Here is a 144,179-nt window from a genome sequence, read left to right as displayed (position 1 = left end):
GTTGAGTCGAGTGTGTCGTAAAGCTGTCATCCCTAACAGCGGGAAAAAAACTTTATTCAAAATAAAAATATGGCTTTTAATCAGATACAGCCATACATCTATGATCCGGAATCAGACCCAGAGGCTGCCGTTGAACAGGAGCAGCAGCAAAAACGACTAGAGCAGGACGTCTCTATGTGGTACAAGTTATACACTAACTATATAATATGCTTAGCGGCTTGTGTTATTTACATATTTATACTTGAATTATATCGTCGTATTTTTGTCTTTGAAGGTGTACATGTGGGAAGTGCAGTTGTGCACGTGTGTTTGTGTGTTTAGGCGTGGTTTGTGTAGACAGTAAGCGGACTAAAAAAAACACAGACATTTGAAGCAGTATCACTCACCCTTCTAACGTTGGGACCTTTATCGTTGGGACTGCTCCATCCTTCAGCATTAGGCGATTGGGAAAATCCGGCGTCGAGCTGGGCCTTTTTTATGAAACAGTCGGCACCGAAATGCAGCGAACAGATATAAACATTCGCGCAACTCAGTTGCTGATCCGGAAAAGCAAATTACATCCACTGTTGCCTTAACGCGGGGTTTTGGGGGAATCTGTGCAGGACTGTCTTGGTCTGGCAACCAAAAACGCACTTTTTTGGTGACATTGTTATGTGCACATCACCTGTCCAGCAGCCTACAAGCCAGCGCTTTGATGGGCATAGCCTGTTACTTTCGCTCTCTCCCTCTCTCTCTCTCACGCTCTTCCGGTAGAATTGTCCGTAAGGCCCATACAAGGAAATTCCGCCCCCATTAACGTCAAAGGGGACGCATGATCTCAAAAAACTTGCCGAAACTTATGACTAACCGGAAGTAGTATTTTTGACAAAGAAATACTCCCATCAAACGTCCACCTTAACTTTTGAAACTTTGTCTATGTTTAGGATGGGATTCCAAGTCTTTAACAGTGTAAAAAGATCAGTATGCATGAAACAGCATTTCACCCCCCCTTTAAACCATTTTTAAATAGTGTAGTATAATTTGTGTAATAAAACATTTCTACTATGTTAGCATTAAACATGAGTGTTTCACTCAAGTATGTGAAATGTTTCTATTAAAATTACATTCACAATGAATCAAACTAAAAAAAAGTATTTTGATTAAATTGAGTTAAACAAGTACTCAAACTTAAACTAAATCCACTAGACGCTTACCCTTGAGCTTGCGTAATTATGGAGTGTGATGTGTAATGATTTAAGGGAGTTTTGTGGCATCAGGGAAGACTTCTAGAAAAGGATCTTATTTATTATTTAAGCTTGCTGTCATGCCAATAATAAAAAAAGAAATCATGCAAACCGACTTGATTATGAATATAATCTGAGTACACATAATCTGTGTAAATAACCACGACAAATAAAAATTAATTTGGAATGTGTTGTGAAAACATGTGAAAGTCGTAGTATGAACTGAAAGATTTCAAATGGCTCGAGATGGCAGCAAATCTATTTTATTCTGTTTTTTAAATGAAAAAGGCAGGGTGAGCAGAGTTCCCTCTCCACCTACTACAATATGCAGGACATCAATAGGGTACACGATCTTTTGCTTGCTGTTAAAGCCAACAGAAAAATGATGAGAATAATGTGAACATAAGTGCTGATTTTATTTTATTTTTTTGTGGAGAATGAAATCATACTGCATCGTCAGCTGCTGCCATCATCAAAAAGTCACGAGAGCTCATAAACCACTGTGACTGTGAATCAACCTCGTGTGGCCTTTCAATATCAGGGGTGGGTGATTCTGGCAATAAACAATGGCCTCTTATGAAAGAATGAAACTTCTTATGAAAGAATGCCATTTTTGGCCATAAAGAGAATGTTGTGGATCATTCTCAGTGTGACGTTCCGTTCCGTCTGCGCTGACAGGAAGACACTTGGAGATGAGGAGGCATTTGTCATTGTTAAAGTGCAAAAGTGCCTGGGCAAATAAATCAGAGGATTTTGTGCACAATTTAAAGCTGCTTCATCCCAGAATAACATTTCTTAACTGTTACATGAGAACATGTCTTCTGAACTTCCTAAACATGTGCTAAAGTAAACGTTTAAAACTTCCCAGGTTATTTTCGGCTTTAAAAAAAAAAGGGGGAAAAAAGACTAATTTCGAAGCATGCACACTTCCAGTAACATGCAGTGACACAGATGGTGCGATCACAAGTAAGGAATAATTGACTCTGGGCCATTTAATTATTCAAAAAATAATGGCTGAGGTGGTAATGCGGCCACAACGCGAAGCAGCCGCTCATATTACGGTAAACCACACATCAAAACACTGTTCAGTGATGTATTTCATGCCATTTGTTAAGATTTTGTCCTTAAATCGCTTTTGTGTTTAGGATTAATTTCTTACGCATTTCATCCCAAGCCCCCGTTGTTAATTCCAAAACATCGTTTAAAGCTAGTAATGTAGGCTTGAGCCACTGATAGCAGACTAATGCAGTTATTAGAGAGAGACAGATTAAGTGTATGTGAATTAGGCCTACTTTAGACTACCTGCATCTCTAAACAGAGTTCGGCAGCAGCGTCACTCTCTCTACTAATAGCAAAACTGTTTATCTGCTCCAAGAGCAGCACTGTTATTTACCGTGCAAGTGATACATTTTACATAGCTTTTAAGTTGTTAAAATGTTTTACTTATAAAATCGTCACAGCAATGCTGTCAACATGTTTATGTGCGAGTGTGTGTCCATACTGCATGTGTGTGGGAGTGGGAGACAGCGGGTAGAAAAACCGTATGTGCTTTCCATTCATAATAAAATGCAATTTTGTGGCAAAAAACATGGAATTAATGTGCCTTTTTTATCCTATTGTTCACTATTCTTTGCTTGGTGAATGTCATTGTGGGTTTTGGTTCTTTGCTGTTGTTGGCTGTAATGACCTTTGAAATAACAGAAATCATTTGGCGAAGTGATATGGAATGATATGGATAATGTGGTCAAAACCTGCCTGGAACTACTTTAGCCGTGTGTTTCCCTGAAAATAAATTGCACACTTTAGAACGTTTGTCAGCTAATCAGACCGAGGTGGACAGACTTGATAATAGTGTATAATTTTCTCACTCAAACCACTGCCACCAGCTGCTTTTGCTACTGATTGCTTTTAGAGGGAAAGCTGCCCATAACTGCTAGTCTAGGATCTGTTTTCTTAGTGTTAACAGCTCATTATTATCGAAAGAGAAGTGTCAAAAGATCAAGTGTGTTTCTGTATTTGCGTTCATCAAATGATTAGAACATGTTTTCGCTTCAGTTAGAAATGTAGCCAATCAGAGACATGTTTGTTGATTTCTACAATGCAATGGCCAATCACAGGTGTTGAAGTTAGAATCCACTCACCGCTCGACTGTTTGTGCAGTCCTGAGTTCTGCATGAGAGCTAATCCTCCCCAAGTGTGCATATTATGTAAATAAGAGCACTTGTCAGCTTCACTGATTACTGCAACGAACTGTGTGAGATCGCGTTCATTGAATGAGTGACGGCTTTTAGTGATTATAAAGGCAGCACTCTTTGCACACTGTCTAGGTGAAACAAAAATAATAATCGGCCTATATTCAGAATTTGAATACAAATTGTTCTGTCCATTCTTGATAAGTGAAGTAAACAAAAATCGGTAACACTTTACAATAAGGGTGCATTAATTTGCATTAATTAATGCTTAACTAATGCACCGATAATCATGAGTTAATGTATTATTAATGGTGAACTAACCCATTTGTTAATGATTAATACATCAGCAACTAATGAAGTTGATGAAGTGATTCATAGATTAAGTAATCATTAAATTGTTATTAGATACATGTCATAATGTATTAATTCCTTAATAACATATTATATTAACTAATAATGTAAATTAACGTTTTAATTACCACAAGGGGTCAAAGCAATGCATTTAACTTCCAGTTGTTTTAGCCAATGATTTATAAAGGTATCATTATGTTATGACTTTACTTGTTGGGGCACATGACTATTAACTAATTGATTATGTAATATGTAATTGAGGTTATGGGTTTTGAATTAATTTTGAATTAGTTAATAGTCATGTGCCCCAACAAGTAAAGTCATAACATAATGATACATTTATAAATCATTAGCTAATGATTAATTAAAGCAGACAACTGGAAGTTGAAATGCATGGCTTTGACCCCTTGTGGTAATTAACACATTAATTTACATTATTAGTTAATATAATATTTTATTAAGGAATTAATACATTATGACATATTTAACTAATAACAATTTAATGATTACTTAATCTATGAATCATGTAGAATCTTCATTAGTTTCTGATGTATTAATCATTAATAAATGGGTTAGTTCACCATTAGTAATACATTAACTCATGATTATCTGTGCATTAATTAAGCATGAATTAATGCATAATAGTGCACCCTTATTGTAAAGTGTTACCCAAAAATCTGCACACTGCCGTTGCTGCTCCTAAAGATTTATTTAAAAGACTATGTTTCGACCCAAAGGGTCTTCTTCAGACAAACAACAAGCACAAACAGGTATAATTTGTGATTCTTGACAAGTGGCCTCTCACACGCTTCAGTCGTAGGCTGTAAAACAATATGAACGTAGTGTCCGTGACATCAGCATCTATAAGATTCCGATGAGCCGTTCTGAAGCGTAAAGTAGCGACGAGCTGGCCGTTTCCATCTTGGCAGCCCGTCACCCCTGGTTAAAAGAAAATGGGCAAAGAGGTATGACGTGGGCGGAGCTAAGGTGACGCAATGACTAATAGACAGCAGACAAACGACAATAGATCGGTCACTCAAGGTGGCCACGGCCTTAATTATGCAGAACTTTAAGGCTTTATACAGTATAATGTAAACGAAAGAGTTATGAAAAAAATGTATCCCCCTCACAGTTGTCATGAATGGCAAAATTAGCCATATAGACCAAAACCACAATATGTACCAGGCAGGTTTTTTTCTGCAGTAAAGTTGGGAATTTTAACATGGGGTTCAATGAGATTCTGCTCCTTTCTGGAACCTGACCAGTCAATGAAATGCAGTTTAAATTACTTCCGTATTGGCTTTAACAGAAACTGGGGGAGGTTGCCGGTTGCTTGCTGCGCCATTCCACTCCACGGACTGGATACGTGTGCTTATTCACTCAGGTGAGCCTCCCCGAAGGCCCTGAGTTCCTCCAGCACTGTTGATGCCGGCACCAGAGTGCATGCCCAAATGGTCGCAGCCTTCATGTCAGGCTAGGTGCCCGTGTGCACGGTTCCCACGCAGGACAACCTTCACATGTGTATTCTCCACGGTAAGTCTCCTTGAGCTTGTGTCTTCCCATGGCAAGACCTTGCCACCCCTGGGATTAAAAAACTTTTTCCACCTGCGGCTGGACACTCCAGGTTCTTTCGTATGCAGCCCATATGTGGGTCATACGTGTATTTCTACGTCCTCCCTACGGACAGGCACTGTGATTGTATTTCTCCAATTGGGATATGCCAGTATACCTTGGTAGCTGAGCTGGCCCCTCGTCATGTTAAACTCAGAGGCAGGGTGCTCAGGTCAGGTGCTGGCGTGATTAGACTGGGACCGTCAGTACTAACGTAAGTCTCACTAAAGTGTATTGACTGAAAGGGACCGTCTTGGTTACGTATGTAACCTCATTCTCTGAATGAAGGAAACAGAGACGTTACGTCCCCATGTCACATCTGCTGTACTGCTGGTATGGTCGGGGTGGTCGGCCTCGGCACCTCAGCATGTAACATAAATGCATGACTGCTATGCAATGTCGTTTATACCCACACAGTGGGGCGCATGGGGCAAATTCCGCAGACCCATGACAGTTTCATGTCATTGGATCATTTTGATTTAGATTGAAGGCAGCAAAAACCCCATTTAGTCAGTAATGACGTAACGTCTCCATTCCCTTCCTTCAGGGAACGAGGGTTTTTCACAAACTTTTCACAATATAGTGTATATATATTTTTCTTCTTCTCTTTTATTACATTTGAACTGCATGCATGTATTTCCATATAACAGAAAGAACAGGAACAAGTTATTTTAAAATTATTGCAATTTTAGAGTGTGCAGAGTTCACAACCAGGCCTTCTGTCGCCATGCCAAATGAACTCGATTTTATTTTCCCAGACATATCCTTAGAAACAAGCAAAGTCACTTGATCAAAGAGTCACTGACCCTTCCTTATTTAACCCAGCAGGAAGACGTTCAATGCCCCCTAAACCAGACACAGTACACTACACTCCATACTACATGCATTCAATCAGAAAAAAGAACAATGAATGGTAGTGTGCTGGTAAATTTTAATTTTTCTTTGTTACATTGTAATCATATATTTAAGTACTGAGTAATATTGGATAATAGGGTTTGGTTGAGGATTAGTTGCATGCAATTGTGCATAATTTACTGTTATTACTATAGTAAATACATGTAACATATGTAACAAGGACAATGTAAAATAAAGTATTAATTTATAGAGTTAGGATTCGGAATTGGGTTGGTTTAGGATTAGTTGCATGTAATTATCCATAATTTATAGTAATTACTATAGTAACTACATACACAACATGTAAGCTCAGAACTGGTTTCTTTGGATATGCTGCTTGCTTAAAAAAAATAAAAAAAATAATATATATAGATGCAATGAGTGTTTACTAGCCATGTCCCATTTTTCTGCATTTCTCTACAGTCTTCTTTGTGCAAGTATGCCACCAAGTGGCTAAAAGGCTTTATTGCAGAATGGCCAAGTTCTTTCTGTACCAACTGCCATAGTTACCAATACCGTGTTAGATTAAAAATGCGCTCCTACTGTGCTTCTTCTTCTGCTTCTTTTGTTAGTCATGAAAGCCATTAAAAGTGACAGTATATATTTTATATATATATATATATAGGAAAGGTGGAGACAATAATAGGGGCCCAGTAAATCCAGTAGTTCTGTTATATAGTTCCCTACTCTTATGAATCATTATAGTATATACATTTGTATGCTTGAGAGTTAAATGAAAACCACAGAAATATGTATAGTTAAAAAACATTCCAAATCTCATCTTGCCTCCCTAAAAATAGTTTATTCTAATGGTTTTTAGGCCAAATAATTTCAGATCAGTCAGCGGCAAACAGAGAGAGAGTCCCACCCTAGCTAGTGAACAGGACCAATGCTCTGAGAACAGTTGAAGTTAGAAAAACTCTCCCTGAGACTAACTAGAAAAATCTAGGTACAAATAACGCTCTGAAAAAGAAAGGAAGGCTAGGAAAAACGCTTAAACAAAATTTATTTATTTGTCTGTTTTTTTTTATCTTGTAAGAAATTCTTATTAGCTGCTTTGGACCTGATGCGGGCCCATCTTATAGGCCCACTGTGTGTTAGTATTAGTGGCGTTGGGGGCCCGCATCATGTTTTTTTTTCAGGGGGCCCAGGCCCACAATTCTAGCTACAGCCCTATATATATATATATATATATATATATATATATATATATATATATATATATATATATATATATATATATATATATATATATATATATATATATATATATATATATATATATATATATATATCACTCTCTTACTTTCCAATAATTCAGTTAATGCTGTGAACCCCATATAACCATTTGCTCCAGCCCACAAGACCATCACCATCATAACAGAAGACTTCTAGAAAAGAAGATCTAGTCATTGGCCTGCTCTCTCTCTCTCTCTCTCTCTCTGTCTCTGTCTCTCTCTCTCTCTCTCTCTCTCTCTCTCTCTCTCTCTCTCTCTCTCTCTCTCTCTCTCTCTCTCTCTCTCTCTGCCATGAAAAAGGTAATCCTGTAGTTCACAGAGCTCGCCGCACCGAGAAGACCGAGAGTTGAAAGAAAAAGAGACTCTCTCAGAGAAAGAGAGTTGGAAATTTAAAATTCACAGTCGTGTTACTTTGAAGTCGGCACAGCCAAAAGCTAATCAGAGAAAGCTGGCATGCTAGATTTGGCAGGATAAAGATTTGTGATTATGTTTACTGAAACCCAGCGCTGGGTCTCGTACCTCTAGGGCTTTAATTGAGTTCTCACAGCAGGCTGCCAACAGCAGATGATATGAAACATAGAAAAATCAGGCCTACAGTAGAGATCTGTTTTGGTAGAATATGCCTCTCCTGAGGTAAACAGGCATATTAGAGCCTCATGACTCTTGTCTCTTGTTACCACATCCACGCCTTCTTGTTTTTACTGTTCAAAGACTTTGAATATTACTCCCGATGAGCATTACACAAGTCTGTTTGTACAGTTCTGTTATTATTCAAAAATGAACTTTTTTTAAATGGAATTTTGAATATGATTGTAGCCCACTAAACCAGTCTGAATATTGTATTTATTGTACAAAGTGCATTAGTGCCCATCAACTTTTTCAACAGCCTTTGTTCTGGAAGTAGCTTCCATGGAGATTTTTAACATGGTGCAAATGGCACAGAAAAAGGGGAATCATTTCAGGAGTTTTGAGGTTGTTATCTGATTGGTTGAATTCTCCTGGATCTTTGAGAGATGTGTGTGTCGCTTTCTTTAATGGTCCATCTCAAACAAAGCCATTGTTATCTAAAACCCCTTTATGGAAGAAGAAAGCCATCATGTGACAAACAGTTACAATGAGTGCTAAATGGATTTTCAAAAGGATGTAAAGTTCACAGCACCCTTGTAGCAGTAAACTTGCACAAACGTCTTGAATGAAGCAAGAGAGAGACACACGAGAGTTGGAGGGAAAGCAGGGAAAGGAAATGTTCTGCTGTCGGAGGAGCTCCTCAAATTGAAAAAAAAGAAGCTTTTTTTGCTTCGCTTTTTCCTTACTCATCCGGTGTTAAAAGGGCCTAACCACAAGGTCTACTTCAGCGTAATGGTAACTTCGACACAACACAACGCAACTTTTAAACGTCAAATATAACATCAAACTTTAACAGGTCTTTCCCTTTACGAAAAACACCTTAAACAGCACTTAATTGCTACATTTACACCTCTGATCCATCTCTGCAAAGCATGCTGGGAACTAGAAATACACTCCTCAGTTGCAGTCAGTGCAACAGAAATGATTCATGACGTCCAAACAAAAATGGTGTAGGTTAACTATACATTTTTATGAATTTAATTTAATTTAAGATAATAAAATTAAGTGAAAATGGCAATTGAGTAAAACAATGCATCACCCATAAAACACAAAAAAAGGGGTGATGAATTGAGAAATCAACTTTCCCTTGAGCTTTTTTTATACAAAAGGTCATGGCAATATAAGAATATCCTGTACGTTTCAGAGCTGAAAACTTCCTTTTTAATCAAAGAAAAGCTTATAATATTAGGAATGTGTGATACTTCATTATGTTTGAAGAAGTTCCAGCTCATGTGGGGAAGAACGTTTGTGTGTTTGCTTCATTTCACTGCGGAATCGTGTGTAAACAAGTCTAAAGTGCAGGATTTGCACACACAATGTTGCACTTTCTATATTGGATCCGACAGGAATGGTGCAACAAACTTATGTGAATAAGTGGGGCTTTACCAGACCAAAACGTACGCCCGTCAGCAGAAATTATTTTTGTGCGACAATCGTGTGTGTGTGTGTGTGTGTGTGAGAGCTTATAATATCGACTGATTGTGAGGTTGAGGGCCATGTAAGACAATCATTGTGTTTGTTTGATAAGGACAAGTTGCAGTTTTCAAAAATAATCTCTCCCTCGTGTGAACTGAACTGACAGGGGCATAGATATGACAGGAGCTGAAGCTCATTAAATATGCACATTTTATCCAATCCTAGCCATGGTGTATACTTCTAAGTCTCCAGTGCGTCACACACATCAAAACCCAGCGTTCAGGAGAGTATAGAAAATAGGTTATTACTTATTAATTATGTTTTTGAATGTAAAAAAAACACACAAACGTCATTAGTTGACCTCAGACTACAGTATAAAAAAAGAAAAAAAAGCCTGCCTGATGAATTTGGCTTTGCATCAGGCATGTAAAATTATTCTGCAAAAAAAATCATTCCCCTTCCTCTTTTTTTAAATGTAATTTTAATAAGCTGCTTAATTGGTCAATTTAAACAACCAGCTTTAAAGATAAAATAATAGCTTTATACTCAATGATTTTGTTGCAAGAGGGGAAAAAGATAACCAAAATCCACCAACTGAATATTATATATCTCCCTCAAGTATCATATGAAATCAATCAAAGCATATATCAATGAGAGCAGAGCTAATGTTATTTTACCCTGGCGCTGGCTGGAGGAGAGCAGTTCTCTCTCATAAGCTCATTTATTCTGGAGAGAAGACAGCTTGCACTGTAACAGGCTTTCCAGAGTGACTGATGAGTTCAGCTGAAAACAAACCATAAATCTGCTTGTAGAGAAATGTGAAGTTATGGCATCCTGACAGCATTGAAGAAAGTGCCAGATGTGAGTTTGGAAAAATGTGGCATTCTTATGATCCTTATGCATTCAAGCTAAGCTTTCAAGGCACATTTAGTTTGCAAAAACAGTCTAATATCAGCATACCTTATTGATATGCAGGGAGTATTTTTTATTTATTTATCTGATTCTCATTAAAGGTGGGCTAAGTGTTATTTCAAAACTGTTTTAGAAAAAGGACTCGGGCTGAGTGGTATAACAAACTTGTAGCCAATCAGCAGGTAAGGGGCGTGTCTATTGATGGTTAGAAGAGCGCTCGCTCTCTCTCAGTGCACGTCATTATTCAAAACACACGAGTCACACATGACGGACATTAGCCGATAACTTGCTAATTTGCTTGAATGTGCTCTTGTGTCATGTTCGCTTGTTAGTCCATTTGCTCACTTCAGCGATGATGAAGACCCGTTCATTTCCACACCATATGGAGCGTCTAAATCTCCTCACTGAGTGCTTCAAACATCAGCTCACAAAATGTGTCCGACAAGTAAGATACAATACTCCTAATATATGTTTTTTTCCTCTTTTCATGATCTATGTAACCCTTATCCGGTCATAATTGTAATATGTCATTAGCTGGACTGTCTTGTGTCTAGCTAATGGCACTGGCTTGTGTTCTATCGAGTTGTTCATGAGAATGGTTTGTGTTTTGGGATCGCTATAACTCTAATCTGGTCATAATTGTAATATGTTCGTTAGTTGGACTCTCGTGCTCGTGTACTATCGAGTTGTTCATGAGAATGGTTTGTGTTTTGGGATCGCTATAACTCTAATCTGGTCATAATTGTAATATGTTCGTTAGTTGGACTCTCGTGCTCGTGTACTATCGAGTTGTTCATGAGAACGGTTTGTGTTTTTGAAATTGCATAATCTCTTGATTAGGTAGTTCATTTGTATGAGTAATTAATTCAAGGCCAATTAGAAAGTATGTTCTATTTAGTTTGATCTATATAGTATGGCCTAACAGCGTCAGATGTGTGGTGTCACTGCCATTCACAAATCCTTTATCTCATGGGATAGTAATCTCCATTGTATGCACACTTCAGAATCTCGCCAGAAGTAGTAGGTCATCCGGGTATTGCCTGCTCTTTTAGGAGTACTGTGAATTCGGACATCCTTTGTCGAATACTGTTTTTCACCTACTATATAGTAAGAAAGTATGATTTACGATGTAGCCTTTTGGATTCACTAACAAAAAACAGCTCATAAAAGGATTTTGTTGGATTTTGATTTACTAATAAAAAATAAAAGCTCATTTTTTCATGAACTGGATTACATTGGTCGAACTGTATGTGTTTGACTCGAGCTCATCGTCTTTTGATTCACTGGCCTGGAAAGTTGGCAAATCCATTTACTACTTCATATTCAAGTGTTCATTATGTCAAATTAAAAACTCAGAACCATGCTTTTTTGTCTCCAGCCCAGCCAATCAGATCGGAACTGTTGGAATTGACATTTTTATGTGCAATATGTATTAAGAAAACAAGAATAGAGCCATCTGAGACCAGCATATCATTAACCCAGTAATGAGTGCTCTCTTCGTAAGAGTCACCTATAGAGCTTTTGCTTTAAAATTAAAACCAATTACTGTGCGGCAAAACAAAAAACAAAAGCAAAAAAAAACTGAGAATGAGTGAAAAGTAGAGGAGACGTTTAAGCCTCAGAAGGACCTGGAATAGAAATGAGAATAAACTAAGGGTGCTGATGAGCCAAAGTGTCTCTGAAGAATTCTCTTCTCTATTACGGGAATCGCGATGGCAAAGAGGCTTAACAATATTGGTTATGGGATTTGAAATTATCTAGGGACAGGCTGCTTTTATTAAGTATGAGGAGGGAGTTATTAGTCTCTCATATCTCTCTTCACTGTGCTTGAACAAAGGTGCCCTTCAAAATCCTCAGCCCTCAGCTAAGAAATCTATTTCTGTACACATCTAGCTTTACTTGTTCACCTGGAATTTACATCCTGAAACAAATTAAGAAGTGCCTGTGCAATCTTTTAACTATATTTAGCTTAGTCATTTTGGTTTCTCTCAACCGGCCACCCGCATTAAATCCAAGGCCCTGATGCTACAGGACCACCTAAACACTTTCCTTCAGCTCCCAAACTTCACACAAACACATTAATTCGGCCCTGCAATCTCGAACTGAGGCTTAAATTGGATAATTATAGAGGCCTGCAGCAGATGACTGGAATCATGTATCATTATTAAGGATTCAGAGAGTATAATGCACCCAACAAATCATACAGCCAAAACAACATAATTATAACACTGATCTCAGAAAGAACTGAATATGATATAACATTAATAACAATTTCCATGGGTATTTAAATGGCTAGTTCACCCAAAAATGAACATGATCCCATGATTTACTCACCCTCAAGTCATGCTAGGTTTATATGACATTCTTCTTTCAGCCAAACACTATCAGAGTTATATTAAACAATATCCTTGCTCTTCCAAAGCTTTATAATGGGAGTGAATAGTAACTTTTTAAAGATTTTGTAGCCCCCAAAAAGCTCATCAGTTCATCATAAAAGTAATCTATACAGCTCCAGGGTGTTAATAAAGATAAAGGCCTTCTAAAGCGAACCAATGCATTTTTGTGAGAAAAATATCTGGTTTCCGGTAACATTTAACACGATTCCGGTGGAAGAGTGACCTCTGACCTGACGTATGACGTAAGCTGTAGGGGTAGAGTAAGCTCAGTTGAGAGTAGACACCTCTCATGGTTCAAACTAATAGGGCTGGGCAACAAACTCAAGCTCCTCCCACTCTAATTTGTGACCTGTGTTTTGTTTTGCTCTATCCTCTGCATTTCCACATTCGTCAATAGGTCATACATGGGTCAGAGGTTACCCTTCGAACCTGAACTAGACTTGACTGACATATGGCCATTACCAGAAGCCAGCAATGAAGCCATTACCAGAACCAGAACCTAAAATGCATCGCTTCGCTTCAGATTACCTTTAATAACCCTAGAAACTTCTGGATAACTTTTATGATGAATGGATGGATGTCCTTTAAAATCTCCATCAGTATTCACTCCCATTAGCTTGGAAGAGCCAGATTTGTTTTATATATATAACTCGGATTGTGTATTGGTGAAGGAAGAAAGTCATACACACCTAAGATGGCTTGAGGATGAGTAAATTATCATTTTTGGGTGAGACATATGGATTTGGACATTTAAAAACACACAGAGCACTGGCCAAAAATTCTGTCATAATTTACCTAAATATCATTCATATATTGAAATATGCCATGTGAAGATGACAAAATCAAGTCCTGCCCTACATTTGTTCTTGTTCAAGAAGCCACTTCATTCGGAAATGTCAGAAGAAAAGATTATTGCGACATTCATCTAATGCTAACTTTAACTTTAAATGATCAAATTTCGATGATCAAAAGAATAGTTCTCCAAGTCTTTCTTGTTTTACTATTGGCTTCCTGCTTGCTAACCGATATGAGATGCTTTGTGGTACAAAATATAGAAAGGAAATGTCTACAGCAGAGAGAGAGAGAGAGAGAGAGAGAGAGAGAGAGAGAGAGAGAGAGAGAGAGAGAGAGAGAGAGAGAGAGAGAGAGAGAGAGAGAGAGAGAGAGAGAGAGAGAGAGAGAGAGAGAGAATGGGCAGCGAACTAAACTTACAATGGAAGCACTTTGGCCTTAAGTAATTAGATAGGTAAATCAAAAACAGCAGAGCTGGTCTGTGTTTGTTAACCCCATTTTCAAAACTGCTTTACTCCACAAAGTGCTGTGCCTGTAAACGTTGGCATGAAAGGCACTTACGATCAGTCAATTACTATAATGTAAATAACAGTTACATAAAATCACTGTGTAGCATATCAATGTGCAAGGATGTATTAATGTGGACTCTCTTCTAGGGTTGTGCGATAGTAACATCTACAATAATATACTTGATAAGCTTCCACATCTTTAAAACAACCACTTTGTTGTTTTAAAGATGTGGAAGCTTATCAAGTGTGTCACTATGGCCAAAAACTGTTTAAACATACAGTACTGTGCAAAAATCTTAGGCACGTTAGTATTTTCACCCCCCAAAAAATTTTTTAGGCCAGTTATTTTTATATTTTGCAATAGTGTGTCAGTAGGTAATATCAGTTTACTTTTTCAAACATGTATTTAGCCATTAATTGTAATCATCCATTCCAGTGAGATTTTTGTATGCAGAAGGAGTGTGACAAAATCTTTTTGATCCACACGGAGATTTAATCTCGCCATCATCGAGTCCGTCTGTGATTACATGAAGACACTGGAAAAACTGAGACAAAATCCACAAGAACTGCAACAACATCTCCAAGACTCTTGAAGAAACCCTCCTGCAAAGCTCCCTGAAAAACTATGAGCAAGTGTACCGGGACAAAAGCTGTTTAAAACGCAAAGGGTGGTCACACCAAACACTGATTTGATTTAGTTATTAGGAGTTCATTCATAAACAAAGTCTGTTTATGACATTATTTTTGAAAGCATTATCACTTTCCAGCATTTTTAAAAACATTTTGGGGGGGTTGAAAATACTAACATACCTAAGACTTTTGCACAGTACTGTACTTTAAAATATCTTTTTTTCTTTTTTGCGTTCCACGGAAGAAATAACGTTATACAGGTTGGATTGACGGTGAGTCTGTGGATTACACAGTTGCTGTCACAATGGCTTTGTTGACCGGTATACGGATCCTCCAGGTGACCTTTGCTTTTACACTCCATATACAGAAAGGCCAGGTATGAACTTGCCATTACTCCCTGAAAGAGCAGATTGGGTCCTAGTTATTGCTGTTCTGTGGGCAAATATATAAAATGTCATAAAGAGGCCTAAAAGCTGCGCTCTATTAAATTTGAATGGATTATCACATCTAATGTTACACTCTCTACTCTACTGCATAGTGTTTTATTGACAACCATAATTTGCAGGCATGAGCAGAGTAGTCATAAAGCTATTATTATTATTATTATTATTATTATTATTATTATTATTATTATTATTACTTACAATGATGTTATTCAATTGTTATTTTGAATTAATATTAAGTTACTATTCGCAGCAGTGATGTATAACCGTTTTTCTGTGTATCCAGTCGTGTGTCGTGTCTTACCTGTGCGGTTTTCTGCTCTTCCCAGGTGAGCTGCCGTGTTTCTGCACATGTGTGAAGGGTCTCAGAGTGTTCTTCAGCAAACTGTCCTCCTCCAGCCTCAGCTGCGGTATAAGGTGTCCAAACGCCATCTATCCAAAACTACTGTATTTCCGTGCCTGTATCTCCTTTAGTTCTGGGATGAACTGAGCAGAAACCGGGGATAAATTTCTAGTAGTGCAGCTGTCACTCAGAGCTCTCTAGATTAGAGCTCGCGCTGCAAAGAGGAAACTGCATATTTTTTAAGTCCATAGCGGGATAATAAGTGATGAAACGGTGGTGTGGTGCTCTGCTGACTCCTTCATCAGCGGTTCAGAGGAGAACACTCTATCCATCCGCCGCTCTCGGGATTACTGGGACAATTAAAGGAGAGTGTCATGCTGCGCTCACCGACGCGCATGCGTGTCTGCTTCAGGTGCAGCGAACTTCAAGGCTATGAAATTAAAGGCCGTTTTCTTCTAGAAACCATATGGAATTAATTGGAATATATTTTTGAGTGACAAAAAAAAAAAAACACCAAAAAAACACAACATTAATGCTTTTTTGGGGTAAATTCATTGTTCAAAAAATTCTTTTTTTTTTCTTTCTGTGTATAAATAATGTAACAAAGGTCATACAATATCATGCCACTGAAATGAACAGAGCCAGATGATGGAGCATTTATTCCCAAACACCAACAATTAAAGGAAGTGTATGTAAGATTGTCGTCAAAACTGGTACTGCAGTCACTTTCAAATGACTGTAGAGCAGTGTATACCCCTCCCCCTGATTTGAGGTTGCCAGATTGGCTGCAGGATCAGCAGGAACATTTGTAGATCTGCAGCTGTGCTATCTAGAGCAGATCTGGCAACCCGGATGCCCAAACACTACTGACTTTGTGATTGGTAGATAGGTGGAGGGCGGAGCTTCAGACCAAAACACAACATGTCAACATCAGTTGAGGGCTGCAACAACTTTTAAATTACAATATCCTGGCCGGACTACTGTTGTCAGTGATAGTAAGTATTTGACAGTAACATGATTTCTTAATGTCTAGTGACATATCAGGGCCATTTTATGATTAATTGAAATACATATCTGCTCCTTTATATTTATATTATAATATTTTTTGCAAATGTAAATTCATTTTTAAACTTTAGGTCATTTAACATGAAATCCATGCAAAAGTTTTTGCACAAGATAATAATAATAAATAAATATAATAATAAGTAAAAAAAGAAAGAAGAAAAAGTAATTATTTCAGGCTGTCAAATGGTAAAACAAATCCATGAACTTGACACGCATGGACAAACACAACAAATATATTTTTTACTACACAATTTTTTTTTTTTCTTTTTTTTGATATTCGATATTGATATTGAGATATTCTTTTGTAAACTAATTATAAGGTACTCATATCATGCATTCAAGGTGTGCAGGAATTCATTTTACTTACATTAAAATGTACGTTTTACTTGATGCTTGTGCTGCTGGACGTACTGTATCTAGATATAATACAATAATAAAAAAGTTTGTAGCAAATGTTTTTTGCCAAGTTTTCTGTAATGCAGCTTTCCTTCCACACCCTTTCCCATCAGTCACTAACCTCAAAAAGTATAATTAGGGTGAAAATTTCAATGTACTTTCCACAATTGGGCCACAGGTCTCTGGTGACAGCTCATTTAAACTGAGCCATTAATCTTTAGAAACGTAAGATTTGAAAGAAGCCGACCCGCTGAACTCAATGAGCAACTGTATTTCCCACATCTGACAGAGTTGCATTCATTTACTCTCGAGAAGCCACAAAAGCATGCAGCTGAGAAGTGAGCTTTGTTGGCGTGTAGGTTTTTAAAAGGAGGATCATGCAGAAAGGCTGTTAAATATAACATCCCATTAACTTCTCCATTTGACTTTATAGCTGATGCATAATTAGGCAGCTCTACAGACGGTGAAATGTGCTTTAATTTGGGTCACAAAATGTGATCTTCATCATCTGAAGTGTCACATGAGACAAGAGAAATGAGATTGAAAGAAGGAAGTGTGCAAAAATACATGCGGGCTATGTGAATATATGCCAAACAGAAAGAAAATACAGTCAATAGGCCTATAGTTGTTTGAATGTAATGTTTCATATGATTTACAATAGGCAGTTTTCTTAGTCAGTTTGATGTTTTATCATTAAAGGGGGGGTGAAACACTCAGTTTCAGTCAGTGTCATGTCAATCTTGAGTACCTATAGAGTAGCATTGCATCCTGCATATCTCCGAAAAGTCTTTATTTTTTTTATAATTATATAAGAAAGATGCGCTGTTCCGAGTCTTTCCGAAAAAAGCCGAGCGGGTGGGGGCGTATCGTGTGAGCGGAGCTAAAAAATGACGTGTGCGTGCCGCTGTTATTGGGTTGAGTCGAGTGCGTCGTAAAGCTGTGTCATCCCTAACAGCGGGAAAAAACTTTATTCAAAAAAAAAATATGGCTTTTAATCAGATACAGCCATACATCTATGATCCGGAATCAGACCCAGAGGCTGCAGTTGAACAGGAAAAACGACTAGAGCAGGACGTCTCTATGTGGTACAAGTTATACACTAACTATATAATATGCTTAGCGATTTGTGTTATTTACATATTTATACTTGAATTATATCGTCGTATTTTTGTCTTTGAAGGTGTACATGTGGGAAGTGCAGTTGTGCACGTGTGTGTGTGTGTGTTTACGCGTGGTTTGCGTAGACATGGTTTTGCACGGCAGGCTAGTGTTTACATAGAAAGACATGGAATAGTAGCGCATTTGAATGAGGAAGCGCGCTTATTTAGTTCAACATATTTCCCCCCCCTTTGTGTATTGTTGTTTGGAGTGCTTTTACAATACACAAACATAAAGTTACACATATAGTGGCCAGCTAAACAAATGTACACGCACTACACATCGCATGCTCCATTGATCAATTAACTATACGTGATCATGTTTGGGCTACTTGATGAGCATAGGCAAAAACACAGACATTTGAAGCAGTCTTACTCACCGCCTGCGGTTCTAACGTTGGGACCTTTATCGTTGGGACTGCTCCATCATTCAGCATTAGGCGATCGGAAAATCCGGCGTCGAGCTGGGCCTTGTTTATGAAACAGTCGGCACCGAAATGCAGCGAACAGATATAAACATTCGCGCAACTCAGTTGCTGATCCGGAAAAGCAAATTACATCCACTGTTGCCTTAACGCGGGTTTTTTTTGGCAATCTGTACAGGACTGTCTTGGTCTGGCAACCAAAAACGCACTTTTTTTGGTGACATTGTTAATTTCTTGAAGTCACATCACCTGTGCAGCGCAGCCTACGAGCCCCGCTTTGATGGGCGTAGGCTGTTGCTTTCGCACTCTCTCTCTCTCTCTCTCTCACGCTCTTCCGGTAAGGAAATTCCGACCTTTTAACATCAAGTGGACCCATGATCGAAAAAAACTTGCCGAAACTTATGACTAACCGGAAGTTATCCTCCCATCAAACGTCCACCTTAACTTTTGAAACTTTGTCTATGTTTATTATGGGATTCCAAGTCTTTAACAGTGTAAAAAGATCAGTATGCATGAAACAGCATTTCACCCCCCCTTTAAGCATTTAAAATACATGGAAATCTGATAATATTTGGAGAAGTTGTGGCCATTTAAAGGTAAGCATTTAGAAAAGTTTACAAGGGAGAAAACGGCCTCTAAAGGTTGTGCAGTTCTCACCTGTTCTCACCTGCTGGGAGTGACAATAGGGCTCATTTACATCTCATTTAGATAAGCCATACCCCCTGTAAAGCTGCATGGTTGCATAGCAACGACAGACACAACAGGAAAAATCAGACCGCATACTATTAATAATAAAGGATAGCAGATGCTAACATTGCCATCTAAAAGCCCATTAGAGATATTTGGCAAGTGATATGACGCTAACGATTACAATTAAAATGACTAATTTACTCCTCTAAATAGGTAGGTGTGGGAAGGTCTAAACATAATGTGTACGTGTTCTTAGAATGATCACAAAATGATAAACGTTGCTGTTTATGGAAACTCGCCCCATACGAAACAGAGAAGTATTCATGCAGATCTCGTTGCCTCCAATGAAATAAGTCATTCGGGCACTCTCTGTTTGCTGGGGTCTTCGTGCCCTGAAAAAAAGAAAAATACACATTGTCCAATTTACATAATCATATTATTTGCGATCTACACAACACAATTGTGTTTCTTTTCTAAATGGGAATTCTTTGCTTTCGATTAATGTAATTCTTTTAAATGTGCAATCTACTAGATTACATTGTTTGGGGTAAACGTGAACCAAACAGGTACTTGAACATGATTTTTGCTGAAACTGTAGTTCCCAGCATGCTTTGCTTGGGACTTGACGAGAAGAGTACAATTGTTGAACTTAAGTGTTATTTTATGTGTTTTTTGGGCAAAATTAGATAAGGGGGAGACTTCATATTGTTTAATAGTGTTTAATGTTTAATTATGTTGGAATAATTAGAACCATTAAAATTATACTGGGTTACCATAGTGGAGAAGAGCGGAGCGATTGCGGACTGAGACAGCACATGTCATTAAAGAGCATTTCATAGCACTTGGCATGTTCATTATGGGCTATTGCTGACTAACAGAATGAAAGCTACAGTCTTATTACTCCGTCAATTGATCACAAAAACAGAAGCTTGTGATTTGATTAAAGAGGAAGGGTCTCTAGCCCCCCTGTGCATACCACTGTTGTTAGGGAACTATTAGCCTGGATGCCAGCCGAACTTAGCCCCGCCCACAACATTTTTAGGTCGGGCAATTCATATTCTGACTAGAATTGAGTATGACCACGTCAGGCTAGGGAACTATATTAACATCATTTTGCGACTACTCAATTGGGTTACTTAAAAATTACTTCATTCCATGATGTTGAAGATATGTGAACTATTACGTTTGTTTAACTTAATTGATTCACGTGGAATCGATGTACCTGATTAAATCCAACACACCTTTTTTTCAGTGTATGAAGCTGCGTGAAGTATACATATGAAGTACCGAGGGAGCGAGTGTCTGTCCATATAAACTTCACGAAGTGGAACACACTTCAAAATGGTGGCAGGGATTCCCCCGAGCTGAAGTGCTTAGGGAAGTTTGCAAGTGCTCATCTAAAACTGGAGTGGAACGCAGCCTGTGAGATCCTGGGGCATGGCACTCCTCTGATTGCTGAATGTGACTCACCTGCTTCAAATCTTCTCATTGCAGTGTTTAAACCCTGGTTCTTCAGCTACTCATCGCCAGATCATTCAGTCTGCTTATGTGGTACTACGCTAAGGCCTCTCAGTAAAGATTGTGTTTTTCCTATTCCTTCTCTGCTTCAGGTTTCTCTTAACCTGTATTCAGCCTGCCATGCCCGGCCAACAAACTTATCACTCAGCTTTACCAACACATGCACCTCTGGCCTGTTGGTCTCCACCTCAGTGATCTTCACCTGTTATGAGGAGACGGATCTCACGAAAATGCGTATAAATAGTACGAGTTTGCAATCTCGTGGAATGTATACGCCAAAATGAGTTTTGTGGCGTGTTTATGGTACGCGGTTTTTCGCGTGCATATGAGACGCACTTATACATTCCACGAGATTGCAAACTCGTACTATTTATACGCATGACCATGAGATCGTGTTGGTTATGAGACCTGTGCTACCTCATTTCTGGCAATAAATGACTTTTTTTTGCCTCACATTTAGGCCTCGTCCACACGGAGACGTGTTTAGTACGTATACATTTTGTACCGTATCAGTGTTCCGTCCACACGGATCTGGCATTTTGGGAGCATGAAAACAATATTTTTTGAAACCTGGTTCCAGAGAGGATAAATCTGAAAACAACACCCTTGTGTTTTCGTGTGTACAGCCAATCCGTATATTTTGTGAAACGGTGATGTCATCGCACCACGTCCCAAATGCGAAAGACTAGAAAGGATCCAGCTACAGGCAATGGGCCAGCGCACATCAATATTGCATCATTATATTACTGTACTTGCATACAGACCATTGTGATTATTAACACTTGATTTACATTATTAGTTAATTTAATATGTTATTAGGGAATTAATACTTGATGACACATTTAATTAAGAGCAATTCATATATTACTTAATCTACACTCTAAAAAAACAACCCAAGTTGGGTTGAAAATGCACTAACCCAACAATTGAGTTGTTTTAACCCAATGGTTGAGTTGTTTTAACCCAGTGGTTGAGTTGTTTTAACCCAGTGGTTGGGTTAAATGTTGCTTAAGACAACCCAATTGCTGGGTAAGAACAACTCAACCATTGGGTTGAAACAACCCAATTGTTGGGTTGGTGCATTTTCAACCCAACTTGGGTTGTTTTTAACCAGGATTTTTTAGAGTGTATTAATCATAGTATCTTTATTAGTTCCTGATGCAGTAAATCATCAATAAATGGTTTATTCATACATTAACTCTGTTCGTGTGTGTGTGTGTGTGTGTGTGTGTGTGTGTGTGTGTGTGTGTGTGTGTGTGTGTGTGTGTGTGTGTGTGTGTGTGTGTGTGTGTGTGGGTGGGTGGGTTATGATTTTGTGACATATGAGGACACAAATGTGTATAATGACATGGGTATGACACAGGTATTACAAGGAGAGGGTGAAATATGAGGACATTGGCCATGTCCCCACTTTTCAAAATGCTGATAAATCATACAGGAGGAGTTTTTTTTAGAAAGTAAAAATGCAGAATGTTCCCTGTGATGGGTAGGTTTAGGGACAGTGTAAGGGGATAGAAAATACGGTTTGTACAATATCAAAAACATTACACCTATATGGAATGTCCACATATGTCACAAAAACAAACTTGTGTGTGTGTATGCGTGTGTGCGCGTGTGTGTGTGTGTGTGTGTGTGTGTGTGTGTGTGTGTGTGTGTGTGTGTGTGTGTGTGTGTGTGTTAAAAGGATGATTTATGTGAATGTTGTTCATCAGTACTGCAGTATGATCCCACAAAACTGGGAAAATATCCGGGAATAATAAATTAATTGATCTGCAGTTTTGTCTATGCCTCCACAATAGACACACAATGGTTTATGAATTGTCTTAAATATCTGCTGCTTTATTTATTGTTTGGCATTTTGGTTAATAAATATATACAGTGTTTTCTTTTTCTTTTCTTTTTTTCTTTTTTGGCCAAAATTGACATTATCTGTAAATTTGGACTCACTTTGACATTTCAAACACTAGGGAGCAGAGTTTTACAACAAATGTACTAGCTGAGCTAACTGTAGGCGATACTGTGTGTCTATATAGCACATGCAAATATAAACACTAATATCTATAGAATAAAACATACATTTTCTAGTTATATTAAGCCATGGACCCTACCTGTAACACGTATGCTCAGGTTTAATTCAATTTCCATTGTGATTTAGCTCCCATGTTTCCTGTCTTAGTTTTCTAGTTAGTTATCTTTAGTTAAACTACTATTTTAACCTTCTTTGTTAACCTTCTTCATCTTTGGACCCTAATAGCTTGGTTAAATAATGTACATGTATACATGAGAAGAGTAGAATACTATATCCTTCTATACTATACTATACTTCTGCAGAGATTTGGAAGGGCTCATCTGATGGGCACTTTCCTATCCCATGAGGCCACAGGGGTCTTGTGAATCACAGTGAAGCGATGCAACTGATCTCATAAATCACATGACAACGACATGACCAGATTTCATTACACACATTCATACTACATAGAATGTACTTTATCGCATACAGTAGTGACTAAAAATGATGTCAGAAGAGGGTACTTGACCCTACATGTTTTTTAAATAATATATTAATATATGGGAAGAACAAAACACTAAACTTGGTATTTAGTTGACAAAATTATTTGGCGAACAAAAATGCAAACTACAACTACAGATTTGATTGTATTAAAATAAAAAGCTCACTAGATCGGTTTATCATCGGTTTAAAATGTTGTTGCTCCTCTCTTGTTTTTGCACATGTTCATAATTTCTTTGTATGACAGCCTGGCAAAAAATTTTGCACGCACAATTTAACGTTTCATTGCATTATTATAAAATCTTTTTACAAATCCTTAATAATACACTATATTGTGAAAAGTTTTGGTACGCCTGTCTTTACATGCACATGATCTTTAATGACATCCCATTCTTGAGCGGTAGGATTAAGTATGGAGTCGGCCTACCCTTTGCAGCTCTAACAGCTTCAACTCTTCTGGGAAGGCTTTCCTTAAGGTTTAGGAGTCTGATTATGGGAATTTTTGACCATTCTTTTAGAAGCACATTTGTGAGGTCAGGCACTGATGTTCGACAAGAAGTCCTGGCTCGCAGTCTCCGCTCTAATTCATCCCAAAGGTTGAGGTCAGTCAAGTTCCTCCACACCAAACTCATTTATCCATGTCTTTATGGAACAACGCTTTATGCAGTCAGCGTGAATGGTCACTCCAGAGAACACGTCTCCACTGCTCGAGTCCAGTGGCGGCGTGCTTTACTCCACTGCATCCCACGCTTTCCGTTCCACTTGGTGCTGTAAGGCTTTGGATGATCTGCTCGGCCATTGAAACCCATTCTATGAAGCTTTTATACAGATTTTATACACCTGTGGCCATGGAAGTTATTGGAACACCTGAATTCAATGATTGGGAGGGGCATGGCATTACATTGTATATTTAAATAAAGGGAGATTTGACTTTGCTAGACTTCACTTTTGGCCACTACTTTATACAAAAACAAGCAAATCAAGGCCTTTGGCTGATGGTTTTAAAAAGTTCCACAACATAAAGCTGGTGTGTTTGAAAAGTCACGACAACAATGCAAATGTCATCTCCATTTAAATGATAATTTGCTGAATCAAGGATGCATGAAAATTGAGAGTGGGAACATTATCAAAGTCTAATGACATCAATTGTTTCAGTCATTTCACTTTGTATAATAGCTCAAATAAAATTATATTATTTTTGAATAATATTTGAATTATGTTTCCAGCATATTTCCACATGATTACTCATGATAAAGGTGAATTCCATCACAAATATTCTCTCTCTCTCTCTCACTACTTGTTTACACAAATGCATGTTGCTTCACTTTAGAATAATCAAATAACTGGGCTCCCAAATAGCTTGTCATTGAATATTTTATTTGCAAATGAAGTATTAATAACTCAGAGTCCGTAAAAATATACAATTTTTTACTTGTAGAGGGACATATTTACAAGAATGGATCTTCTTCAAAATGAACAAACTGGTTTACAAAACTCAAAAAAAAAAAAAAAAAAAAGTATTTTATTTTCCCTTCAGTCTCAGCAGACATGGACTCTCGGGCAAACACAGGCCCAAGATCCCACACTTCCAACAATAAAATAATAACAAAAAGCCCTCAAGATAACAGAGGAAAGCACAGTAAAAAAAAAAAAAAGCAATGTGATCAAAAGAAAGAAAGAAAGAAAGAAAGAAAGAAAGAAAGAAAGAAAGAAAACAGACAAACTCACAGAGAAGATGTTGGTCATATTTACACTTACATATTCAGCCGAATACAGGTATGAACACAGAAGCAAAGCATTCCCAATATCTGACCTGTAGGCCATAACATGCAATCCCTTTGCTTTTCCAATGGAAAAGAATTCCCTTTTTACACCCCTCAAAGTAACACATACTGCTACAGTTTCTAAGAGGAGTCGAAGGAGCCTTTTTTTTAGACATCCAACATTATTTTAATAACAACCATGTTGGGTAACACTTATCAGGCTACATAGATAGTCAAGTACGTCTTTTAAATAAGAGCGTTATGTCAAAAACACCTCGCAGATGGACTTTAACGGTTTTCCTGGCCTGAGCTCCCATTCAAAACGGATGCCCTCATGCAATGTGAGCAACGCTTTAGAATGCACCGGCGGCTCTGAGGTGGTTTCTAAATACCACATTTAGCTGTGTTGAAATAAAAACCACTAAAGATTAATTGTCTGAGGAAATTGACCGGTTCTTCTTGTTGGGAGGAGAGGAGGCCCTTGGGAGGGCTCATAAAGGAATAAAAATGACCTTAAAAGTGCCAAAACATAGGAACGGAACTGCTGGAAGGCAGCTTTCAATCAGCTTTCCTGGTAATGCAGTGTTCTGATCTTGGCGAGTTTAGGTGCTGTAAAAGGACTAAAATAAACATAAAACCATAGCTCTGTTCCAAAACCTAGACAGCTGCCCATGTAGGCAGCGTTAAAGCATTTAAGGCTGTTCCAAAAGGTTCTGAGATACCTTTTTTTTCTGGCCCAATTCTAAGGCAGCATCACCTGAATCCTTGCATTCATAATGCATTCCAATAAACAAATCTATCCAAACAAAACAAATCTATCCAAAATGGCAAGGAATATATTGATTAACTTCTAACCGAGCTTCAGTTTCAGTTAGGGATGCCGCTTTAGAGGCCTGTTACCTATTTAGGCAGTAGACAGCAAGGCAGCATTTCATGTATACTTACACTGTATTACAATCATTGCAACAATCAGAGTGAAAAAATGACTATAAGGAACTAATTTAATAGAAAATGTATGAATAAAAAGTTCTAATTAAAACCTATTTGTCTGTGCTATATATTATTACCCTAAGAGTATTTTGTTTTTAGCTTAGCAATGTGCTAATGCCCAACTCTATTAAAGGGGTGGTTGCATGCAATTTCACTTTTTTAACTTTAGTTAGTGTGTAATGTCGCTGCTTGATCATAAACAGTATCTGCAAAGTTACAGCGCTGAAAGTTCAATGCAAACGGAGATATTGTCTTTTAAAGTTATGGTATTTGATTGCCTACAAAAACGGTTTGGACTACAACGAGCTTCTTCCTGGGTTGGTGACATCATAAACCCTCGCTAGTCTCCACACATGTGACTTCTGCCCGTAATGGTAAGGGGCGTGGCGTTTCCCGCAACCTGTGCTTGGCACTTCAGCCAATAAATATACAGGAAACTACATTTGGCCATCTAACCAATCTAAGACCATTGCGTTTTTCAGAGGGATGGGCTTTCAGGAAGCAAACGAGCCGTTCAAAGAACAGTGGAGACAGTGGTGTGGAATAAAGGTCAAATATAAGAAAAATACGGCGTTACAAAAAAAAACAAAAACAAAAAATGTATTAATATACTGTGCCCCATAAACACAACCAAGCCTAGAAAAAAACACGGAACCACCCCTTTAAAATCAAAACACACTAAATTTACTCTCTAGCCGGTTCCACTTGAGTCTTTTGAAGTTGCATTTTAATAAAGTGCAACAGTCAGGTTCTGGAAGTAAAAATCCCATTCATTTTCTCTAAAGGGATCTATGAGCTATGAGTTTGTTAATCAATTATATATGTACCAAATCTGTATGTCTGTCTTTCTATGAGAAATGGCTTAGTGTTTAGTTTTTTTATCCTTACAATGGAAGTCAATGGGAACCAATATAGTTTGGTTACCAACATTAATCAAAATATCTGCCTTTATGTTTCGCACAGTAAAGAAAGTCATACAGTTTGTAATGATGTGAGGATAGGTAAATGATGACTTTTTTTTTTTTTTTAGGTGAACTATGCTAGAGAGAATCTGGGGTTAAAAACTCCATTAACCATGATTCTGTAAAGAAAGCTCCACCAATCAGAGAAAGAGTAGGAACCTCTCTAAATGCTCTCGCGATACTTTTATACCGTTTGGTCTGTGTAGCGCCACTTCTAGTCGAACACACCTATTCTATTTTAAACGCAAGACACACTTTGTCCAATATTTTTTCTTCAAATCAAAGTTTTTATGTTTGTATACACCTCATAAGGTCATAACTACTCCGATTAAGTCTTTAACAAAGACTTTAAACTCTTTCCCCAACAGCGTTGTTTTTTTTGTTTTTTTTTGTTAGTTTAGTTGTGAGCCACCACATTTTTTGTAAATTTCACAAAAATGTAATGCCCTATGAATATTTTGTTGTATGAATATCTGAATGTTCACAATATCAAAAGAAAGATATTTTGAAAATTCATTAAAAAAAAACATTTTGAACAAAAAGCTGAGAAAATCTATCTAAGCCAAGGCCGCTGAAAGTGTGCGGGCACTATTGCACTCTATTAAGATGCCAACATTTGAGTCAGCTACCTATGTAGGCAGTAGACAGCAAGGCAGCTCACTTAGTTTTGGAACAGAGCACATATTTCAGACAAGGAGAGTAAATGTCAACAAAAACAGCCATATTGTAAAGGCCCAATTGGATGGGTTTTGACTTGGTCTCTGTTTGAAGGTAAGGGTAGTCGAGTACCTCTGTAAGATTTGGACCCACAGAACTCTGCATGTGTTCTCCTTACAATTCCCATCATTCACTCCCCATACGGCATGACAGCCCATCCATCACACTTACTGACAACAGTTCACCCAGCAACATCGCCTATACACCGCCTCGTGGAGAATGTGGCTCTGGAGAGCACGCCTCGAGTGTGTCTCTATTTATGAGGTCATGTTAGACTGTGTACACTTGGGAAGAAGCATTTTGGTGTGAATCAAACACAATTGTTGGGGAAGGTAGCAGAAAGCCGGTGAATTGGCATAGGCAGCACTCGGCTACATTACGGACTCAAATGCAACTGAAACCCAATAAGACTGACGAACAAGGTTATTCTGCTTGGCATATACACTTGTGAAAATGAAAGTGGCCCAAGAACACTGACAAGGGCGTATGAGGGCAGAGTGTTGGGTAATTGCTTAGTATGCTCGCTCACGTCTTATGGCTTTACCTCTCTTAGACATATTCTTGAAGTCCATCAATGGCAGATATACAAGTAGCCATTAAGAAGGAAATGATTTTACTTATTAAAGGGAGCTTAGCGGGTCAGGGGCTACAATGACCAATTATTACTCTCTGAAAATGCATAATACCTCATCTACATCTTTATTATGGCCTATAACCTCAATCTTCAACCGATAACTTAAAGAATATTGTGTGCGTATATTTATCTGTATGTACAATATAAAACAGCATCATGACTACAGAGTGTACATTATTCGTGTGGCTGTGTTTGGACTGCCTCTTTGTGTCAGAACACTCGCCGTGTTACACATGGCTTCCTTTATTTGTCTGGTACATTGCGAAGGACAAAAGCAATCTCAGGGGAAGAATTCACTGTGAAGGCACACAAAACAGGCAACTTGTCCATTTCAAATTTCACAAATGCACCAAGCAAGGTCTTCCCAGGGGTTTAGAGACACCGTTAATGGAGAGGGGTTTGACAGTGCTTGGCGGAGGAAGCCGTGGGGCGGCTGGCACAAAAAGGCAGCCATCTTGAGACAGCCTGTTGTTAGAGGGTCCTAGGGGAGTCCTAGGACAGTACCGTGGTGCATACACAAACTAGAAGGAGAGTACCGCAAATGCGCAGACATCATCACACGCACGCATTTCACACACGCTCTGTACATAACTCCCTCTTATGGCATTCCCTTTCATTTACTTGTCCACAGTACTGTGAGATTATAGTAAAAAGTTACTTGTGCCTCATATGCTATTACGTAGTACCACTGGGTATTCTGGAAAAGAAGGAAAAATTAAATAAAAATCCAAACTATCTTTGATTTATACACATTCATAGTATTCGTGACCGATTTTGGTTTCAGTATCATTGGAAATACAGCTTTAACGAATATACCGTGCAGTGCGTAATACAAAATGAAATAGTCTATGAAGCGGTAAGGATGACATCTGAAACCAGACTGCAGACTTTCTGTCAAGTACGTATTCTCCATGTATGTGCACATAATTATGCAAAAATTCCTATCAGTGCAGTGTAGTTGAAACAGTCATCATGATTTGGCCAAGTAAGACAAATTTAATTGATCCTGGAACAACATCCATGTCCAAAAAATTTGTCCTAACCCTGTCTCTACCCCTAGGCCTACCCATAACTTATCCCTAAAATCAAAATGAAATGATATGCACATAACATTAATGTAGAAGCACCTAACCCCAGTTGTAAGCCTAATCTTGACCTAAACTGTACACTTGTCCCTCAAATCTGATTGGTTGATTGGAATGTTTTTGTTGATCCTGGAGCAACATCCCTGTCCAAAAACATAACCCTCTAACCATATCTCTTCCCCTAAACCCAATCCCCCCTAACCCTTATTCTTATTCACTCCATTTCCCTCTGATTTTAGGGATAAGAATGGTGTAGACACCCCTAACCCTTGTTGTAAGTCTAAACTTGACATAAACTGTAAACGTCCCTCAAACCTAATTGGCTGATTGTAATGTTGTTCCAGGAACATGTTCTTCTTGGTGAAATCACGTTCACCTAGTTGACACAAAGGGGAATTCACTAAGAGTCAATCGCACCCAAGTTGTTTTAACACCCAATTCACTAAATCGAGTTATGCAAATCACACAATAGTTTAAGTAATTCCGCAGGTCAGTTCTGATTGCTAGGATGTGAAGGATACAGATTACAGCAGATTACCGCAATCTGGAGTCTCTTACTGGGAATGCACGTACAGCAACTCTAGGCACCTGAAAAGATGATTAAAGTTTGCTTGACCGCATAACACTCTGGGATAAAATGCTCTTTTCCATCATTTTATCAACTTTTGAAGTCATTTGCAAGAAAATTTGCTTAGACCAAATCTCCTATACATTTCTTTTACCGTCTGCGTGCTGGAGGGCAGTAATAGGAATACTTTGTGGCAGGCAAACACAGTAGCACAGATTTTTGGTTAAAAGGTACAATAATCAGTCTAATTTTGGGTTTTAACAAAAAGCAAATGACAACAACCGACAGCAGGTGTTTTTTTTGTGTGAAATATAGCACATTAAGGTATAGCGCACCCATTTAGTGAATTCACCCCTCAGTGTGTTCTGCATTAACTGAACTATTAAAGTCTCTTTATGCCGCTACATTGCTGTCATCCACTGGAATGTCCATCGATGTCCATTTTTTCCAAACACTTCAAGTTTAGTACTTCTTAGTGGTTTGTTAAGGTATTAATAAGATTGCCTTGGGTCACAGTTAATGTTTGCATTGCATTCCATAAAAAAATAAAATAAATGAATGGGAACTTTGCAAATGAGATGGACAGTCCGTATTCCAAGAGCCGCCCCCTCACTATCAACAGGAACATTAGCTTTTGGGATAATATCCTTCATTTCTCTTCATAGGGGCAGTCGCTGGACCTCCCCCTCCCCATCGGGTTTCATCAACCCTGCCTGCCCTTAATACTTTAACCTCACTGATACAATAAATAAATAAACTGCACTTGGGGAAATCTTTCCACCCCATCGCCCACAAAGCCTTCAAGAGTTCAAAAAGGGAAACAAATAATGTGAAAATAGGGTCAGACTGCGCCATGAGATCAAAAGAAGTAGAGAGTACCAAAGAATGAGAATAGAAAATTCTTGTTCTTCAGTTCCTGTCTTGTTTTCTTTTAATTCTTTAGAAGGGGGCAAGCGCTGTATTTTCCCTTCGAAATATGCATTCAACTTTTTAGATTTTATATGATTGATTTTATTTTTACTAACATCCTTTAATTATGTATTATTTTTGGATTTTTATTTTGTCTGTGTGTGTGTATGTATTTTTTTTTCCAATCATAGGTGCAACTTTTGGAAGAGTCACTGAGGGTGTCTTGTACAGAGGCCTGCATCAGGCTGCGTATCCTTTACTCTCTACACTGTCTGAAAGGCCTTGCTTTGAGCAGGGACCATGACACCCGTCGGGATGGCCAAGCCCACCGGAGGATTGGGGGGTCTGAACTTTGGGGTGGCAGGGATTTCTGGGGTTTTAGGCACGACCTGCGTGTAGGCCGGGGGAGACTGGGGGAAGCCGTGGGGCTGTCCGTTCTCCTTGAGGGCGGCGACAGCGGGTGGCCGTGGACGTTGGCTTCGGGGTACGCTGTTGTGCACCATGGACTGTGTAGAGGAAGCACCAGAGCGGGAGCTGCCAGACCGGGACGAGGACAGGGAGTTGGGCTTCACCAGCTTGGCTTTTGGAGCTTCTGCATCCTCCCTGTAAAAGTAATGGAAATACAGACATTAGATATACAGAGGATATACAATGGATATACAGAGTCGATATTAAAATAAAGCTCAAGTATAAGCATTGTGGTGTGAACCTGGAGCAGTCACTGTGTTTAGTATATTTATACATAATGCATTTTAGATACATTTTAGTTTGGGCTTAGGCTTAAGCAGAGTTCACACTGCCCGATTTTAACCCTGATTTTTACTCGCCGACAGGTTTTGCGAAATCGCTGACAAATGCCCGAGATCATAGGCAGATCGGTGCTCGTGCACGCGAGTGACAAGCCCGCAGTGTGAATGATCAAAGACGCTATCAGAAAGAATCGCTGACGAGTCGCCTGCAAGATATATGGCATGCTAAATATCTGGAACTGTCGGCGATTAAAAATCCTGCTGTGTGAAAAGTGTTCTGACTGAAAATTACATCGGCGATGACCGACAGCCAATGAGAGAGTGAGATACAGGAAAGCAAGAGGTTCAGGGAGGAGTCATAGACAGAATATCAGTATTTTAATAGATATTATTACAATTCTATCAAACAGAAATAAAGCCCAAACATTTGCACGTCCAGCCGCAGCAGCAGCAAACTTTCTGCAAACTTGATCATTTTTAATTTTTAATAACAATTCCAAGTCTTGTGCGAGAACTGTGAAGTTTACTTGTCACTTCGCACGTGTGTTTAGATGGGAAACGTAGTTTGTGCAATAAAGAGAGAGTTGTCTGCGATTGTTCCTCCTGTAGAGTCATGTAGTGTGAAACCCTCTGTCGCAGATCCATCGTTCAGCGTGAACACAGTAGGGACTGAATGCTACCCCAGACAGTCATGCAGTGTGAAAAGAGCAGTGACACGACGAGTTTGAAAATCATGCAGTCTGAACTAGGCTTTAGGCCTGGTCTGTGAAACCAGTGCTAAAATTGTGTCTGTGCTAAAATGGCTAAACTGGGATAATACTCCAAAACTAACCACGGCAAGAGATCATGACTTGCGAGTGAATGTGCAGAAGAACGGTCCCCATGTAGAGCTAATTTTTTTTGTGCGTGCATAATGTAGAGATACAGCCATGGTTTGTGGCTGCATTATTCATGTGAGCACAAACAGTACATTTCTGTCACTGTAAGCATAAAAACAGCTGTCTGATGTATTATGAAACGAAAAGATTAAGAAGTGTATATGTTCCATCCTGAATATAGTTTACTCTTTACTAATTTACTCTTTAGTAGAGTAAAAGTGGAAAAATACAAACACAATCAATACTGAGATCTCACCTGATCTCATTAGGTGTCTCCTCCTCCTCATATTTCTTCTTCTCCTTCTTGCGGAAGACCAGCCAGATGATGAGAATGAGGAGCAGAACGCCGAATGAAACGCCAACCACAGCGCCGGCCACCACACCCATGCCTCGCACATCTAAACACACAGAGGGACATTTGGGTCAAATTTTTATATTGTCACATTACATTTGCCACGTTCATATGATGGCAAGAACTGTACAATTATTTAGATTAGGGTGCAAGAGCCTGGACAACAGGCTCATATGTGAAAATGCTTATATTTTGTATTCTGTTTTAAATGAGTACAGCAAATCATTACAATTTATACTATCAGGAAAACTATATGAGTGGAACATGCACCCCCACACACACACACACATATACAACAAATATGTTAAATAGACATATACATGAATCTGATTTGAAAGGGTGTTTACAGGCAGAATATAATTTTATATTGATATAAAAAAAACAATCCACATCAATAGTAAAATGATTTGTTAAAACATAAAATAAACAATCATTATAATTCTAAACCTAATTTCAGCTATGACTGAATGTTTGCAAGCCATGTCACATTTTATTCAAATGCGATTATTTGTTTTACACCAATCCACATGGAAAATTATAAATCATCAGTAACACGTTATACAATACGGGTGCTCTAATATGCATTAATTCCTGCTTAACTAATGCACAGATGATCATGAGTTAATGATTACTAGATTAATAGATTAAGTGATATGTGAATTGCTATTAATTAAATGTGTCATCATGTATTAATTCCTTAATAACATTATATATTATCTAATCGTGTAAATTCATGTGTTAATTTCCACAGTGGGATGAAGCCATGCCTTTCAACTCACACACTGTCTGCACATGACTATTAACATACTGAAACCTTTGCAAATCATTAGCTAATGATTAATTTAAGCAGACAACTGGAAGTTGAAGTACACAGAATTTACCATATTGGTAATTAACATATAAATGTACAATATTAGTTAATATACCGGTAATATGTTATTAGATAATTGATACTTGAATACTTGAATTAATACCAATTCATATATTACTTTTACTTTATACTTTATAATTCATATATTACTATATATATTTTATAACATGTTTATATAATTTTTTTTAATTATACCTTCATCTGTTGCTGATGCAGTAATCATCAATAAATGGTTTAGTTCTTTATGAGTCATACATTAACTCATGATTATCTGTGCATTAGTTATGCAGGAATTCATGCATTTAGCACCCATATTGCAAAGTGTTACCAAATCGTTTTTACTCCAATCTGGCTTTTAAAATATGTATCTGAAAGTAAGGAAAAAATAACATCTGTTTGACATGCAATGCTTTATACTAACAAATATTGCAATTAGCCAAGAAAATAATATAAGTTATTAGCACATGCTGGTTGCTCCGTTCCTCTTTTTTGGTATCTGACACTATGGGAATCCTGAGTGTTTGTCTTTTTTTTTTTTCATTTTGGAATAATAAAAGACTGCTGCCCATAAATCCTGCTGCGGACCCACTTTATATTAGGTGGCCTTAACTACTATGTACTGACATTTGTTACCACCACACCTGTCCCTAACTCTACCCATAAACTGACCCACACCACCACACCTGTCCCTAACTCTACCCTTAAACTGACCCACACCACCTCACCTGTCCCTAACTCTACCCATAAACTGACCCACACCACCACACCTGTCCCTAACTCTACCCTTAAACTGACCCACACCACCACACCTGACCCTAACTCTACCCTTAAACTGACCCACACCACCACACCTGACCCTAACTCTACCCTTAAACTGACCCACACCACCTCACCTGTCCCTAACTCTACCCATAAACTGACCCACACCACCTCACCTGTCCCTAACTCTACCCTTAAACTGACCCACACCACCACACCTGTCCCTAACTCTACCCTTAAACTGACCCAAACCACCACACCTGACCCTAACTCTACCCTTAAACCGACCCACACCACCTCACCTGTCCCTAACTCTACCCTTAAACTGACCCACACCACCACACCTGACCCTAACTCTACCCTTAAACTGACCCACACCACCACACCTGACCCTAACTCTACCCTTAAACTGACCCACACCACCACACCTGTCCCTAACTCTACCCTTAAACTGACCCACACCACCACACCTGTCCCTGACTCTACCCTTAAACTGACCCACACCACCACACCTGTCCCTAACTCTACCCTTAAACTGACCCACACCACCACACCTGTCCCTAACTCTACCCATAAACTGACCCACACCACCACACCTGTCCCTAACTCTACCCATAAACTGACCCACACCACCTCACCTGTCCCTAACTCTACCCTTAAACTGACCCACACCACCACACCTGACCCTAACTCTACCCTTAAACTGACCCACACCACCTCACCTGTCCCTAACTCTACCCTTAAACTGACCCACACCACCACACCTGTCCCTAACTCTACCCTTAAACTGACCCAAACCACCACACCTGACCCTAACTCTACCCTTAAACCGACCCACACCACCACACCTGTCCCTAACTCTACCCATAAACTGACCCACACCACCTCACCTGTCCCTAACTCTACCCTTAAACTGACCCACACCACCACACCTGTCCCTAACTCTACCCTTAAACTGACCCACACCACCTCACCTGTCCCTAACTCTACCCTTAAACTGACCCACACCACCACACCTGTCCCTAACTCTACCCTTAAACTGACCCAAACCACCACACCTGACCCTAACTCTACCCTTAAACCGACCCACACCACCTCACCTGTCCCTAACTCTACCCTTAAACTGACCCACACCACCACACCTGTCCCTAACTCTACCCTTAAACTGACCCACACCACCACACCTGTCTCTAACTCTACCCTTAAACTGACCCACACCACCACACCTGTCCCTCTACTTGTATCCCACCTCAGAATCAGCAAAGGTGTTTGGCAATACAATTTGAACACAGTAAGTACATTGTACTTCTTTTTTTACGTAAGTACATAGTACTTAAGGCCACCTAATATAAAGTGGGCCTTTGCTGCTTTTCCATTCCTGCTGCAAACAATGCCATGACATTGACCAGCCAAATATTACTGACTTTATCTCAGCAACCCTGCTACAATTGGTTATTTTGCTCAGTTAATAAATGAATCATTCTGCCTGACTAAATAGCACATCTCTACAATGCCACTGGCACCTGAAAACGTTTGCTTTTGCATGATTCTACATTCATGCCACTGGGTGTCAGTATTTTAATCTAAGGTGACTGTCATATGGGCCAGCAACTTGAAGAAATACAAAGTGCACCACATATTTGTGTTTGACAAAGAGCTTTTGATTTGCTCGTTGTTTAAACACGATATTAGCAGGTGAGCCCATATGGTAGTTACACATTATTAGTGTTCTCATGAGAAAACTGAATAAGGCAGACCCAAATTAAGTTTTGCCAGCCACAACTGTAAAACGCCTCTTTCACATTTTATTTCCTGTGTTGTGAAAGACTAGCACAAGGCTTAAGTGCAGGACAGTTGTCAAGAGTTTATATAACTCTCTCCATCTTCTCCTCTGGTGAACATTAAATTCGTCTGCCTCTTCCAAAACCATTACACACAAACACTGAAGGATGGCTATTTGAGCAAGACCAATGACAAATGGCCACAGTCTGGCTTTCTGCAGTTCCCAGTGCTCAGTAAAAGGCCAAAACATGTCATTTTAATTAAAATATAGTGTTTGCACATGTTTTTGTGATGGGTAGGTTTAGGGCAAGGGGATGGGTTAATATCATTTACGTGATATAAAATCACTGGGAGCCTATACAATGCATTCACTAATACAATGAGGCAAATGTGTGTGTGTGTGTGTGTGTGTGTGTGTGTGTGTGTGTGTGTGCCCTTGTTTATATTACATTGTGGGGACCAAATGTCCCCGTATGTATTGTAAAACCTGAGATCACCTACATTGTGGGGACCAGCCAGTGGTTCCCACTTTTCAAAAGGCTTATAAATCATACAGGATGAGTTTTTTTGAAAATGTAAAAATGCAGAATGTTTCCTGTGATGGGTAGGTTTAGGGGCAGGGGCAGTGTAGGGGGATAGAAAATACGGTTTGTACAGTATAAAAACCATTACGTCTGTGGAGAGTCCCCACAAAGATAGGGATCCAGACGTGTGTGTGTGTGTGTGTGTGTGTGTGTGTGTGTGTGTGTGTGTGTGTGTGTGGTCCTGGTATCCCCATATGATACGTTGGTAATACCAGTAATTTTTGATCTTGTGGGGACATTTTTTGGTCCCCATGAGGAAAACAGCTTATAATCATTCTGAATGATATGTTTTAAAAACATAAATTGCTGAAATCTTCTGTGATGAGTATAGGATTAGGGGATAGAATACAGTTTGTGCAGCAAAAAAAAAATATTATGCCTATGGAAAGTCCCCATAAAACATGAAAACCAAACGTGTGTGTGTGTGTGCGCACATGTGTGTGTGTGAAAGAGAGAGAGAGAGAGAGAGAGAGAGAGAGAGAGAGAGAGAGAGAGAGAGAGAGAGAGAGAGAGAGAGAGAGAGAGAGAGAGAGAGCAAAGTGAAAATGGAAAAAAAAAGTTTTTTTCCCCTCAAGACAAAATAGTATTGGATTTTTAAGATAGTAATATTAACCAACTAACTAAATAAAACTACCCAATATTTAATCGACATGAATCAAAATAATAGTGTCATACACATGATATCCATAATACACTAATGCAAGCTCTCTGCAGTGTGGAAGCAGCCTCCATCCATCAAACTGAGGCTGCAGCTTCAAGCTAAAAGCTCCACCACCGACTGATCTGAGATCAGAGTATCGTAACATCCACACTAATTACACCCAGGGCACGGGCTGACCTCAGAGCAGAACTCACATTGCATCGTGACCTCGATGATACAGTTCTCCTCTCCTACATCATTGCTGGCAGTGCACTTGTAGACCCCGGAGCTGTCCTGCGTCAAGTTCCTCAAGGTCACGATCTCTGGGTTCTTCAGATCTAAAAATAGGAACAAATGTTTATATACCTGTACATATATAAGCTGAGGTACATTAACAACCTGTCGAGTAACGTTGTACATTTCTTCAGTCACACAGTCAGAGTATATGACAAGTATTCAGCACATACACAGCAAATAATGTTCTCTCTGTTTAGAAAAATGAATGTGAATGTTTTGTATAATATCATATAATCTTTTGATGCTTTTGAATAAAAAATGCTCTATTCAAACACAACAGAGTATTTTACTTTTAACATAAGTTAAAAACAAAACACTCAATGACTGAATGTTTTATCTCTATTACTTTATTTTACATAATTATAATGTTGCAAACTCTGTCCTCTAAGATGGATTGTCATATTAGACGAGATATTAACAAACAGTATTATCATCTTTGTTATATATAGTCTATTAATTAACGGCAACATTTAATTTTGCCACATATAACAGTTAAACCAAAAAATTAGAACTATAAAGGAACATTTTATAGAGAATGATTCATTATATAGTTTGGTAACACTTTAAAATCAGGTCTCATCAGTTAACATTAGTTAATGTATTAACTAACATAAACTAACCACGAGCAATACATTTGTTCATCTTTGTTAACAATAGTTGATATAAATCCAGCTGGTTTGTTCATGTTAGTTCGCAGTGTATTAACTAATGTTAACACGATTTTAATAAAGTATTGGTAAATGTTGAAATGAACATTAACAAAGTTAAATGCTTTATAAGGACAGTTCATGTTAACTAATGTAATGAACCTTATTGTATTTTTAATCTAAATCTTCCTATGCAAATGACTTGTGAAATCATTTAGTCCACGTAAACCCCGCCTCTTTCCAAAAACTGACCACAAGCTCACATTCAGATCTGCTGCCATCCAATGAACAACCGATGCATAGAACCAAGTCCCCACCTTACATTATTCATGTACGTCACAATAATCAAGACACGATCTGCTGCTTCTTCTGTCTCCCTAACTTCCCAAGAAGAATTAGGTATGGGTGTTTTTGTCACATTCTGTTAGTTTGCTTGTGTATTATGTAATGTGCATTACTCAAGGACTCAATGCCGAGGAAGCAGAATTACGGTATGAGTAACTTTCCAGTTCCTGACTCATCCTGAACCTACAAAACAGTGTTATCGGTGTAACCCGTCTTTTACGACTTCTTTTACTACACTACTTTACAGGTTTCAATCAAACAGAGTGTTTTAATCAGAGAGGGAAGTGAGAGCAAGCCCAGGAAAGTGTGTGCGCTTATGTGAATGAATTAGTGTTTGTGTGTGTCAGGATGATTCATGGTTCTGCTGGAGCTCCAGCAGATGAGATGAACTGTAAATGTTTCCCTGCAGCCGGTGAGGAAGCGCTCGTGTCTCGAGAACCGAGGGCCGCGCTTGCGTCTTCGACCGAGGAGCGTTTGTCAGCCGGAGCGATTTGAGTCGCCTGGATCATTTACACATCCGGAGTGTAATGCCTCCTCTTTCACCCCCCCCATTCCTGTCCCATCATCCCTCTTCTCATCCACTATCTGCAGTGAATTCTGGGGCGGTGGAATGTTTATCGGCCAAAGAAAGCTTATTAGAGTGAGCAGGTGGTCATTGATGAGGGAGCTTAATTGTCGAGCTCGGGCGAAGGCCCGGTTCATCTCTCCTGCAGCACTGACTGCATACGGCTAAATAGATTGTAAAACAATATGGGGCTCTGATGATCTGGTGTCAGCAGGAGAAATTGTTCTGAAACTGTGCATTATTCTGTCCCATCTGCAAAGCCATATTACACTCGAATTTGTGTATTTCTTGCAGTTTAAAAAAAAAAAAAGTTGTTTTGTTTTCCAAAGCAGAATCCAATGAGATCAAATTCTAACAACAGCCAAAGGCTGCCGAACATAGCATTTTGCTGTATTTTGTTATGTAGTCTTCGTTTACTCATTGTTTTGTCTACCCAAGGTCTATATGACACCTCATAGAAGTGGGCGGTGCAAACTAAATATAATGATTTGAGTACAATACAGTTGAAATCTTTAAGTTCAGAAAGATTTTAGCTTTTTACTTACAGAAAGGATGCATTTTATTGATCAAAAGTAACAGTGAAGACAGTTATAATCTTACAAAAAGTTCTACATCAGATAAATTCTATTGTTTTTAAAGGACAACTCCGGTGAGAAATGAACCTAGAGGTAATTAACAGATGGTTACCGAGTAGATCGTTCTCTGGGATGCGTTTTCTTGAAAATCGAATGTAAAGAGTTTTATCTCTAAAAACAGATTAGCTTATAATGCTTGTCTATGGGGCACACAGTAGTGAAATTAAATCGCTAGTTAATACCACTAACAAGGCTCAAAATAGCCTCACACTAACACAGTAGCATAATGAGGGTCCCTACATGCAAACCGAAGCATTGAGAACTTTGTAAGAGTACAAACAGTTTAATAAGGAGATACGTTGTAAACACCATCTCGAAAAACAGTCTCGATGAATCAAACTACGAGCGCTGTTCTAAGTGAGCTGGTCGATAGGAATTAAGTTTGTGAAATGTAATAACATGGACATTTTTATTTTTATTTATTTATTTTCTCTGTTGTGTTCAGTGTTTTCTTCCGGAATCAACTGACCATATGAGATTCCAAGTCACAGTTCATCACTTAGCAGAGCTCTCGTCGCTCGATGAGTCGAGACTGTTTTCCAAGATGGCGCCTGTCCGTGAACGCGTAAGGCACTATGTCTATAAAGTATCTTCTTATTAAACAGTTTGTACTCTTACAAAGTTCTCAATGCTTCAGTTTGCATGTAGGGACCCTCATTATGTTACTGTGTTAGTGTGAGGCTATTTTGAGCCTTGTTAGTGGTATTAACTAGCAATTTAATTTCACTACTGTGTGCCCCATAGACAGTGTTATAAGCTAATCTGTTTATAAAAAAAAAATTCTTTACATTTGATTTCCATGAAAATGCATCCCAGAGAACGATCTACTCTGTAACCATCTGTTAATTACCCCTAGGGTCATTTCTCACCGGAGTTGTCCTTTAACTTTCTATTCATCAAAGAATCCTAATACAATTTCCAGCATTGATAATAACAACAAACAAAAGGAAATCCTGCACACTATACTTGCAAAAAAACAAAACCTTTTTATTAGAAACATTTTATTAACATGATATTAGCAGCATGATATTAACATGAAACGTTGCAAATAAAACGTGTTTGATTTTTTGCAAGTATTGATTGTGTGCGAGATTTCCTTTTGTTTGTTGAGATTTTTTGATATAGTTATCCTTCGTCCCACACACCTATCTATTATCAACAGGTGTGCAAAGCTTTTTGTGCACTAATCAACATTGATAATAAGAAAAAATGAGAAACAAATCAGCATATTACAATGACATCTGAATGATCAAGAAACTGAAGACTGGAGTAATGACGATGTAAATTCAGCTTTGAGATCACACAAATAAATGACCTTTTAAAATGTATTTAAATACTAAGCAGTGTTTTTAAGTTGTACAAATGTTTTACAAAATATTACTGTTTTTACTGTATTTTTAGAATAAGAGATTTCTTAAAAAAATATAGAAGTAAGTTAACTCTTCTTACTATTGAAAACAAGTACAGTATATATATATATATATATATATATATATATATATATATATATATATATATATATATATATATATATATATATATATATATTATAGTTCAGCTGCACGCTTCTGGATATTTTGTGTGTAAAATGGAGATCGCGTTTACCATGATTCTGAAGAAAAGGGGAACAAACATCACTTTTATTTACCGCCCTTAGATTCACACTTACCCTGTAACTACACAGATAATTACCCCTTAATTAAAACTTACTTTTCAAAATAAATTAATAAACATTTTGTGAATGTTTTTGGTAGTTACTCTTTTATTCCCCAAATATTACATATTGTTCCCTTATACCTACACATCCATACTTCATAGTTACACTATAATTACCAATAATTACGCTGTGAATTTGTTTTACTTATGCAGTACAACATGCAAAGTCAATGCCATCATAAAGACTTGTTTCGTTATTGGATGAAGCAACGTTTGTTAATAAATCTTTTAAATGAATGACTCAATGACAAAAAAATTGTGGCCATTTTTTGTAACATTTCACCCAAACATTTTATATTTTTGTCCGAGAGCGTATCAAAGTGTATGCACACTGTACTGTCCATGTCCAGAAAGGGAATAAAAACATCATCAGAGTAGTCCATATGAGATGTAAGTTAGTTAATTAGAATCTCTTGAAGCATCGAAAATACATTTTGGTCCAAAAATAACAAAAACTACGACTTTATTCAGCATTGTCTTCTCTTCCGGTTTGGTTTTCAATCCTCAAATAAAGATTGAAATGGTTGTGAGTCAGTGTATTGATTCATGATTCCGATGATTAACGTGTCAATCTGCCAAACTGCTGAAGTCACATGACATTGGTGAACCAAATCATGAATCAATACGCTGATTCATAACCATTTGAATATTTATTTGAAAGAGGTCTTACAGGAGTGGAACAACATTAGGCTGAGTCATTAATGAGATCAATTTCATTTTTGGCCGAACTAACTAACTAACTAACTAACTAACTAACTAACTAACTAACTAACTAACTAACTAACTAACTAACTAACTAACTAACCATAAGTAATAAAAAAACAAGTCAAAACCATTTTTAAAATTTGATTTTCTCTGATTTTGACCACATCAGTGATTATACCCAAAGTATAAACTTTTACACTTTTATCCCTTGTTATTTTATGTTTGTAACACATAAATGATAATGTGTGGTGGAAAAGTTGTTTGTTTGTGAAGCTGCTTCATACTGTACATTTACACGGCAACTGCTCTTGCCAGATTTGAATGTGTGATTTCAGTGTGATGATCATATTTTGAAAGGTTAACCAAAGTCCATAAAGTCTTTGGACAGTTTCACATCAGTGATGCTGACCCTCTCCTTCATTAACATGGGCAGCGATAAAACACTCGCTGGTCACTCTCCGCTGATGCTCACGATGTGAAACAGGCATAAAAGACATTGCGGAATCGTTGTCATTTAGGAACAAGATCGCATTAATTGAATCAGTTTATCGTGCAGCTCTAGTAGAAGGCATGTGTGACTGCAAATCAGTTGAATTCAGTTTGCAGGCTAGGCTATAGATTTCTGCTTGTGTTATAAATATATAGGCCTAGGTATGCTCTCTACCGTTTGACACATTTCATATTGTATGCCATCATACCGCATGACCCTGTAATGCACATAGTGGGTTAATATCACTAGAGCTGATGAAATCTGTTCTCATTTCATTGCCTGTTCGCCGCACAGCATCAGAGTCAACATGCACAGGTTTAATCTGCTACAATCAGCACTTCTGTGGAAGCATTTGTCAAAGTGTGTGAAGTTCATGGCACCATCTTTGAAAGGCATTCAATACTATTATTTTTGACAGATAGCAGCAAGTAACTGTACAAACCTCTTTCTGTCCAGAATAAGGGATGATATGTTTTGCGAGATGTTGGGGTTTTTTGACTCACCGATGAGGGCGAGAGGAGGCAGTTTTCCCACACTCTTGCCTTTATCCAGTACTCTCTCCCATTTGTACTGAATGGGGTCAGATCCGTCTGAAGACTTGCAGCTCAGTTTCACATCACTGCCCTCCAGAAGCCGGCCCTCCATCCAGCACCGGGGTTTAGAGGGCTTCACTGCAAACCAGGAAACAAATGTGTGTGTTAATGTTACTCTCGATAATTATCTATCTATCTATCTATCTATCTATCTATCTATCTATCTATCTATCTATCTATCTATCTATCTATCTATCTATCTATCTATCTATCTATCTATCTATCTATCTATCTATCTATCTATCTATCTATCTATCTATCTATCTATCTATCTATCTGTCTATCTATCTATCTGTCTGTCTGTCTGTCTGTCTGTCTGTCTGTCTGTCTGTCTGTCTGTCTGTCTGTCTGTCCGTCCGTCCGTCCGTCCGTCCGTCCGTCCGTCCGTCCGACACTTTGAAGCAGTATTCGGAAATTACACATGAAACTAAAACTTGCAAACACATTACACTGCCATTTTTTTGGAGGTAAAATCAATATCAAAGAAGAAATCCATCTCAGCTGTGACATTTGTGGAGGCAAGTCTCAGGCTTCGGTCAAGGGTCAGGATTTGTTGTCCCGTGCACTGACTGGTTTGAGCTCCCCTATGACCTAACGCAGCAGATCAGAATGGACACTGAAGCCAAATCAAAGTCCACACTGCCTCACAACAGTTACCAAGTGACCTCGGACCGGTCCCACTGGCATCCTGCTTACCGCAGCACTGCTCTAAACTGTTCTGGGGTCAGTTAGATGAGCCTGTCCAGTGGGATCTGTCTGGAGGCTGAATGGCAGCTAAGTGGCAGCCTGTAGACCTATGTGGCCCTTTCTGGCCCTATTGACCCGGTCTAAAAACACACAAGCACATCAGAAGGACACAGGAACCCGGTTCAGGAGTTACAGTTGTGTATAGATCTATCTTTGCTCTACAGTCAAAACATTTTTTGACTAACATGGACAGGATAAGCAACAATTAAAAATGTGGAGGTGTCACAGTCAATACATCCTCTAAAACAAAAACTGTTTTTTTTATTTCCAGAGTTTCCAATGCAGCACCAATTAAGTTTTATTTTAATGTAATATAGATGTATTTAACAAAAACACCAATAAAATTATAAAAACACAACAAAATTGAAATAAATACAGAATATATATATATATATATATATATATATATATATATATATATATATATATATATATATATATATATATATATATATATATATATATATATATATATATATATATATATATATATATATATATACACTCTAAAAAATGCTGGGTTAAAAACAACCCAAGTTGGGTTGAAAATGCACCAACCCAACAATTGGGTTGTTTTAACCCAATGGTTGAGTTGTTTTAACCCAGTGGTTGGGTTAAATGTTGCCTAAGACAACCAAATTGCTGGGTAAGAACAACTCAACCATTGGGTTAAAACAACCCAATTGTTGGGTTGGTGCATTTTCAACCCAACTTGGGTTGTTTTTAACCCAGCATTTTTTAGAGTGTATATATATATATATATATATATATATATATATATATATATATATATATATATATATATATATATATATATATATATATATATATATATATATATATATATATATATATATATATATAGTATTGTATTGGCAGTGTAATATATATATACGTATATTGTTTTGTTGAGATCACAAGTACACAAGAAGACAAGACAGTAAAATATTAATGCATGGATTCTGTGGACTCTATGATTGGAAACAGTTATTCATTTGCTATTCCACTTGGCACCTGAAATAACTATACTGTTCCAGAACGCGGTCCTCATCTCATAAAATAATCAGTGAACAAGATTCTTCACACTTATGCTCCATACTGAAAATCAATGAACATGTGGTTGGACTCCAAATGAAATGATGCCCAACCGTTTAGCTCTGATTCAAGACATCTCAGGAAACAAGCGGAGACGGACCATCATTCACAGTAGCGGCATGACATTTAAAGAAAAGTTTTAGCCTAGTGATTGACGGATATGTGCGTCATTTCCTGTCCGCTCTCAGTCTCAACTGCAGATTTCGATAAAGGCAAAATACAGGCTGAAAATAATCTGAAAATGCGAACACTAACTCTCCGTAATGTTTATAGAGTGACGGATAGGAAATAAAAAGAAGAGAAGCGAGAGAGACAGGGGGTGGAGAATGAGGATTATGGGAAGGCAGTATTGAGCTAATCTTCTGTGATATGCTAAAACATGATAGAAACTCTGGGTGGAGGCCGGATTTACATCAACTCATCCTCCCATTTCTCTCCCTTTTTCTCTTTCTTTCAACTTTACACCCATATCCTGTCCCTCTGTGGCTAGCGTACTAATCTGGTAATAAAATGATTAAGGAAATAACATTAGGACGAGATATACAACTTCAGACTGCTCGGACTAAGCTGCGAGTCTTTGAAAATTGGAACTATGCAACAAAAGCATATGATAGAGATGAGTCTAAATAAAAAGAAGAAGCATCTTTCTTTCCAGTTCTTCTCTTGGCTGAGCGCTGTGGTGTCAGAGATACTGCGTTTGAATGACGACTTGGAAACCCTGCGGTCTAATAATGGAAACCAGACATAGCAAAATATCAAATCATGAGAAGCTCATCTGAACCTCATTTGGGATGACAGTAAACTGTTTTGCTAGAAGAAGAGAAATCACATAAGCTCCTAATTCTGTCTCTTCTGTTTTTAGGAGATAGAGCTCAATCAATGTTCTCTCATCCCACCATTTTAAATGAACATCCTTTTCGGCTTACCATCTAAAGTGACGCAAACGTAACCGGCAGCCACCAGAGTTGAGAGTGACTGGCCGGCAAATGCAACCAATCATGTTTCTAGATTATGTCAATGACGGACAAATGTTGTCATCTGAATGACGATTAAATTGAATCAGAGTGAGGCTGGCTGATGGAGGAAATGATTGGGAGCTGATTCCAGGAAGATGAGCCTTACCCAACACAATGAGGTTGACTTGGCTCCAGTGGTACTTGCCGCCGGTCTTGACCTTACAGTGGTATTCTCCAGAGTCCGTCAGCTGCAGTTCACTGATCAGGAGAGAGGCGTCTCCGTTCAGGTAGTCGCCCGCGAAGGACAGGCGACTGGCGTGGTTGTCGTTAGTGTAGACCTCATTGTTGAAGAATGTGATGATCTGAAATGTAAAAGCGAGAGAGACGGTAAGAGCTTTCATATAAATAAATGAATTTAGTGGAAAATAAATCAGACATTTATTTCAGTTGAGGCCAAATGGACGATGAATCTAGAATGCCCGTGTCTTTGGGCCAGTAAACAGCCACCAATAAACCACGCAGGGGTGCGTTTCAAAAAGGTGCTTTAAATATCTTGACAAACTAAAAGACATAAATTACATTTGTATGTATTGAAATAAAAGATATAGATTGTACTGAATGTCAGCTTGCTTATTTTGCTCAAGATAAAGATTTATTAATTTCCACATGTCATGCAAACAAGAAACTCTGCTTTTAACCACAGGTCGAGATCTGTTTGCAAATGTTTGGAACGATGGTTTCGGGAAACACAGACTGGTTGAACTACGTTGATAACGACGAAACTTGTGACATATGCACTACAAAAAATGTCAGGCCTCTCTAATTGAACATGTTCTAGGGACCGATCACATCAACATTTTTCAATTGGCCAAATTTAATTTCTGTGAATTGAATTTTATCAATTGTGGCAACAGTCTGTTAACATGGGATCAATTAGAAATAATATGTTGAGCCAATGGAAAAAATGTATTTGACCAACACTGTATAAAATTTCAGGCCTCTCCAATTTAAAATGTGTCAGTTGGCCAATTTTTTTTTTTACTGTGAATTTATACAATTGAATTCACCGGAATTCAATTTGGCCAAACTAAAAAATGTAGATGTGATCAGTTGGCTAATGGTTCTTTTGGGAAACGCAGGCCGGATGCATTGGCAGCCAACTAAACCAACCTAGCGATTATCTAGCAAATCTACATGCTAAAAACATTCAGAACACCAGAGAAACACAGAAATACCCTTGCAACTAAACCTAAGACAAGCAAATGATCTAGCAGCTATTCAGAATACACTAATACCCACAAAACAAAGCATCAAACCATCAGAACACCTCAGAAATGCATAGCAATGCCTTTGCAGCCACCAAAAGTCATAGTACAGTATATGCGTATCGATGCCACATTCCACTGCTTCAGTCACGCCCGCCATCTTGAAACGGCCAGTGTGTCGTCACTCACAGTTTTTACTATATGAGCAGTGCAATGTGGCATCTATATATAGACCCAAAACAACCAAACCACCCAGAAGAAATTAACAGTCAACCAGTGAAATTCTGAAAACACTGAAAACACCCGTCGGAAACGCATTGCAACACTCGTGTAGTGTAGTGTGGATGTTTGCATCAGAAAGCACTTTCCCTTTCTTCAGAAAATGTAAAAATCTGCTTGTTTTCCTTGCCGTTCTTCTGATGGTTACTTTGCGAAAACTGTACTACTCTGTACAAAAGACAAAAAGAACCTGTGCTGACTTCCCTTGGAAAAGATGCTAAATGGCTGTCGCACACAAACACATCTGCCAACACACACACATTCACACACAGTTTGACTGTGACAGCCTCCTGAATGCCTGGGGTAAAGAACTAAACACTGATGCCACGACACATCAGTAAACCTGCAGTTGGGTTCACCTGCCAAAGCTGTCTGTGGTGACTGTCCGTTTCTCACACACACACACACACACATGCAAGCACACACGCACACACACACGAACACGCACATGCATGCAAACACACACGCACAGGCACACGCACACACACACACACACACACACACACACACACACACACACACACACACACACACACACGTTTGCATTTCTGGCAAGCATATTTGATTCTTATTGTGTGCATCAGTATCACTGACAGTCATGACATGATGCTCTTTATCATATTTATTTATTTAGATTACAATTGAGGCCCGAATAATCTTCTCTAACACCAGAAATCTGAGTCACAGGCTATGGCTTAACTTCAAAGGCAGAGGTTGTTTGCATTAGCCAAGTAGGTGTAATATAGCTGGAAAGAGCTCTGTTAGCATTTCCTTTCATCTCGATTACAGTCGAATGGATGTACATGTTACATATGCTGCACACGAACATGCAAAGTCAAAGGCAACATAGCTGGTTAGCAGGTTTTTAAGGGTTTTTGTATAATTTCAGCTGGTCACGCTGGGAGACCAGCTTAAATCACCTAAGACTATTAAATGAGTTTAGGCTGGTTTAAAATATTTTTTTCAACAGGAAGGAAAAAGGTGTACTTCCTGCTCCTAATGATGCTGAAAAGGCCAACAATCTAAATGTGTCGCTGTATTTTTGATAAAATAAAATAGGCATACTTAGTGAGCATAGAAATCTTGCAGAAATTGTATTCAGTCAGAATAATAATAATAAAAAAAAAATCAGGGATTTGAGTTGTTATACTAATATCACTGAAATCTACTTTTTTAAAATTAATTCTTGTTTTTTTAATTGTTGTGGATTGTATATTATGGGTTCTGTATCAGGCTACAGCAATTGCAACTTTTTCTAAACTTTTTTAATGTTTTATGTTTGTGCTTGGAAATGACTAACTATCATTATAGTCTTAAAGGAACATGCTGACTTTTGGGACTTTAGCTTATTCAGTTAGATAAATCCATACATATTTTCTAGAGCAATATGGCTAGGAACTATTCTCTCATTCCTGCATAATAATCAAGGAAATTTGCTGCCGTACCATGGGTGCAGTGGCGCAATGAAATAACGCAGCGCCTGAAAATAGGCTAACTTCCGTCAACATAACCAACATGACATTAGTTCCTGCTTGCTCAGAGAGTGTTCTGGGGACTATTTTCAGGCGCTGCGTAATATCACTGTGGTCCAGTGGCAAAGTTCCTTGATCATTACGAAGGAAAGAGAGAATAGTTCCTAGCCATATCGGTCTAGAAAATTGCAACTTTTAATTTTCTGTCGGTCTTAGTACACAATCTAGACACATCACAACATGTAAATAGGAAAATGTTGGCATTATATTGTCACGTATTGAGTGGCAGGCTAGATGGAGCCGTTTATCTCCAGATCTCCAGTCAGCTAGCGGTGTGTGTCAGACAGAGTAATGGCACACATGGGTATGTATGGACTTGTATGTATGGGATACGGAGAATAAGCTAAAGTCTCAAAAAGTCTGTGTTTTTCTTTAATATTTAGCATTTTAGGCTCATTTTAAGCACAAAGTATGTGTTTTCTGGGGATGTTTGAAATTGTGCAAAACAGTGCTACTTTAAATACAAACAGTACAACTTTTATTTATTTAGTATGTTTCTACCTTAAAACGTGATTAAAGATGTCTCTTTTGATATGTGATGATCATGAGGCTCTGGTCCATGTTCCTCGCGAAGCAGCAGCGTGCGCGTGACCAAGTATAGTCAGTGTAGCTTGCAGCGCCATCTGATGGTGAAAATATCACGATTGCTCCTGACCAGCAGGCTGCTGTAGGTTGGTCGAGATTTTTTTGCAATGTATCTGCGATTTGTTTTGAGTGAGCTGTAAAATGGGGGCCAGCTCCAGTCAGGGACAGAACACCGAAAACCGGGAACATTCGGTCACCGTAATGTAGTTACGCCATCTAAAAGACGGGGCTAACTGGGCCATGCTAACCATGAAAACCCATTGACCTATTGGCATTACCAGCAGCATTCCTGTGAATACAACGCCTTAGAGTCTGCAACACATTGCTAAACAAGCTGTGGCTAAATGTTGACAAGCTGAACGCTTCTAGTAACACAAGCCTTACAGTGGAACAAAAGGAATGACTTATTCATTATGCCAGAGGCTCGGTTTTATCCCTAATCACATTTTCAGACATTTAATTTTAATTAATGATGTCTCAACTGTTATCTTTCCATTAAATATTACATGCGATGGGCTACCCTTCCCAGAGGTTTCGAAGACTCTGATGCAAGACTTTTTATAGGCCTTTCTTTCGTCTGAAATGAAATCTCAACTGATCATGAACAGATCTGTATTGACTTTCAAATATAGGAAAGATCTCTGTCTGTTATGTGGGGGAACAAAAAGCCTTATCGCAATCAGATAATTTAATTCATCTGAAAGTAGATCGCCTGACTGACATGTATCGACTTCCCCCTGATGAATTATTGTGCGATGCTACATAAAGGATATCTACACTTGAAGTGTGTTCAAACAATGTTAGTTTCACAGTGAAAGATTCTCACTTCAGGCAGATAAGACGAAGCTCTTATCTGGATGTGTTTATGCGAGAGCGAGGGAGAAAGAAAGATGGGTGAAGCGTCTGTAAGGTGTACTGATACATGCGTACCAGACGGCTGTGTATTTCAAAGAGAGATGTGTAGAAAAGGCTGATTTAGGCTTGTGGCAGGATGGTGGGAAAGCAGAGAAAAGCGCTGCTCACAGGAGCCTCAGACTGAAACCATGAAGGCAGTCATTGTGACTGTTGTGTCACAGAGAGAGATGGCAGTCAAAACTAGGTGGTTGCTAGGGTGTTTGGGGGGTTGCTACAGTGTTCTGGGAGATTGCTAGACGGCATAGCTTGCAAGGTTGAGATTTTGTCTGTCACCTACTGACAAACACGATACAATATTAAATTAAGAGGAGACTTTCCCTTGAACCAGAAGAGTTATGACATTATTATGAAAACTTTTTATTATTCATGGTTTACTTTAAAAGGGAAAAAAATTATGGTAACAGGAATGGCACACAACCTTGGGACAGCATTTCATAAATAAATAAACAAACAGTAGGGGTCAATATATATATATATATATATATATATATATATATATATATATATATATATATATATATATATATATATATATATATATATATATATATATATATATTAGGGCCGGGACTCAATTAAAAAAATTAATCTAATTAATTAGAGGCTTTGTAATTAATTAATCGAAATTAATCGCATTTAATCGCATATAAATATTTTACCTGAGAACAATGAGAAGTAATTTTTCACATGTATTTTTAGTATACCATTGAATAATGACTGAATACATAAGCTTAATCAACAAAATATTGTTTATTTATTTCAGTCCAGCAGACCAGTGCAATGTTTGCCATTAAGTGTAGCAAAAGCATATTTGTGATATTTGAGGCTCGATGTGCTGCGGTGATACGCTAATTCCTTGTTGTATAGCAGGGGTGTCAAATCCTGCTCCTGGAGGGCCACTGTTCTGCTCTGTTTAGCTCTAACCCCAATTAAACACACCTGTACCAGCTCATTAAGGTCTTATTAGGCATACTAGAAACTTTAGCAGTGTATTGAGGCAAGCTGGAGGTAAACTCTGCAGGACGTCACGTCAGTGGCCCTCCAGGACCGACTTTGGATACCCCTGTTGTATAGCTTGCACACAACCATGCTCTTGTCGACGGTTCCATCATTTCGTTTTTTAAAACTAAATTTCCCATCCACGGGGCCAAGCAAAGCGGTCTCATCAGCTTCTTCGTTCATGTTCACTATGGTTTGTTGTTTTCATGGTTGTTGTCGTGACTCATGAGCGCTAGTTGGTGTTCCAGTATAATCGGTCCGTCAAAACTCATTCATTGAAAAACGTTCCGCGGGGCAAAAATAAGTGCGATTAATTTTTTTTTTTTTTTTGCGTAATTAATTAACGCGTTAAAGTCCCGTAGTTAATTAATCTTAATTAACGCGTTAAAGTCCCGGCCCTAATATATATTAGTAAAAAGGGTAAAAAGCAAAAGATCTCTCACCACACGTTGCTTGACGTTGGGCTTCTGCAGGAGCCATTCTATGTCGAGTGTTTGTCCATTCGACTGCCAGAACTGGTGATGGCAAGGCAATGTGGCATTGTCCCCGACAACTCGCTTCATCTCGGTCTGAGCCCCGGTCGACAGCAAACTCAACAGCACTGTAGAGAAAGACACAACATGTCTGTGAGATCACGCAATGGACTGTTGGACCACATTTAGGACATTATTAACTTTCTTTTAAAAATGTCCAGGTTTTACTGCAACCCAGACAGACCAGTGCCTGTGTCAACGTTTCTGCAAAACAATATTATATTCCTCCTTGCATGTTTAGCAAAACTTTACTTACATTACACACGTTTCATTACATTGGTTGTATCACAGCATAAGTGAAGTCAGAAGTGAAATGTCTGGCGTGTGGAGCTAAAAGATTAATGCTCTACAACATTCAAAAATAAAATACCACCTACACTGAAGCTTACCCTCATCCTAATTGACAGCATTAAAAAAGCCAATGTGAGATAAAAAACACATTTGTTGAAGCAACCATGTCCATTTCCGCTCGTTTCCTTTCTTGTGACTTGTGTTTCTCAGGACTCGAACTCAAGCACTAATGCTTTACCAGTCCAGACACACATACAGTATGGAGCTGTGCATGTCATGAAAATCTCAAAATGTATTCGTTTACAAATCATGCACTATATGGTCAAATAATTTTGAGGTTGTATGGAAGCTTGTTTCCTCCACGGAATAAAAAAAATAAAAAAGTAATTGGGACTTTTTCATCTCACAATTCAGACTTTCTTCCTCGCAGTTGCATGGTATAAAATCAGAATTGCGATATAAAGTCAGAATTATGATAAAAGTCACAATTATGAGGTTATATCTTACAATTCAGACTTTATAACTCACAATAATGTAAGCTCACAATTGTAAGATAAAAAGTAGCAAATATCTTTTAAATGTTTTTGTTTCGTTTTTTTGGGGGGGGGGGGGGGGGGGGGGGGGGGGCAAGCTTCCATAGTATTGTGCAAGTAACCACATGGGAATAATTTAATAAAGTTACTTGTAACTATAATTTTTGTAAAAAGGAAACTTTTGTGGAGGGTGTTTTAAAGAGGTCATTTCAGCTAAAGTGGTAATTTCAGCTGGAAATGCAGTGGATAAAATTCCCCACTTTTATCTGACTAAATGTTTCACTTGAGAATGCATTACATTTCAGGAGCAACATGTGTTGCGAGTGTTCCACAACAAGACTGGCATGGGCTTCAGCACTTATCATGCAGTCTAACAAGACGGTAGCAACAAAAATACAAGTCCCAAAACCCCAGATAGGCCATTTCACACCCTTCCGATTTATACATTTACAAATGCACCACAAAACGGCAAATCCACATCAAGTACACTATTTCAGACTCCACGAACCCATAGTTCTTTCTGTCACCGGGATCCAGGCTAATTTATTTGAGGCTGTTGGACATTGCCGGAGGCTTGAGTAGCATTACAGACAGGCGTCGTGGGGATTTGCAGACTAGTTAGGTCCCACGAGGCAGGAATAGGACGAGATGCGCAATTCCTTCCACCTGGTGAGAGAAGCTTGCAATACAAACAATGCAGCATAACTCACAGCTTCACCGGTCTTATACCAACAGATATTTATGGAGTTCCAGCATTAGCATATTATTACAGCTAATCTGCTGTCGAATATCACAAATAACTGCAGACTCTTCACCTATGCAACAGTTGCTAAAATAATGCCAGCATATAGATTTATCCTGCTTCTGTAAATATTATGACATTTCCTCATTTTAGCTCTTCAACCCAAGGGAATAGGGAAGAGAATTAGCTGTGTCGCTAAACACAGGGTTGGCACTGATATAAATGCCGTTTTAAGTGTGTTTTGACTGGCTGTGCTTTTGGCAATCACCACGTCATGGTAAGAATGCAAACGCCACGTGTCATTAACAAAGCACTCGTGATTAGTTGACTGACATGCATGAGTGACCCATGAGAAACCATCTGGGCCAAAACACTGCTCTTACTGTGTGATGATCAATGGGCTGTAATGCATACGATTTATAGTGCCACACGTCTTCATCACAGTTCACAAACACACACTTGGGGTTTACGTTTTTGGAGCTGTTTGTTAAGCAAAAATATGCTAAAACCATTGTGTCAGAGCTGAGCGCTAGCAATTAGTGCACATGCTCCGACGTATCACTAATGCTAATGCAGGTGACTTGGGTCTGACATTTTTGTTAGCATGTTCAAACAAACAACTTTGGATCTTATTATAAAATCAAATACACACATGTATATTCTTTTCCAGAGCTTTGACCTAATGGTGCAGATGACTTAAGTCAGCATTTTAGATGTTCAAACTAACATTTTTTGAAGCTTGTTTACAAAATGCAAAGCCAAAAACTCTTCGGTACATTGTGTTCCAGAGCTGTGGCCTAACGGTTAGAACATCCAGTACAACAATCCAATAAACTGAGCTTTAATGCTAATGCTAGTGGAGATGACTTGAGTCTGACACTTTTGCCAACAGTTCAGATTCAAACAAACATAGTTTTATGTTCATGTGTAAATCCACAAACACTTCAAAAGTATGCTCTAAGATCTGATCTGAGACCTCATGGTTAACACACATGCTTTGAAATGTTTGAGCCTTAATGCTAGCATGAGTTTCTCATAAAGGATGCTTTCTCATCGTCGCCTGTAGGCTACTATCTCTCTCTGTTTCTATAAATAAAAGTGTATGGTTAATATATTCTACACTACAGCATATTGTACCTGCACATATTATTCTTCTAACAGAAAGAACTGAATTAGCATAATGAGGAAATGTTGACATGTATGCAGTACCTGCACTGAGTCAGCCATGCTGGAGAGGTTTAATGAAAGAACCCAGAAGTGATCTGCATGGGTCTCTTCAGGGTACATCCTCAAGTCATTCTCATTAAGGCTGTATTTCGGATTCAGCTCTATGATCTCAAAGGGTTCAATAGGCTGCAGGCTGTGAGAAGATTTAGAGAAATTACTGCTCTGCCATGGCTCTTTGTCTCTTTGCATGAACTGCCAAACTAAAACAATGAGTCAGCAAAAAAGCAGCGTGAAGTTCCCCTGCAGTCAGCCCTGCTCATGATTTTTTAATGCATCCCTTGCATCCTCAATCATCTGGTGTGATCTCCACCGTCAAGCGTGTGTGAGAAACACAGAAGTCAATTGATTTCAGTGGGGATAGTACGGCTTAAGAGTGCAAAAGAAAAGTGCTTGTGAAAGTAAGGTTGAAATGTTTTAAACTAGCAAGCTCTTTGCATCCATTTTCATCAGAGTTTTCTTGAGGTGCTCAACGGGACTTACAGAAAACATGTAATAAAGGTGGTGTTGTTGGTTGATATTTTGTTTCTCAGCTGTGTGGCAATTCATAAATATTCATACTGTTCAAAAATGTAAATTGTTACACCAATGAAGGCAGATCAACTAAAACGTTTGTCCTTATCCTGTTTTAAGAGTGCAGACTTTTTGCATCTTCATTAATATTTAAAACTTTTTTTTTTTTTTTGATTTCAGATTAAAGGCATCTGCCAGTAATTGTGCCTGCAAGGCTTATTAACAAAAGGTTCAAAATATACTGACAAATGGTGATGCATTTTATATTTTCAAATACAGAGATTCTTTCAAAAAATTTGTGTAACATATACCAATAGCATTATTTCAGCCAGCATATTGGAATCAGTTATTGAAAAAACTATTTTAGTTGACCAAAATTGATGAATTATCTGTGTTGAGAAGAAGCAGACACAAGAATGGTTCATTCTTTTGGGCCAGACTGGGTCTCTTGGGACGTTCTTACTGGTTTAACTGTGGTGATAAATGCTAAATGCCCTTATTCTCTCTACTAGGGCTGTAACGATATGCAATATGAAATCGAAATCGCAATACGCAGGTCCACGAACCTGTATCGCGATGTGAGACGGCAGAATCGCGACACACCCCTTCCAACTCCCAGAATTATCCTTCCTGTCCAGGTCAGCAGTATGGCAACATTTCAGCTACCCGGTGGAGAACAAGGATGGCAATCGTGTAGTTGACAAGACCCACACAATTTGCCGTAAGTGTTTCAAGAAGCTTCCCCAACCGGCTGGCAACGTGGTGTGAGCGTGGCGTTTCTTTGCGTGTCATCCACGGGGCGGCTGCGTGGCGTTTTCTCTTTCTTTGCACACCAGAAGCGTGTCTGACGCGGCGCTTCTGTTGGTATTGATGTACAGGAGGCCCTATACTTCATGTTAAATATATATTGCCTATTGGTACCGCAAAGAAAACGTCGGCAGTAGCCTATTGACCATACAGATATATGGTATTGACGGCAAAATAGGCTACAGAATACTGTACAGAATAAAACTGTTTTGTCCCCCCCATATCGAGGTTTGTATCGTACCGTGGGACAAAAATCGTGATACGAACCGAATCGTGGGTTTGGTGTATCGTTACAGCCCTACTCTCTACCCAAGTCTGAACTCAGATATGTAATTTATAACTATCGTTCCTGTCCTCTTTGCACATAGAGGCCTAGAGGTGAGAGGTGTGTCTCTATGCTCAGACCTTTCAAAGCATATTTCATTTGGCACTTTGTAGCTCAGCTGGCCCCACTTTATATAAGATGGCCTTAAGTACTATGTACTTACATCAAAAAAAATAAGTACAATGGACTTACTGTGTTCAAATTGTATTAGCAAACACCTTTGCTGATACTGAGGTGGGATACGGGTAGAGTTAAGGACAGGTGTGGTGGTGTGGGTCAGTTTAAGGGTAGAGTTAGGGACAGGTGTGGTGGTGTGGGTCAGTTTAAGGGTAGAGTTAGGGACAGGTGTGGTGGTGTGGGTCAGTTTAAGGGTAGGGTTAGGGACAGGTGTGGTGGTGTGGGTCAGTTTAAGGGTAGAGTTAGGGACAGGTGTGGTGGTGTGGGTCAGTTTAAGGTTAGAGTTAGGGACAGGTGTGGTGGTGTGGGTCAGTTTAAGGGTAGAGTTAGAGACAGGTGTGGTGGTGTGGGTCAGTTTAAGGGTAGAGTTAGAGACAGGTGTGGTGGTGTGGGTCAGTTTAAGGGTAGAGTTAGGGACAGGTGTGGTGGTGTGGGTCAGTTTAAGGGTAGAGTTAGGGACAGGTGTGGTGGTGTGGGTCAGTTTAAGGGTAGAGTTAGGGACAGGTGTGGTGGTGTGGGTCAGTTTAAGCGTAGAGTTAGGGACAGGTGAGGTGGTGTGGGTCAGTTTAAGGGTAGAGCTAGGGACAGGTGTGGTGGTGTGGGTCAGTTTAAGGGTAGAGTTAGGGACAGGTGTGGTGGTGTGGGTCAGTTTAAGGGTAGAGTTAGGGACAGGTGTGGTGGTGTGGGTCAGTTTAAGGGTAGAGTTAGGGACAGGTGTGGTGGTGTGGGTCAGTTTAAGGGTAAAGTTAGAGACAGGTGTGTTGGTGTGGGTCAGTTTAAGGGTAGAGTTAGGGACAGGTGTGGTGGTGTGGGTCAGTTTAAGGGTAGAGTTAGGGACAGGTGTGGTGGTGTGGGTCAGTTTATGGGTAGGGTTAGGGACAGGTGTGGTGGTGTGGGTCAGTTTAAGGATAGAGTTAGAGACAGGTGTGGTGGTGTGGGTCAGTTTAACGGTAGAGCTAGGGACAGGTGTGGTGGTGTGGGTCAGTTTAAGGGTAGAGTTAGAGACATGTGTGGTGGTGTGGGTCAGTTTAAGGGTAGAGTTAGGGACAGGTGTGGTGGTGTGGGTCAGTTTAAGGGTAGAGTTAGAGACAGGTGTGGTGGTGTGGGTCAGTTTAAGGGGAGAGTTAAGGACAGGTGTGGTGGTGTGGGTCAGTTTAAGGGTAGAGTTAGGGACAGGTGTGGTGGTGTGGGTCAGTTTAAGGGTAGAGTTAGGGACAGGTGTGGTGGTGTGGGTCAGTTTAAGGGTAGAGTTAGGGACAGGTGTGGTGGTGTGGGTCAGTTTAAGGGTAGAGTTAGGGACAGGTGAGGTGGTGTGGGTCAGTTTAAGGGTAAGGGAAGTGCCAACTGTGTAATTACAAATGTAACTACAGAAATTAATTACAGACAAAATAACATGCAGGTATTTTTTAAAATGTAAGTACAATGTAAAAACATGTATGTACACAATAAATGCATTGTATCAAATTATTAATTAAAATGTTAGTACATAGTAGTTAAGGCCACCTAATATAAAGTGGGTCCGTTCAGCTTGCTCATCTGCTAACGCTACGGATGGACATAATAATGTGTTGGAAAAAGCTGGCAAGATATCAAAGAACAGAATGAAAGCTGTTTTAATTCCATCCTCTTTCAAAGAAGGTAAAACTCAACAGCAAAAATATCCAGCACACTGCCAGCCAGGTGGTTTAATAGCACTGCTTCACATGTTGGTTGGCTTTATACTTCAGTTCAGGCTGAAATGAAGAGCTATGTGATGTTGAAATTGGAAACTGTGCTTTTAAAGATGCTTTATTCTTGATGATGCAATGAATCAGTCAAATGTAAAATTAGATATTTTTGGGACAGGAATAAACCAATGAACGGATCAGCAACATTTTCAAAGCTTATAAGTGTTTTGGTAAAAAAAACGATTTCTTCAGAATGCTAGGTGATGCTGTCTTCAGGGTTTTCAGGCACTTTCAGGATATGTTAATGATGATGTCTACCAAATTTTATGCCAATATATCAAAAACTTAAAAAAATATTATAGTTTATGATAAAATTCGAAATGGTGGAAACTGGATTAGTTCGATTTTGCAAAGTTGGTATTGATGGATACATCGTGACCCAATAAAATGTTTTCCTGTTTTTGTGTCAACATGAAATCAGATCAATTTCTCATCATATTGATTTATTGGTACATATTCCCAATTTAAAGCGAAAACATAATTTCAGAGTTTTTTCATTTTAATGAAATATTTTAATCACAAATCACTTCAATCAACACTCTGGCTCTGGTAATCCGAGACCTAGGGCCTATATTTTAATTTTTATAAAGCTGACATTTTTAGAAGCCCTGTCATGAGTGAAAGAGTCTTCAAGGAAAGCATAGTTAACAAAGTCAGGTTGTGACAGGAAACAGACTTCCTGACTTCCTGTCCGTTACCGTGTACTTTACAAAATTGTACTCCTTACTTACAAAGCTCTCCATAATTTGGCATCTAACTACCTTTCAGACCTTATTTAGATTCCTCCAACATTCATTGCGATCATCTTCAGCAGATGTATTGTCTGTTCCAAATTTCAAGGTGAATTATTTTGGTGGTAGGGCTTTTAGTTGTGCAGCTCCCAGTTTATGGAATTCTTTACCACTGCACACCTGTCAGCTGGATTCAATTTCCCAATTTAAAGTTTAGAAAAAAACATATCAATCAATCACTCATATAATTAAAAGCTAGTCTAAACAGATGTGTAAGTTTGTTTCTTGTATGTTTTATACCTTGTTTTATGGACGGTGTCCTTGAGTACCTTGAAAGGTGCCTTTAAATAAAATGTATTCTTCTTCTTCTTCTTCTTCTTCTTCTTCTTCTTCTTCTTCTTCTTCTTCTTCTTCTTCTTCTTCTTCTTTATTTATTTATTTATTTATTTATTTATTTATTTATTTGTATTATTCTTATTATTGCAAGCTACTGGTTTCTTTGGCTTGTGTTACCACTTCTTCTGCAGATGTTTAAATTGTCAATTTACAGCATTTCAATTGCCCTTTAGACTACACTACCTCTTCGGAGGAACTGTAACAGAGGAAAAGGAAAATAAAATGGATTTAGATAGAGAGAGAGAGAGAGAGAGAGAGAGAGAGAGAGAGAGAGAGAGAGAGAGAGAGAGAGAGAGAGAGAGAGAGAGAGAGAGAGAGAGAGAGAGAGAGAGAGAGAGAGAGAGAGAGAGAGAGAGAGAGATTCTGTGAAAATGCCCTAGGGGGAGTTGTGCTCCATTAAATTCACCCCCTCTCACACTCAATAAAAAGCATCTCCTTTGCTAGTCACCACAGCGTCACCAACCAATACCTCAAAATCTCATCCTTAACTCCTTAACCCCTCAACCCTGCAAAAAAGCCTGCAAATCTAATTTACGACCACATTTATCCCTGGATTACATTCAGAGCACAAAGGCAGTAAAGGAGATTCCGCGCTGACCAAAACAATGACTGCTAATAAGCAATAATCTCATAATTCAATCTGAAGCACTAGCCAACACACAAACTTCCGGGCTAGCTGAGTCAGAATTTAAATTAGATTCAGTGCTACAATGCAATCCCTCTTTAACCCACATGCGATAAGAAATGCACTGTCCCAGTGAACGGGCACAAAAGCAAATCAAGCTAGGCAAACTATGTCTAACATAAGACTTTCTACATTAGCGCTATGGTCTAAACATTTGACCTCTAAGAGTCTTACTTTAAGAACAGATCAAGAAGAGCTTATACTTCTTAATGCTGCTCGTCTTGTTATCCACGATCTCTCGTGAGCTCTCTGTCTGCTGGGAGGCTTAGGGACGGTTGCTGGCATGTAGAGGAACACACGATGAAACTGACTTCCAGATGAATTTAACAGAATAATCAATATGTGCTGTTAACTAACAGGCTGTTAAACAAGGCATTGTCTAAGCATGTTGTACCTTTACAGCATGTACTAAACACCTCATATATAAAATATATATGGTTTGGGAATTTACTTTTATACACTATACGCACTACCGTTCAAAAGTTATTACAATTTCAAATAAATCTTCTCCTTTTTAATATACTTTAAACCAAATGTATTCCTGTGATGGCAAAGATGAATTTTCAGCATCATTACTCCAGTCTGCAGCAGTGTTGGGTTCGTTTCTCATAAAATGTAATATATTACTCATTACTGGTTACTCCAATTTACATCCTTTCTCCCTACAAAATTAAAATAATGGTTCTAGCCGCTATACATGATCTGGGCTTCTCCATCTTCCAACGAAGCTAGCTTGCTGCATTGGTACACATTCAACAAGGATTATAAAAACTGATAGGGAAGGATTTTTGAATTTCAAATCATTCACTTATAATGTTGAAACACAGTGAAAAATTTCCACTGGATTTTTTTTTTGGAAAGGCATGGATAGTATTATTTTTTGTGGCTGACCTTATTGCATGTATCTGTATGAGTTTACCCTTTCAGACAAAAAATGTATGTGAGGACAGTATTTAAATGATTCAGGCAAGGTGATTTACTAAGATTTCAGCTAGTCAATTTACTGTTATTTGCGGCATTATTTAAAACCAAAAAAGCATGCAAACCGGACTCTAATTTGTGTTTCAGAAAATTTTGATTTGCTCTGCAAGTAGTTAAAAGCTAATTCAAAAAGCTCATTCAAGCCCTAATCCGTCAAATCGCGGCACCAATCTGAAATATTGGGGCGGGCTTTACACGATGACAACAGCGCAGTGATGGTGAAGCAGATTTTGTACATTACAAAGATGGATGGCACCGTGGAGCATCCCTCTTTCGAATCAGCTTTCATGTCTGTTTTAAGCGTTTTAAGTTAAACTTTTCCTTTTCGTTAAATCCGAGCAAAGAACAACACTCGGCTAACAGATGTGAATTACACCGGCTACTTTGATGAGGAGGATGGGGAGTGTGAGCATGTGCTAATATCACACAGCAGCTCTGGATCTGGCCTTTCTGTGCTTATTTCCTCACACTAGATCTGGTGAAAAAAAATTATAATTGTAAATAAATAACTTGCATTACTGTGCTCAAGTCTGAACATGATCCAACACATCTGAAATGACTGAATTTGAATAAAGTTTGTGAGACACAATTTTCCAAAGACTCTATTTTCAAAATATTGCAAAACGAGTTATATTTGCAATACAAATGCCTCACAGTAGGGGCGAATACGATTAGAGCTCAATGTTTTCTGTTCGACCCTCAATCCGAGATGTTTCAGTCGGTCTGAGATGCTATTAGGTTTTCCAAATTTTGCAAAAATATTGATGGAGTGGTGGTGGACACCAGCTATTATCATATTTATTTTACAACAACGGCAAAAGTGGTCAGAAGCCATTGCAAAATCTTCCTCGAAATCACAAACAGAGAATTGCTGTCTCAGATGTTTCTCCGTTCCTCTGCAATCGTCATCTCCGTCATCGCTCTGATTGGTTTTAGGTCTTGATCTGTTGGTGACCCCCCTTTTGAAAATGATTTGTCTATGACGCTTTGCCAGACCATAACTCAGTTACTACTGAGAATGCTCAGGTTTTAACACAGCTAGGTAGATTGCATAGGTCATTATGGAAATGATCCGGCTGCGTCTGTGTTCTTTAATTTCGTCAGGAGATCACATGCAGAACTTTCAACGATTTTGTTTAAATTGAGCTCTCACGCTTATTTCCCCTGTTTAGTAAATCTGGCCCTTTATATGTAAATGACATCTGTTGTGATTGGCTGACTACATGCACCGCTGTGGTTCACACTGGCAGGCCCTGTTTCTAAACCCTGAATAAGCAATGATATGTAAAAATGCTTAGTCACCCATCTAATGTCAAGACCAAACAGTTTTGACTCATGGTGCGATTTTCATGAACAATCTCTGACTGCTGAGGGATGTTTGCATTGTTAAGTACATCTACAGAGCACATGGAACTCTTTATTTCAATAGAGCAAGGACAATCCTGTTTTCTGTGGTCCCTTTAAAAGCTGTTGCACTCTATGTTTAAACATCCCCAGACCCCTTATGCTGCTTTGCCCTGTCTTACATCTCAACTGAACTCAATTCAATTCATTTATGAAAATAAATTCATGGGCGCTGCTGACATTCAGCACACATCATCTGATTCTCCCTGACACATGATAATGTGCCGTCACAGATGAGAAAACACAGAAATATTCATGCCTCCGGGACGGTAGAGCACTACAGCACTTCCAGACAGGTGGCAGAATTAACAGACAAAACAATTTTTTTTTTTCATTGGAAGCTTGGCTGGATGTGATTTAGAGGTTATAACAAAACCAGGTGAGAAAAATAGTACATCAACAACAGTACTTGTGTGTGTCTGTGTGATCCGGCATACCATTATAACCACCTTCCTAATATTGTGTTGGCCTCATTTTTGCTGCCAAAACAGCCGTGACCCATCGAGGCATGGACTCCACTAGACCCCTGAATGTGTGCTGTGGTATCATGAACCAAAATGTTAGCAGCAGATCCTTTAAGACCTGTAAGTTATGAGGTAGGCCTCCATGAATCAGACTTGTTTGTTCAGCACATCTCATACCCCTTTTCCACCAGAATGAACCGGGTGCTAGTTCAGAGCCAGTGCTAGTGTCAGTTCTAAGTTGGTTCGACTTGAGAGCCTTTAAGAACCGGTTTGGCTTTCCACAGGCTAGAGAGCCACCACAGAGCTATAGGTCTTACATCACTATACGTCTCATCTTTCTCGCTAGCGTTTTAACAACACTAGCAAGGCAGCGGGAAATACAAACACACCAGGCTTGTTCGAGATGCATTGGAGCTACGCGGACAAGTTTGTGTTGGTCTTGTTGATCACAGAAACCCTGCCAAGCCACTGACGCAAGCGGTTCTTACTTCTAGCCCAGCAATGTTTTGGTGCTACTTAAGAACCACTTTTCCTGGCTCGGAGCTGGTGCTTTGGCTGTGGAAAGAACCGATTTGAAACGAGGCTCTGGCTCTGAAGTAGCACCAGCACTGCCTTGGTGGAAAAGGGGTATCACAGATGCTCGACTGGATTGAGATCTGGAGAATCTGGAGGCTAAGTCAACACCTCACATTTGTAGTTGTGCTCTTCAAAACATTCCTGAACCATTTTTGCTTTGTGGCAGGCGCATTGTCCTGCTGAAAGAGCTATAGCCAACAAGGAATACCGTTTTCATGAAAGAGTGTACATGGTCTGCAACAATGCTTAGATTGGTGGTACGTGTCAAAGTCACATCCACATGGACGACAGGACCCAAGGTTTCCTAAGAGAACATTGCCCAGAGCATCACACTGCCTCTGCCATATTGCCTTCTTCCTATAGTGCATCCTGGTGCCATGTGTTCCCCAGGAAAGCGACACACATACACCCGGCCATCCACATGATATAAAAGAAAATGGGATCCATCAGGCAAGGCCACCTTCTTCACCTTGCTCTGTTGTCCTGTTCTGATGCTCATTGTGCCACTGTTGGCACTTTCGGTGGGGTCAGGGGTCAGCATGGGGACCCTGACTGGTCTGCAGCTATGCAGCACCATACGCCACAAACTGTGATGCACTGTGTATTTTGACACTTTTCTATCAGAACCAGTATTAACTTCTTGAACAGTTTGAGCTACAGTAAATCGTCTGTTTGATCGGACCACACAGGCCAGCCTTCGCTCCCCATGTTCATCACTGAGCCTTGGCCGCCCATGACCCTGTGGCCGGTTCTCCACTGTTCCTTCCTTGGAGCACTTTTGATAGATACTGACCACTGCAGACCGGGAACAGCCCACAAGAGCAGTTTTGGAGATGCTCTGACCCAGTCGTCTAGCTCTGACCCAGTCGTCTAGCCATCACAATTTGGCCCTTGTCAAACTCGCTCAAATCCTTACCCTTGCCCATTTTTCCTGCTTCTAACACATCAACTTTGAGGAGAGAAAATGGTCACTTGCTGCCTAATATATGCCACCCACTAACAGGAGCCATGATGAAAAGATAATCAGTCTTATTCACTTCACCTCATAATGTTCAAAAAGTTATGATCTGTGTATATATTTAGAATTATTTCTGAAGGATCATATGACAATAAAGAGTAATGTTTTGCCATCAAATTAGTAAATTACATTTTAAAATATATTTAAATAGAAAACCAATCTTTTAAATTGTAATAATATTTACAAATATTTCTGTTTTTATTGTTTTTTTGGTATAATAAATTAAGCCTTCTTTCAAAAACATGAACAAGGTGATGCGCAGTATATACACTGATTTAAAACACAAAACAATAGTCCATATATTTGTTATGGTTCAGATGATTTTGAATGGTGCATGAAGGTTAAGTCACACTTGAATGTCCTGGATGGACATCATTATAAATTGTGGGCACACTGTATGCAAAAAACATAAAGTCACACAAACAGACTTTCCATCTGCTGTTTTGAAGAGTTCTTCAGTGAGATCATCTGTAGCCTTCATCTGTTAGAAAGTTTATTAGCTTCCAACATCATCCTTTTTTAAATACACATTGCAGGTTCTTTTCAGACTATACCAGCAGGCACACCCTTAATCGAAAACATTTCATCAGCCAAACGTCTGCTGCGGTTTACACACACAAACATGGGCTTCCATGTTTTATGGGGACTTCACATAGACATAATGATACTTTTACTGTACAAACGGTATATTCTCTCCACTAACCCTAACCATCAGAGAAAATGTATGAAAAATGTTTCCCCCTCGGTCCGTTCGCAACAGGGCATGTTGTGGTCGCAAAAGTAAAAATCCCTGCACACACACACACACACACACACACACACACACACACACACACACACACACACACACACACACACACACACACACACACACACACACACACACACACACACACACACACACACACACACACACACACACGCACATGTCGCACGCACACACACACACACACACACACACACACACACACACACACACACACACACACACACACACACACACACACACACACACACACACACACACACACACACACACACACACACACACACACGTTAGCTGCTTCTGACTGGCAAACTATTCCTAAAGACGGTCCTTTGATGGGATAATGTCCCATAATCCTCCTCATGTCATGGGTGGTCACTGTAACCTCAGCTGGGTCCTCTCATTTACACTCCACTAATACCAGCAGAGCTCGTCCTTGAGAAACGGCTGTGGCTGTTGTGATAGCTGTAATGCTAATAGAGAAGGATGTGACTAATGGACTACAGGGTGACCGGACATTTAACCTGGTTTCACAAGGTTCTGACAATTCACTAAAACCTGTTTTAGCTGTTTGGGGCACATTTAAAATTAAACATTCTCAATGCATTTCTAGATACTTTTTTTCTCATTAATTGTGCTTAATTGTATATTGAATGTGCACTTGTAGTGTACTTAAAATATTAATGGTATATTGTACCATTAATTCATGCAAACTAAAGCACAGATAATCATGAGTTAATGTATTATTAAAGGGGGGGGGGGGGGTGCAATCTGATTCATGCATACTCAGCTTTTTACACTGTTAAAGACTTGGATTCCCATCCTAAACATAGACAAAGTTTCAAAAACTAATGTTGGACGTTTGATGGAGTATTTCTGTGTCAAAAATACTCCTTCCGGTTTCTCACAAGTTCCAGAGAGCTTTTTTCGAGTATGGGTCGGCTTGACGTTAATAGAGCGGAAGGTCTTTGTATGGGCCGTACGGGCTCTTCTCCCGGAAGGGTGCGCGCACGTGACTAGAACGAGAATGCACGCCCATAAACACTCCCTCAGGTGAAGTGAAATTACAGGAAGCGTCACAACATCGCTTCAGTCGCGGCACAAAGTGGATCTCCACCGTTCACTGCTGTCAGGACTTCACCAAATCATACCAAAGAAGTGTGTTTTTGACAGAGCGGTCCCAGCGATAAAGGTTCAGTCCTGCTTTGGAAGCAGCCGGTGAGTAAAACTGCTTCAAATGTCTGTGCTGTTGGCTATCGTCGCGTGAGTAAACATCAGTAAACGACACGATCGCGTGCTTCATCATTCAAATGCGCTAACGGACTCCATTGTTCTTTGTATAACGTTACATTAGTCTGACATGCAAAACCGTTTTGCTTGATACTGCTAAGGTTTAGTCGCATACAATAGTCCATAAACCGAATCATGTCCTCATAAACTGCGAGTAAACAAGTGCAAATGTTGACAGGTCACTAAATACAGTCCATACCACAGAGACGGACGCCCTGCTGTTGCTGTTTCTCCTGTTCAATTTATTTCAGCCTCTGAATGATTCTGGATCATATATCTATTAGCTGAGATCGATAGCGATGGGTTTCTCCACGCTTGAGGACGTCACCGCTCGTCATTCTTCAGCTCCGCCCACTCGATACGCCTCCAGGCGCTCGTTTTTTTCCAGAAAGACTCGGTACAGCCTATATTTCTTTTATAAATATAATAAATTTAAAGACTTTTCGGAGATATGAAGGATGCAATACTACTCTATAGGTACTCAAGATTGACATGAGATTGACTGAAACTGAGTGTTTCCCCCCCCCCCCCCCCTTTAATATATATATTTGTTAACCTTAAATGCTTTTAACAGTACACTTGAACAACTTCAAGTGTCTGAAAACATTACATTTTTACATGTTTTTATTTATTTATTTTATATTAAATATACAACGTAATTACGTAATAATCCTTTATAAAGTACACTTTTGTCTATATTTATTTTTCTCATGAGATTGCATGCAAATTTTCCAATATATACATATTATATTTATTTCAGAAGAGGTTCCCAGTCAGGGAGCTTTGCGGGTCCCGCTAAGGGACTTACAAAGTAGGCCTCAAAATGGCTTGAAATTATCTAAATTATACAATCAAAATAACAAGTCTGATCTAGATCATCTTGAAATGTGTCTGGCTGCCATAACAACAACTTCACATGCTTGCTATTGCTCCCTGTTGTCGTATCCTCTCAGTGCAAGAAGCTCAAGATACATAACATAACATTACAACAAGCCTTCATGACAAACACAATCTGGGCTGGAACTTTCATCTGCTTCCCATTAAAACACAATACTTTTGCCAAAATGAATTAAGCTCACATTCAATCACTCTTACTACAATACTGAAATAATCAAATATTAATCTGATCTGGATTCAGTCTGTATCTAGGAAACCAAAGCATGTTTTTACTGCAGTGAGTCCAGTAGAGTCTGTACTTTCTGGACTGCAGCCGGATCATGGAAAACCTGGCCATGTGGTCAAAATTGAGGTCACGTCACACGGACTGCTTTGTGCACAAGAAGAAAGAATGAGTGTTACTCATGTGCAACACTCCCAGAAACACCGTCAGATTTCCCATCATGCTTTGGCACACTGCCTTCGTCTCCCTATGTTTGTAAACCGAAAACACGCTCATGACAAAATGGAAAAGGATACAGGACATTTGAAGCTCAATCCTCACGCCCACGTCCCTGGCGCAGAGCTCCCTGCCCACGGTCGTTCGGCTGGCGTTTCACTCAAAGCCAGTTAGACGTTTTTGGAATGGATGTTCGGCATTTACATTTTAATTATGCCTATGAATCTTTGAGTGTTCTGTCAAACTCTGAGACTAATCTGTGGGTGCCTTTAGGCTAGGAAAGCTTTAAAACAAATGGCCGCCAAATAATGGCTGGTCAACACAAGAGCCGCAGTGTCTTTCCTTCACCACTGATGGCACCAAACCCAACTGCAAGGATAATGAGCAAACTGATGAGTAACAGATTAAACAAGAGGATGTTTCCAAACAGAAAATACAAATGTGTTTCCAAAAACAAAAACAAAAAACAAAAACTCAGAAACTAGCTTTTGTGTTCCTTTTGAAAATGAAGTGTCCTTGTTTGAATGTATTGTGCACTTGTAGCGCAGGGGAGAGCGGGTGAAGTTGTAACACAGAGAGAGTTGTAACACTACAAATTCCATGAATCAGGGATAAGATAGACGTCATATGACCGTTTCAGTTTCCTCGGGCTTCCTTTATGATCCCACATGAAGGTTTTCCAGTGTTGCTATCTCTCCTGAAGCTACAGCAGAAAATCTAATTGTGAAGTAAGAAATGCTACACATGCTAAAGTGTACTTCTGTTTCATGAGGGATAATATAAAAAGCAAAGCAAACATATGTTTACTTAGCTATTATATTTCAGAGTACTATGTAAACATATGTGTGTGTGGGTCAGAAGAAAGGAATCTCTGTGTTGTGTAGGTCCTAGACCCTCATCTGTGTAAATGGTAAGCTCATTTTCTGGAAAGGACACATTCCTTTCATCTCCTCCCTGTGACAAAACAAGCACATTTTCCCCCTCAGGATATCAAGACACTTCTGATTTTAGTAAAGCACCAATCTCAGGATGACAGTGGCAGACGTTTCATTTTGTGAAAATTCAAAGTAAATATCCATTACTGGAAGCGTAATTGATGAAGGAAAGCTCTACAAAAACCTCTTTTTCTCAATCCTGGTCTCTTCATTCTTTCTATCTGTCACACACACACACAGACACACAGACACATAGACACACACACACACACACACACACACACACACACACACACACACACACACACACACACACACACACACACACACACACACACACACACACACACACACACACACACACACACACACACACACACACAAACACGTTATGCCCCTGCAAAGTTCAGGTTTATTCTTGACTGTGACATCCAAACAGATGGTCTGGGATCTGAGGAGGACAATGACTGAGGGAAAGAGAGAGAGAAGCACTTTGCTGCTCACCTGGACTTTACCTGTCAGCCAAAATACTTTTTGAGGAGAACTAGTAAAATGTGAAAGACATAAAAAATCTGCACAGAGACATAAGAAATACACACATTGAAAATATAATTGAAATTTCTTTCATACTCATTACAAAGATAGCATTAATTATACTATTTTATTAATATTTTTAATTAGCTGTTATTTTGTTAATTTAAGTTTTAATTTTAGTTACATTTCTAGTCATTTTGTTTTGTGCTTCTTTTTATGATTATATTAAATAATATTATATTAAACGGATCGTGTGTCAAACTGCCAAACTGCTGAAATCACGTGATGTTGATGATCCGAATCATGAATCAATACACTGATTCATGAATGTTTGAATCTTTATTTGAGTTTTGAACACAAACGCGTTAGAGAAGCCAATGCTGAATAAAGTCGTAGTTTTTGTTATTTTTGGACCAAAATGTATTTTCGATGCTTCAAGAGATTCTAATGAACTAAGTGACGTCACATGGACTACTCTGATGATGTTTTTATTCCCTTTCTGAACATGGACATTATAGTGTGAATAAACTTAGATATGCTGTCAGACTAAATATAAAATATCTTAAACTGTGTTCTGAAGATGAACGGAGGTCTTACGGGTGTGGAACGAGTCAGTAATGACATCAATTTCATTTTTTGGTGAACTAACCCTTTAAGTACAGTAAAAACTTACATACAGCACCTTTAAACAGCATATAAATCAAAACTGCCTAATGCTACTGAATGAAATATCGACACAGGATGAGCTCTATAGGACTGAAAAGCTTTGGGGTGTTGATGAACTGTGTTTGATCATCGCTCTGAATCTGATCTGGATGTAGTCTTTAATGTATGTAGTCAGCTTTTAGCTCTTTTAAAATGTTGCTTTTGATCAAAAAGTATATATATAATAAGATTTTTTTTTTTTTTTTTTTTGCTCTGATATTTCTTTTGATATATTGCATGTTTAGATATTTATACAACAAAATATTCTTGGGGCCAAGACATTTCTGTAAAAATTGTGACAATTTTTTTTTCAAATACTGGCAAGGATAGAGTTCCATTGAAAAAGAGCATCAGTAAATGCTTTAAAATATCTCAATTTAAGAAAGATGGAAGAAAGAAAGTAATAAAGGTTTCAAAAATCACGAGAGTGAATGATTTTTTTGGCAAACTGACATTCTTTAAAGGGGGGGGTGAAATGCTGTTTCATGCATACTGAGCTTTTTACACTGTTAAAGACTTGGATTCCCATCCTAAACATAGACAAAGTTTCAAAAACTAATGTTGGACGTTTGATGGAGTATTTCTGTGTCAAAAATACTCCTTCCGGTTTCTCACAAGTTCCGGAGAGCTTTTTTTTGAGTATGGCTCGGGTTGACGTTAATAGAGCAGAAGGTCCTTGTATGGGCCGTATGGGCTCTTCTCCCGTTAGGGTGTGCGCGCACGTGACTAGAGCGAGAGAGGAAATGCACGCCCATAAACACTCAGCTTCAGATCCAGTCGATCCAGGCGCCGCGCTCCACTTTATTCCTATGGGTGACATCAAGCGACTTCAACGCTTCAGCACAGCATTCCGGGAAGGCAGCGCTGCATTTGAACCGATTTGAACGCAGAAATAACGGGAAGCTTCACAACATCGCTTCAGTCGCGTCGCAAAAGTGGATCTCCACCGTTCACTGCTGTCAGGACTTCACCAAATCATACCAAAGAATTGTGTTTTTGACTGAGTGGTCCCAGCGATAAAGGTTCGGTCCTGCTTTGGAAGCAGCCGGTGAGTAAAACTGCTTCAAATGTCTGTGCCGTCGGCTATCGTCGCGTGAGTAAACATCAGTAAACGACACGATCGCGTGCTTCGTCATTCAAATGCGCTAACGTTACTCCATTGTTGTTCTATGTACACTAGTCTGACGTGCAAACCGTTTTGCTTGCTACTGCTAAGGTTTAGTCGCATACAATAGTCCATAAACCGAATCATGTCCTCATAAACTGCGAGTAAAGACACACAAATGTTGACAGGCCACTAAATACAGTATATACCACAGAGACGGACGTCCTGCTGTTGCTGTTTCTCCTGTTCAATTTATTTCAGCCTCAGATTTGATTCTGGATCATTATCTGTATTAGCTAAGCTCGATAGCCATGGGTTTGTCCACGCTTGAGGACGTCATCGCTTTGCGCGCTCGTCATTCTTTAGCTCCGCCCACACAATACGCCTCCAGCCGTTCGTTTTTTTCCGGAAAGACTCGGTACAGCCCATATTTCTTTTATAAATATAATAAAACTAAAGACTTTTCGGAGATATGAAGGATGCAATACTACTCTATAGGTACTCAAGATTGACATGAGATTGACTGAAACTGAGTGTTTCACCCCCCCCCTTTAAAAATAGACCAAATGGAGATCTTTCTCAGAATCATCTCTACAGGTTCAGTCTGTCTCAAACTGTTTGGAGAATTTCTCTAAGAACTCAAGTCTGAGAACTCAACATGACCTCAAACATTTCTCATAAAATTCTACTGAAACCAGATTATCTAAGCTATGCTATCCTCATTCATATTACTCTGTGTCAACATTTGTCTTCTTTGTGTCTATTTTTATTTCTCCTAAGGATTCTTTTTTTTCTTTTGTTGCAGTCTCTAAGCCATAAAAATCTCCTTTGGGTAAGTTCAAACCTGGCAGCAATATCATAATAAAGTTTTGCTGTCAGGAAAGATGGAAGGTGGTCTCTTAGTTCCCTGACTAAAAAAAGTGCAAGCACTGTCTTCGGCACAAAAAAAAAATATTACTACTGAACATCTCAGAACTTTTTGCATGACTTCAGCAGAATTCATCACAAAACGGATTCATTACCCAGCACAGAAAACACTCAAATCACTGACACAGGCCGTTCTGTTTCCATCTCCCACCTGACGTTTAAAGCCACAGTGGGCAGCGTTCCACCTGATCTGAGACGCCTGAAAGAAGGACACCTCCGGGTTTTTTATTGATAGCATCTCATCTCTATTTCTGGCCGGCGGTGTCTGATCCTGTCACACATTGTACGAGCTGAATATCAGCAGTGACCTGCCTGGATCGATACTTAATAAGCTTTTGTGCAGTCGAGCCCGTTTTGCTACAATCTGCAATTTTTTTTATACCCATTATCTGAAAAAATCCAGCTGACTAGGTGTATGAAGTGGAGTTGCAGAATGTATCTGCATCTCACAGCTATTGTTTGATGGATGCTCCGAAACTCCAGCAAACCAATGCAAACGTGATATACTATCACCCCTACCACTGCTTCTCTCTCTCACACACCTAGTATTATTATGAGTAATTCAATACTCTGAAGGGCTTAAAAATGAGGCAATGACACAGCGTTCACGGCTCATAAACAACTATTAAAAGATAAAAACCAAGGTGAAATGGAAAAATATGTCAACATAAAAGCTAATTGACAGTGAGTCCCATCATTCATATCCGATTGAGTCTAGGACTGGGCAATAATGACATATGAGCATTATACAGCATTATTCCTGACAATTTTGCTGATTATATAGTTAATGCCCTTTTTAAGCCCTTTTCTCTAAAGATATTTTATTTCTAATAATAAATAGATGTAAATAGCAAAACACTGCCTGGGTTTATTTCCATGATTGAGTTTAAAGTCATTTTCACTGAATTGATTCAAAAATCTTATTCAGTGATTTGTTTGCATCCTCGCTTATTTTGATTAAAAACATTTTTTTTCATGCTACTGTTTCAAGATTTCCAAATTTCAAACCACTGCTCAAATTTGGAATTATCAAAGTTTATGCTCACCAATGCTGCATATTTTGATCAAAAATACAGTAAAAACAGTAATATTGTGAAATATCATGATAATAAACTGTTTTTTATTTGAATATATTTTAAATGTCATTTAGAAAACCCTGATACATTACCAAAAAAAGATTGTGCTTAAAACAGAATGCATTTTTATTCAGCAAGTAATATGATGAAGTGACAGTAAAGACATTTACATTGTCACAATATTATATTATATTATATTATATTATATTATATTATATTATATTATATTATATTATATTATATTATATTATATTATATTATATTATATTTGAGAATTTTTTTTTTTGGCTTTTGATTCTTTGGGCTCATATGATTGCCTAGTAGGCAATAATCCCAGACAGAAAAAAAAAAAAAAGAAAATAACTGAAGGAGAAAGCCATGTTGTTCTCATATTAGGACTTTCTGTAAACATCCCAGATGAAACTATAAGCAGCGATAAACGTGGACATAAATACAGGTTAATGTGTGCATTGTGAGCACAAGAGGAATAAAAGACTAAATCAAATTCAATTCAATCTAAATAATTTCATGAGTAACACACAATATTAACATGTTACATTAAAAACACTGTATACAGCCTTGGTGAGCATACAAGACTTCTTTCAAAAACACACACACACACACACACACACACACACACACACACACACACACACACACACACACACACACACACACACACACACACACACACACACACACACACACACATATATATATATTTAAACATTCATGATTCTTCCAAACTTTTGACCAGTAGGGTGTAATCGCTCAGCTCTAGGTGACTGACAGTCGTGTGTTATGTAATAATGATGATTAGCACATTAGCAGGCCTGCCTCTAACTGAAGCCTATCAGTGCTGGACTCTGAGACACGATGACAACGCGACTGGACAGTTCACATGTCGCACGTCTAACTGGCTAATTAGCAACAGACGGAGCACCAGCGTTCCCATTACCCAGCGTGAGGGAAATACTGAAGCTGTCTCTGACTTACTCTACTCCTCTCTGGATCATTTCCACGAGATGCTCACCTGCATCAGGAGCTGGGCTCTGGGAGAAGAAAGCAAACGAGATTGATGAGGCATGTTCAATCGGTGGGTTTCGTTGGCATCAGCTGTGCCCCTGGAGTTGAGCTGGTATCAAGGCTTTATGTGTTACAGATATGAGCGCATCTTTGAAGTGAAGGTAGAGTGACAGAGACAAACTGCCACATGTCCTGCCATGGCAATGAGAGGCGTGTATGAAGGTCCCATTAAAGCAGAGATGATCACTAAAAGAGCAGCTTACCATCGGTCCTGTCGACTACTCAGTAGGATCAAAACTGTAAAACATTCCCATTCTTTGACCCTTTTTTCTACCTCGTTTATACCGCAATCTTATGGATGACCCAACATTTTTAACCCAAATTATTTTAGATTGAAAATGCCAGGTAACATCAGGTTGTAATTATTATAATAAAACTACTTCCAAAAACTCCAAAGATATTATCATGTTTTTGGAAACTGTACCATGGTAATACAATTATATTTTCTGAAGTACCTTGGTGTACCATGGCATACGGAATTGGCAAATGGTATTTGGTAATCATTTAATATCATACTACTAACACCAGTACACCATGCTGCCACAGTACAAGTACATAACACCACTTGTCTAAACACTACATACTTATATTATTATAAATACAAGGGCTGAATGTGAAAAAATGCCATGTAATAATACATTAAAGATTAGTGTACAAAACTGAGGAATCAGCGTTTTTTTCTATTGTTAAAATAGCAAAAGTGGATTCGGAAATGTCCAAAGTGCACCTGCGCTGTGAGCTTCAGATCGTTAAAACAGGGCCCTTAAATGTACAACAACCCTGAGGTGTAAATAGTATCTTCCACTACTTATAAGTATAAATACTATTCACACTTATTGCAAAAAAATATGTTATTTTTTGCTTTGTAAATCTATCACTATTTTCACTTAGTGTAAATTGCAGCTATTGCTAAGAAAATATGCTATATTCGTGTGGTGCAAATGCTGCTGACTTTAATTACAGAAGTTTTTTTTTCTTTCTATGCCTCACATTTTAACACTCAAATACACGCTCTGTGTCTTTGTTCTTCTCACAGGACCCGTGCGAGTCACGGCTCGCTGCTGCCTCCCTCTCTGTCCCTGATAACAATGCCCACGCGGCCACATCCTCCGGAGGAAAGCGGAGAAGATTGAAAGCAGATGAAGGAGGCGCTGGAGAGGCGGGTGTGGCAGCCTCATATTTCACTCCCTAAAGGCTGATTAAAAGGCCACGCGGAGACTCCGGCTCTCTGGGCAGACTGCTGCTTTCTGACTGACGTCCCTGCCGCTTTGATTCCTCAGTGCGAGAGCCAGCGAGCCATCCAGGCTCATTCTCGCTTTCTCTCGCTCTTCGATTGGCCCTCTTGACCTTCTATTTCAGTCTGAGAGGATGATAAACACTAAAAAACAAACCAGCCTTCACATTTAACTTGGAAACATTGCTGCTGAGTAGGGGAGACATTTTTACATTCTCCTCCAAGACTCTTTGCCATCTTTTTGCATAAAAGCCATTTACTGTATGTGTGTTGTTTTTTTAATATATATATATATATATATATATATATATATATATATATATATTTTTTTTTTTTTTTCTCTCTCTGTTGACAAGCTAGACATAAAGCTGTTTTCAAACTGATTCAAATACTACTCTTAAATAGCAAAGCATATAATACCAGAAACTGTGCCCATATCTCTATAGTTTAACTTTTAACTAATGTTTACATAAAAGCCATTATGAATCCTCTTTTTCTCACATTTCTCAGGTAGTGTGAGAAATTCAGTGAGTATATACTGAATGAATTCTTCAGTCTCATGAGTTTAATTTAAGAAGGTTGGTTAAGTTTCATAGCTGCATGACACATTGTGGGGTTTTATTTCTAAATGAACTGACATGAAAGCGAAATCTAGGCCAAGGGGTGGAAATAATGTGATGAAATACTTCCATAAAATTTCAGTTTTTGTAAGTTCTGTTTAAACCAGAACAATGAGGTGGCAGAGAATAGAAGCGCGATTTAGTATAAATGTACTGTCTGGTTCTGAACTGAACTCTGGACTCTTCTGAAATGTTATCATTTCACACCTCAGCAATTCATTTTCTTCTTACTAAACAATGCGCTGCCCTAGGGACACATGGTTTCTGGCCTTGTGGCGCAAAGTTTGACTAGCAGGCGTTCTGAAACCCACAAATGCAATGGACTTAACAACTTGGCCTTTTTCCTTCTGGTCTTTACATTCCCTGAAGGACAGAAGAAAACAAATAAAGAGTGGAGGTCTTGTTTTTCCAGTCGGCTGGCCCGAGGAGGACCGAGCAGCGGCTGCCACGTGTCCCTGTGTGGAGGCTGGCGTGGTGCCGGAGCTCTGCGCACACAGAACAGCAGAGCTGGGGCTGGGTGTGGGTGACTGGAAGTCTTGTTTGCAGTGCCGTTGCACAACCGACAGCCCCTCTAGGGAGGCACTGCTGTGTGTTTTTTTTTTTTCCTCTCTGGATCCAGGACTCTTTTCTCTCACATACTTCCACAGCTGGTCGGAGCAGCAACACTGTGCAGCTCGTACCAACCAGCTATGCACATTCCTATGACATTGCAGCAATGTCACAATGCAGCCGCTGCAGCAGAGCATGGAGATGCAGACATCTACTATATGAAAAAAACTAGGTTTTTTTGTGTTTATCTTTTTTTTTTTTTTAGATCAATATAGATAATTATAGATCAATACATTGGTCAGTCTGATTATTCAGCTGACATACAGTTAACACTGGTAGATTAACAGAAATGTTCTCTTTGTGTGAATTTATACATTTTTTGTCATGATAACTCTTGGAGTGTTTTGTAATGTATATGACAATGTTGATATATTGACGGAATAGATCTCCTACTCTCAATGTTGGGGGTAATGCATTGAGTTATGTAATCAGATTACTTTTTTTCAAGTAACTAGTAAAGAAACGCATTGTTTTTAAATTTACAACAAAATATCCGAGTCAGCTCTCCAGTCCACATGTTCAGAAAAATCGGCAATGAGTGTGCTCTGAAAATTATGGTTATTGTGGTTTTGGACTAAATGTGAGCATACATTTACTAATCTCACTTGCACAAACAAATATTTCCACAAAATTAATACAAAATAAAATGGAATGCAAAATCAGAATACTACGCAAACATCCAATAATTATATATGTCAAATAAAACATATATTTATATGCATTTAATCTCACTTTATTGACCAATGTCTTATATGCTGACCTTTGATGATTCAGTTAAACTATTGGCAAACATTTTTTTTATTTTTATTGGTAAAGTACATGTTAAAGTACAACTGTGGTGAAAAATGAACCTAGGGGTAATTAAAAGATGGTTACAGAGTAGATCGTTCTCTGTGATGTGTTTTCATGAAAATCGAATGTAAAGAGTTTTATTTCTAAAAACAGATTAGCTTATAATGCTTGTCTATAGGGGCACAGAGTACGTAAAATTAAATCGCTAGTTAATACCACTAACAAGGCTCAAAATAGCCTCACACTAACACGGTAGCATAATGAGGGTCCCTACATGCAAACCGAAGCATTGAGAACTTGTTAGAGTACAAACGGTTTAATAAGAAGATACTTTATAAACACAGTACATTATGTGTTTACGGACAGCAGCCATCTTGAGTCGAGTCGAGCTACGAACGCTGTGCTAAGTGATGAACTGTGACGTGGAATCTCATATTGTCTGTTGTTTCCAGAAGAACGAACTGAACACAGCTGAGAAAATAAATAAATAAAAATAAAAATATCAATGTAATTAGATTTCAGAAATATAATCCCTATCGACCGTTTTTGAATTTCCTTTAGCCTGAGACTTATTATTTCAATTTTAGTGGGAAAGGGCCTTTACATTTGCCCCAAACCAGATGTTTTGTTATTAAAAAGTAACGCAAAAGTAAGACAACACTTTACTTTTCTTAAAACGTAACTAAGTAATGCAATATTGTAATCATTACTTTTCAAAGTAGCTTTCCCCAACAACTGGTTAAACTGCTGCAGAGCAAGAACGGGACTTGCTACTGCCAATACAAACATGGCACGCTGCTGTGAGCAAGTAAGACATGCTGCTGCTGTACAATATAGCATACATGAATTACACACATGAACCTGGGGAAGGTGGAGGGTTTCTGAAGAAGCTCTGCACACTTATATAGCAGCAAGCTCATTGGCTACAGATACAGCAGGAACCAATCAACTGTGCCCTATAGAATGATGCGATTGTAAGCAGATTGAGTTAAGGACCTATAAGCCTGCGCCATCTAGAGTTTCATGGCCTGACGCCACACTAACCATGCATTGCTCACCACACTTCAGTATTCCATTTTATTGTCACCAATTATTCATTATTATGTGTGTAAAATTTGGCTTGTAAATGGAAGGTTAATCACATTTGTTTCTGGAGAAAACCACAGGCATTGCACTGTCATAAGGAACACAGTGCACTAGACCTGCTGGTGTTTTGGAGAAGTGCTACAAGGCACGACCCCTTAAGTGAGCCCAGCACGTCAGATCCACAAGCACTTGATCCAATAAAGATCACAGTCCTCTACGACACTGAGCCAAAGGCCATTCACTAAATCTAATGACTCATTACAAGAGCAGAGCAGAGAGGCTAGGAGTTTTCCCTAAGAAGAAGTTAGTATAAGATCTGTGCATGTGGTTCCCATCATGCCGAGGGAGAGGAAGCCTTGCTAATATTCTACCTGCTGGGAGAATTGTTTTACGGGAGACTTGTTCCCACAATACAAGTGTAGGCCAATTAGTCTTCTAATCAACTTAATAGGACTAAGGGCTGCTTCTCATTCACCTTTATCCCTCTTTCCTCCTGCTATGAATCATAGCCCGGCTTTAAGCGTTTTGTGGGTTTTAATTTGTGTGTTAGCTTTGAGGTCATTACATGCTAGCATACTTCAAATAGCAAACAATATAAAACACATTTTTCTCTTCCAGGTAAATGTCGCACAGCCTCTAGCGTGCGGCGCCTATACACCGTTCCTCATTCACTTCAATGGCAGCAATAGCTGTTTGCTCATGGACGCTCACTTTTGCCCCATTTTGAAATGTAATTTGAGCCATAAATGTGATGTGATTACTTTGGAGCTGCATGCTGAAAACAAATGTCCCTACGATGCTGACTAGCTGATGGTACCAAAAGTCCACAACTCTTTATTAGCGACCTTTCTGCCAGTGAATATATATGGCCATTAATGATACCAAATTATACCTTGGATTATGGCAATTTATTGTGATTTCTTTAAAAAGCATTAGCTATTGTAACAAATAATGAATAAAAAATACTGTTCATTTTTTTATTATGGTATGCTTACACTAGCCGTTCATTTGTCAAAGCATATGAATAAAAAAGGCTTTTCACCCATATTTCTACAAGCTCTAGTTCTTTAACCAGCAGAATCCCAAACTCAGCATTTTCACAGCAGAAGGCTGCCATGGTGGATTTAAATCTATGTAAACTTCAGATTTGGTCCAACACCAGAGATAATTATCCCGAGGAATTTTACATATTGGACTCTTACACAATCCTTTACACTTTCATTTGCCAACCAATCAACCAATCAACTCAAACCAACCCAATCCAACCCAACCGTCCAACCAACAAATCAACCCATTCTATTCCATTCCAACCCCCACCAACCCGACCTGACCTGACCTGACCAACCAACCAACCAACCAAACCAAACCAAACCAAACCAAACCAAACCAAACCAAATCAAATCAAACCAAACCAAACCAAACCAACTTAACCCAATCGACCAACCAACCAATCAACTCAAACCAACCCAACCCAACCGTCCAACCAATAAATCAACCCATTCCAACCCAAACCAACCCGACCTGACCAACCAACCAATCAAACCTAACCAAACCAAACCAAACCAAACCAAACCAAACCAAACCAAACCAAACCAAACCAAACCACCTTAACCCAACCGACCAACCAACCAACCAATCAACCCAACCCAAACCAACAAAACAAATCAACCCAAACCAACCCAACCCAACCCAAACCAACAAAACAAACCAAACCAACCCAAAAAAAACAAACCAAACCAAACCAAACCAACCCAAACCAACAAAACAAACCAAACCAAACCAAACCAACCCAACCCAAACCAACAAAACAACCCAAACCAAACCAAACCAACCCAACCCAACCCAAACCAACCAATCAAACCAACCAACCAACCCAAACCAAACCAACAAAACAAACCAACAAATCAAACCAACCCAACCCAACCGACTAACTGTTCAACCAATTGTTCAACCAACCAACCAACCAACCAAACAACCAATCAAATTAAGCCAACCCAACATCCTACTTCAAAAGTAAACACACCAACACATTAGGAAAACTGCACTCTGCAAGCAATGACACAGGATCAGCCTGCTTCCCCTGTGGCGTCACTGAAGAGAGATCAGTGAACAAAGCTAACATCTCCCTCCATCTCCCACCAAATGAAGCTCTTGATTATTAATGAACGCAGCTCATATGCTCATGCACTGCAGGAATGAAAAAGAATACATTTACAGATGATCGCATTTGAGATGCATTCGTAATGTTGGCTTTTGGGAGATAAAAGAAAACATAATTATCACTTCCTATCAGACTCTGTCTTTTCCTTCCCTGATTTATGTCTTTCCTTCACTCTTTCATTCCTTCTGTCTGCTTGTATTGTTTCATATTTAGCGGAATATAAATCAAACCTTCAATCTTCTCATTTCAATATGCCTCCCCAGCCTTAAAAAGAGAGAGAAAGGAATAGAAAGAAATAGAGAGAAAGGAATACACGTAAAAGACAGAGCAAGAGAAAGGGAGCGAGTGCATTACGTTAATCAGAGCAAGCCCCCTCTCAGCCATGAGAAAGCATGCCCTGGAGTCCTACATAAATGAGGTTTATTTTTGGCAACAGAATGAAGAATCTTATTTAAAGCTAGACATTTTAAATGCCTTGTCTTTTATGTATCAGCCCAAGGGTAATGTTTTTGGTTGAATTTTAAAGAAACAGGGTGCATCAGCTTGCAGCCTAAAGCTGGTGTGGCGATGGCTTTGTGTGTTAAAAAAACCCAACAAAAACAGCAAGAAATGGCATCTTTGGACACAGTCCCTTCTGCCTCCTCGGCTCAAACCTGGATTCTGCTGATGCAAGAGCTTTGTCCGAAGATTAATGACAGGCATTTGGCTTTCTGAATCCAACACAGAGGTTAAAAAACAACCCCCCTCCAGAAAAGCCCACCAACTTTGTGAAGCAATTTCTCCCTCTCCACCATTTCATAGCAATATCAAATAAACAACAATAGAGCAGGTCTGCTTCCGAGGCAGGAAATCGGATTTGGACTGCACTGAAATGGCGATGACAGTCAGATCCAATAATGTTGTATGTTTGAGACCTCCCTTCACCTTCATCGTCTATGTGTCATCCGCATGGACGCGCTGCGTTTCATACAGTCGGAGACCGGTGTTGATAAAGGTATTTTGCATTCATATAAAGAAACTAAATATAATGCTAGTTTTTATTTTCCATGCATGTTCAAATAACAACAAAGATTCATTTTGTTTTGCACACTTTATAAAGAGCTCAACCCTAAGGAGCTCAGTATTTCGACTGAATAATAAGGTTTCTTTCTCGCAAAACCTTATAGTATGCATTTTGAACACTTTCCATATATGGCACGCGTCTCATCATTGTGTGATACTTTTGTATTCTTTTTGGAAAGATTTTTATTTTTATTTTTAAGGACATATGGCATCAGAACAACAGCAGGGTGAGTAAAAGACGGATTTATTTTCATTTCAGGGTGAACTATCCCTTTAAGCATTTTTACTGGCCCTTTTTTTAAATGAATTTATAATTATAATGGTAACACTTTACAACAAGGTTTCACTTTTTAACATTAGTTAATTATATTAGTTAACATGATCTTAAGCATGACATTAAATGAAAACTATAAAATGTTAGTTTAATAATTAATTAATGTAAAAAAAATAAGACTTTATTAAAAAGTGTTATTATATGTAATATTCATTTTAAAACAATGTACTGTTTAAAATGAAACCATTTAAACATATTTTGCCTTTTCAAACCTGCAAATACTACTTTATACATTTTTTATCATTACAAATGATTCATTGTAAGTATTATAAATATTTATATAAGATTTTAATATTGTTCGCATCAACATACCCATGTTTTTTGAATATCCAACTTCATGTACCTTAAAGCAGTTTTGTTGCACGTTTACAAATAGGAATTTGGGATTTCTGCCTTTTGATTAAATGCAATAAAGCAGAGGATTGTGGGTATTGTGGTCTATTTATTTCCTTCTCAGTGGGAGGTAGAATCATACAGAAAAGTCTCAAAGGATATTTATTAATTCATAGCAAAATAAGTGCAATTCAGAGAGGAGCGAGGAGTAAAATGAGAGGCTTGACCCTAACGCTATCAGATAACCGAACCCTGGAGATTCTCTCTGTGTCCTCCATACAGTACATCAAGTGCATCCTGCACGGTTAATGTATTATGATATTATATAAGTGTTTTGTGATATAATGCATTTAATACTTGCATATGTTTTCCTCTAACACTGTGGGTTGTGTTTAGTAAAAGCCTGTTTCTCATAGGCGTCCTCCCACTGTCGTCACCACCAGACGCAACATTTCAACAGAACCATACACTCAGAGATTAATCGGACTCTTTCTCTACCTTCCATCTCTGTTTGCTCAGTCTCATGAATCCGTCTTGAAAATCTGCCAAACAAGCCCTGTGTCGTACATTCCTCCCTCCTCTGGTCCAGACAGTATTTGTGTCAACACTGAGTAACATTACTTTTGGCTAAACATGCATGGCTGAGTCCACTGGATTAACAACACTCCCAGCGGGTGATTAAAGACAAAATGAAGGAAAAAAAAAAAAACTTTTGTGGCTTTAGTCCATGTCTATTAGCTTTAAATGTCATCAATATGGTACATTACACTACAGTTAAAAAAATATTTAAAATTACAGTCTTTTTCTTCCTAAACACAGACCAAAATATTGATGACTCATCCTGCACTGAAGGGCGTGTCCAATTTTTTGTCTAATCAAATGTGCTCTAGAATTAGAATTCTGTTTCCACTAATATCTCCAGCCAATGAATAAAAATAAAAAAGTAGTGTCATGCCTTAAACATACAGAATCTATCAGTTCCCCCAGTATATCTTGACCTGTTCATATTAATCACATGATTCCTAGGTCACGATTTAGATTATCCATATTCTCCGTGGATTAGTCAGGCCTAATCTGCTCAGCAGCCCAAGCATCGCTCCAGTATTTGTGTTTCTATCATTCCAGGCACGGACAGCCTCCTGCGAAGCACGTCACAAGTCGCCTCGTGTGGAGGAGTCCGCTAATGGGGTCGTGAGAGGAGAAGCTATATGTTACAAGAGACTCAATTTTCTTGTACGTCGTTATCTTGGCCCCTTTTTCATTAGCTGTCTCTCTTTTCACCCCATTTCTGTAAGTCTCTGGTTCTCGCTTACAACCCGCCTCATTTGTAAACATGCCTGTGCTCCATTCATCCTCTCTCTTCTCTTTTCCTCTGTGGTGCTGATGTAGCGGACTTTGTGAATGTGGCTTAAGAAACATGTCTCCTCAATTCATGCTCACAATCACACAGAGATTACCCAGAATCCCTCCGGTGAGGAAGAGGGAGACACAGCAGGCATGATTTAATGAGCAGAGGAGGCTCCCCTAGAGCAAACACACATATACCACCATGTTTGCACACGTGCACGCGCCATCGGCCGGAGCTGTGCTGAAGCCTCGGGGGAAAGAGCAACACACAATCCACGATATGACCTTCAAGCCCTAGTGTCTCGCCTGGTTTAGATAACGGTGGGATACTTGTAAACTGCCAGTCAAACAAAAAGGCTGGGATATTTGCATAAGCGTGAAGGGCAGGGTGATCTTGACTTTCTGTCATACTGCGTGAATCAAACTGGCCACTACTGTGAATACGGTGTCAGAGAACAACCAAAAAAAAAAGTGCTGCCCAGAGGAATGTTTTATTGCTCAGAGGTTGCTCATTCATAGCTCAGGAGACTGTTGTCTCATTCACAGTAGGTGTTTTGTCTCAGACGTTTTCCTAAACTTCCGTAAGAACTCCAAACAGACTGAAAAGTCTCAATTTGCTCTCATGTTAAGCTCATTGCTGTCTAGAGGAAACAACTAAGATGTGTATACTTCATCCTGGGTCATTTTATTCAGTAACATTAGGCAGTTTTGATTTATACGCTGTATAATATTGATGATCAGATTATTTTACATAGGCTATGCATCTGTTGTTTTTGCTTCTTTATGTCTTTTGTCTTTTGAAAAGACTTTGAGCTTGTGTAATTTCTAGGGACACTGCAACGGTTGTGTTATGACTCTACACTTAATTAAAAATACATTCAAGATGTAAAAATGCAATCTACTGCACTTTACTGTAACACTGCCATAAACAAGCAAGAAATCCATGTTGGTCCAATCTGGTTAGACATGGTAAAGTGCAGGTGTAGTTGCTGGTCCCTAGCCTGACAGGCCAGACCCTCATCAAGATGTTTGGTCTGGAAACTCACCATTGACAGGGCTCAAACCGAGGGGTTGTCTTTCAAACTCCCTCTGCATGGCGTGCACGCAATTGGACAGCGCTACAACAAACCAGAGCAACGAAGGTGAAGCAGAGCTAGTTAAACATTCGCTGTATCCGGTCGACAAAACTCAGAACACATCTCCCCTTCTTAAGAATGACTTCAGTGCCGTTCTTTGTTCTTTTCTCAGAGAAAAGCTTAACTCCAAGTCTTCCAGAGTCGCGGTAAAAGCTGATTCGAAAGACCGCTGTTCGCCAGTTTCTGTGTTAACTAGTCGCACGCAAACGCAACTTGGCTGTCATTATGTTAAGCCCCGCCCACCGTCTCTATACACAATGTAATTGGCCCAACCAGAGTTTGGCGTTTGGCGAGAGTTGCTAGACGACACTCGCGGCAGATTAGATTTGCTGCCGCTAGGGTGCGTCTAGATTTCTAGGCTAGCTTGTCCCAATATGCAAAACCAACAACCAACAAGGCTTGATTTTCAGCAGGGTTCACCAAACTTAAACGTTGGAACACAGCAAAATTCACATGAGTTTGTTTTTTCTGTTTCCCACGAATTACTAGATGTCAATAGTGTAAAGGAAAGAGATTGTTTGATTATCTAATTTTGTTACACATGCACATTAGAACAACATTTACAAGATCATCTTAAACTCCAGATTCAGTGTCCCAGAAACGGACTATGGTAAAGGTGTGTGTGTGTGTGTGTGTGTGTGTGTGTGTGTGTGTGTGTGTGTGTGTGTGCACTCTCAGCCTGTGATCAGCTGCGTAATGTCACTGGCTTTTATAAGAAATTAATCTTAATGTCACTCAGCCCACATACTCTGAATGTCAGTGACGTTTAATTGGCTGTTCAAATGGCACCGTTGTTTGTGTCCAAAGGCAACATGAGATACGGACAAATATGGAAACTTAAAAAAAAACTCTATATTGGGCTTTCTGGGTTAACGTCACACTCTGCTGGCTTGCTGCTGCTGAGGTGAATGTCGATGACAAATGTCATGCTGCTATGATTACAATAAAGGTCACATGCTGTTAATAAGACCATTTTTAGTAGTAGCAGCAGTAGTAGTTATTTGTAGTAGTAGTAATAAAAATAATAATACACAATATAAATTATTATTATTATCATTAATATTATTATGATTATTATTATAAGCAGTTTCTAATTGCTAAGAAAATCTTTTTTTAACCACAGTTTTTGACAAACATGTCTCCTTTACATGTGGCCATGCAGTGCTTTTAAAACAGGTTAGAGCATCAGGCCACGATTTGCAGTGAGACTCCATGGGACATTTCCACCTTTGCAAAACAATTTCAAGTTCCCACAGCTGTAGGTTAATGGCACCCAAAAATGTACTTAGTTGTGACAGTTACCTGTTCTTTCCAAGATCCATAAATGTGAATTAAACACAGCAGGTCTTTATTTAATCAAGTAAGGAAGCTTGGAACAAATATTGTTTATAAAATAAAAAGTCCTGGATTGTATTATCAACTTAACGGAGACTATGGAGAAAATGAGGTGAGAGTGTGAAACATCCCAGTCTTCACATCTTCAGTGCCAGACTATATTTAGACCAGTACTGCCAATACTGAGGCCTACACCCGCATTAGACATTCACCTGAACATAACACACTGTAGAAAACAGTCTTTACACTCTTTACACTAGCAGAATTGTTTAAAAAGACTCATATACTGAAAACAGGGTCATGTGCACTAACACAAACACTCCCATTGCCAGTAAGAAGAGTTGCTGGATTAAACAAAGCAGACCTGAACCTGTCAAGGGGAACAACGTGGTGGCTGTGAGAGCTGCACATTTCCTGGTAAGTCTCATAGACACAGACACACACACACACGCACGCACGCACGCATACACACACACACACACTCCTGTCACACAGCTGAACAGCTCCTCTCTACTCTAACCATATACAGGCATGATGGGAAGCCCTTGCCTTTCATGGGAGAGAAAAGGCTGGAAGGAAGAGGGGGAAGAGAGAGAGAATGAAAAAGAGAGACTGTAAGAGATAAGTCTAATCAGCCAGGACTTTTATCATATGTAATTTTCCATGCTCATATCAATCACGTCATAATGAAAGGAACTGAAGTATGATGTAGCCAGGTGGGGGGGGGGGGGGGGGGGGGCTACAGCATTTCATTTGATATAAGTAAGCAATTCTTATCTGCCTTCCTCATCTTCTCTAGCTTGTTTCCTAATCTAGTGGTCTAATAAACCTGGCATTGTTATAAATATTTACAATGGAAACGAATCAATCAAAAACTTACTTAAACTGGAACATGACTTTCTTTTATAGCTGCTGTACAGCCAAACAATCTTTGTTGCATTCATTTCCTATTATCACTGTAAAATTACCTTGACTCAATATAATATATTTTTACAACTCAAAAATAGAGTTTGTGTGCCCATATTATCTTAGTGAAAATGGTAAACAGATGTGGCTTGCTGTCTGCTATAGGGGCTCGGAGAGGATATTTTACCCGAGCTCTGATTGCCCCTCTACAACAGGCAAAACTGTACAAAAATGAGCAGCAGGGTTCGAGGAGGGATGTTTCGAGAACTAACATCAGGAAGAGGTAAGCTGCTGGTTTTATACTTTGGATTTGATTTGAAGATTAGATGGGCGAACTCATCCTGAAATTATGTTTAATAACTTACTTGAAAATATACTTCAATGATGCTCTCCACTGAACGCTTACACAGATACACACAAGAGCGTTTGAAAGCATGTGTCTATGGACGCCTGCTTGTACTGTCAAATGCTTTCGCTCCCACATTCAAAACACTTCCATTTTCATATGCTCCCGTGCATTGATCATTGTAGCCAATCACAGACATATCCAATGAGTGTGTGAACAAAATGGTAGGAGGTGTTTATAATTCCACTCACAGTGAAAATGTAATGTAAATGTAACAGAAATCGAAGTAAAAATCAGTAATCAGAAAAAAAAAAAAGTTTATCCTGCTTTGAATGACCCATGTTAGAATGATGCTGCCGTCTTTAACTAGCATAACCAACAGGACTGCACTGGTCAACCAGCTTCACCACTTAAGCATTGTTAGCCAGCACCATGTTTTCCAAGCTGTTGGAGGCATAAGAAAAGGGATTGCTGGCGTCCCCAGTAGACTTCTTAACTAGCTTAACCAGAAGGTCTACCTGTTCTACCAAGTTTTCTGAAAAACTTTTGCTAGTTCAAAATCAGACCAGCACCAAATCAGCAACCTTGATTCCTATTTCAGGTACAGAAGCTGCTCCGTCTCAGCAATAAATTGTGACTTAACCATGACACAGAGAAGATTCGTCTGTCCTTTAGGACGAGCTGCTTGACTGCTCTTTAGGAATTTGCCCTCTACACTATTTAACTCTGGGGAACAGCGGCAGACTCATTATAAATAGATGACAATAACTGCTGCCACGCATGCACATTAGAACTGACATACCTTAATGGAGGCAGTTAAAAAGCCACAACATTTTAAACAAGTTATGGGAATTACAACTGCCTTATTGATTTGCGCTCACAGTAAAATAAGTGGCTTCACTTGTTACAGCGATGATAAGACATGATTGCACAGATGTGGTAAAGGCACAGTCGGTGCCACTGAGGAACAGCAGCTCAACAATAATAACCAAACAAAATCTGATTATTAATTGCATAGAATATGTACATGTCAGTGACTCAGGAGTGGAGGAACCAAATCACCTCCTGTTCTGTAATGGATGACATGCTCTAAATCACGGTCTGTTGAATGTATGTGCAGTTTTGCAGGTCAAAGGGGCCCAGAAAAGAGACAGAAGCGTGTGTGTGTGTCTTCCTAATTTAAAAAATACAACCTGACAACCTTAGTTTAACGCGATGATTAACTCACGTGTACAATAAGCCTGCATTCTCCCGATCAATTTTGAGCATCCAGATGGTATAATCAAACATTTCTTGTGCAGAGCTCACGGAGTATACATTTATTTGTCATTTTAACTGTTCAAAACAGAGCCTGCGTGTCAGGAAATTGTTTATCCTGTAGCGCCCTCTAACAGCGACTAGTCGACGTCAAGTTTAAAGCGTCATGACAGAGCATTAAGGTCGACTAGTCGATTAGTTGACTAGTCGGTGCAACCCAAACACGGAGAGGCTTCTTTGTGATCTCAACTAACAGATTCTGCAAAAAAGGAAAAATCACCTATTTTTTTAAAAACAAAAAAACGCTTCCTTCTTATTTTACTCGAAAGTAGTAATGCCGACTTGTGTCACTGGTTTTCCGTGACTGGTCACAAATGTCAAAAGAAAAGATCATGCAACATGCTGTTATACTAAAGGTAATTTTTTACACATTTTCTTGGACAGTGTAAACTGCACAAGGTACTGGTATCAATGTATCTTGGCATACATCAAAGTGCAATATATGTACTATCACTGTACCATGTCTTTTTTGTAAGTTGCATGGGTTGTTTCACCTACCATAGTCTATGTTTCCCCCAACAGTCCTGTTGAGAAAATAATATACCTTCCCATCAGTCATCTGAGGCTGAGTTTCCCAGCTGCCCTTCCTTGGATTCACAACCATCCATCTCTTTAGCTGCTGCCTGGTGAGCCACAGCAAGAGCCCAGTTTCTATCTTCCTCTCTCTCTCTCTCTCTCTCTCTCTCTCTCTCTCTCTCTCTCTCTCTCTCTCTCTCTCTCTCTCTCTCTCTCTCTCTCTCTCTCTTTCTCTCTCTCTCTCTATCTCTCTCTCTCTCTCTCTCTCTCTCTCTCTCTCTCTCTCTCTCTCTCTCTCTCTCTCTCTCTCTCTCTCTTCAATCTCTCGCTCAGTTCTCTTTCTCTCGATGTAGAGAGAACAGATGGAGCACTGGCATCAGCAGTAAGTCAAGAGCCCACACAAACAGGTAAATGAGACCACAAGGAGTCTGACTTTACATAGTTAAAATCGCCTTGCTCTAATGTTTAGTGTGGATGTAAGGGATATTTGTGCCTTTAAAACTAGGCCCATATGGTTTTGGTATGTCTGACTGTGATATAGTTTCAAAAATTAAATTATCCATTAGATTAATCTATACTTTCCCTTTTCACCAGACATGGCCTTGTTTCAGGATAATGGTCAATCCAATTACAAAGAGTAATACAATACAATTTACATACATTTGTATGTAAATCCCATAAAAGATATCATTGGCTTTCTTGATCACTGCTAAAACATCATAAGAGGGGAAGCAATATGGTAGCGGATTTCTACAAATCCTACTCCACCTGTTCCACATAGGATGATTTGAACCAGGGTCTCCAGACTGGGAGGCGGGTGCGCTAACAAGGAGGCTAAGGACCGCAGGCTATAGCGTCATTTGCTAGTGCACCTCATGAGACAAGGGGAGGGAGGTTTACATGCACAGTTCTTACTTGCCTACATCCATTACACTCACACACCTAAACCTCACTCCCATCTGGGTCAGAGCACCAAATGTAACGGGTCTTATCTAGTTATATCTCTATCCTTTCGAGCAAGCTTCGAATCGGAGTGTCTTCGAACCAATGGAAGGAGGGCAAGCTAACAAAGATGCTAAACACTGCAGCCTCTAGCATCACTAGTACACCACTTGAGGCCAGAGGAAAGGAGGTTTACATGCACAGCTCTTCCTGAACTACACTCACCTAAGGATTATTAGGAACACCTATTCAATTTCTCATTAATGCAATTATCTAATCAACCAATCACATGGAAGTTGCTTCAATGCATTTAGGGGTGTGGTCTTGGTAAAGACAATCTCCTGAACTCCAAACTGAATGTCAGAATGGGAAAGAAAGGTGATTTAAGCAATTTTGAGTGTGGCATGGTTGTTGGTGCCAGACGGGCCAGTCTGAGTATTTCACAGTCTGCTCAGTTACTGGGATTTTATGCACAACCATTTCTAGGGTTTACAAAGAATGGTGTGAAAAGGGAAAAACATCCAGTATGTGGCAGTCCTGTGGGCAAAAAGGCCTTGTTGATGCTAAAGGATCAGAGGAGAATGGGCTGACTGATTCAAGCTGATAGAAGAGCAACTTTGACTGAAATAACCACTCGTTACAACCGAGGTATGCAGTGAAGCCACAATACACACAACCTTAAGGTTGATTGGCTACAACAGCAGAAGTGCCCACCGGGTACCAATCATCTCCACTACAAATAGGAAAAAGAGGCTACAATTTGCACAAGCTCACAAAAATTGGACAGTTGAAGACTGGAAAAATGGGTAAGACTTTGGTATGGGGAATACATTCCCTATTAACTACGACTTTAGCCTCAATAAACTCCTAATTTAATCCTTATTAATAGTTAGTAAGGTAGTTTGTTTAGCATATAAATTTAGTTATTGGGTAGGATTAAGGGATGTAGAATAAGGTCATGCAGAATAAGGCATTAATATGTGCTTTATAAGTACTAATAAACAGCCAATATCCAAGTAATATGCATGCTAATAAGCAACTAGCTAGTTAATAGTTAATAACTGAACCTTAAAATAAAGTGTTACCAAAAAATGTTGCCTGGTCTTATGAGTCTCCAATTTCTGTTGAGACATCCAGATGGTAGAGTTAGAATTTGGTCTAAAAAGAATGAAAACATGGATCCATCATGCCTTGTTACCACTGTGAAGGCTGCTGCTGATGGTGTAATGCCCTGATGGAGTTTTGGTTCCTTGCCACTGTCGCCTTTGGCTTGGCTTGCTCAGTTGGGGACATTAAAATTATGATCAATGTTATTCAACTAAATATACAAATAAAATGTATGAATTAGGTTTTATTTAATTCTATAAACTAAAATACTAATATGCCAACATTGTCGCTATATGATAAATTAAAATAAGCTGATAACATCACTGTTTTCTCCAGAACGACTGTACAGCCATATCTAATTTTGTTGCAATATTGTCCTGTTTAACACTGTGAAGCTGCTTTGACAAAATCGTGATTGTAAAAGCGCTATATAAATAAAGTTGATTGATTGATTGAAAGCTCGAATCATTTCAAATTGGTTTCTTGAACATGACAATGAGTTCACTGTACTAAAATGGCCCCACATTCACCAGATCTCAACCCAATAGAGCATCTTTGGGATGTGGTGGAATGGGAGCTTCGTGCCCTGGATGTTCATCCCACAAATCTCCATCAACTGCAAGATGCTATCCTATCAATATGGGCCAACATTTCTAAAAAATGCTTTCAGCACCTTGTTGAATCAATGCCACGTAGAATTAAGGCAGTTCTGAAGGCAAAAGGGAGTCAAACACAGTATTAGTATGGTGTTCCTAATATTCCATTCAGGTGAGTGTATGTCAGTTACACAAGCTGACCACCTTTTATACTTTTATGCAATAAAAAAACAGACAAGCTACTGGGTGGACATACTGTATTTTGGCACATGGTGGCTTGGAACCAGCTAATGACTAGTTTAGACTGGTTAATAACTAGCTTGAAACAGCTAACGACCAGTTTGGACCGGTTAATTGCTAGCTTGAACCGGCTAATGGGCAGTTTGGTTCAGCTAATGACTAGCTTAAAGTAGCAAATGACCAGTTTGGATGAACTAATGACTAGCTTGAACCAACTAATGACTAGTAAGGATCAGAAAATGACTAGGTTGAACCAGCTAATTACCTGTTAGACCAGATAGAATTTAGTTACTATGTGGTAAAACACAACTACCACCTTAATCTGTATTTTTTACTAGTCAGACAGGTATAGAGCATAATGCACTCTTAATAATTTCCTCTTTGATAGCTGGCATCGGACGTCTCCCTTCATCTTCACTCTTTACGTTATCTGTCTCTTCGGAACAATCCTCCAGCCACGTTCTCTCACTCTTTCATTAGCTGTCACAAAGATATGTTCCCATGAGAGCTGCAGATAAAAGCTAGTGAGCATAGCATGTTGCATTGACCCTCCCGTAACCGCGTGGACCATTATCAGTGACAAGCTTTCATCCTCAGACTTGCTCTCACCTCGACCGAGGCCCAAGGGTCTCATTCTCATCATAAATACTGCTCTGCTTAACCCTCCCAGAATCACTGAGGCCACAAGGTTAATAGAGCAATGGTTGGCCATCTTTTTTCCCTTTGCTCTTACCACTTTGAGTCTTAGGGTGGAAATCAGATGGGGGCTGGAAGCAAGTCCTTGAGGTTTGGCCATAAATACAAGGCTTTGCCTTCTGTTCATATTAGATGCTAGGCCTAATGGCCCCATGTTGTGACATAAATAGCTACCATTTATCACTGGGGACAGGGGCTTTCACGTTTATCAGGCACGCTTAAGTAACTTCTATGACCCCTCTGTACGGGTTCAATGACCAGGTGACAAAGATCAGATTTTGGGAGCAGGGGTTTTCAAACTTTATGATGCCAAGGACACTCAAATATGATGAACCTTTATGAAAGACCCCCTTCCTAAATCTATTTTTATTAAAAAAAAACTGTTAGATATTAAGAGCGAGTGATTGATTGTGGCCAAAACTGGTACTGCAATCACTTTCAAATGACTGTAGAGCAGTGTATCCCCCTCCTCCTCCTCCCCCTGGCTCAAGGTTGGCAGACTGGCTGCAGGATCAGCAGGAACATTTGTAGATCTGTAGCTGTGGTAACTAGAGCAGATCTGGTAACCTGGATGCCCAAACACTACTGACTTTGTGATTGGTAGATAGGTGGAGGGTGGAGCTTCAAGCCAAAACACAACATGTCAACATCAACATCAGTTGAGGGCTGCAACAACAACTTTATAATGACAATATCTTGGCCATAATAGAAGTATTTGACAATAACATGATTTCTTAATGTCTAGTGACATATCACGGCCATTGTATGATTAATTGAAATACATTTCTTTAATACAGTACCTTCAACTTGGCTAATTATGTTGGATATATAAACCTAAAGAAGAATAAGCAACTTTCAAAATAATGTTTTGAAACATTAGCACTGTATGTAAGCAGCTTACGCAAGAATACTGCCTTAAGACCCCAGTGAGATAAAGGGAACTAGGTTGAGAAAAACTCACTAAAGAACCTACTGGAGGACCCAGGGGGTCCCCGGACCCCAGTTTGAAAACCCCTGATCTAAGGTTATCACTGTTAACGAACATTTCATCAGCTCCTTTATCACATTAATACAGTCTTAGGTGTTTTATTACAGCCGAGAGGTCTGTGACAGTAAATCTTAATTTCTGATTTATTCAGTTGCCACACCAGGACTTGATGGAACTTGAACCAAATTAATCACACAGATGAGAAAGCCAGCCATCCCATTACTGCATTTAAAATAAAAAAGACAATTTGAAAGGTCTCTGAATGGGGCCCCCGAATCAGCAGTCATTCAGAGCAGCAGATCCACAATGTGCCAATTAAGAGTTGCCTTTCCGTAGGTTAGCCTGTCTTTAGAGGGGAAAAGGACGCGCATCTGAATAAGAGGGGGGTTTAATTGCTTTTGCTTTTCAGTCCTAATTGGCTGAAGTAGAAACCCTGATTCAGAAGATGAGAGGATGAAAACAGAGGGACTGAGAGAAAGTTGGCATCTCCTAGATTGCACTGCTCAGGCAGAGAGAAGGCCTTGCCGTGCCAAGGAAAAAACACAGTGAGCTGTGCCAAACCTTTTCACATCTGGGACTGAGAGTAAGTGGGCTGCGTACACTCATCCCCTCCCATCAACCATTTCTCCTCACACTATAAACATCTGGTGTCCAAACCACACACTGAAACCTGATCCCCAGACTAGGACTCAAAGCCAACACGGGGTCATTTGATTGGCTGAGAGTGGGCTGGGCGTTCGGATGATTCACTCCCACCGATAATACATGACGATTCTGAAGGGTCTCATTGGAAGGTTAGTTGTTATTCTAAATAGTCCAGGAATAATAATAAAAAAATCATAAACAGAGAAGCAATGAACCAGTTAAATATGCTCTCTCTGAGGACAAATGCCATAAAAAATTACAGAGTAAGCCAAGCATTTCTAATTTTACTCAGACATTCTCACACACAAATGACTGTCAATTTACACATTTAGTAATTTTGTGAACTTTGAATCATTCTCCACTGACAGTGATGAGCTTCAAAAATTTCTCAAGGGGTGAATAGCTTCAGCAGTAATTTCTTTGAAATTGCATTGGCATGCAATTTCTGCTCATTACTCTTTCATTCTATAGAGAGGCAGTGAATGTTCAAACAGTTGATTTGCTGCGAGTTGAATTCCTGGTAAAAGCAAGTTTCCATCATTCCATGTCAGTCATTCTCAGTTTTTCCATGATTAGCGCATTAGACGTGATGATGATGATGATGATGATGATGATGATGATGATGATGAGGAACGGCATCTGCGTCGTGATTATCAGCCTGAAGTCTTTACACTAATTGACCTTGCAAGAGAGCAGATAAGTCTGCTTTCTTATGGCAGAAAAGAGGGTAAATTAACTGATTAAACAAATTGATTCATTTGATCTCTTTGTATCTCAGTTCAGGATAAACCCGTAGCTTATCAATGTCTACAAAAATATATAAAAACGTGTAAAAAGCAATCCTGAAAAAAATATGAATAACCACATGCACACACACACACAAACATATTTACCATATGGCACCAAAACACATGTAGCTTCACCAATCCTAGCACTGATTCACCAACCTGAACACAATCATGAACGCTTGTGACCAAATCTCTCCCAACACGCTCTCTCTGTCTGAACGAAGAGAGACAGAGACTTAATTAATTAGTTCTTTGGTGTCTCTCTGTGTTGTCTTATGCTAATCATTTCATCACCACTCACTGTATCATTTCGTTATCATTCATTTTGAGTAATAATCCTCTGGAGAAGCAGCAGCTGGGGTTGTGTGCTCTGCTGAACCTCTCAAACCCCACACTCCTATAGATTGGTCCAAGACAAATAAAATCAGATTGATTCGGAAGTCGCTGAAGTAGAGGTGCACAGATGTACTTGTTTAGGCTGGATTACACTCCATTAAGTGAGTGTGAGGACAGAGGTGACCTGCCACACTTCCCACACTAGCAAAGGACAGTGTGCCTAAGTAATGGAAAATAACACGTGCTGTTTACTTAGTGTTACACAGGGTTCTGCTGCACAAACATGTCTGAGGATATTGGAAAGAACATCAGATAAAAAGTTCCCAAAGTCAAAGAATATGTCCACATATACAGCATAATGCAGTTAAATACAGTAGTCACTCATCTTCTTATCAGCTGCTGATCAGAACATGCAGCATACAAAACATATTTCTTTAATCAATATTTGTGTCTTCTTTTCCAGGACAAAAAGTCCTAAACATCCTTAAACAACATCCTTTTTTGAGCATTTTTTTGTTTGAGCATGAAAAAGGTCTGAAAAGTTACAAAGCACAAAGTCACTCCAAAGGAAGTTATTCTCTATACGTGTCACTGTTTCTCAACTCCCTGAATCGCCTACATTGCAGTCTTGAGCTTTCTTCTGGAAACGAACACGCCCGCAAAGGCTTAACACAGCACTGATGGTGAGGTGCGTGACATTTTCCAAACCCACTTAAAGTAGTTGACCAATCACAACATGTCCAGCTGATGCTTTTCAGGAGAGAGCTTCACAGAGACAGGAGCTAAACAGAACCCTACTGACAGACTATGAAGAGAAGAGCTGCAGCAATGGAGAATATGGGGAAAATAATGTTTTTGAACATTCAAGCATGAACACCTATTCTAGTAGACCCCAGAAACTACATCAAGACTTTGTAAAAGGGCATAACATGGACTCCTTTAAAATATTTAGAGTTACATTTTGCTCTTAACAAAAAAATGACATTTTCAGTTTTATGACATGATTTTGCTTCTCAAGCAAATGTTTCTTTTGTCATCATTCTTTTTAGTTTTGTTCTATGGACTTTAAGTTTGTTTTAATTTGCCACTCGAATGTTTCCATAGTTACCACCCTTATTAGCTCATATGTGTGTCATCTGTGTGTAATTAATCATCGTCGTTTGTGTTCACTAAAGTTGTTCCTTCTCTTGCACCCCTTGTTCTGTTTAAATGTGTTTGTGCTGTCTGTCTTTTTATATTGTCATTCAACTTTCGATGTTTGAAACTTTTGCATTTGCCTGTATACCTGCGGGCCAAGATATTAATTAAGACAATCATTTCCACAGTGGTAGGAGAGTGAAACATTACATTCTACAACAATATTAGGCATTTATTTACAGACCGGCTAGTGCGAACCCAAGCCCACCAGTTGTCAGTTATCTCTATGCCATGGCAGTGAAATTTTTTATATAAATTGACATTTTATCGAGAAGCCAATATAAATGTCCCTATAAGCCTAGCCCTTTTTGGAGGCCCATCCAAAGGGCAAATCCAGCCCACACTCCTGATCCATGTGTTTAGAAACACTGCAAAAAGAGTTTGTTTATAATATATAGCAAAATGCAGTATTATATATATATATATATATATATATATATATATATATATATATATATATATATATATATATATATATATAATACTGCATTTTGCTTCTGGTTCAATAAGTAGAAATATTAAAGCTGTTAAAATGACTACAGGGATTTGTCTTGCAAACTAAAGACCTTGCTGTTTTAACTCATGTGTGGTGGTTTTTAAGAATTATGAAACGAGTGAACAAACAGCGCTAAACAAAATGTTCCAGTGTTCTGCACTAATTCATTTAGAGCTAAATTGCACCGTTGTGAATGAATCCCCCGGGGCGTCTCCCCATGAAGCTAATTGAGCACTTGAGGAGCTCAAACTTGCAGCTACTCCTGATTAATGTACCTGTGACCATTTGTAAGAAGGAGAGATCTGAGAGAATATGAATGAGTCGGAGTGCGGTAGGAAAAGGGGTCATTCAGACTGTTAAGAGACAAATTAGCATTCCTGCTAATCGCAAAGAGGCAGACAGGGAAACGGAGAGCTCTCGGAGGCGCTATCATTAAGAACTGTTAAACAGCTTTTCATTAGCGCATGAAGTGGCGAGGTCCGTGTATCTGCACGGGCGACCAACTGAAAAGACTGAACTCCGTGACCGAAAAAACGTTCTGGACTGGAAACTGCCCTGAGAAATGAGTGATACGATCACTTTCCCACTGAGGGACATTTTGTTATCGCACCATCATTACAAACGGCTCGCTGCAACACAAAAAAAAGCCAAGAACCAGCGCAATGAAGTCTTTACTCACGTCTGCACCCTACCTCTATAATTTAGTTAACGATTTACTCTGGTTAATTATGTTACTTTGAAAGATGTAATTACACACTCCTCACACACACACACACACACACACACACACACACACACACACACACACACACACACACACACACACACACACACACACACACACACACACACTATTGCTCGTGCAGAGGTTGATCTTTTATTGCTCAGGACAATTAATAAGAGATGTATGTTATGTTTCTGTACTTTGTACAGTTTGCTTCCTAAAATTGCTTAGGATGAATACAAATACACAGTCATATTTAAGATTATTGCCATATCAGCTGCAGGCATGGTAGATGCATATTCAACAGTACACACTAACTACACAATGAACACAAACATTTAATAAATGTATAGGGGAAAATGGAAAACACCTACTTTTTTATAGACTGAATACAAATAGAGCTAAAAAATGAATGTAATTTGCATAAACATTGGTTTTGGAGGTTTGAGTTTGTATTGAGATATTATATTGAAAAGAAGAAGAAGAAAAAAAAAACTCCATTAGCTAAGAGAAACAGTTAAAGGAACACTCCACTTTTCTTGAAAATAGGCTAATTTTCCAAGTCCCTTAGAGTTAAACAGTCGAGTTTTACCCTTTTTGAATCCATTCAGCCGATCTCTGTATCTGACGGTAGCACTTTTAGCATAGCTTAGCATCATTGAATCATAAAGGTCCATTAGCATCAGTGATCAAAAAAATGACCAAAGACTTTCAATATTTTTCCTATTTAAAACTTGACTCTTCTATAGTTACATCGTGTACTAAGACCAACGAAAAATGAAAAATTAATCACAAATTAACTTTTCCCATATCAAATGGCAGCAAACTACAGATTAGTCAAGTTTTAATTTGGAAAAATATTATCTTTGAAAAAATAAAGTCTTTGGTAATTTTTGAGAGCAATGCTAATGGACCTTTTTGATTCAATGATGTATGCTAAGCTATGCTAAAAGTGCTACCGCCACATACAGAGATCAGCTGAATGGATTCAAAAAGTGTAAAACTCAACAGTTTAACTCTAAGGGACTTGGAAAATGAGCCTATTTTCAAAAAAGGGGAGTGTTCCTTTAAGATAATACACCACAAAAATTATTTCCTTCAACCAAATGACTGTACAACAAACCTGTTGGTGTGTCTGAATCCACTTTTGCTAATTTAAAGATGGAACCGTTTGGTGGTCCAAAAGGGTTGTCCCTAGTCTGGAATGAGTCATGGGTGTGTTATGGGCATAATGTGCAATAAACCAATCAGAGACTCATCTCCCATTCCCGTTAAAAGCCAGCTGCTCTTGCACCATGGTGGATTATCTATTTACATGGCGGAATTTGCGAGTGTAAAGACTGAACGCTTGCTTCTCCTTTTTTATTTTCAATATTTTGAAAAAGTTGTGTGCAGCTGCGTGTCCCTGTGTGTAATAAGCAGAGTGTACGCGAGTTGTGTGCCCGCCTATAGGCGCTTCTTACTAACACAAAAAATACTACGCTATTGACTTTAGACCAGGTTTGTGTTGGTCAATGGCGCAGTCGTTTTCAGTTCCTCAAAAACACCTTGTTTTCAGACCATGGGTGAACAGATGGGTGCATTTGCTATTTAGTCAACGCGATGTTGGACATAACAATTATACGTATGTTGGGCTGAAACAAGCAAAAACATTGTATGATAGGGCCCAATATCACACTGATGTCAAGGAGAAATATTTAAGATTGTCTTTCCTATTGGACAACAGCTTGAGTATCGAAGCACTTGTATTTTTCAGTCTTTAAATTTAGTTTGTCTTGCATTTCATTCGGATAACTGTCTGGATAACTGTCAACGGGAGTTCAGCATCTTAAGTTTGTATTGTTAGTACCACAGCTAAGATGGAGAAAATATGTAGCAAAAGGGAAGAGAAAAACACAGAAGAACATCAAAGGTCTGCTCCAATCCTATGAAAAAAACACGTTCTCTGAAGAACCTCTAGAGACAGACAGAAGAACAGAGCGCTGTGACTGTAATGTGTGATATTTAGGTGAATGGAGAGCGAATAAAGCACATACACACACAAACGTGGCTCAGCTCTTTTTTGAAGGCCTCAGCTTTTGTCCTCTAATGAAACACCAACCACAGAGACTATCTGCATTTATGAGAGATGGCCATGTAATTCCTTTACAGTGTATCTGTTGTGTGTTGTGAATGTCTCAGCGTGAGGCAGCAGGTGCACCAGCACTGTTCATTATGACTGACTGACTGAACTGACAACTCCTACTTACACACACACACACACACACACACACACACACACACACACACACACACACACACACACACACACACACACACACACACACACACACACACACACACACACACACACACACACACACACGAACGCACGCACAAAGTATGCACTCTTTGTTCTCCCTGTTTTTGTGATTGAAACTGTACACAGCATGCAGGTGGGCAGCTTTCCCATGCAATAAAACCATGCAAATTTAGGACCATAAAAATACCTTTTTAAATCTCAGAACACTGCAGAGATGATAATATATTTATATGTAATATCTAGGCTAAGTTCCAAATATAATACTAGTATTACTGTACTATAAATAGGGTATGCAGGCAACCTGCTAAATTTAGCAAAACGTGCAGTCAGTGTAGGGCACACTATACAGTGTCACAAATGAACTAGAGTTAATATGACACAGCATCTTGACTCACTTCATTGGACTGCGTGTTTATCATAAATGATTAATCAGTGCACAACCTTTTTTTTAAATTTACGTGCACTCTGATCTTTAATCTTATCAAAAAGGTAAGCCCCCACGACGTGTTCTCTTCACGACGTGTGTCTCTGCGGAGGGTGGCATTTACATCTGCCTTCATTTAGCTAGCAACGCCCAATTTCCTATGATCCAATCAATTCCCAAGGATGAAATCAAGTCCTGAACTACTTTTTTTTTCTCATTCCAGAAGCTGTTTCACTTGGATATAACATTATAATAACATTATACCATTCATAATATTGTGTTGGTTCCCCTTTTGCTGCTAAAACAGCCATCGATGCATGGGCTCCACTAGACCCCTGGAGGTGTGCTGTGGTATTTTGCCCCAAGATGTTAGCTCAAACTTGTTGTGCTCTTCAAACCATTCCTGAACAATTTGTGCTTTGTGGCAGGGCACATTATCCACAGATGATCCACAGCCACCAGGGAATACCGTTTCCATGAGAGTGTACATGGTCTGCAACAATGCTTAGATAGGTGGTGTGTGTCAAAGTCACATCCACATGGACGACAGGACCTAAGGTTTCCCAGCAGAACATTGCCCAGAGCATCACACTGCCTCTGCCAGCTCGCTTTTTTCCCATAGTGCATCCTGGTGCTATGTGTTCCCCAGGTAAGCGACACACACACACACACCCGGCCATCCACATGATGTAAAAGAAAACGTGATTCATCAGATCAGTCCACCTTCTTCCATTGCTCCGTGGTCCAGTTCTGATGCTCACGTGCCCCTGTTGGCGCTTTCGTTGGTGGACAGGGGTAGCTATGCAGCCTCATACACAACAAACTGTGACTCACTGTGTATTCTGACAGCTTTCTATCAGAACCAGAATTATATAGTTGCTATTTACACCAAGTGTTAATAGCAACTAGATTCTATTTACTAAGTGAAAATAGTGGTATATTATATTTACACCATATAAAAGTAGCAGGTCTTTGCCATATACATACACTGTATTTTTTTTTAAAAAAAGTTACCTGGTTGCCTTAAAATTTTGAGTTAATACAATGAAATTTTTTTGAGATTCGACAACCTTTATTATAAAATATTATTAAAAGATTCAAGCATATTGGGTAATTGTGTGTGTTTTATTTCTGATGACGCAGTGAAACATGCCAAATAGTGCTATTTTCATTTACATTTACATTTACATTTACATTTATGCATTTAGCAGACTCTTTTATCCAAAGCGACTTACAACTCAGGAGAACAGGAAGCGATCCGTCAAGAAGAGGCAACGAAACACAAAAAGTGCCCTAAATACCAAGATTTGTACACTGCTCAGAGTAGCAAAGACCAGAAAAGGAAAGAAGAAAGGAGAAATAGAGGGGGAAAGAGTTTTTTTTTTTTTTTTCATAATTTATCAATTTTTTTATGTGGTTCAGATACAATAATATTTTGAGTTTCTATTTATTAAAACAAATTTCATTCATTGTATCAACTCAAAAATATCAATAAACTCAAAATTAAGGCAACCAGGTTACTTTTTTAAGTTAAACCAACAAAAACCAACATTTTTTTTTTACAGTGTAGTAATTGCATGTAATTTATCATTTATTTTGACAGATACATACCATTTCCACCTCAGTATTGTTGTACATTAACAGTAGTGTGAATTATTATTTTTTATTTAAATTATTAAATGGAATGCTGCCTTAAATGGGTAAAAAAGCCCTTCTTCACCTGCCCCTAACCCTTACTCAATAAATGCTTCTATTATTAATAAACATTTAGTTTGGCACTTTATTTCCACGTGTATAACATTTTCTTTTTCTTTTTTTCTTGAAAATAAATGCCTTTTCGATGTGATTTGTGATGAGAAAAGAGAGAAGAGCAAGCTTTGCAAAAGGCGGATTCAAAGCCGTGTTGACTGCGACTGCAGCGATCTATTGGCAATGCATGCGCTTTACTGATTATACACCACTGAGGACGTTGAACTATGGGTGGTTCTTTTAAATCTTCTTTGGCACAGACAGGTATTGTTAGGCAGAGCTAGTGCAAATAGCACTTTTCAACAAGGCACACTATTTGCACTTGGTGTGAATAGACACATAATGCCTCAAATATCAGTACATTGACTAGCGTGAACCTTAGTAAATCACCTTGCATGATTAATTAAAATACACTCCTCTCATAAATTTTGCATCTGAAAGGGAAACTCCGACAAATGCATATGCTGCAAAAATAACAGTCCACGCGTTTTCTTTGCTAATTTCTCACTGTGTGTCTTTAGTAAATCCTGAACAGTAGTTTTTTAATGCCAAATGAGGGCCTGCGATGGCACAAGCTGTTAGTAAATCTGGCCCTAATTATCTATTTTCTTGACAATTTTTTTTTTGGAAACCATGGAACAGAACATCGATATAAAACATGCTGGTGTTCCTGAGATGGACAGATTTTCTCCCTTACATTTCTATAATAGGGACATTTTTCAGTGGGGAAAGATGACTGACAGAGCGGGTGGATTAAAGCACTGATCCTCTACCCGTATCATGACCTCTATCCTTTAAGTGCATTGTGGATTATCGAATGAAGTGACATATGCCACGCAATAAAAAAAAGATTACTGTCCCATGATAAGCCAGTGGCATGGCTATTCACCACTTTGTTTGCCTCTTACGTCTGGAAGGAAGAACTCACTGAAGAAAGACTTGTGCGCTATTTATTTGTGAAGCTGTTTCAACGTGTACAAAAAATCCTGCCGAATTAGCGTTCAGACGTCATGTGGGGATCAGGGGAAAGCCTGGGAAATTCATAGATTCTCAAACCTTGGCAAAGTTATCTAGTATTGATTCGCAGGCAGGAAGGAAGTCTTTTGAAGTTACGCCTCTGGAGAACTAAACACAACTGTGCGACTGAATCCAGAACAATTCAGACAACCAAAAAATGCTGTGTAGTAAGAGAGTGGGATAGAGGGTGGATAGAAGAAATTAATAAATGTGCATGTGTGGTAAAACCTGGAAGGCTGTACTAGACTTGAGGTTGAATTCTGAGCAGATGTAATAAAATTGGTGAAGGCCACGATTTTAACGATGCATCTATAACCAATAAGCTGTTTTACCGCTTACATGGAAAATTATAGGGTTGATGAGACAGAGAGGTCAGAGTTAAGAGGGTATAAGAGGGACTTCATATAAATTGGATGGATGTATAGAAGGATGTATGGATGTATGTATGGATGGAGTGAAAAGGAAAGGGCATTGAGCATTCAGAAACTAGAACTGACCTTGGCCCACCCATCCCATCTGAGAGAGGAGGAGTGAATTTCATATCATGCACCTGTAGGTACACACACAGGCACGCACGCACACGCGCACACGCACGCACGCACACGACACACATCTATGCAACCCTTCCAGCACACGCATGCACACACACACACACTTATTTCTCTCACTTCTCTCCATCGACTGGGTCTTGCTGATTCACACAACGGTTGGAGTGGGGAGCATGACCTCCCAAGGTTACAACAATGCCTGTAATCACATATTTACAAACACACCAGAACTACAGCTGGGCCTATAGGATTTATTCACAATAGTATTATTATTATTATAATAATTTTTTGATTATACAAATTTAAGTAACATTTTAATATTACAATGACTAGTTTGTTTAATACCTATACTAGTTTTATGAGTGAAGTATTCAATTATTATTATTATTTTATGTGTGTGTGTGTGTGTGTGTGTGTGTGTGTGTGTGTATCAGTTAAAAATTCTGATTCAGTGATTTGTTTGTAACATTTCTCCAAAATCTATTTTTTTATATAAATGTATATTTTCATATATTAAAATGTTATAAAGTAAAATACATGCAGGTAAACTGTTATTTATTAATACGTTCTGTGAAAAAAGGTGTGGAAAATACATTTCTTTATATTAGTTTTGTTCATTACACATTTTGAATGAATTAATTTGAATGAACAAGCTGCTGATGAGAGATGTTTGGTTAAAATAATGGTTCATGTGTCTTGAAGGTAACCTATATGTCCCTTTTTGTTTTTGTTTTCAGCCTCTACTAGAATAGGTTTTCATGCTTGAATATTCAAAAACACATAATTCTTCACATATTCTTCATTCCTGCAGCTCCTCTCTTCTCAGTCTGTCAGTAACTTTTTGTTTAGTTCCAGTCTCAGTGCAGTGAAGCCCCTCCTTCTGAAAAGCACAGTGTGCTCTGATTGGTCGGCTGGAACAGTGCATTGTGATCAACCATAACCGAGAGTTTCAACACACTACTAACTAACTCAACCCATCCTGTGCTCTTTTCTGCGTATGCCTTTGCCAGGAAGTATTTAAATGTGGAATACTGTGATGTGTTCGTTCCTGGAAAAAAAACCCAAGACTACAATTGAAGCATTTCAGGGAGACTATCTTCAAGCTCAAACAGCAATATTACACACTAAATAAAGTTGAGCATGTAAATAAGCATAACAGGACCCCTTTAAGTCATATTAGAGATTCAATAGATATAACAAATCTTTTAATTTCTGTAGCAATTTTGTTTTAAATCACATTATCAGATCAGAATGACTGTGGGTGTGTGTGTGTGTGTGTGTGGGTGTGTGTGTTTTAGGGCTGCACGATATATCGCAATAAAACCACACCCAATTTGGCAAAGGCTGTGATTATAGTAACGCTGCTCTGCAAACCAGAAGGTGCTCTCGCGCTGGGTAACAGGGTAACGCAAAAGTACGATGGCACATGTCGTTCATGGAAATCCCTATGAGCATCATCCTATCGGTGAGCTGAATACACAAACTGAAACGCTTTGATTAATTAAACATGACTAAATGCTTCTCGTGTTTGGAAAGATGTTTGACGCATGTTGCTTTTTCAAATGCACATTATGAGCAAGTCAAACTGATCACAGAGCACAGAGCCATCCTAAACTGACAAACTGCCCATAAAAGATCATCGCACCCTTCGCAATTTCATAATCAAATCGCGATAAGCACGATTTCATGTAAAATGCGATTTCTTGTGCAGCCCTGGTGTGCTTTCTCAGAGGCTTCTTAGGCCAAGATGCCATGTGATGGATGAGGTTACATGACTCTCTCTCTCTATCTCGCTCTCTCTAGATCACGTCCATGTATAACTGCGCACAGCCTTGACTCGCTGATACCTGTTTTCATCCCCTTCAGATCGACACATGAGCTGCTTTTGTAGGCAGGACTCAATGCAATTATGAGGATCCATCATCATCATTTTCGTTGCTCTGCCCCCTGAGGCAGAATGTATCACACACAGCAGGACTGAAAGAGAGCGCCGGCCACATGTTTGAGATCAGAAAAATGGGGTGATGGAAACGTTTCATCCCACAAGTGTATGTGAAAGGGAACAATACCAATTCAGAGAGTGAATCGGGTTGTGCCTTCAGATTAATGGAGTGAGAAGAGTGATATAAAGGTGGGTGTGTGTGTGTGTCACATGAGTGTTACTGTGGATATGTTGAAGTATGTGGCACCCTTGAAATGACAGGTAGCCTATTGTTTAAGTACACAGGGGGATCAGGTCAGACCCGAAACGCTGCTGTCACTGAGCACAGGAGCCTATGAAGGGCACACTACAGCTATCCTCAGTTAACTGTGTCCTTCCTGCCGCAACACACATGTACACATGGGACTCCTCATGATGAGGTCTTTCTAACAATCAATTCACAGGGAGGTAATGATTTCCTGCTCAATTCACGAACGACCTCCAAGAGTTCCTGTGATGAGCAGAAACTAGTTCAAAAATGAAAAAGAGACGGATAAAATAATATCTCGCCCTTGGGTCAATGGATGCTAATTTGTTCACATGATAATGCTTCGACTGATAAATCAAAATGTCTTCCTGCCGGATGCGATGGGTTAAATGCTTTTCTCTATGCCGCAGGAATATCCTTCTGAATCAATAGTGGGACGTGATTAAATATATAATAAAATGGCATGGAGTAATACAAGGTGGATGGCATTGGCGTTGAAGGGAGGGTCAAAAAAGAGGCATTCGAGTTAACCATGTTATGCCTGACCTATGAAATAATAGTCATTGAAAACTATATATATATATATATATATATATACCCTTTTTTTTAATGGAACAGCTATATAAACTTCAGATTAAATATAACAGAAAATGTTTTAGAAAGTGTTTTTTTTATATTTTTTATTTTTATTATCTTGGCCCTTACAGCAATGCAATAAGATTCCAGTGATGAGCAATTTGTCTGTACACACCAGACGCAAAAAAAAATGAATTGCTTGCACACATCACGCAGAGCGAGAACAAGAGCACGCCCAGCAATGAGCTTCGTTCGGGTTACGGAATATGGGTTACAGCACTGCCATTTTGTTTTTAGACCACAAAATCACCAATGTCACTAAATAAGTGTGTTTTTGATTGTGAGGGAAAGATAACCTTGTTCAGCTTCTCAAATAACCCAGCGTTAAGCGAACAGGTCAGCAAAGCTGTATCAAATGTGTGTGTTTTGTTGGCAATTGGCACGCAATTGTATATAATGTCAACAACATGAACGTATTGTGAATCAAAAATGATCCATGATGTATTGCGTGTGTGTGTGTGTGCCATAGGTGCGCCTTTGCTCATGACTCTTTAGCTCCGCCCACTACACGCATCCATGAGTTTGGATATTTTCAGAAATAATCGGTACAGTGTATCTGTCTTTCATAAATATGATAAAACTTAAGACTTTTCGGAGATACGAAGGATCAACACTACTCTATAGATACTCAAGTTTAACATGAGATTGGCTGTGTGTATAATGTACCCTTTAATACAAATCATGAAAGATTTCACAGCAAAAAGACACTGGAATGGCTTGTGGAAAGAAAAATCACAACCCATTTTACTTGACATCAATCAGAGTGAAACACAAAACTCAATAAAAAAACCCAGAAGGACGCGATTTTATCCATCATATTTTGATCAGATCGGGCTCTAAAACATAGGCTATAAAATATCTGTTAGGCTTTTGGTTAACATTAACCATTAACTGTACCTGAGCGACCTACAGAGAAAAGTCACTTTAGAAGTGGAACAAAACAACAGAAAATGCATTAAGATTACATTAAATGTGTCTAATTTTCCTCCACGTTGACTTCAAAAGGACAGGTTAGCGATGTTAGATCCCCACAACACCCATGATGCTGTTGTTGGAATGAATTCAAAGCTTCCAGGCAGAGAGCGGTAACCAGCTGGTCAATATCCCCGTCCCCTTCATGCCTCAATGTGGCTGTTACTGATGCTGCAGCTAAAAAGGTGTCGTCGATCCATCTTCAAGTCGATTGTTAGATCTTGCTAACAAGCACGTCAATCACTCATTACAGCCGAGACTCCAAAGTCAAGTCTTGACATACCCAAAGAGCAAGTCATGTCTTACACTGCTAAAGCCAGACATACGTCTAACTCTCCAAGGCCCTTCAACTTCAATTCAAGTCTTTTGTAATGAAACATCCAACACAGCCACACTACGAAGCAGAACCTTTGCATGGCGTTGTATGTTTCTGTGAAACTCAAGAGGGAATAACTTCCCTGAATGCCCTACAGGGCCATAAATACATCCGTGCCGGAAAGATGACCTTCCTCTTGCCATGATAGAATTGATGTGCTCAGCCGCTGCAAACCAGAGCACTTTCAAGGACCCGTCCTTGCGCCCTAAAGCTGACCTTTAGAAGCCAGACTGCCTTTCCGTCCCTTTGCTGTCACTGAATACAGGGCAGTGATTTCTGGGTATTGATTCAGGTCACATGATCCAGAGATCAATACGCACCATACATCACCCCACACGGTGTTCTGAGATGCTAAAGGCAACCAAGGATGAGTTAGTTGCCTAGCATGGGTCTAAGGAAACAGAGAAAAGCTAATTACACAGATCTCTCAGTAGCCTGACGTGGTCATACTCAATTCTATTCTGAATATGAGTCTGATACTGCTTCATTAGGCTGTGATTATGGGGCGTGTTTCAACTGAACCAGGAAAGACCTTAATTGGGTAGATCTACAACCAATCAGAGCAACGAAGCGACGCATAATGTTAGTTGTCAAATGTCAACAGAACTCAACTGCACTGTGTTGCCAAGTCTCCATTTTTTCCCGAGGGTTGTTTTCCATGTCCGCGGGTTGAAGTGACCTCTATTATAAGAATTTTAGAAGGCAACCTTGCCAAAATAACACACATTATACCCCTCAAACACAATTTTTTTTTTATTTATATATATAGAATAAAAAAGCTAAACAAAAGCACAAACAAACAAACAATGTCAGAGTCCGTCTCCAAAGCTATAGCCAACAAATAAGCATGGCTGCCACTGGAGGAACATCACATTTGTCAAGGCTGGAGACCCTTGGTGCTACCATCAGCCACTTTGAAGCAGGTGCTCTTTATAGAGCTTAGAGTTCCCTGGGAGGACCACATAGAGGAGGCAAATGAATGGAAGCGGTCAAGGTATCAGGAGCTGGTGGAGGAGTGCAGAAGGGTGGGCTGGAAGGCACACTGTGGGCCCATCAAAGTTGGGTGTAGGGGCTTTGCTGGTCTGTCACTGTGTAATGTATGCACACTGCTTGGCATTACTCGGGCTACGAAGAGAAAAGCCATTAAGTCCGCTATGAAGGCTTCAAAAAGGGCCTCCAGGTGACTGTGGCTCAAGAGAAGCGATCCCTGGGCTAGTGCTGCTGGGGCGTAGGTCAGGATCTGATCAACCCTGGCTGGGTCACCTGAGCGAGGACATGTGCTGTTAAAAGACCCGAAACGGCCAATGACCCCAGGAACATCACTGAAGATTTGCCCCAGCTTATTCTAGAACGTATCTTTGACATATATATATATATATATATACACACAGATTGTATTACAGATAGGGTTGGGTATCATTCCATGCCCTAGTTTTTTTCAATTTCTAAACGGCCCCTGAACTGATACTTTTTTTTTTAAAAGAGCCACAAAACAACGGTGAATGACATTAAATAACGGCATTTATTGATTTTTCTTTAAATTAAACAACGTATTAACATTTTATAGTATACTTAAATATATAAATAGATAAAAAACACATTTTACTTAAATTTACAGTAAAAGCTAAAGCCACCTGACCCAACTACAATAGGCCAAATTTATCTATAAATAACAGCCCCCCTAATAATAGTGATATTACAGCACTAATAACAGAAAAATAATCTGTAGTCTTGGTCTGCTACAGATCAGCTTCAGTTCAACATTATTTTGCATTAATATGACTCTGGCTTAGAATGTATTGTTTCTATGGCAACACTTCGTGCTTCTCACATCACGACACACAGCAGCCGCAATAGCGCTTTATGACAGATCAGGGCTCAGCTGTATCGTTTATTTAGTATTTTTCTTTTTTATTTAAAATATCCATAAACTATGTCATGAGCTATCTGATATTTTGATTTTCAAACATGTGAAAGTTATTTTTCATAATGATATAAGTTGATCTATAATGCGAGATGGGCGCCGTCATGTTAGTTTGCGCCTCAGAGAATCAGATCTGTCGGATTTACATCAAATTCATCCTCTTCTCACAAAATACATGAGAGTAAGTGACCGGTGAACTCGGAGAAGAATAGAGTAAACTATAGAGTAATAACAAACAAATAACGGCAAAATAATCTTACCAAAGAACGCAAAAATGCTTTGGCAAGGCAAGTTTATTTGTATAGCACATTTCATAACCAATGGCAAATCAAAGTGCTTTACATATAAATTAATTAAAATAGCGATAACATATGCATGAGAAATAAATAAACAATAATAGATCTCATTTACCCACTAGAGACAGAAGAACACACACTTGCAGAAGAACACACAATAACCCAACACTCGCCTTTCTTGTGACATGCGAGACAGACAACAATTCTGTCCTTTCTTGACAGCTTCTCCCGTCCCGTAGCCGTCCAGACCCCACCTGTGAGGCGATAATGAGCCCTGCTCTGCATCACTCAGCACGAGACGTTGCCTTTCATACGTTCTGCCTAAACATACACCACACCAGCCATTCATTACCGCCAGCAAAAGAGAGGGAATCTGTCGGATAAGCTGCACATTATAAGACAGACAGCTATACTCAGTAATTCCTTTAGAGTAGCTGTAAGCCTGCCGTTATCAGTCAGCGCGTTCGTTTTAATTGTGTCTGCTTTAAACACATTAGCCTGGTGCCCTAATGCGAACCCCGTCATGGCGTAACATTACAGTGAACCGCACTGCTAGCAGCTAATTGATGTCACTCTAATTAAATAGCACAAAAGGAGGCACTTTATTTCCACAATTCTCAACTTGCGATGTGGTGTAAACAAACAGAATCAAACTATGAATAATATCAGGCCAGATGGGAGAGAAACTGCTCTGCAATATTTCTGTCCTGGAGCTAAAGTGCTGTAGAGGTCAGAATGAGGTGAGTAACAAAAGATGAAATGCAAAAAAAAGATTGCTTCCCCTGCCCACTGAGGTGCAGACGCTGCGTTTTACATGGGCATACGTTTTCTTTCTAAAGTGTAGCGGCTCGCACTGTGCTATGAATAAGTCATGGAGGTAGTGGGAAGGAAAGGTAAACACTCGAGGAGCGGAGGGCTCAGTGACCACTTCCTAGATGCTTCGGCTGTGTTTGCCTGGGTCAAACGCTCCTAAATAGCCAAGTACACACAGACCCAAGGACAGCAATCAGGCAGAGGAGCTGCAGTGCTAAACTGACCTCGGCAGGCAAACACCGACTGTGATGCTCAGCGCCAATGGGAAATGTTATCCACTTAAAAACCACGGTAAAAACCGCTCTATACCCAAAAGAGAAGCACTTGCTGTGACAACAACAACATGCTCATTACAAATAACTTCAGCTAGAGCCAGCAGTGCTCTTTACACAACATGTCTTCTGATTGTCTACTCTTTTAGTAGGACCACAAACCTTGCAGTACAAGAAAAAATAGCGAAAAAAATGACATCCCTGTTTATTTATTAGCAAATGTCCATTGGATGACACAAAATATTGTACTGTATTATGCATGCCCAGCCACTAGTTGGCGATGTCACTTTGTCAAGAAACACTCGGCGAACACGTAATACGTATGTATGAAACTGTAATATGCTTGCACATGATGTCACCATTTTCACAAATTCACGTGTTTGTTGTTAACATGAAGACTGAAGTCTCCAAACCAGTGTTTTCATGTAAATGAGGGCCAAAACACAAAGATTTCCATTTCAGTGTTGTGTAAACATACCCTTATATATTTCCCCCTTAACTACTAAATACCTTAGTCAATCAGCAAAAAAAAAAAACAACAACATACAGAGGCACCAACCACATTGCACCAATTTTGTTTGCTGTTGAAAATCTTTATTTACTTGCATGAGCTAATATTGGTCAACTACATTTTCTATATTTAAGATTGTGTGAGTGGAGCTTAGTCATTTTGGCGGTTGTCACTGTGCTATGATTGAATTTAAATGTGTTTTTATGTTGTGGGTGGTTGCTTATTGGAAAAAAAGTCCAAAGAGAGCATCTCGATATGGCATCCCATTTTCTGACCAATTTTATCTTCTAGCAGGCCTGAGATTTGAAGCTGGAGAAGTTGTGCAGTTTTTTAACCTTACGCATAAGCCACCATATCATCATTTGCATGCCAACCATGGCTTGTTCTTAGAATAACATCCAGATCTCATTGCGATAAGCCTGAGCATTTCTCAAGAAAAGGAAAAAGGCAAACCTAAAGTTGCACGATTCAATTCAAGTACTGGACGTGGACATGTGTCGGGACTGTGTAGCATCCCGCAGAGCTCGGCTTCTGCATTCAGATGGAATTTAGTGGCGCTGTGGGCTGTTCTTTGCTGAGGCAGCACACTCCCTTTCCTCCCTCATTCCCAGCCCTCTGCACCACGACACCAGGGATTTAATTGCCTCATTAGCACAGAGCCTGGTGAAGAGCTGAATCCACCACATTGCTCAATGTCAAAAGAGCATCCAAGAGGAAAGGTTAACCAACTAAGAGATCACATGCCCTTTCACATCACAGTGTGTTGGTTTTGCATAATCAAGGCAAGCAGATCCTAAGAGCAAACAAAGACCAGAGCAACTAGGAGTCAACAGATGTATGGTCTCCCAAGGAGCTGAAAATAATAAAATTGGCACTGGTGTTCCATATGTTGCAATATATCAAAAGTCAGAGTCAATAAGACTGTTTACTGAAGCTATAAAACATTGTTTAAGGTCTGCTGCATTCCTCGCTTGGGTTTTAATTATTCTGAAAGCTTCATTTTGCAAACGCAGCCATTTTTTCCACACCAGGTCTCTTTGGACCAAGGCTAACAAATCATGCCAACTCAGAGTACTCTACATTCTTTGTCTGTACGGAAATGTAAGATTATGAGATTAAATGGGACTTAATTTTAGTGTACCTGCAACTAGTCCTGAAATGTAATTTCTTGCCAGTGGTGAACAAAGTGTAAGCTATGAAAAATTAGATGTGCATGTCCAAAAATACAGCTGCTTCCAAGGCAGCAAAAGAACAGTGTCACAATTGTAAGCGTTTGAGGTTGAAGGCTTTGGTTCTTTGTACATGAAATCCCACATCAGATCCGTTTTGCTGTTGTCATGAAGACACATGAGACACTGTCATTTGAGCACAAATATCAACTCAATGAAACCCAATCTTTCTTCAGTGTAAATGTGGCTATAAAAGAAATGCAAAAGCATGCAAATAAATTCTAGAAAGAAGACCTATCTCAATTCAGTATGCATATATTACTTCACTACGGTGGGTTACATTTAGAGTGTCAAGCATTCTTTCAGGTCAACGCAAGATTTTCAAAATGTCTCAAACTTTTATAAAGTTTACCTGGAATCTGTATGTTAGGGTCATATCAAAGTCAATGAATTGCAAAAGCTTTTTACTTTTTTAAGCTTTTTCAAAAGCTCTAAATTAGGCAAATCCTTAATTATTTTAATCACATATCACTAGGTCAGCAAATTAGAAATAAGTGAACAAATACTGTAGATAAAGTCAGCGTTGTTCCACTTTTGAGTAGCTGAAAAATAACATAATTTCTCTTTAGAAAACAACTTTTCAATTGCACTCCAAAGCATTGAGTGACTTTTCACAGTTTTAGTTACAACACAGAACTAAAAGACTCCCCACACAATGACACTCTTGTGCTCCACTGTGGTAGAAAGGCATTTATTAATATGTTTCTCACCAGATTTTTGTATCTGGAGTAACAGAAAGAATGCAAAGAGAGAATTCCTCAACTCACTCTGAGCCACTCTGAATCTAACTTCCCTTATTCTGGCCAAAACTTCACTCTGTCTTTGATATTTTTCTGAGACAGCAATTGTTTTTTTATGTAGAGCATTTGCTTAAATGTAGCTTATTTCCTGACCAGTAATTTGTGATTAAGACAATTAAAAGCTCAGTGTTTAGTAGGGCTGTCCTCGACTAAGGATTTAGACAATCGAATCAGAATTGTCGAATCTCTCTATGGTCAACCGATAGTCGAAACATCTGTGTGTGTGAATGGGTTGGTAGGGGCATGACACTGTCAGCAGAAGGGTAAAACTATTTTTATTTTCCTTTACACACTGCACACAGCAACAACTTTTAATAAAGCGACCAAAACTGCCAGCCAACCGACAGATGAACTGACAATGGCTTTCTTATTTAGGTTTAAATAGCCTAAAAGGTAATGTGGATAAACATTACTAAAACCGTTTTCTCATAACTTGTTTAAGCCGCGATTGAAATACAGAACATCACACAAAATATATAAAAGAAAATTTTAATAAATAAACCTAAAAAAAATACCTGCCTAGAGAGAAAAAGAACACTTTGAGTGCATTTGAGCAGGTGAAGAACGCGAAGCTCAGCCCCGCGCCTCAGGATCTCACTCACACCGCCACCTGACGCGCACATTATATACCCGCAAGCTCAATTTTGAACTGACTGACAAATGAGCTGCACGAAAGCGCTCTGTGGTGCGGCAGGATTTTAAACAACTACCTGAGTGGCCGCGGACAGGCGCTGAATGCTGCCGCCGGTGTGTGTACACTCATTGAACGTGTTCTAATTTTAAAGGCGCGGTGCGAAGCTCGGCGCCCTTAAAGGGGTCGCACACCAATGCTCAGCGCCACGACACGTCTTTAAAATATTGAGCACCCCCATATTGCCAAAATGGTATGATCCTCGTTTCATAACACCTGCAAAGATTTGACCGTGAGATCGGTGGTCGAATCAGGCTCTGCATATCAATGCATCGAATCTTCAACTATTCGGGGTCACCCCTAGTTTAGTTATTTTAGGCTTCACTTTCGAAAAGGATGTTAATTCAAGTGTGATATTAGTATACTTCTTTTAAACTAAAAATAAGAAGGTATACTCCCAGTGTACTTTTTAAATTTTCAGAAATATACATAAAACTGCACTTAAGTGTTCTTGACATATTCTGACAGGAAAGTCTAAATATATATAGCCTATACTTGTTCTTACAAGTATAAATTATTCAAAGTATACTTGGCTTGTCATTTTTTTTAAAAATGTATTTATTTATTTTGTACACATAGTTTTACACACCGTCCTATGAAAACATTGTTTGAAAATATATATATATTAGAATATTGATAGAAAAACGATATGTTCCTAATTCTGCATGTCTGAATTTTAGTGTAGACTGGCCCACTGGTAGTGTACATAGGAACTGACTTAAATGGATAGTTCACCCAAACATGTAAATTAGTCCATGATTTACTCACCCTCAAGCCACCCTAGGTGTATATGACCTTCTTTTAGAGGGTTAAAATAGAGTAAAAATATCTTAAATATCCAGTGTGTGTGTGTGTTTAAAATGATATGACATTACTCTGTGTGTTCGCTCAGCGGCTGTTGTGACACTTGGTGCACTGCAGTGAGAGTAAACCGAGGGTAACACAGATATGACGAAATTGACAGGCGACTCCCCACACGTCCCTGTCCTTAGTTAAAATAGCAATTTTCTCACAATTTACAAATAGTTGGAAACATTTGGGATATTGTAAGAACTCAACTGAACAAAATATATAAAACTGGCCTGGTGCTTTTTGGATATTTTACTGCAAAAATACTACATAGTGCACCTTTAAATATACTTCTTTTTCATAAGGGTTGGCCCATTTGCACAGGAGTCCTGATATAACATTTTAGCTAAACAAATCTGGATCTGGGAAAAGTTTCAGCAAAAATGCAGTTATTTATGTGTAGTCTAGGCAAGACTAGAGCTTTAGACAGTGTAAGGAAATGTTTGCAAAGAGTGACTAATGACTGAACAGGAGAGGTTGTGTGGAAAACCTTTATAAGGAGATGATCACGCACCATCATTTAGAATAATCCAGATTCATCTACATTAAAAGAAGGCCAAGGACATATTCAGCATGCATACACACCTGTTCGGAGGGAATATGTTCTGCTCACATAAACACACTTATGTGCAATTAATAGTGAATGAGACCCACTGTGTGCAAATACATTTATGTATTTTTAGAATCTCTGACTCACAATTCTGCTCTGCTTATATTCCATCCGTTCTAAGCATTGCTCCCTCTGAAACTGTACCATTTTCTAGTTTGATGGAGACAGCTATCCTACATGAAAATCATAAATAATCAGCTGTAAAGAGACGCAAGGGAGGCCAAAATGACTAAGCAATTAAGCATGTACAGAGAAATATGGCTGCAGGCTGGGATTCAGGAAGAAGGCGGCTTTAATGTTTGATCCCTGAGGTGCGGTAAGCTTGTTATGCCATACGCAGACCTAGTCTCAAGGTCTCAATGTGGGAGTGTGCATGTTTCAACCAAACAGAGTAACAACCAAAGGCTTTGGTTACATCTCTTAGTAAGTCTTCTGTGTTTTAGAAGCTAACAGCGGAGGCCTCCCGATATCACCTCCCGTGTAATGTACAGAAGTGCTTTCGGCTATATGATGCTTCTCTTGCACCTGGTATGCAAGGACACGGAAGATATATTAAACTGTAAAGATACACATCTGCATGAGCGGGGTAGCGGAAGGTCTCCATTTCATCAACAAGTCAAGTCTAACGACTCGTAAAAAAAAATGAGGGTGGGTACGCCATCTGTTCTGAAACCGTTTCCGAAGAATAAAAAGGGAAGGTGAGAGCTTTTTACAGCAGAGAAGTGCACAAAACCGTTTTTTTTTTTTCAAGCTGAAAGCTCCTGGACAAGGGGCTTAATCTAGAGTGCAAACAGTGAGTGTGTGCAGCGGCTGGCCAGTTAAAAGGTTGAGGCACTTAGTTAAACGGCCGCACTGGAGTCGGTGTAATCAGGCGCATTAGGGAGTTAATTGCAGACAGGCTTGCGATTGATCAGGGATACTCCTTTATGCAATGTTTTTACTCTAGTATGAAGAACGAAATGTCTGACACTGAGGCCTGATAATTAAGTCATTCATCACCCATGCCTATTAATTTCCTAGTACAAGTACCATTTAGGAGCTCTCCAGGTTCTCCAAATAATATCCGTTTGACTGAAAAGAACAAAAAGTGACCATCCGTCAAAATATGAGACAATTTTTATATTATATATATATATATATATATATATATATATATATATATATATATATATATATATATATATATATATATATATATATATATATATATATATATATATATATAATATTTTTAAATATATACAGGTTTTATTAAAAAAACTCACATGAAAAAAAAAACATTAATTGACTACAACATAATCAGTTATTAATATTTACTTGGTTCGCTTGGGCCTTGCCGAAAATGTCATTGTTAACAATTAACTGTGTAAGCATATTGCGAAGCACAAATTCGCAATATGCTTACACAATCTTTGACACTTTTTCAATAGTATTTGAATAAAGGGTGATGTCTATTTTTCTAGTACGGACATCACTTTTGTCCACTCAACACGATCACACATAAATGCGTATATAAATAGTACGAGTGTGCAATGTCGTGGAATGTATACGCCAAAACTCATTTTGGCGTGCATATGATACGCTGTTTTTCGCGTGCATATGATACGCACTTTATGGCGTATATATGACACGCTCTTGGGTAGGTTTAGGGTAGTGGGGTGTATATATGACACGCGCTTGGGTAGGTTTAGGGTAGTGGGGCGTATATATGACACGCGCTTGGGTAGATTTAGGGTGGGGGGGTGGGGGGTTCGTATGTATAATATGCCATAAAATGCGTATCAAATGCACGTGAAAAACAGCGTGCCATAGACACGCCAAAATGAGTTTTGGGGTATACATTCCACGACATTGCACACTCGTACTATTTATACGCATTTTTGTGAGAATACCCTGGTCCACTACTGCATTTGGTTTATGGACAACATTTTATATTGTAATTTGAGTACTCTTATATCAGTAAAAAATAAAAAGGGTTTAGATTATGATACATGTGGTTATGGCTATGCCTGGATAAACTCAACCATGAATTAAATTAAAGTCATCTTCAAATCAAGATATTTCATCTCATTAAATTATTTCCTGTTTGGAACTTGATGGACTCAATGCAAAAGATCATATTCATAAAAATCAATAAGTCTCATATTAAAACAAAGATTCAAAATAGTAGAGTTTGATCAATAAGCCCAACAGTTGGGACTCATATCAGTAAATAATAAAGTACCTGTATAAAAGAAGCACTTTTTAATACATTTATTGATATGAATAAAAATCAATGTGCATGAATTTAATTATCAAACTCAGGAAGTATGTACTATAAGTGAAACACTTGTTATTATATGACATTAATGTCTGTCTCATTTATATACTCAAAATTCATAAAGGTCCATTAAGGGAACTGTGAATACATAACAGTCATCGTCTTGGAAGCACCAACATCAAGGAGAACACATTATTATAAAATCCCCAGTCCTGGCCTGCATCTCATCAATCAGTTCAATAACCGATCAATGCTTGTGCACATCTCTTCCACTAATTAATGACCTTTCAGAGGTAAAACAAAGTATTCGCCAACAACAAATGAGTCATTCCAGGAAACGGATTCCTTTTCCATTTTGCAATACGAGTTTTGAAGTAGCCTACATTTTCTGTGAGAATGCTTTTGAGTGCAAATGTTTTTGCAATGTTTAAAGGGATAGTTCACCCCCCCAAAAAAATGAGGGCATTAATTAATCTTCAGGCCAGCCCCTGCATCAAGATCACACACATGCGACATTGTTGGACACGTGAACAGCGTCGGCCAATTGTGAGCCGGCATTCTGACGCTGAGTTTTTTGCGTACTAAAAGTATTTTTGTTGCTTCCAACTAATGCTTCCTAACATTAAGGCTAACTACTGGAGTCACATGGACTATTTTAACGATGTCTTTACTACCTTTCTGGACCCTGAAAGTGTTAATTAAATGGCTGTCTATCAGGGGTCAGAAAGCGCTCAGATTTCATCAAAAATATATTTGTGTTCTAAAGATGAACGAAGGTCTTTAGGTTTGGAACGACAAAAGGGTGAGTAATTAATGACAGATTTTTTTTTTTTTTTTTTGGTGAACTAACCCTAAACTGTCTCTTTGATATGATAATAATCCATTATGTCACTTAACAGGACAGTTCATACATGGTTTTAAGCATTTTATTAGCAAATCTGTATGACTGGCTATAAATGAAACAAAACAAAACATGCACATACAGTACTCTTAATAATTAGCAAATAAAACCCTCTCATCACATTAGATAACAGAATAAATTCATAATTTTGAATGTTTTTGGCATGTAATGGATAAAGTGTTTCCTTCAACAAGTCATGACTGAATATTCTGTCGACCAGAGCAATCATGTGGAACAGCAGATAGAAACAAGGGTGGTCAAGGATGAGCAAAAGTTGGGCAGAGGAGATTTCAGCTAGAACGATGGAAATGAAGTGAGACCCTGGAGCAAGCCAGTACAAAAAAGCAAATGGAGTGGCCTGCTAGCAGAGCTAATAGACTGTTTCAAATTGAAAGGAACAGCAGGTGTCTAAATAGAGCGACGTGGAACATTTCCCCTCACATTCCATCTTCAGCCTTTCCCAGAACCAAGAGAAAAGAATACCAGCAACAAAGAGTCTAAAGGCGACGGGCTCTGCATGGAGAAACATGCGTCTGCAGTGGAGAAGATATTTATCTATCTATAATCAATTCAATTCAATTACAGCTGCCTGTCAAACCAATGGAAACAAAGCAGGAGTCTCATGCTAATGAATTCCTGGTGGGAGACAGAAGATGCTTTCCTGCCTGAGGATGAAACATCCCTTCCTGCTGTAACAGAATATCTTGCTTTGAGGCATTCTGTGCTTCGGCAATCAAAACATTAAACAATCAAAACATTAGCAGCCTCTTCTGATTTCCCTGTAAGCAGACAGCTCTCGGGTAGCAATTATCGTTTTTTTTTGTGTGTGTGTGTGTTTTGTTTTGGCTGGATGTACAAAAACTTGTGGCAATGCTACATAAAAAATAAATAAAAAAACCTTTGGAAGATATTGCATCATTGCAACAGACACCACTGCAGGTGCATGCAACCTTATCAGAAAATAAAAACAAAAGCACAGTGGAAAGCAGCAGATACAACAAAGAGAAATGCCAAACGGGGCAAGTAAATTAGTACAGAACATCAGTGCAAAAACACATTATGCCTACGAATGCAAAACAACCGCTGCATGAAATCAGATCAGAGTAGAAAATAAAAGAAAAGCTAGTAACCACACACCTCGGAAATGCCACCATCCATCTGTATTTTAAAAGAGTAGTTCACCCATGAAACTTCATTTTGAAATCAAATTAAGTCAGTTAGTCACCAGAAACAAAAAACTTGGCAATGCATAGTCGTCATGTTTAAATGTTCATAGGCACAAATGACCATATTTACTTTGTTAGTGGATATCACTGGTCTTGTTGAAAAAACAGTAAAAAACATATATTTATATATATATATATATATATATATATATATATATATATATATATATATATATATATATATATATATATATATAGCATTTCTTTGCAACAGTCTTGTATATATTATTATTAATAATAATATATTATTATTAACTCATGTTGCATTCCAAGTCTTCATACGATATCTTCATGTAGTTGATCTTAATGTTTTAATCGTTGAAATGATGATTGTGCTCCACACATGCACTCGTTCATATTTCACATTATTCAAATGATACAGACGACAACATGATGACGCGATCGGTCTCGAGACACACGAGAGCCAATGGCATTTTACAATCAAAGCTGACGTAATGACGCAGTTGGTCACGTGACATACAACAGCCAATGCTGTCAAAGCTGACGTTACGCTTCTTCCGGCGGCAATATTTGAAATGTATTAATATTCACCGGATGGACTCGATGTAACTGATCGCTTTTGGGGGGTTTTCTTCACAGAAATCAATAGTTTGGCCTCGAAACACTTGGAATATTTGTAGTTTCTGACGAATATAAGGTGTTGGAACAGGGAATCCGTGTGTGGATCACAGATGCTGTCTGTCATTGACTTACATAGGCATTACTTCCGTGAACCCATCACGGAATTTTCGGCGATTCTGTAAAAGTACTAGGGGTGTAACGATTCGTTTTAACAACGATTCGATTCGGTTGAAATAAAACTTTCACACTGATTTAAATTTTTGGCTAAAATGTTACTGAATTGATTTCAAGTCAATGAATCGTTTCGGATCATATCGTTCTAAATGAACCAATATCGTCCCTAAATCATATCAACAACCTCAAATCGTGATATGAATCGAATCGTTGTTAAACGAATCGTTACACCCCTAAAAACTACCACAGATTTTTGAGTTAAGGGTCCGTGTTGATTTCACGGAAATCTGTGAGATCAGGTTGCTCTGAAGACGTCAGGTTCAGTGTCTTGCTCAAGAGTCTCACCTCAGTCGTGGTATTGAGGCTGGATCCTGAGACGCAAACCCGCAACCTTCAGATTACAAGTCCGACTTTCTAACCATCAGGTCATGACTGCCCCAGCGACTATCAGTGGGGTGTTTTTTGTCATAATTGGAGATTGACATTCATTTAAATTGTATGGAAAAGTGTGTCCGGGACACTCTACAAGCTATATTTGAGCTCGGCGGTGGACAGACAGAAAGTGCAAAAGATACAGAGTTCATTTTAAGACTGAAAATCATTCAGCCATTTCTCAATCATTGAGAAGTTGTGGTACGACTATAATTTCTTTGATAGTATGTGAACTGGTTACAACACAAGGGAGCATTTGCCATCACAGCTCAAGTCTCTAGCTTCATTACCAGACAAATCCATTTCTCTTCTCCAACAAAACCGTCTCGGCGGATCAACAAATCTGTACCTCTCAGAATAGAGCGGGTTATCTCCAGGGTATTCTTTCCTGAGCAAACACTTACTTTTATATCTATGATCCTCATGTACACTCTTCAAAATTTGATAAGATAGGATTTTCTTTTTTTTTTTTGCTATCTTTTTTTGGTAATCGGTTTATTTATTTATTTTTGTCTCTCTAAATAGACAGATCACTGCTCCTCGCTGAAAATGGAAATGTATACCTGCTTCTCTCCCTAAAAAAAGTCTATAGATCAAAAGCTGCTCGAGCTCAGAATAGACAAGCACGCCAGCCTCATCCGTGCCTGCATGGTTTCACTGTGGTACTGCTTCCTTTCTCGAGAGGAAGCAAGCAAAGCCTCTGGCGTAGTTGGAGAGTGTTCAGTCAGTATACATCCATGATGAAATCACTCCTATCAACATGATGCAAAAGCTGAGACACTGTTCTCATTCTGTGCTCTTTCTGGGTGTTTTAAGAAAGCAAATACAAGTTGTGTTGTGCATCACCACACAGGATGAAAAAGACACATCTTTCGCAAAAGGGGGGATTCGCTAAGGAATAACTGTATGATAGCAGTGTTTATTTACATTAAACTGTACTCGATAGCGTGACTGCGAGTGAGATATTGTGGCATTTTACTTTTACCTTTTATCGTTTTACCCAATAAATGAAGAAATCATGTTTATAGATGCAGTTATTAACGTTATTTATCTCCTAACGAGGCCAAAGCCAGAATCAAAAATGGCAATTCTTATTTTTTTATGGAACACTGCAGTGTGTATTGTAAAAGATGTATATGTGCAGTTGACACCATTCATGTGTATCATTCAAGAATATCTGACGAGGACGAGGCAACCTGTCATTCACGGGAGATCCACCAATAGCAAACCACAACCATCCAATCAATTCCCCATGGACACAATCAAGTCCCGCCCTGCATTTTTCTTGTTCGAGAAAGCGTTTAACTTTAAAATATACGTCACAGAAGGAAAGGCTGTTGCTATTCCAATCCAATGGGAGCCATCAGTTTGAAGGACAGTGCAAACGACTTAGGGAATAGGGAAACATCATACATCACTTCACATGGAGTGGAGAGGGAAATTTACCAGTCATTGCACAGCATTCCAACACTTGAGTTAAAAAAGGCAATGAAAAAGAGATGAGGATTGAGCATTGTTATTATTAATATGAATATCATTATGCCTTATATGTGCAGTTCATTCACGGGTATAAAGTGCATATAACACAATAATTTGCACCAAAAACCACAAGACCAGTATTATATATTTTGTTCAGTTGAGTTCTTACAATATCCCAAATGTTTTCAACGAATTGTATTTTGTAAGAAAATTGCAATTTTAACCAAGGACCCGTGACTGAGGGAGTCGCCTGTCAATTTCGTCATATCTGAGTTACCCTCGGTTTTCGGTTTTATTCTGCAGAAACGCTTTACTATTAGCAGTGTGAACAAGTGTCACAGCAGCCGCTGAGCGAACCCAGTACATGTCACAACATCATTTTAAACACACTTAAATGTGTCTAATATGATAAACAGAGCAGCGTTACCTCATACTCATGACCAGAAAAGCGGAAATGGCGCCAGCGACTGTGTCCTGTCCCGTCATAATAAAAGTCTCGCTGCTTGTGAGCCGTGTGTTGCTCAACAGTCGCTCCAGCGGCCTTGATCAGCTGCTCAACACTCGGTCCTGCTCTGCTTCATGCTACTGTAAAATGAATAATCGCATCCATGAACATGATTTCTGCCATTTCCTTGAGTGCTATCCCGATTATTTTTCACCAGCTGTGAAGTGAAGACCACATGTCCCAAGATTCTGAACTCAAACCTGGGCGTCATCAAACTACACCTTTGTTTTGAATAGGCGCCCTCTAGCGGACGGAAAAGTTACATAGTGCAGCTTTAATGCAACTATCAAGATTATGATAAAATAAGATAAAAGACACAGCTAATATAAACAAATTACATTTAATTTTGTGTTAAAGTGCTCCTATATGGCATGTTAAAGGTGTCCTACAACAGGTCTACATGAATAGGTTAAAAAACACTTTCATTTTCTCATAATATTCCATTTGCAGAAGAATCGAGAGTCGTCTTAAATAAGCTTTCCTTTCCAAGAGCTTACTCTGCTCTGATTGGCCAGAAGGCCCAGTCTGTTGTGATTGGTCTAGCTCTTACAGCCCATGTCGGAAGCTAAATAGCCATTATCATGACTGAACTTCAGCTCCAGAGGCTTCCTAATGCTCAGCGATTATACACACGTATAAATAAAGACAGCAACGATAACGTCGATTTTACCGTATAATCTGAGCACAAGTCCCATGATGAAACACTGGAAGAGCTAGTTGTTCAACCCGACCCTCCATCACAAGGACAACTTTCTCAGTGATACTCTGCTCGTTTGGAGGTACATTATGACATGTTGCAAGTGTAATTCGTCACCATCAGCATTAACAACTGCACCCACCATTAACGGGTCAAATTGTTTGCGGACAGACAACGTACAACATAGGCATTATGCAAATGTAATTTCTGGTGACGTAAAACCATATCGCAGTGGGATTCGAAAGAAAAATGACTCGGTTCAGAGACGATTCTTTTGTTTGGGAGACAATTTTTTTGTCATGCTCTTTTAACTTTACAACTGTGCAGAACGTTTACATTCACAGACAGTTATATTACACACTGCATGAAAGGAAATATTGGAAAACCATAATAGGGGCACTTTAAACTTCGGAGCAGACAGTTGTCACTGTTTAGCGTGTTCAACTATAAAAATTTATATGAAAATTTATATTTACATAAATACTCATGGGTATATTATAATACACGTGTATTGGCCTATATTTCCCTCCAAAACTCCACATAAAAAGTGACACAACCGTGCAGTAAATTCTCGCCCTCGATATTCATTGTTTGGTTCATTGGCAGATTTTCTGGCCATATAGTTTATCATTGTGCTAATCTCAGCTCCTCACTGAGGACCGTCATCAAACTGTTTACACTCACTACAAACAACAGTACTTCCAGGAATCAGGAAAAAAGTAATTGCCCTTGCATCGTTGACTTTCATAGTTATTTACTGCATCAAGTAATGCACACAATCCCCTGTTCTTTCTCTTGCAAATAAGCATGGAGGTGGTGATTAGCAAAATCCTGTTGGGCCATGCAATTCTGGAAGCCAAAACCTGCATATCAGAGCTGAGTGAGGGGCGGGGGCTGCTCGAGACCAATGACTTATGTAAGCGAGCCGGGCATTGCTACACCAAGATGCAGCTGGATTGAATTATTGTCAAACCAGACCATTCATGAACATCTGTCAAAGGTTAGCCATAAAGGAAAATAGGCAGTTCCTGTTGAGCGGCTCCAAAGTAATCTGGGAGTAATTTAGCCAAGGGAGTCAAAAGAGTCTGAGATTTATAGGCTAGAGAACGACTCGAACGTGGCCTGGTGTTTACTGTGGGCTCCTTTGATTTTTTTTGTTTTGTTTTTTTCAGTCAAGGAGTGTGCTATAGTTGTTCATTGTTGAAAATATAAAAGTTTTCTTCATAATTAGGGGGTTTATTTTTATATTTAAGACAAATGCAGCTAATATTTACTTAATACTTAATGTCTATAGACACAAGACAGCTGCTGAGGGAAGGATGTGATGAAATGAGTGCATGATGAAACTAATATGATTTTTTTTGGTTTTTTTTGTTTGTTTAGAAAGTAAAGATGCAGAATGTTTCCTGTGATGAGTAGGTTTAGGGACAGGGGCAGTGTAAGGGGATAGAAAATACGGTTTGTACAGTATAAAAACCATTACGTCTGTGGAGAGTCCCCACAAAGATAGGGATCCAGGTGTGTGTGTGTGTGTGTGTGTGTGTGTGTGTGTGTGTGTGTGTGTGTGTGTGTATTTAAGTTATTTAATAAATTTATTTCAAGAAAAAAGAAATCTGACATTTTAACATGTGTGTGTAGATACACACTTGCAGATAATAATGATTTCTGAAGGATCATGTGACTCCGAAGATTCAGCTTTGGTCATATGCAAAAAAAAATGCATCTTAAAAAATCTTAAAATATAGTAAATTAGAAAAGAGTTATTTCAAATAGTAATATTTTTGTTTTTACTTTTTACTCTGTTTTATAAAATAAGTGCAAACATTAAAAAATCTTACAGACCCCAAACTATATATGATATATAGTATACATTTTAAAGTATAGTATTTATAGTATACATATATAGTGCATATATATATATATATATATATATATATATATATATATATATATATATATATATATATATATATAAAATTTAATTTTTTTTTTACATATTTTAACTTAAATTACACATTCTTTAAAAAAATTAAAAGAAACATGAAGCACCTCCCACAGACTGAGTCACAGCATATTTACCAAAAGAAACAGCACCACATGTTCCTCAAGGCCAAACGAGTAATAACACATCTGGAGTCACACTCCTCAAGCTGTTTATCTGCTCGGTGAGAAATTCAGACAGTACGGGGAGAATATTGAATTTCAGTACAGAGTTGAGACAATGTCACCTCAGATGTGCTGCAGCAGGAAACACACACTGTCTTTCAGGAGGAGGTTGTTATACCAGCACTGCACAAGCTAACTAGAAGCTCCGAGTCCATAATGTAGAGGTCTGTCGTATCATCCCATGACAAAAATAATATCACATAGCCGAGACACGGAGGATAAACATTGGTTAGACCTGAAGCACTGTATTTCTGTGAGGCTCTAAATGCAGATAGGCTTGATTTGAATGATATCCTGATGGAAAACCTCAGGAATGTTCATGTCACTGCAGAGCCAGATACCCAAACCAATTCGAGAAAATTGCAATGCTATTTATGTTGCCTAACCAAACATCTGAGCTTCAGTAAACAAGGCAAACAAAAACCCAAATCTCCAGATGAAAAAATTCAGGCACTTGAACACACTCAAATCATTCAGCACATAATAAATTAAAGTCTGCAAAAGTTTTCTCATAAATATTTATTGTAAAAAAATAATAATTAAAAAACGAATAAAAAAAAAAATCCTCTTTCAATGTAATATTCATCATGAACGAATGTTCAGTTTCATCATGTTAAGACGAAAAATGTATTAAAATGCTAAAAACAGTTAAAATGTCAAAACTCTCATCCCTGCGCAGCATTTTCTCGTAAAAGTTTGCAAATGTTTCGCATGCTTATTCATTCTGTGCACATTTCCTGTGATTCAGGGACATGCGCATCGAGATGTCATTTTATAACCTCTGGGTCTGCAGTGTCCTGTCATTTTCAGATATGAGAGATATTGTTACTGCCTGTGGTTATCAGCCAAATATAGCACAGGATGAGAAAATGAGTTACTTTAAAAACACTTTTCTGTGTTAGTGTAACTAATGGCAACCTGATTTTCATAACAGGGTAGGCTGATGACTGCAGCCATTCATTGCATTATGGAAAAGTAAAATATCTAGTGGTCAGGCAACACACACAGCAACAGAATCTGGTTGTCAGTCCTGTATTTGAGTCCATATTATGGTTGTGTTGACACACTGTTCAGTTATTTACAGGAGTGCCAACCGCATTCTATAACCGAGCTCAACCGCATGTTTGTAAAACCCACACTGTGTGAACGGAAACGGACTGGACAACTAGTTGTCTGTCATATCATACAGTGTGAGAGAGCCGCGCTGCACAAACAAGGCTTTCAGGTTGTGGTTTCGCTTTCAGTAACTTACAGTGATGGTGATATGAGCATCTGACTAGCTCACTAGCCTGGTTTTCATTAAAGATTTGCACAACTTTTGCAATATCATGTCAATAAAAAACTATTGTGAAATGACAGCGCTTCCATTAACTGATGTTATGCAAGTAATTTTTCTCTCGCTGTAAGTCATTCCAAAAATCATGGTGATGGTTCACGAGCTCATACTTACAAATAATCAAGTGGAGTAAAGTAGTATGTGTATTTGGCGTGCTGTCCGAGGAGAGGGCTCCGAACTCAGAATTTGGCCCGAACCCAAAATATTCCCCCCGGTAAGTCAAATCAAGTCACATTTATTTATAGCTCATTTCAATCATCATATAGTGTCAATGCGAGCAGTTGAAAATTTAGTGTCCCCAACTGAGCAAGCCAAAAGCCAAAGGCAACGGTGGCAAGGAACCAAAACTCCATCAGGTGGCATAATGGAGAAAAATAAACCTCGGGAGAAACCAGGATCAGTCGGGGTGCCAGTTCTCCTCTCGCCATCATGCCGTCTCAATTAGGCAAATTATTAGATAGGAATATTCAAAAATTTGGAGTCAACACGCCAGAAGACAGGTTTATTAGGAAAGTAACCAGGTGAGAGTGAGGAGATGGGGTGGTGAAGGGATGCTGAAAACTGTCGAGGAACATAGGTGAGTGGGCTACATATATATGCCTCCTCTCATGCTGATTTGAATGTGTTCCTCCTTAACTTTGTTAATAAAACACCATGGGCCCTGTTTTAACAATCTGAGCACATGCACTTAGGCCTATCCGAATCCACTTTTGCTAGTTTAACGTCAGAAAAACGACCAGCGTACACCAGGTGCGTGGAACCAAAAGGGTTGTAGTCTATTAAAGGGGTGATGAATTGAGAAATCAACTTTCCCTTGAGCTTTTGATATATAAAAGGTCATGATAATATAAGATTATCATGGAAGTTTCAGAGCTGAAATCTTCCTTTAAAGAAAAGCTTTTATAGACACCAGGCCCAGCAAACGATCTTGTGCTTGTACGTCATAGCGCTACGAAACCCGCCTCTACAGAACGTGTAATCCAGTAGCCCCGCCCACCGGCTCATGGAGTTGATCGGTTCTTGCTAGCTAGCCAACAACAATAAACATGCAGAGGAAGATTAAGATAGTGCGCTATTCCTGGTTGTGGAAGAACACGGTTGCTGCATAAGCTTCCTTCTTATCCTAATATTAGGAATGAGTGGTTGAACTTTATTTTTAATGAAGTTCCAGCTGACGTGGGGAAGACAGTGGTGTTCACTTCAGGTCACTGCGGGATCGTTTGTAAACTAATCTCTGGTCGATGCTGGATTTGGATCCAACAGGAATGGTGCAGTAAAACGTGTTTTTATATGTAATAGTATTGCATTGTTATAGATTGTTTTGCGATCTGTACGTGTCTAACAGAATATACCTTTAGCACGCTGGACTCAGACATGTATGGGCCAGGGCTCACAATGTTTGGGGCCCAACATATTTATGAATCGCACATACCCCACACTAGCCACTATTTTTATGGAGGTTTGTTATCCAAGCATTTCTCGGAAGAAAAGCCCCTTTTACCTGGGAGCGGCCACGTATGAGGTGTTTCTAGGAGGTAAATGCAAAAAAAAAAAAAGTATTAATTAAACTTATTCATATTTGAAGGATGAGCTCATGGCACGATTGGACTCTTGTCATATCAAAAGTAATAACTTATAAGTTTCATGGACATCGCCATCTGTGATATTACTTTCAGTCACTGTCGATATGGTTACTGGTAAGACAATATGAGCTTGACTCCCATTGTCATTCAGACAGTATTCGGGACATTTCGAGACTCGCGTGGTTGTCAATCGCCGAAACTGAGTGTGTGTGTTGGATGAGCATTAATCATGTGACATAGAGTAAGGTCTTTATCATGGTTCCATTACATTTCTGACATGTAAATTACAATCTGTTATTACTTCCCAGACTTCCCATTTAACGTTTTCCATTCAAGTCAGTCAGGGTTAGACTACTGATTTATCATCCATGTGGTTTGCCATGATTTCTGCACGGTTTAGTCAGTCTGTCCTGTTTTAGCTCATTCCCAGATAGTAGCAGCAGCTCATTTTGCAATAAGACTTTTTAAATATATATTTCTTTCCTCCAGGGTGCTAGACTTAAGTAACGTAAGATCTCCGAAAGCATCAAATCAAATGAAATGGAAATTACCCTATTATGCACCATTGATTCAGTCTATCATTGAGGATATTCTGCAATGAGATGAGCTCTACACGCCAAACCAGCTTAAAAGCTTTTTTTCATTAATGGAGTTGTACATTCTTGAAGAAATGTAGTTATAATGATACTACAAGGCTATTTCATTTAACTAATTTAATGCACAAGCCAATAGGATTTCCTACAAGCACACTCAGTTCTCAATCAATTTCTGTTTCACAACACAGACCAAGTAGATAATCATTAACCAAACAACACATTAAGATGATCTAATAATACATCTGAAAATAATTAAGGCTCAGTCAATGCCCAACGACCAAAAAATAGCATAGGAAAAACAATGGCAAATAAGCACAACCTTTAAAATGCAGTAACCTGATTGATAAATCAATATCTCAGTGCTCAAGGCGAAATCTGAGATATCCCTTTAAATTTGAATGGATAATTATGCTATTTATATATTTTGGATTTAACCATCTTGCAGCAAATGCAAATGTGCAAAGCTGTGTTTTATTGAATTCCTTTGAAATTGTTCAGCACTTTGGTAAACACTGTTTTTTAAGGTGTTTTATGAATACATTTTAATTTGATAAAATAGGATTTGATGAAGGATTTTATTCTTTACATTGAAAAATATTTCCAATGATCTAGATGCATGTGTCAGGGCGCATGTAAAACACTCTCCGTCTCCTCTTGCCATCTTGCCATTACCCTATAATGGGATTATCCCAACTAGCAGCATCCCATAGGTGTGTGGGTTACAGTTTCAGCACTGTAAGCAATGCACACTTCACACTGCAGTGTAGCTATTGAACACGAAGGCTAACTAATTACTATAGGAATAATTTCATATTAAGTAGGCAATTAATTGCAAATTAAGTCATGGACACTAATGTAATGTGTGACCAGGCATTTTATATTCCTATAATACAGATATGGGCTAGTTAGTATGCCCCTTGAATTAGCAAGATTTGATCTTTAAAATTAAAATAACAATAACATGATATTTTTCTGTATAGTTAGTTTGAGTAAACAAGCAAATGCAGTACTGGGTTACATTTAAACAAGGAAGGATTCACGTAAAAAATGAAAGTAGATTTGAACCCAACTATTTATTGAATTGATAATTGCTGGGTCCTCAGGATGTCACATTTTATTGAGTATATTAAATAAAATGATATTACTTGGCCAAAACAATTGTTTGTTATACCTTTTTAAATTTTTGCTCACATATCATTTTGTGTTTCCTGATTGTTTTACTGTACATTAGTACAGTCTATAATCTGCTATATAGGTTCCCATGTCGGACAGTGTGACAACATGCCCTGCCATTGGGTGTGTTAAATCAGCTATCTTTGTTCCTAGCTCAGAAGGAAGCATGTTCTACAGCTTTTTTGTATGTAAGGACACAGAGAAACTGACTTCCAGGACAACGCTGAGAAATTGTATTCTATTCGCATGGTCCTAATAGCACATTGCTGGAAGCTTTGAGGGAAAATGAATGCATGCATTATGCTGATACACAACAATAATGTGGGAAAATGTTGTCTTCAAGCTGATGCTTCTGTCACGGGTGTTTCAGCAGTGTTGACCTTCTCAACACGCCACAGAGAATGCGCGAGGAATTTTAATACAGCGTGTCATACATTTATGGAGCACAATAGCCAGACTCAACACACGCCGCTTTCGTCCTGCATCATATATACGCGCAGAGGACACGAAAGATGGGACAAAGTTTGGCGCAGTGATTATAATAAACGATGGGTCACGCGCACTAAACTCCCGTTACAAACGCGCGTGCCGCCCGAGAATCGGACAATGAACCGCGAGAGAGACGGTGGGGGACTCCGAATGTGACCCGTGGACGCATGCATGCTTTCACACATCCTCCAGCGCACGCAGACACGCGAGACCCCCGTGCACACCGGACACCAGCGGCTCGCGCCACCGGCTCATCACTGGACGTTTAACATGAGGATCTATTTTTGCCATCCGATGTCACAACAAATTAAGAGATCTGGATTGGGCGACGTGCCCTGTCTTTGTTCCGCTCTGCAAGGAACGTTACATTTAGCGCCAAATGTAACTACTAAACCAATGACATTTGTATAAATGTTTGGATGATGCATAATCACCATCAAGCTTATGCTTTAATATTTTCATAAATGCGCATTGTAGGTACACTCTCTCCCAGTATCCTTATGTTTTGGGCTCTCAGACAAAAACATAAAGATGGGACACTGTTTATAATATATATATATATATATATATATATATATATATATATATATATATATATATATATATATATATATATACCTTCAGGTTCGACATAAAAAATTAAAATCGTTTAAAAAATAAGTTGAGCTAAATGGTTTAGACCTTTCATTACTAGCTAGGGTCTTTAAATCTGATTTTTGCACCAGAACATGATTTCCCAAAGAACTAGTTAATAAAAAGTTCTCCACTGAACTTTTGGTTTTGGAATCTTTATTTTCAGTTGTCTGTCTGAAGGGTGTAACTCATCAGATCCCGAAAGGCAAAAACCATCTGGATCTGATTTACTCGACTGGGTGGGGGTCTTGTTATGAACAGTAGCCTACTTCTTACTATTTTGTAAAGCTTATGGTATTCATATTGAAGACTTCATACTGCTTAATCTTATTTGGATATGGATATATGTGAACAATATAATACGAACGATAGGGTAGAACAATTTAAAACATAAGGTTAGATTTCCAAAAAAGAAGAAAAAAAGAAAAGTAAAGAAGCAGAGTGCCATACTCTAAAGGAATGAATAACTCAGTTTACTTACAAAGGAACAAGGAGCGGTATGTTGCAGACATCACGAATCCCGTATGAACTGGAAGTCCTTTTATAATAATGATAATTGAACAAAAAAACAACGCGTCCCGCTTCTTTCGCTGTTCTTCACGCCGTCTCAAGTGTTCAATCACAAAAGCTGTAGTAAAGCAGAAGTACTTGAGGAGAAAAATGGATCAGCTGTCTATTAGGAGACGAACACAAGGACAGCATAGCTGGACATGCTGAAAGACGAATCCATCATCAAGCACTGGGACATCATCTCCACGCTTCCATCGGTTTCACCGTCAGATCATCAAAGTTCCCGTTCGCACTGAGGGAGGACACGCGTCTCAGGTTGCCGTTACGCGGTGTCCTCTGTCTCTCTCTCTCTCTTTCTTTCTCTCTCTCCCTCTCCCTCTCTCTCTCTCCCCCTCTCTCTGAGTCTTTGGCCGATGCAGAAGAATGCACAGCGCGTGGATGCTGAAGGATGGAGACCTCTAGAGTCTGAAGTACACTCGCACTGTCTGGATGGAGAGGGGCAGAGCACATGTGCTCTGATGGAAGCGGATGCAATAAGAGCAGTGTGTTAACAAAAGCGTTACTGCATACACGACACGTCATACTTCATATTTCACAATATGCCATTTGAGAATGTTTTTGCTGTAGCTATTTTCGCAAAATATTTTACAGTTATGTAAAAGATCTTGCAACATCCAAGATGTTTTATTTAGCAAACATATAATTATTTGTATTATGAAAAATCACTGTTAAATGGTTATGCGTATTTAATACAATAAAGGTCATACCACAGATCCTTCTCAAAAAATTAGCATATTGTGATAAAGTTCATTATTTTCCATAATGTAATGATAAAAATTAAACTTTCATGTATTTTAGATTCATTGCACACCAACTGAAATATTTCAGGTCTTTTATTGTTTTAATACTGATGATTTTGGCATACAGCTCATGAAAAGCAAAAATTCCTCAATCTAAAAAAATTAGCATATTTCATCCGACCAATTAAAGAAAAGTGTTTTTAATACAAAAAAAGTCAACCTTCAAATAGTTATGTTCAGTTATGCACTCAATACTTGGTGGGGAATCCTTTAGCAGAAATGACTGCTTCAGTGCGGCGTGGCATGGAGGCGATCAGCCTGTGGCTCTGCTGAGGTGTTATGGAGGCCCAGGATGCTTCGATAGCGGCCTTAAGCTCATCCAGAGTGTTGGGTCTTGCGTCTCTCAACCTTTCTTCACAATTTCCCACAGATTCTCTATGGGGTTCAGGTCAGGAGAGTTGGCAGGCCAATTGAGCACAGTAATACCATGGTCAGTAAACCATTTACCAGTGGTTTTGGCACTGTAAGCAGGTGGCAGGTCGTGCTGAAAAACAAAATCTTCATCTCCATAAAGCTTTTCAGCAGATGAAAGCATGAAGTGCTCCAAAATCTCCTGATAGCTAGCTGCATTGAGCAACACCAGCAGCTGACATGGCACCCCAGACCATCACTGTGGGTACTTGACACTGGACTTCAGGCATTTCATCCGAAAAAAGTACTTTGGACCACTGAGCAACAGTCCAGGGCTGCTTCTCTGTAGCCCAAAGTGTCTTGACCTGGAGAATGCGGCACCTGTAGCCCATTTCCTGCACACGCCTGTGCACGGTGGCTCTGAATGTTTCTACTCCAGACTCAGTCCACTGCTTCCGCAGGTCCCCCAAGGTCTGGAATCGGTCCTTCTCCACGATCTTCCTCAGGGTCCGGTCACCTCTTCTCGTTGTGCAGCGTTTTTTGCCAAACTTTTTCCTTCCCACAGACTTCCCACGGAGGTGCCTTGATACAGCACTCTGGGAACAGCCTATTCGTTCAGAAATTTCTTTCTGTGTCTTACCCTCTCGCTTGAGGGTGTCAATGATGGCCTTCTGGACAGGGTCGGGTCGGCAGTCTTACCCATGATTGAGGTTTTGAGTAATGAATCAGGCCGGGAGTTTTTAAAAGCCTCAGGTATCTTTTGTAGGTGTTTAGAGTTAATATGTTGATTCAGATGATTAGGTTAATAGCTCGTTTAGAGAACCTTTTCATGATATGCTAATTTTTTGAGATAGGAATTGTGGGTTTTCATGAGCTGCATGCCAAAATCATCAGTATTAAAACAATAAAAGACCTGAAATATTTCAGTTGGCGTGCAATGAATCTAAAATATAAAGGGGGGGGGGGGGGGGCAGGCACCCTTTAGTCCTGGGAGTTGGAGCAGGACCTGGCTGGCTGGGGACCGTTAAGGTGGAGCTGAGGGCGGCCATGCCGGGTCAGGAGTCTTTATGGGCAGATCTACAGTCTTGGGCGGAACAGGGGCCTTGGGCAGAGCTAGAGTCTTGCGGAGCTAGACCACCACCCACATGTTCCCCACCCACCGGCTGCATATGATTCTGCATAATTTATAGTTACTACAGTTTTACCCTGTATTTTAAGGTGTCATAATTACAGTGTGATTATATATTAACTGTAAGAACTGAGTAATATTAATTAACAACATGTCCTTACTATAGGGTTAGTGTATGATTAGGGTTTGGTTGAGGGTTAGTTGCATCTAATATGCATGATTACTATGGTAAGTATGTAAAATATGTAATAAGGACACAGTAAAGTGTTACCATTAACATTATATTCTTAGGGTTGGGCTTTAGGGTTAGTTGCTTGTTATTATGCATAATTTACTGTTATTACTAAATATATGTAAGAATATGTGTAACTTATATAAAATATTTTGCGTTTGTTCTATTGAAAAGTGTGGCTTTATCAGACTTTTTTTCTGCTTGTTTGATCCCAATCAATGGTGTGAATAAATTAAACATAAGTTGCTTTGCTAAATCAGTGTTTGATTACTTAACATAATTGATAACTTAATTGCCCTTCCATTATCAGCCTCGTCCTGATTGTGAAATATATAGTTGCTAATTGCATTAATCATGAAGATTTTCCATATTAAGACATAGATACTACATATAGACTACATATAGATTTTAGTCCAATCGTGTGTCAAATCCTCATGAATAATTTGCTCATAATTATCAATATCAGCTTTTTAAAATAGTATAGTGTAAAATAGAATACTTTATTTGTGTCATTTCAATGATCTATTCTCTAATATGGCTTATTGTCCGTAGCATATTATGCTAGAATAGAGAGATTTTTTTTTTTTTACTGCGGCACCAAAGCGATGAGAGTTATGATGCAGCTCTCTCTTGTATTTTTGTAATGATAGTCACAGTTCATTCAGCACATGATGAGCTCAATGACATTACATAGAATCCAGCTTTGATCTGTATTCAACGTGTTCCTGAGAGAACTAACTTCCCACACTACCACATTCCCTTCAAGGCAGTTTGGGCTGGTGATTTATTTATTCTCTTTCTATGAGAATTGAGATGGAAGGTTTGAGCAAGAACAGGCTGAGAAAGGCAAACAAGCTGAATGGAGAGAAGAACACAGCGGTGAACACAGCGGTCTCAAGGCACACAGAGAAGCACTGACCTCTCTAAACTACTGGCCAGCACTGCATGAGGCCTGGACATATACATGCACGTAAAAGCATGAGTGATTATATACATGCTGTATGTATGCACCCACCCACCCACATAAACACACACCAGGTTCATTTTGACCTTGTCTACAGTTCTTCTGAGGATTGTCTTTCATCGGGCCATTATAAACAGAGTAACGGCTAGGAGTATCATCACATATCACAAGTATCTATTTCGGCATCTATGTCCTCCTTATTTAACATGAATTGAACACCGGAGGCTATTTTTAAGCTCTTGTCACATGGGACTTTTTTTTCTTTCTTTTTCTTTGGAAAGGATTTATTATGGTCTGCATGGGAAATTGTTTTCCATCTTCTTAATCACATAGCTTTGTAGGAAGAAAGCAGCCTGTGATGTATTCTGTGAAGCTCCCTTTCATTTTGTTTAAGCTGTGTGGAATAAGAAGCCCATTTCTATTCTCTAATTTCCCTACACGACTACAGACATAGAATGATTTTTTTCCCTAACATAGTGACAGACCCAAGGACACACTCTCATTCGCAAATCAAACATTTTGTTCAGTAGTTACTTTCAACACAACTTTTTACTTTCAACTGTAACATTTAGTAGGCTATTATTTTATTTTCCTTTAGAGTCCTGTGCCTTTAAGGCTTCTCCTGCAGTGTTCCTGAGTAACTCACTAAAAGTAGCAGGCCTACTCTCTTAAAGGCATAGCTCACCTAATAAACAGAAATTCAAAAAATCTTATTCCAATCCTGTGTACGTTTAATTTTTCTTCTGTGGAACACCAATGCTTAACAGTTTTTTTTGTAAGAAGTCATTGTTTTTAATAAGTATTTCATTACATAAAAAAGAAAGTCATAAATACTCTTTTTTTTTTACTGGTACATGAAGTATCTGCTGATATAGCTTTACAAACTAAATATGCCATCACATACAGTATATGCAAATACACCCATAAGAAGCATTAGTACTTACATTTGTTTTAAAGGTACACTATGCAACGCTTTTTTTCCCCATTTTATTTTTCAAAATGTAAATAATGCGTCAAAACATAATCAGTCCTCCACTGTAAAACACTTTTTAGTTAACTTTACTTAATGTATTAACTTAATTGTAAAAATCTAGCAATCTGTGCTATTCACATATTCCTTGTTTACTCAGAAAACCCAAGTTAGTAATAGTAATTGATTTGTTTGAGTGCCAGTTTTTGAGGTGGAGCCATTCTTAAAGGGTTAGTTCACCCAAAAATGAAATGTATGTAATTAATGACCAACCCTAATGTTGTTCCACACCCGTAAGACTTTTATATTTTAAATATTTTATATTTAGTCCGAGAGCGTGTCCAAGTATATGCACACTTTACTGTCCATGTCAAGGGAACAAAAACATCATCAAAGTAGTTCATATGTGACATCAGTTACATATATATATACAGGTCCTTCTCAAAACATTAGCATATGTGATAAAAGTTCATTATTTTCCATAATGTAATAATAAAAAAAAATAACTTTCATATATTTTAGATTTATAGCACACCAACTGAAATATTTCAGGTAATTAGCTAATTTTTTGAGATAGGAATTTTGGGTTTTCATGAGCTGTATGCCAAAATCATCAGTATTAAAACAATAAAAGACCTGAAATATTTCAGTTGGTGTGCAATAAATCTAAAATATATGAAAGTTTAATTTGTATCATTACATTATGGAAAATAATGAACTTTATCACAATATGCTAATTTTTTGAGAAGGACCTAATTTAGCATAATAAAATCCCCTAAAAGTACAAAGTATTAATACATTTTTTTTTAGTAAAAATATTACACATTTTGACCATCATGCAAGAATGATGCACCAGAGGGTCTAGAATTTCTCCCATTGGTATTTTACTTTTTAAAAATACTGCTTCTATTTAGCATGTTTTCAGTTTTAGATTATTATTATTTATTTTTTTCATTTTCAATTTAGCCCTAATCTGTCCTAATTGAGAATCTCAGTGTTTTTGTACCAGATAAACACTACTGAGATAATCGCTTTTCACTTGCCATTTTTAGCATGTAATTAGCTGACTTGAATCTGTGACTGTCATATTTGGATTTTGCGTGTATCTTCATAATTTCTATGGATTATTGCATTTCCATTTTGAGTAAATCGATTACAAAACTGATTGCACTCTCACTGGATGCACGGATGATGTCTTAAAGTCCAGCCACTCTCAAAACATTACTCTACACAACACATGGGAACAACTCAAGAGCTTCTTCAAAACCAATAAGTCTTGAAATATCCTGCCTCGAGGAAAAAGCAGGAACAGAGACTATGAAAATAGTTCAGGTCACAAAATGGAGGAGCAATATGAGGGTGTTGGGTGGTTTGGCCTTTGCACTTGATGTAGCATCTGAATGTAGATGGCCACACAGATGGTTGATATTTATATCGCAGGTCCCAAAAACTCATCCGGGTGGAACAAGCTTTTTAAAACCGATTGGTTTGGAATACATTGTGCCACATTGTAGCACAATGACTTTGGCCTTCTGTCTATTTAAAAAGGGAGAGTGAGTCAATTGCTTTTTGATTTAACATACAAGCAATGACTTGTGAGTGTGTGTTTATGTGTTAATGTTTAGATGAAGACCCCTTCATGAGTCAGTAATGTTAGGCAACTCTTTCCACGCATGAAAACGTAATCTTTCCTAAGTGCAAAGGCAATGATTTTTTAAAAAGTCCCAGGGATCTATTTTAGTTTCGAGCCCTTTTTTCCTTACATGCCACAAGCGGCTTCATGATGCTAATTGTGAGATGTGTATACCGTCAAGAGCCGGTCGTGCCGCTGCGAAGGCTTCCTGTCTCTTCCAGCACGCACACACCTCTCTCCGTGACATCTTTCATAGACGTGTGAGCATTATTCTGACAAGAAAACGAAAAGAGACACATTTGCACTGAGGGAAGGAGAATGCATGTCTTTCGTGACCTCTGGGACTGAGACAAAGTTAAAAGGCTTCTGAAGAAACAATACGGATAGAAAAGTCTGTAGAAGTCTATTTTTAGGCACCAGTGGGATCTTTCGGCCTCAGAATTTCATGGCTCATGGATCTTTTATAATTTAATGAACGGGTGGCCTTCTGAGATTTATGGACAGTGGCTCAAGGCCTCAGTGGCCACATGGCTTATTGATCCACATCATTTTGTTTGTTTATGGATCAGCAAAGAGCATTCCCATTCATTTTAATAGAGCAGGGTCTGGGTCACTGCACATTTGCACCCAGCACCTTTTAATCTAATAGAAAACCATCTTCCTTTCATATTACCTGCACCATTTTATATCAGTATACTTAATACACAAGTCAGCTTTGCTGTCTGAATAATATGCATTATAATACATGGTTACATGCATTACTGCCCTTCGTAAGCAACAGAAGAAACATACATATTTCCCGGAAGACAAATTAAGCACAATTTACATTGATCTTCAAATTCAGCCCCCAGCTCTTAATGCATCGTGTTTCCTTCTGGAGCATCATTGAATGTTTCAAGCATTTTTTAAAGGGGTGATGAATTGAGAAATCAGCTTTCCCTCGTGATTTTGATATATAAAAGGTCATGGTAATATAAGAATATACTGTAAGTTTCAGAGCTGAAAGCTTCATTGTTAGTCAATGAAAAGCTTTTATGTACACCAGACCCAGAAAACGATCATGTGCGCATCTTTATGTCATCGCGTGGCGAAACACGCCTCATAGCGTGTCTAATTCAGAAGCCCCGCCCACCAACTCATGTAGTTGATCGGCCTAGCTAGCCAACAACAAGTCGACTCAGGTCAATGCTGGAATTGTAGACATATTGAGATTAAAATGAGATATTTTTTTAAAAAATAGGATCTGACAGGAATGGTGCAACACACTTATGTGAGTAAAACATGTTTTGTATATAAATGTAATAGTATTGCATTGTTATAGATTGTTTTGATTATGTGTACGTGTCTAACAGAACATACCTTTAGCATGCTGGACTCAGACATGTATGGGTCAGGCCTCGCAAAGCCCAACATCCCGGGCTATGTGTTTTCCAGACAGGGTACCCAAACGTAAGCCAGTCAGCAAGCCAATTAATCTCAAATAGTGAAATAATATAAATTTCTTGATCTGCGATATACTCTCTCTTGACTTGACATTTGAAGGGCGCTCACGGTTCGCGCTTATATTGACCGATCGGGCGGGCCATGTAATACAAAAATAATAGTCCAATCAATCGCGAGTGGATGAGAAATAAATCATTGTGTTTGTTTGTTAAAGACGTTTACAAGCCCTGTGGTTGAGAGAATCATTCCAGTGCCGCATTCAAAACAATTCCTCCCTCATTCCTCATGTGAACTGAAATGTACAGTGGCTTCGATATGACAGGAGCTAAAGCTCATTAAATATGCAAATCTTATCCAATCCTCCAAAGTCTCCAGTGCAGCATGCCCATCAAAAGGAGAAAAATAGCCTATTTCTTATTAGTTATGATGTTTTTGAATGTAAAAACCACTTGAACGTCATTAGTTGACCTCAGACAACAGTATAAACATTTTTTTGTCAGTTCATGAACTTTTAATTATAAAAAACGGGTATCCGCTTCAGGGAGCTGTAAACGAGACAGAGTTAATACCCGAGGTCAGCCTCGAAAGGGTGATTCCCTTAGTAGATTAGCTCGGCGCATGGGAGTGCCTTCCAAATATGTCACACATGGTTCCTGCGTACTGTAGAAATAGGGTACAGACTGCAGTTCAGTTACCCCCTACTGATGTTCAACGGGGTGATGGGGACTGCAGTGGTACCAGAGCGGGTTCGGGTAATGGAACAAGAAGTAAGTTTTCTGGGGATAATATGGGATTCGATGTTGATGCGGGCACAATTATCTCCCGCGTGAGTCGAGACCATTCTGGCGATGGTCTCAAGGATAAGGTTGGGCCACAGCATCACATTGAAGCACTTCCAGAAGATGTTGGGACATTTAGCGGCCATGTCCAACATGATTCTGTTGGGCCTGTGGCACATGATGGCCCTACAGTGGTGGCTGAAAACCAAGGGGTTTTCCCCCAAAGGGAACCCGTTCCGTATGATCAGGGTAACACGCAGATGTCTCCGTTCTTTAGTCATATGGAAGAAGGCTTTGGTTTCTGTCCCAGGGGCCAGTGCTGGGAGCACCTTGTTGCTGGAAAACCGTTTCAACAGATGCCTCCCTCACTGGTTGGGGCACGGTCATGGAAGGCCGCTTTGCAAGAGGTCCTTGGGGGGACCGTCATTCTTCTTGGCACATAAATTGTCTGGAGATGATGGTGTTCTACAAAGCTCCTCAAAGTTTTTTTTCCCAGAATTCCGCGGCCATCATGTTCTGGTTCGCATGGACAATACAAGAGCCGTGTCATATCTGAATTGCCGGGGGGTTGAGATCACGTCCTCTGTGCAGACTGGTGCATCTCATTGGCCTGTGGTCAAAAGAGAAATTGTTATGCCTCAGGGCAATGTACATCCTGGGGAATCAGAGGGCTGACATCCTGTCAAGGTCCGGGGAGTTGCCCCAAGGTGGTGGAGTCCATATGCAAAAGGTTCGGCCCAGTGGAAGTGGATCTGTTCGCATCTCGAGAGACGTCCCTCTGTCCACTGTGGTTTTCCCTTACGCATCCAGCCCCACTGGGGTTGGATGCCATGGTGCAGACGTGGCCAAGGCGGCATCTGTATGCATTTCCCCCGATTGTTTTGCTCCTAGGGGTCCTGGAGAGAGTCCGGCAATGAAGAATCAGTCTTCTCCTGGTAGCTCCTTGTTGGACGACTTGAGTATGGTTCTCGGACATCATAGCTGAGGAAAGACCTCCTATCGCAGGCGGGGGGCACAATATTTCACCCCCGGCCAGAAACATGGAACCTTTGGGTCTGGCCCCTAAAGAGACCTTACTCAGTTCTAGGGCTCCGTCTACAAGGAGATTGCACAGCCTCAAGTGGAATGTGTTTGCCACTTGATGTAGAGAGCGTGAGGTGGACCAAGTTAACTGCCCTGTGGCTTGAGTGCTGGAGTTCCTCCAAGATCGTTTCTCGGCTTACCCCATCTACACTCAAGGTGTACGTGGCTGCTAATGGAGCTTTCCACACTCCTGTGAGTGATGGGCCCTTGGGTAGGCACCATTTAATTGTATGTTTCCTCTGTTGGGCTTGGAGGATGAGGCCTGTAGCTCGTACCAGAGTTCCTACCTGGGATCTGGCGGTGGTTCTTGAAGGGTTGGTTGAGGCCCCCTTCGAGCCACTGGTGTCGGTAGAGCCTAAGAACCTGACCCTTTAAGTGGCATTTCTCCTGGCAATCACTTCTCTGAGAAGAGTGGGGGACCTCTAGGCCTTGGCGGTTATGCCGACTTGCCTGGAGTTTGCCCTTAGTGGAGTTAAAGCCATCTTACACCCTAGGCCGGGCTATGTGCCTAAGGTGCCATCTAGTGTGGTCAGGTCCTTGGTTCTTCAGGCGTTTCATCCCCCACCCCATGTGACAGTGGAAGAAGGGAGGCTTTTCCTTTTGAGCCCAGTCAGGGCCCTGATGATATATTTGGAAAGGTCACCGCAGTGGAGGAAATCAGATCAGCTGTTATTGTGTTTTGGCTAACCCAAGAAAGGGTTGCCTGCATCTACCCCTATCATTTGTAAATGGATTGTTCAGGCTATAGCCATGGCATATCAGGTGCGCAATTTGCCTTCAACTATAGCCATAAGGGCCCATTCCACCAGGGACATGGCCTCCTCTGTGGCCCTCCCCTCTGGAGTCCCGATGCAGGACATCTGCGAAGCGGCTGGATTGGTCACTCAGCACACATTTATTAGATTCTACAGTTACACCTCCCTGCAACACCCGGCGCCAGGGTGCTTCAGTCCTAATTGTGCCTGGTTTTCAGCCTCACAATATGGCAGGCATACCCTCACTGTGGCCTAGTGGCTACTCATTCCCAAAATTCGCCATTCCGACGCAGTGCAAAGTTCCCTCG

General features: G+C 39.1%; 2 protein-coding genes across 6 annotated transcripts in view; both read right to left on the bottom strand.

Annotated features, from left to right (window-relative positions):
- Nucleotides 1-15,888, bottom strand: part of gramd1bb (GRAM domain containing 1Bb) — a 214,759-nt gene extending 198,871 nt beyond the window's left edge. For all 3 annotated transcript variants that reach the window (XM_067420124.1, XM_067420126.1, XM_067420125.1), the window contains exon 1: nt 15,539-15,888. In XM_067420124.1, coding sequence (XP_067276225.1) covers nt 15,539-15,666 — 128 coding nt within the window. In that variant the 5' untranslated portion in view covers nt 15,667-15,888. The remainder of the gene's footprint in view (nt 1-15,538) is intronic.
- Nucleotides 15,889-26,673: 10,785 nt separating this feature from the next.
- Nucleotides 26,674-134,172, bottom strand: clmpb (CXADR like membrane protein b). Of its 3 annotated transcripts, none has more exons than XM_067419570.1 (7): nt 133,644-134,172; nt 52,390-52,547; nt 46,538-46,733; nt 43,484-43,651; nt 37,796-37,918; nt 32,849-32,990; nt 26,674-31,568 (listed from the first exon to the last, which is right to left on the bottom strand). In XM_067419570.1, the coding sequence occupies exons 1-7, from the start codon at nt 133,672-133,674 to the stop codon at nt 31,229-31,231; spliced, it is 1,158 nt and encodes a 385-aa protein (XP_067275671.1). In that variant the 5' UTR covers nt 133,675-134,172; the 3' UTR covers nt 26,674-31,228. The 3 variants fall into 3 exon arrangements, with proteins under 3 accessions (XP_067275671.1, XP_067275673.1, XP_067275672.1); XM_067419572.1 differs by lacking the exon at nt 133,644-134,172 and adding an exon at nt 55,255-55,376; XM_067419571.1 differs by lacking the exon at nt 133,644-134,172 and adding an exon at nt 53,812-53,853.
- Nucleotides 134,173-144,179: the final 10,007 nt, after the last annotated feature.

The sequence above is a fragment of the Pseudorasbora parva genome, chromosome 16, assembly GCF_024679245.1.
Source record: "Pseudorasbora parva isolate DD20220531a chromosome 16, ASM2467924v1, whole genome shotgun sequence".
NCBI lineage: Eukaryota > Metazoa > Chordata > Actinopteri > Cypriniformes > Gobionidae > Pseudorasbora > Pseudorasbora parva.
Note: the sequence above shows the minus strand (reverse complement) of the source record. Positions and strands in the feature narration are given on the sequence as shown.

Coding starts and splice junctions, on each gene's coding strand:
- clmpb (XM_067419570.1), bottom strand. CDS start 133,674: ATGTCTGCAACATACCGCTCCTTGTTCCTTT. Junction 52,548..133,643: donor ATACCGCTCCTTGTTCCTTT/GTAAGTAAACTG, acceptor CTTTCTCTACAG/TGCTGTTGAGTTTGCTGTCG. Junction 46,734..52,389: donor CCAACGTCAAGCAACGTGTG/GTGAGAGATCTT, acceptor TTTACATTTCAG/ATCATCACATTCTTCAACAA.